Source organism: Glossina fuscipes, unplaced genomic scaffold (genome assembly GCF_014805625.2).
Source record: "Glossina fuscipes isolate IAEA_lab_2018 unplaced genomic scaffold, Yale_Gfus_2 2, whole genome shotgun sequence".
Taxonomy (NCBI): domain Eukaryota; kingdom Metazoa; phylum Arthropoda; class Insecta; order Diptera; family Glossinidae; genus Glossina; species Glossina fuscipes.
This window is the reverse complement of record NW_023998416.1, coordinates 2,529,026-2,662,174: the sequence shown is the minus strand read 5'-3', so window position 1 is coordinate 2,662,174 and position 133,149 is coordinate 2,529,026. Positions and strand designations below refer to the sequence as shown.

Here is a 133,149-nt window from a genome sequence, read left to right as displayed (position 1 = left end):
TAATAATAATAATAATAATGATGATGACGATGATCAGTGTAGTTAGTATACAAATGTGTATAAAGGACGACACAATTTAATGATCTCCAATCGTGTTCTTAAGTGAAAAGAATTAATTTCATTTTTATCTTAAAACTGCGATGGCACACTTGCATTGTACTGCTTGCTGCCTGCATACGGATCAGCAAACCAATGAACGAACGGAGTGAATGAACGGAGCAGAATAGCATACATACATATATCTATATATATATATATATATATATATATATATATATATATATATACAATCAACTAACATAAGAACGTTCACTTTTACTGTTGCTTTTTTGTTGCTTTATTGTTTTTATTGTTAATGTTGCTGGCTGAGTGCTTATTTCATGTGCTGATTGTCAACCAGGTGACAAATCTTCTTTTAAGTTACTGCTGCTGTTGCTGTTGTGGCTTGTTCTGGCTTGTGTGTGTTCGTAAGCTGTGTGATTGTTTCTATTTCGGTACAGTAACTGTCGACTCTGTGTGTGTGTGTGTGTGTGTGTGTGTATCTGTGTGCGCCTGTATGTTTTGTGTGTGTGTGTGTGTGTCTATAGACCTACATGATTGTTGCGCTTATTTCATGGTTATGCTGTTGCAGTGTTGTTGTTTCGACACTTTTGTAGACCTTTTGTGTGCCTTTTGTGTCATGTTATATGTATGGGACTGGACTATCATTTCCATACACACATGCGATGGCATCCAGTTAAACATGCATTGCCAACATATTTTCAGCATTCATGTTCATTTATACTGTATGTTGTTATTATAATTGTTGTCATTGTTATTTTGTTATTGCTGTTGTTGATGCTGTTTTTGTTGTCATATGTTGTTGTCATATGTTGTTGTCATCTGTTATTTAGTCAGAGTGCGTGCGTCAGTGATTTAGTTTAAATAGTTACAAATGTTTCAAAGAGATTATCAAAAGACACGAATAAACAGAATACTGGTGTGAAGGATATTCTTTCCGCGATCGGAAGAAGAAATTTATTGCCAGGAGAGAAAGTATTCGTATATAGAATATGCAAACATTATATTACACATTATATTATATAATTTTATATATACATTATGTAACAAAATAAAGGAAAAGAAAAAAAAGTGCTGTCGAAGTATTTTAGATAAATTGATGCGACTTTTTTTTTATGCATTGGATGCCTCTGATAGACGCTCAGAAGAAGCTGCAGACTCCTGCAGTGTTTAATGTGCGTATCTACCCTGAATGGCCTAACCTCACAACGCCCGATAGCGCACGAGCTATCTTAAAAGATGATAACCGAGTTAGCCCAAGGAGTAGGATAACCCCATTGAAGAAGGCGTTACTACTTCTGAGGGACCGAAATACAAATAGGATTTGAGTCATTTTCTCGTTATTTGGTAAACGTCGAGGTCTATCTATCACCTCATTAATTTTCGGGGTAATCACAGGAAAAATTGATTCCGTGGACGCCATCCGATTGTGCCCCAGCCCTTCAACACTTCGTAGTACGTTCGTTTATAGGGAGTACCGCGAAAAGGTGGGGGTTTGATATGTCGGCGATTCTCCGGAAGGAGGTCCGCAAAGCTCCTACAAAGCAAACCTCCGTGCTACCGGAAATGTAATAATAGGAATCAAAAAATATATAAAATGTATGTGCTTCCGATTAGCAGAAAATTTTACATTAGTTGAAACGCTTGAGGTCGCCGAAAGCAAAGAAAGTGTCGCCGTTTCGGACTCCTCTCTCTCTCCACATGGTCTGCATTGTTATTAAGAAAGGGAACCCGAAACCTACTTATTATGTGTTGTTGAAAGGACATTCCTTCAACAGAATTCAAATCATTTGTACACATTTTCGACGATCCTGAGCGAACCTTAGCGACACTGATGTGACGTCAATCTAGAATTTGTGTACGATTTGTATTCGATTCGCTTAAGGGTTAATTATTTCGGATTTCAAAAAGCTCTCTTTCCCTCTCTGATTTCCGCTCTCTCTCTCTCTCTCTCTCTCTCTCTCTCTCTCTATTTCTGCCATCTCGCTTCTCACTCTTACTCTCTCTTTTTCTCTACCAATTTTTTTTCAGGAAGACAATAACAAGAATTTTGATGTCCTGCCCAACGAATTTGTTTAGTCTTCAACGTTCCACTTTCATAGTGTAAATTTATTGCTGCAGATTTTCGAAGTGAAAAATTTACGCCAAACTCGAGACCCCCAAATAAGTCTTCGGTTTCATCTTTAGCGTATCTGTTAGTGGAAAATGTGGTCCAACTGAGATATTTAGGCAAACGTATAAGAAAAGCTTAGTTTGAAAAGCACCTACGGTATTGTGACAATGCTGTACTTTGGGAAGAACTGTAAAAAAATCTGCAAGCGTTGAACAGCTTTCTTTCGCTTTATATTATGTTTGGAAAGGCTTAACGTATTTCTAGATATTACACATTTCGTGACGAAGCCAATATATCGTCTATTGGCACGTAAAAGAACGAGAATGAACAAACCACAGAGACCAGCATCTTCTCTAAAAGAACGAGAATGAACAAACCGCAGAGACCTGCATCTTCTGTTACACACATATATCTTGCAGGTATTTTTACGCATGTTGTACGAAATTCTTGAAATACTAACTTTTTACGGCTCTATAAAATACTAATAAACTTCTGCAACGAGATTTGTATATATATTTGCGTATAAATGCTAAAGCGATGTCCATAATTATCCTTAAGATCCTGCATGCCATACATTATTTCGCCTTATACACTTTCGTATTTAGTTGCGTGGTGGATGGATTGTTCATGGATTGTTTGCCAGAAACTCTTGCCTATATAAACTTATTTTTTATGAAAATCCTTATACCCGCTGGGATCCAAATATCTATGAGGTTGAAATTTCATACAGTTATTATTTCTGTTACGAAACAATTTTCATAGCAAAGTATTTTCTGAAAAATCGTTATCTTTGTTATGTAAAGTCTTACTTTTTGGTAGCAGCATTTTTTTTTAAAGAAATTTTGAAAATTGCAAATTTTTTTCATATAATCACTTCTTAAATGTCAGGCGAAATTTCGAAAGAATCGCCACCAATAGGGACAGGCCTCTGCATCAATTTTGTTAATGTAAATGAAAGGCTGAACATAAAAACCTCTGGACTTCAGCCAAATCGAAGGGCAAACAGACAGATGCACATATATTCGTTTCAGAGAATTCAGATTTCTGAATTGATTAGTGTAATAAAGTTTGACTTAACTTAATATGTCTCGCACTAAAAGCTACTTAACGTAGAACTATTAAATATTTGGGTGAGTCTTACATACACACCACATGCAAAAAATATATGAGAACTACAAATATTGAAACCCAATCAGGGTTACTTTAGTATAGGGGACAAGAGACATGGCCAAGGCATGCATTTCACGGTATCTTTCATCCCTATTTTAAAAGGCACCAAAGTATACGGCAAAAGTATGGCATCTTTACTCTTTAGCGATGCGTGTGAAGATGTCGTAAATGAATTATACAATTTAGATTTCAACTAACATCGTTTTCATCTACATAGCGATTACTGCAATGTACATGTAATGTCGCTCCTATAGGCTAAGGTTGCTGTTCTTCATAGCGACATGAAAAAAAAAAAAAAAAATTTGAAATAATTTTTTTGTTTTAGTTAACCAAAAATCGATCAACATAATGACAACAATTGCGCTCATTTGAAGTAATGCTATACTTCAATTCGATTCGTGTGGCAAGTGTGGTTATTTGAATTTGTCTGATAAACTGAATTAACTCATATTGCTTAGGTGCTCAACACTAATACACTGTTAACAAGAAATGAAGCGAATGAATTTTTGTTTTTTTTTTTTACTGCAAATATGACTAAGTCTCAGTGGATTTTTTAGTAAAATTCATCGTTCACTACAAAAAACTAGCATCAAATTCTTTGTCTAACGTACTGTCTATCACTGGTCACATTACATTTCCCATCTAAGAGACCTGGTCTTTTTGAGACTTTCCATGAGTGGACTCGTTTTTTGGAAATTGTCATAATAATGGAAGCAATTCTTGAACGAAAAATAGGTCGTCGATTGAAACTAGAGATAATCGGAAGAAGCAATAGCCGATGTATAGAGAATAAAGTTTTTTAGTAACTAATTGTTTTTGTATGAAATTTGACATATAAAAAACTCTCGAAACATCAGCATGTTAAAATAGGGCAATAGGACGATTTGGGCGTTTTCCACCCATTCTTCGATTGAGTTCCTGGAAATTTTGCGATGTCGTTTGAAATACGCCTTAGATGGCCCATAGACATATTTTTGATTAACGCAAGATTTACACTTAAATATTTACACATTAATCTAATCGTTGGTCATTTTTTCTTGAAACGCTCACGGGTTAGTTGACTGATGCACATGAAATGCAGCATGCATGTGCACGTCTGGCTCATAATTAGGCCCGAAAAAGCAAAGAAATTGATGACCTTCGACGGATAATGATCGGTGCTCTGCTACTTGTTACCAACATTTATGAGGATTATCGGTAAGTTCAGCGGAGACCTATAAACACAATTATAACAACACAAACAAATCTGTAACTTCCAGTTTGTAAAAAACGTTGATTTAAAACCCGGCCCGAATAACATCAGAAGCGAATTTATCTTTAAAATTCGATTCGACTTTCGCTCCAAGCTTATGAACTAACCTAAAATACTTACTTCCGGTAAAGAAATTTACACAAAAGTAAAGTTTTAAGTAAAGTCGCCCAGTCTGCTCACAATATAATTGATTGAAGACTGAGAATAAATAAAATTGTGAAAAAAATCGGAAAATTTTGATTGAAAAATTTCTATAATTTTGAAAATTTCGAATTATTTCGATATCAAATTTTAAACCGTAATCGTCAAACTTAAAATTTCGTGACAGTGAATTACTTACAACTTAGTCCTCACAGCAAATTTTCTCTTGTTGATTTTGAGAAGAAGAAGAAGAAAAAGAAGATTTCTGAAAAAGACAATATTACATTTCTGAATTCAAATGAAGCTAATTACGCTTTATACGTTAAGCTAATGTCGCTTTCAAAGTTCAAAGCAACAGTGCACAAACGATTTGGTGCTAAAGAAACCTTGTGGTGCCTTGTGGTCGGTCAATTGTTGATCAACTCGATAAAATTCTCTAGGAAACTTAACAAGATAAATCCATTGCATCTTATGATATTGCTCTGCATAAACGGATTCTCGATATTTGTCTGGTAAATACGGCGATAATTAAAAGGTTAATGGCTCGAATATCTTTCGGCGAATCGTTGGAGAAACAAAGAAAGAAAGTCCAATCATTGCGAAAGGATTGTCCCAAAATAGATGAAACTGAAGGGGTACTTTATCAGCCACTCAAAGCTGGCCATATTTCGCTGTTAACAACCAGTGAAATTAATACCCGCAATTCAAGTAAGATGTCCAGAATTGATCGATAGGAAATGTGTCGTCTCTCGTCATGACAATGCCAGTCGGCAAAAATTTGTAATAAATCGTCAAAAATTGGGAGTACTTGGCTAGGAACTCTCGAACATTGCCTCGTTCGATTGCTATTCGCTTCGTATAAAGTTGGTTTCAAAGGAAACTTGCGAAGATAACTTTCTTCACTTTCTCATCCAGGATTTCATAGTGACCACGCAACTTTACTAAAAAAATGATGAAAGCTTACAATAGCTCATGACTGTTTTCATAAACTTTATTCGATTTTATGAGGAAAGTTTGAGGAAGAAACCCCATGGTCTGTCCTTATTTTAGAATTTCTCGAAAAGTATAAAAATTCAAAAGCTTTGTTCGTTTAGAACTCTGTACAGAGAGCAATCAATGTTTTTCATATTAAAAGAAAATCAAAATATATGTAAATGAATAAAACAGTTATCTACCCTTTAAAGCCAGTTCTTTGCTATCCATTACAACGAACTGGCTCGTACAAATATTTTTACTGCATCTTAGATCCAGTTTGTTGCAAATTACTTGTCTCTTATGAACGTCCATCTAAGCGGCTTTTTTTCATTTTGGAGTTTAAGGGAAAGTTTAAGGAAATGTAACAAATAAAACAAGTAAAAACACTATAGTGTACACCACCCTATGTCTTTACAAAGCAAGGCGTTATTTGGGAAGCGGGCGAAAAAGTATACCGATTCGAGCCGCTTTTAGTAGCATTTATATTATCAGACGGACAGATAACTTAAACCGATTCAAAAAATGATTTCGAATCGATCGGAATAAGAGAAAGTGGGTCTACGTTAAGTTTTTCTGGGCGTTGCGTATGTGCGCATAAACTTAGTATACTCTTCTACCACAAGGCGTGCAGGAACATAGTACAGGGGTTCCATTTATCCGTGCCCTATGTGAGCATATAATTTTCATTCCACCTAACGGCCATGTTAGGAATAATGTCTTTTTAGTATGATTTGAGTATGGAATATTTATATATTATATATATGCATACATGTACAATATATTTGCGTTATCTGATTGTCCCTAACATTGATAATCGACAGCTGTGGTTGTATTGTCATTGTCAGTCACTCTTAAATATTGTTTCTGAAGTGAAGAGGACGGACTCTAAGAACTCGTTAATTGCTATTTATTTGGTGAATAAATAATTATCTATAGCCGGTTTATATATGTATACCTATTGGATTTATGAGTAGACATTTATGATAAAATTCGTCCCAATTAGCAACAGCAGAACTGTTTGCCCGAAAGGCATTCAAAAATTGATTGAATGTGATTTTCTTTTCAATTTAAAATAAATTAATTTTTATACAGAACCATAAGCAAGCACCCTCTTCGGACGTAATTGTCTCCAATATATATATATGTATTAGAGGTTTATTAACTATGTGCTTTACATTACAATTTTCCATTAGGTTGAGGTTTTCCCATCAAATACAATAAATATTTAAACAGCCATTTTGGAAATGCCGCAGAAACAACAGTAATCGCCCCATTACTCTTTTAACTAACTACGTCAGCGAAGCGAGGATATGAACAGTGATAGCTTATGTGATTCACATTTGGTATGTACTTTAAAATCCACCCTCTACCGGGTTGATTGGATATAAGAAATTATTGGGTGTAAACAGAATACCAGCAGAGTCTATAAACAAAAGTGAAGAGTCTGCGCATTCTATCTCTTAAATATTTATAATTAGAGAAAAGAAAAAATTGTTAAAAATCTCTAGAGAGCATATTAGTGAGAAAATTTTCCATTGTTTACAGGGGAAAACATAAATTATGCTTGTTTTCTTGTAAAGAAGAAATATCCGGAGAATCCGAAGCAATAATAATCAATTGACTTTAATCTATTATTACAATTAAATTGCAATTTGCTTGAGATGAGAATTCTGAAATTGTGGCAGGAATTATTTAAAATTCAATTAAGGTTTTTCTACAAATTGTTTTTGTTGTTGGCGTTTCATTTCGTGGCTGCCATTTGTTATTTATGCTGAATTTGTTATTATTTCTGACGGATTTCCACATCATTACACTTATTTATTATAAACGACCACCGGCGTTGTTATATATATATCCATATATATACATATATATATAATAATGCACGTTGTCCAGTTCACATCATGACTACTCATAATAATACTTTAAATGTAAACTTAAGGAAAAAGAAAGAAAGAAAAAACAAAAGAAAAAACTGCAACTTGAAGCATAAATGTCACGTTTATGTTAATAGCAACCAGTTTGGCACGAGTTTCAAACAACATATCGAATATAGTTTAAATAATAATTGTTAAGGATTTTCTTTACCGAGAACCGAGAGAAATTCATAATTGATTTTTTTGCTTTTAAAAATTTTAGTTTTTTCTTAATTGTATTAAAAAAAAAAAAATTATTGGAAATTCTTATTAATTCGAAAAATCATTGACATGCCTGACTAAGTTATAATTCAATCATACATTGTTGTTGCTACGTGTTGTTCTTGTTTTTTTTTTTTTTTTGTTTGTCTTTTAATGACGCCAGCTTTTAGTTTTTTTCCTTTTTTAAACAGTCGCGCCTGTCTGCAAAAAGGTTTTTTCTAGTACATCTTTTTTTTTTTTTTTTGTTTCCTTTTTTAAGATATTCATTCTGCTTAAAAAGGGTTTCTCTTTGTGTCGTGCATACTTGATTTAATCCTCAAATTAAAGCAGCTGATATAATTCTCTTATATAGATAGATATGGATGCAATCGTGTACAGTAAGGCAAATCACGTTAAAGATGGTTTGTGTGTGTTCGAGTGTGTGTCATATTAAAGAAAAATTAATACAATCGATTGCACCCACCTCAAGGGTTAAAGTCATGTTTAAAGCTTTTGTTTTAAAGATAATTTTCAAAATTTGGTGAATTGTACCGTTCATCGGTTCTGTTTTTGTCATTATTTTTTTTTGTATTTTCTTTGCCTTTCTGGATGGTAAATTTAAAGACCAGCAGTTTTGAAACTGTCTGCAATTTATGATTAACTGAGTGAAATTAATTAATATCGACATTTGGTTGTACTGGCGCCTAATCAAGTGATTAAAATTAATGAGCCATATTATGAGGCATCATAGAAAGTAAAAGACAAAAGTTTGGAGAAAAAAGGAAAACAAAAAATAAATACCGTTTCATTGTTTATAAACGCTAGTTTTCTTAGAAAATAAAATTTCAAGAAATTTCTATAAAAAGTAACAGTTATTTAAATATTTTCCAAAAAAAATATGTATATATGTATACGCTAAGTATGCAAATATTAAGCAGAGCAAAACTTACTCTTTCAAAGATGAATATTCATATTTTTCTATAGATACAGTTCATGTTGTCATGTCATGTTGTTTCTTGAGTCCAAACAACATTGTCTCTGTGTATATGCTAAAGGGGTCCAATTTTTATTATATTAATCGCTGGCTTGATAGTGTTCGTGTAATTCGTTGTGTCCATATCACTCATTAGGTGTTTAATGAAAATAGAATGCAAAATTTCATTATCCAAATTTTAATTTTGAAGATTATTCTCGCTTTTTCACGCCATTCAAATCAAGCCGTCTGTTTATAGGTTCATGTCTTCAATTACCTACTTTGCGACAAGTCGGAGCGTAACTACGCGTAGTCTACTGAAGAAATACATTTTCCCAATTATCGATCCGGCTGAAAATCGGACCTACCTCATTCTAAAGTTATTCATATTATATTTCATAGTAAAGCCTTATATGGGAACTTATCCAAGGAGTGGTCCTGTAAGACAGATGGGAAGACGGACAGATACGCTTAGCGATTCAGAAAGCGATTCTGAATCGATAGACATAATAAAAGATGGACCTATATAAAGTCCCTCCGGGCGCTGCATACATTCGCACAAACCTAATATGGCCTTGTAGAACAAATAGTGTCGAGTGTATAAATAGTCGCAAGCCTGCACATATAAAATTAAATCTTTAATTATGATCACAAAATCAAAAAAAACTATATTATTGCTGCTAACTGTCAGGCGCAATCCCAATGCCAACACTATGCCACTACAGTTTCTTGATATATCTTAAAGGACGCTGAAAACTATCTGACAAATCCAACACTTAAACATAGTAACTACATTACGTTTTCCTGATAGTTTCCAGCGCCTTTTAGGATATATCGCAAAAATGGAAATCTTTGTATCTTGTAAATTTTCACCGATTGCTTACATATACTCTGTGGTAATTAGCAGAAGTAAAATTATTTTTGAATTTGTTATAATCTCAAGTGTAACTCCTTTTTTTATTTACTTTTCTATTTTCTGTTTTGGTTTGATTTTTCTTATCATTTTGTTATTTTTTCTCAACATCGTCCAATAATCAATTACCTTAGCAAGGGCCCGAACGAAGTGTGCATATAGGCCAACTTTTAGCAAAGATTAAATTAAGGGACACGCACAACGAGGGACCCCCCCCCCCCCTCCCTCCCACTCCCCCTCCATCCAAAAAAAATGTCGAATTTTATAAGGCCCTGCAGCGTAGGATGTTGAATAGCCAGTTTTGCCAATTGAAAGGGTTTAACTTGTTGTTGTATATCATGTTTTGGGTAGCGCTCAAAAGTAATAACAAGAAATAAGAGCATATTTATATGCAATTTCCAGATAAATAATAGATAAGTTTTTTATCAAATTTAAATGATTTTGGAACTAGATACAAAAGCACAAGAAGACCTAATTTTTGATATTTCAAACCTAAAGGTTACATTTGTCTGCCAAAACATATGCATTCACGCGCTGCTTGTGATCCACAAAAGGTTTCCTTTTCCATTAGACATATACAAATGTATATATTTCACAGGAACCGTACTTATCTTTCACCTAAGAATCATATTTGCGTTCCACCCCGTACTCGTATATATATTTTAGCTTATAATCCACGTAATAATATTTCTTAAGTTCATTTACATGGAATATGTATTAAACTTCTATTGACCTTAAAGTAATTTTTTAGTTAAGATATTCATACATATAAACCTGTTGTAAATATAAAATACGTCAGAATCCATACGAATTAATTTCTCCTTTTCTTTTCATTTTTTTTATTTTTTTTATTTCACATTTTGTTAATTGTATTCTAATATTTTCTTCCTGTTCTTCAGTTTTTAACTACGAAACAATAACAGGGCCCGCCATTAAATACACCACCCTATAGTTATTCATATAGCGACTTTTCAAAATAAATCATATAACAACGCAGGGGTCGAGAAAGTGGTCCGATCCGAAATGTTGTCAATAGCGTTTGTCCTTTGGTCAGAACTTGCCAGTGTAGCAAATTCCATCAGAATATGTTAAAAACTACAAACTGTAGACTGAATACAAGAAAACAAGATGGACCGAAGGACTGACCAAATACTTCTGGGTGTTTTATCCACAAACTTGTATCACAAGTAGTGTACGGTGCAAAATGCATATAATTTGACATATATGTATATATATATATATATATATATAACATTTAATTATTTATATATTTATATTAATATATATGTATACATTCAAATTTAATACAATAAGCAAAGAACAAGATAGCCTGTGTTGCTAGTGCTCAATGTCTATTTTTTTGTCTAAGAATTGATTTCATTAGTCGAAAATTATAATAATAATATAATTTTGTAAAATATTTAATTTAAGGGTAAAGATGTTGTGGTTGAATCTGGCCTGAAAAAAATTCGCTATATTAATTAGTAATTTTTTTTTTTTTTTGTTTAAATTAATTACATGCATGAGGAAGAAAAGTTTTTCGTACATATTTTCCCGGTTAATGTAAACATTCAAAAAAAAAAAAAAAAAAAAAAAAAACAAAAAGAAAAAAATGATTATAGTAATCCCGCCCTAAAAATATATTTACATTAACAACAACCTACAAACAGTTGTTTACCTTACGATAGGTAGTCGGTGAAATGCTTGGGTAATACGTTGTACACGATCAGTGTAGAAAGTCGCGTAAAAAACAAACTACCAAAAAAATAAACGAAAGAAACTCTCATGTAGTTCATTTAATCTTTCTCTCTTTCTCTTCCTTTCTCTTTCTTTCTCTCTCTCTCCCTCTCTCACTCGCTCTCTCTGTCACTCTTTATCTCTTTTTCTGTACTTCTTGCTCTCGAACAAATATACGTAAGACACTGAAGTACTCACTCAATAGAGTGGAAGCCAAATGTTAAGAAGGGTATGATGCATTTGTATGTATATATGGATGGATGAGATTGTTTATTAAATGCAACAACAAATCGCATGGCACGCAGTTAGTAGGGAGGATTGGATTGAGGTGAACAACAACAGCAACAACAACAGCAACAACTAGTGCCGTATTAGCAATTGTGGCAGATGTCGGCCCACCATGTAGAGAATACACCAAAAGAAATACATAAATATGTATATAGAGCGTTGCGTGTGTGCACAAAAAAAAAAAAAAACAAAAAAAACATCTTATATGTTAAAGCTTTTCAACTATAACGTATACGCGAAAATTATGCGAATCAGTTGAAAGCATACTTTAATACGTTAGCATACCCTTAATGCGCCGTAGCTTAACGGATATTATCATTTATTGTTGTTATTATAATAAAAGGATAAATTATGAAACATAATTGTTTTTTCTTTTTTATTATTAATTAATTTGTTGAATTGAGAAAACAAAAACAAAAAGTTATGCTAATCAATTAATTTAAAGTCTACGTGACGATAAAGACAACAATTTATTTATTAATCGGTGACAAATAAATAGCAATATAAACAAAGCGCCGACGGCTTAATGTTAACTCTGTTCTACAAACATATGCGATCATATTTTGTTTTTTGAAAAAAATTTTTAATTTTTTTTTTTATTTTTCTTTTATAATCAGCAATATGTCATCTGACATTTGTTGTGGTCTGACCCATAAAACGGAACTAAACTCGTTCACTTAGTAATTGAAATGCATGTGGATATCATTTAATTAAAATGATGGCAATTAAATGATTTTAATTGAATAGACCCCAAATCGTTTATCCTATTTATCTATGAAGATATGGATGAAAATTATGCAAAGAAAATTATATGCAAAATTATTTTTATATTTATTGCTATAAATTAATGTATAAATTAATAATATGAGGAGCAGCAATATCAATAGCAACAGTAATAGTAACAGCGACTGCAACAGCAATAGCGGCAGCACTACGTTACATGTCGCGCATAATATGTTCTTTATTGCAGTTACAAACTATCAAAGCAGCTGTCAGCACAAGTGTCAAATTTAAATTTCTCACATGTTGCAAATACTATACAAAGTGTTAATTTATTCATCTATATATATATATAGATATATATGTATGTGCATATATATAAATATTATTTTCTAAAACCTATCGATACATATGCGCAAATAACGCAAAAATATTCTCAAATTAAAATGTATTAAAAAATTTTTTGGCAAGTGTCGTTAAAGTGTCAGATAAAAATTATTTATCTATAATAAAAATTAAATAAAAATGATGTTAACAAAATGTGGTCAATTGTATAATTTATTCATTTATTTATTTATATTCTTTCATTCTTAAATATGCATCGTTTTAATGTGTTTTCAAAATCGTGTGATTTTAATTTTTAATATAAACTTTTATTATTATAACATCGTCATCGTTGCACGTCGAACACGGTTACATATTATACAACAAATTATACTATGTTGTATAATGTACCGTGCTTTCAAAATTATTCAACACTGGATTACTACAAGGTAAGTTAATTTAATTAAATTAAACAAAAAACAACAACTATCTTCCCTTTTAAGGTAATCGCAAAAGAAGTCGCTTTCACTTGACCGCGTTCAAGTCTTTTATTAATTGCATGAGCATGGGCAGTAAATGATTGCATCATTATTTTTGCAATTATTTTTTTAAAATTTAACTTAGTTCTCTTAGAAGTGTTAAAATTGAATATTTGACTCACTCAACCACAAGCTTGTGGTTACTTTCTAAGTTTTCATCTTTTATCTGACTTTGCCGCATAATCTTATGGGAAAATATTCGACAAATAAACCATCGAAGTAAGTCAAGACCTTGTGTTGCTACTGCTACAAATTAAATAATAAACAAAGCACTGCCTAATCCTACCCGGTAAGCTTGCTAAGTAAACGGGCGAATCAACTGTAAAGATCGCTTTAAATGTTATCATACAATGGAAGTTCCAGTTTGATAAACAACGATGGTAGTTGCATACAAAAAATTGCAATGATCATGGAAAGTATCATCCACATCAAGCTTCAATTGCAGATTTAATGACACTGTCTTGTCTACAGTTTGTTTATTAGTCGTTGGTGAAGAGCTCTCCGTGAATTTGTAAGCAAGTAAACAAGTGGTTTGGTCCTGTGCGGAATGACGAACTGAATATGTGAAATGATCGGAATTCTTTTTTTTAACTTTGCTTATTTTTTTTAAGATTATCTCTAGGGGCTAGGGCAAAAAGACGAATAATTTTTTTTCCAAGCCTTATTTTCTGAATTTCTCTTAACTTTCGCCGTTCGTTTGACTTCTTGTTTGTTTTTGATTCAAAAGAACTTTACAAGGTAAGGTAAAGTGGTGCAGATCACCGTAAGGATATGCGGCTTAAAGAAAGGACTATAGACTCTAAAAAGGACTTTTTAAGTGAACCTAAACTTACTATGGAACTGATGTACTCATTTATGAGCCAGTGAAGTTTGGCAGATCTTTTTTTGGGAATTTTTTTTTTTTTTTTGGCTAACCGAGATATTGGACATCAGAAATAATGCGAAGCCTTTTCACGTTGCGGTTGCTTATTATATGCTTAGGGATTATAATTTACGGGGGAGACGTCCAACAATACTATTTCATCAAATTTTTTTGGTTCAATAAAAATCTTCACTAAGCCATGTCTCTAACCGGCGATTGATCAGGAAGCCAACTGTCGTAAAATGAATTTTGGGCCTTGTGGGTATTCTTACCATACTTAAGCCTTTAGAAGACAGTTCAATAAATCGTTACGTTAGGCGCAATATTCGTTGAAAATCTTGGATGGAGCATTTCAAGCTGCAGCATAATCAGATAATTGCTTAGGAATCAAACTTTTGTTACATTTAAAGCTGTAGAAAAATCCGAATTTTGTATATGGAATAAATATTGCTTTTCGATAGTAAGAAATACCGTTTAAAGTCAGTATTGGGTTCGTCGAAAGCAGCTATTTGTCTATGGTTTGCGGACTTTTAAAAGAGATTCTGCAGAAACGTATGCCGCCTAGGAAACATCACAAAAAAGAGAAAAGTGTACTTTCACCAACGCAACGCACTGTACGACACGTGGATGGTTTCAATGACAAAATCAGATGAACGGGATTTCTAAGTGCTGTCGCTTTCAACTGATTCTTTAGATCTGACTACAAGCAATTATTGTCAGCTTGCACATCTAAAAAAGGATGTCTCGGGGAAAAAGTTTTGATTTGATTTGATCTCATTGCGGAAACTGAAATATATCTTACTGGTATAGGCCCCGTAAGAGCAGGATTGTCTTACAACTTTTATGACGCAAGTTGTCGACTGAATACAACTCATAAACCAATGGGTTTCGTTTGACTAGATCATCAAGGCAGTATGCAAACGTTAAATTTTAACGGTTTTAACGGTGTTTTGCTAGTTTTTACAAAATCGTTCTATAAGGACAACATCGAAATTTTAGGGACGCATTAGAATGATTATATATTGTTCTTGAAGAAGACGATGTTGATGAATATAATCGAATTTTGCGAAAAATATCCTTTTGTTTTATTTGCCACTGACAGATTTGCTTTTAGAGAGGAAAGAGAGAGTTTTTTTTTTTTTTTTACATGATTTATTAATTATATGTCATATCTCAAATAACAAGATATAAAGATATGTCATATCTCGAAGGACAAAAGTTTCATTTGAAAGTCATGGCAATTGTGTTGTGCTACACTTGTAGTGCAAATTTCCTTTGAAAACTCTTTGTTTTATAATATTTTTTTGTTTTTTTCTTCATTTATGTTATTAAGCTTTATATTAAGAAATTTGAAAATATTCTTGTCTCGCAATTTAACTTAATATACGTTAGGAGAAGTGCCTTTAAGAAAATATTTTATATTCTTTGGAATTTTATTGCTTAACTATTAAAAATAATACAATGATAATAAGAAATAACGCCGCTTGTTCATCTTTATCAGCATCAGCTTTTTATTAGAATTCTTTCGCGTTTTTATTTTTGTTTTCATCTTTCGTTTCTCCTTTACTCGAAGCGAAAGGAAAATTGTTTTCTACACATTGATGTAAAATGGCAAAAGAACAAAATAATTTTTGCGTTCTTGAAAGGAGCTCAGATTACCAATACAATAACGGCAACAACAATGATAGCAAGAATAGCGCGACAATAAGCAGAAATAATAATAAACAGAGCATAACACGTCGGCATTTGAAGGAAAATACAGAGAACCTTAGAAAATGTCAAGAAAGAATGATTGGTTGACTTGATGGATAGGTAGATATACGGATGCGATGCGTATACCTATCATCATCATCAACGCTATCTGAGAGTTTGCCCAGAGAGATGGCATTCGATGTAGTGCGGAATAGTTATATGGAATAAGAAAAACTAAATAAAATTTCATTTTGCTTTTGAATGAAAAGTGTTAAAAGGAAAACAATTAAATAAATGATGAGTTAAGACAAGAAAGAGGAGGCGGGTATTCTTACTTTACTAGCTTTAGAGAAGAAAATGAAAAGCAATTATATGGAATTTTTTGCTTTGTATATTAAAATAAGACAACACCTGTATCAAAATGCATTGAATTCGTTTGTAAAGAATTCATTTCCTTATGCGTAGCTTTAAATATTTGCTTTATTCAGATCTTTGATTAGAGAAAATACCCTTAATTTATGTCGAAGATCTTCAAGAAATATTTTTTTTTTCTTTATTTTTATATTTTCCTTTTCCTTTTTTTTTTTTTTTTTTTTGACATAAAACTGTCAACGCATAGCATTTTATTATTATATTTTTGTTTTCTTTTAATGAAGAGTGTGTGTACCCCTCCCGCTCGCCTCTTTTTTATCATAAACATATTTGATAAATGTATTGTTATTGTTTAGGAAATCATTATAAATACATCTCTCGTTTGTGTGTGTTTTTGCATTTTTTCTTTTTCTTTTTCATTTTTTTTTCCACAGAAAACCAGAATTTTTTGACCCACTAACAGACAGATTTAAAAAATAAAAACGCAAAAAAAAAAAAAGAAAAGAAAAACAAAAGGATTCAATAGAAATAATATCAGATCTTTTTTTTTATTTTCCTTTCCATTCCATCACATTTCATTTCAAACAGATAAATAAGCAAAAATTCGGGATTTAAATGCCGATTGTTTTTTTTTTTAAATGTGATTGCTTTCAATCTCTTTCCTTTTTCAATATCTTGCCTTGTGCTGGCTTCTGATTTTTGAGGATTAAATGACCATCAGCATCGTTATTATCAGCTTTGCTGAATAAAACAAAAAAAAAAAAAGTAAAACAGAGAGAGAAGAAGAAAAGAATGTAATGCCAGGAACGACTTTTCGAGTATTGCTCTTTTTCTTTATCCTTTAGAATGTTGAAGGCAAAGAAAAATAATAAAAAAAAAAACCGATCAAAGGTCAATTTTTAGAATTCATACCTCAACAGTAGCCGCATCGTTAATTTTCTATAGCAAAGCTATTAGTTTTTTTTTTCTTTGCCATTGCCATGCTTTTCTGAATGATTTCGCTTCAATTCCATAATTTTTAATTACAAGAAATATTGTTTTTTTTTTTTTTTGTATTTTAAAAGTAAAAGATAAAATTTTAATCCTAATCAGCTCAAACATTTTAAATCCGATATCGACTTAAAGATAATCTAAGACAGTGTTATGCTCACGCAAAGGGACGTTCAAGTTATGACAGCTCATGTTAGATAACAAATGATTAAATATTGTTTTTTTTTCTTTTTTGTAAAACTTTATGAAATAATTTTTTTCTTTTTTATCCATTACTTACAAAGTATCTCTAAAATATTTTGTAGTTTAAGTAAATTTCTTATCCAATATTTATGATTATTCATTTCGTATCATTTAAGGCGATCAAGAATATTTTTGAAAGACATAACAAGTGCAAGGATTCATAAGTGATTTTAAATTCCTCATGAACATTCTTATTGAAATTATTTATTGAATTTATTTAAAAAGTATGTGGAAAATAATGAAAAATTTCTGGAATAAATAAGTTTAGTTAGCTTTTACAAGTATGTGTAAGGTATAGAAGCACTCATGGGAGACTCTATAAAATATGATTCTTGATCAATGCAAATAGCAAGACATAATAAAAGATATTGCATAGATATATATATACATATATATATATATATGCGTCTACCACAATCACGATTTCAATCTCGCAACTTTGTTTAACAAGGGAAGTTGCAGACATGTTTTTCTATCCATTAGAAAATCAAGCAGTTCTTGGCTCGGCTCACAGTTACTGATAATTATTTTCTTTTTTCATATGCTATCGCCCTGTACCCTTTAAGGTATATTAAATTTTGTGCAGATGCATGTCACTGTCAGAATGGCTTAATAAGAATCCATTAATTTTGGCAAAACTCTTAAGCTTGTCTGCTCGTCTATCCACATGATCTCCGTCCTTGCACTCAACCCATAGTTTACAACTTTGGGAGATATTTTGACGATATTTAATACAGCGGCACAGTTTAAACTCAAAGACGCATCCTGTTGAAAATGAATTCGATGGAACAGGTTCCACGATCACAGCACATGTAATGCCTTGTTTTGAAAAACTTGTCATATGACGAAAATTTGCAATTGCGCTGAATAATACTTTTTCATCAAACTAAAATCGGATTCGCCGATTTTTCGAACCCTTTTACACAACGAGTAAACCATTGCTTGGCAAAAAGGTTAAAATATTATGATTTTACAATGAAAACTAGTCCTTAGTAGTAATTCAACATAATTAACTGTATGAAAGTTCTTTGCAGTTCCTGTTCCCGTGCAAAGGTTTTCATGGAAGGCAAATTTTCATACGACAAAAAGTCTTAATTTTCATTGCTTTGGGATGAGAATTGTTTCATAGTAGTATCTTGGCCCATATGGGGTACTTGTGGTATTTCGTCCGCCGCAAGAGTACTCGTGAGAAGTTCACATGCAAACAAAATTGAATTTTTTGTATTTTATTAGGAAAATAAAAGAACAATAATATTAGCCTTAGTTATATAGGGCGTTGAATGATTGGTTTTGTGCGACTATAACATTTTCACTTGTTTTTAAGTTTCTTTAAGTAGCAAGAAAATAACCAAATTTAGTACAGTTTTTCGATATGTAGTTGTCCCAGCGGAAGACAGGATTAGGGAACTGCGAAGCAATTCGCAAGTATTCCCGCAAATAAGTACCAAAGTACTGAAAAGCGCTTACATATCAATCGTTTGTTTCAAAAGTCCCATAGCTTCTATGAAAATTCATATTAAGCTTAATAATTGGACGCTTTCCAGACCTGTTTAATTCCAATGTAAAATTAGAATTATAACAATGAAATACAAATATATGCACAGAGTTGCAAATTGCGGATGATTTAAATGCTATGACATATTAAGATAGAATTACTTATTTGACACAAATATTTTATTTATCATACTATATGAACGATTTACTTTGGTGTTGGTGAATTACGCGTGACTCATTATGTTTATAGCGATTTTGGCCATGATAAATAAGTTATTCGGTAAAGAAATTCGGTTTTTCTGATGGGTTAAAGGACTTTCGAAGATCTATCATTGCATGCTTTCAGTGTTTGTACTGTATTATGCATGAGACTTAGTAGTAGCAATAACTTTTAATACGTAATTAAAGGCTTAGTTTGGTTTACATGTGCTTGCTTGATATTATTTTTCAATTTTAATACTTGTTACATTCGCTTTTGTTACCTCGCGATAAACCGTAAAGTAGCCAATACTTTTTTAGTAAAGATGCAACCCTTACAATTTGTGGACTATTTTGTTGGGCTATCTTCACTTCGTGTACCGAATAGTAAAATATCATTCCTAATCGACAAACGGCAAATTTGTGGTGAAACACAAACAAATTTGTGTTTGTAACTTTTTGAGTGCGGTACACTTTCTTGAACTTGTTCTATGTTGTTTCAGTTACATCAAGCTTTTTATTAAATTTTGCCTCGATACATGCTAGTAGGACAGTTAAATCATTGCTTAGTACAAACTTCCTGAAAATTGTTGTCCTCTCTGAAAACATGAAAGAGTATTTTCACAATTTTTGCCTAAAATTCTGCCTTGACAAGACGGACAGTTCCCTGCTAAGCCCTGAACCACCTGAAAGCATTTATTGCCTGTCAGACCTTGAAAGCGTGTTTTAGGCACGTGGATGTTGTCAATTGAATGATGTTAAGGGTACATTAATATTTTTTCTCTGTCGTCTACTATTGCACGATCTAATCATATTTGAAGGCCGAGCGACGATGTAAAAATAAAAAATATAATAAATTTATTTATTTTGCTTTTTCTTTGCAGTTTGTTTAAAACTTTTCGGTTTGTTTTTTTATTTAATATTAACCAATAAATCATGAAAGCTGTTCTTTCTTTTCCTTCGAATCTTTTCTATGCATTTATGAGGTTTCTTTTTAACTTTAAGTTGAAATTATTTTAATTTTTTTCCTTATTTTTTTTTTTTTTTTCACATACAATGTTTTTTCTCACTTCTCTACCGCATGATTTCCTGTCACATTATGTACGCTTTAATGAATTTCAAAGTAAAAACCATATTATAAAGTTCTGATGCACAATATATGTACATAGGCTATGAGTACGTATTTAAGTATGGGTGTAGTTCTGTTTTGTTTTATTTATTTATTTTTTTTTTTTTTATATCTTATAGAAGAGACTCTTTAATCAATTGCCCTTTGAGAGATTTTAGCAAGTAAAACATGTTTGAAAAAAAAATAAAAATAAAATAATATAAAAAAAACCATCACAATATAAAAAACAAGGTAACTAAGCAAGTTTATACTAATACCAAACGTTCAGTCGGTATCATGGCTTATAGTAAAGGAGTACGTGGGATGTTTAAAGCATAGCATATATGATACGAAAAAAAGAAAAAAAAAAAAAAAAAACAAAGAAAAACAAATAAAATAATGTTGTGAAGTTCTGACTACCCTTGTTGTTGGTTGGTCTCACGTAAATAGACATTTCTAGGACTTCATGTAGTTAATGTATTTTTTTTTTTTTTTTTTTTTATTCCTATAAATTTTTTTTTCATTTTTATTGTTGTTTGTTTACCTTTTACTTCTGTTTTCTCGTGCATTTTTCTATAGTCAAATTTAATATGTGAATAACATGCTTAACTGCTGGGTACAATTTTAATTTACTAATTATTTGACAAAGTTTTAATTAGAGGTTTTTCATTTTTTAAATGTCCAAGAGTTTTACAAAAAAAAAAAAAATAAAAAATAAAAATAAAAATATTAAGTGCTTTTTCCTCCTGTTAAATCGAAATTGAAATGAAACGAAAAATTAACAAACAAAGACCACATAGGGTGTTAAGACAACAATGACAATAAAAAAAAAAAAAGAAAAAAGATAAAAAGAAACCAAACTAAACAAAAGCCCACATAATAATGCCATAATTATGTAAACAAAAACCCACACATTTACAGCATCCATACAGTGATTATATGCAAGCACAGCAAGAGAACGAAGTTTACAGGACAGCGCAACACAAATCAAACCAAAAAAAGGAAAGAAAAGAAATTCATAAAAATACCAAACGACACAATTAACTGACTTAAAATGAGCAACCATGATACCCGCAGTTTATTAAGGACATGTGTATAATGAATTCATATATATATATATATATATATACACACACAAACACACAAACACACACATACTCCATAACCATACGCTTATTCATACAATGTGACAGACAAGCGTATAAAGAATCAGGCAGACGCCATTTTTCAATCACAAGAGAGGTGTTTTTATTGTATGTGTTTTTGGGCTGAATTCAAAACTCTTTCGCTTGCACTCAATTGCTTTTGCCTTCGCAAAAAAAAAAAAAATAAGGAAAATTTATTACTTGTTGTTGTTTGTTGAAATAGGCGTAAAACCAACGAAATAATTGCGCTTTTTGTTAACATTGTGTTCGTATATAGCTGTATGCTGTGCGTGCGTGTGTATGTATTCTTTAATAAAACCGAGAGATCCTTTTCAATAAAACAATAACAAATTCCTGCAACGAGCTCAGCTACTGTTTGCCATTTTTTTCGTTTATTTTTTTGTTTTTTTTTTTCTTTTTTTGGGTTCTTTTTCTGCTTGTTACTGCTGCTGTTGTTTCTCTGTATGTAAGCATTTTGTGTTCATTGTGAGTTTGATCCTTTTTTCCCAGTATGTATCCCAGGACTACCGTTGCCATTGCTTTCACATTATTCGTTAACGATGCAGATGACGACGATGCTGCTGACGCTGTACGGAGGCTTAAGACTGACATTCGTTAAGTTATAAATGTTAACGGGGCTTTTGTTCTCTATAATGTTTAGTTTCGTTGCTCGTCTCAACACCAGCTCACGTCCATACGTACACTTAATGGTTTCATATTTCAATGAAATTACACTGATGTTATGATGAATAGTGCACGCAAACAACGTTGTAAGAAGTAAGTTCATTATGTACATTAGTACATATGTACATATACAAACATAAAATGTGTTACGTGTACATATATATACATATATGTACGTGTACATATATATACATGTATGTACAATACATTGGTTGCATTGATTATCCCACCCGCGATATATTCTTTTTTTATAGATGTACAGATTATCCATAAGCTTTTAAAGGGTTTCATAAGATATTACAAGAAGTCAACTATTACGAATGAGTCTATAGCAATCTAATGTTTAAACAATTGTAAAAACTTCACTTCAATTTAATATATAGAACGCTATTTCTTAATTTTGAAGGGATAAAGGGACACTAGGCATATTACTGGTCTTTATATAGCACATTGCGTATATTTTAGTTTATGTGGATGTATGCAAAACGCGAAAGTGCTTGATAAAGACTCCATCTTTTATTATAACGATCGTTTCAGAAGCACTTTCTGAAATGAGTGAAGCTTGTCTGACTGTATATATTTTTTTCTTGTATGCAAATTTTCGCCGAACACTATTGAAAATATTTCATATCAGATCACTTTTTCGATTAAGTCCCCATTATTTTGAAAAGTCATTATACGAATAACTTTTCGGCAATAACGTAGGCCGCTTAATGGTAGGCCTACTAAAGTGCTTTTCAATTATTACCTTGAAAATTTTAATTGAAACTATTTTAGGAAAATTGATGATTGGAAAATTCACTTTAATTGCGGAAAGCCTTTATAAAATTTTCTGAGAAAGCACAAGCATGAGCAAGTACATTTTAATTGAGGCAAAAATCCGCCTGAGTGGCCGAGTATGCAAGAGCAACTAGCAACTAGCAACTCATTGGTCGTGAGTTCAAGTCTCAAGTGCGGTAGAGTTTTTAATAAAAGCCGAAAGCCTTAGATGCTAGTGCTTTAAGACTTTAGTCTTAGAATTTATTCTCTGGCTAAGTTTATAATAATAATAATAATAATAATAATAATTGAGGCAAATTTGTTAACGAAAGAATTGAACCGATTTTTTCCGAATTTTATCAATGAACCCACCACCAAAAGGTACGACGATTGCAGATTTAGCTGCGTTCGTAATAGTGGATAGTAAATACAAACAAAATGCTTTGCAGTTTTTATTAATTGATTTAAGGGTTTAGATGGGCTTCGAAAAGTAAAAAGAGGCATGTTTTCTGCGGTTTTTATATCTTACACTACAAGGGTATATTAAGTTTGTATGAATGTATGCAGCATCCAGAAGTATTTGAGATACACGCAGTTTTATTATATCAAAGCTTGTCTGTCTATTTGTCCGTCTGCCCGTGTGATGTCGTTCTATGTATACAATCGCACGTTCTATGTGTTCAATCGCAGGTCCCAATTTTTGAGACCGCTTTAGCCTTCCAATTCCCACAAGTTGAATAGTCGTTACATTAGCGCAGTGATATTCAATGATGGGCCCTAGTCCCATCCATAAAATCCTTATACTTGCTTATAATATAAAAATAGTACTATTTTATTGAAGCTTTCAAGCACCGGAAGGGGCAACCTTTAATAAAACTTTTATAAAATTTTCATTTAAAAATTTGAAAATACCGACTTCAACATCCGGTTTAAAAAAAAATTATCGTCGCTGTGATCAGCATAATTCGTGATGGCTTTACCTCAAATGGAAAAATATTTTCTCTTAATAGACGAAAAGAAATCGAAATTTGAATTTTTGTATGTTTGTACAGTACATCACAAAGAAGAATTGTTCAAAATTGAATGAGATTAGCGAACTCCTTTCCGAGAAGAAACGGCCATTGCCCTTATCCCTAAAATTTTATTAAACAAGTGATATACTTGCGAGGATTCCAGCTGATAATCTTTCTCACAGTTTTACTCTCATTGGCTGAAAATCATTTTTACAGAACCAAAAAATAAAACCAAATTTTTTTTTTGCAATTTTCAAAATATTGTATAACTTTCGATATGAGATAAGCAGCATATTAACTTTCCGAGCATAAATAAATTATGGACGCTGTAGAACATCAGTTCGTTAACGATGTAAAGAGAAAATGAAAATTTCGTAGATTTTTCGAAAATATCTTAACTATATATGAGACATAGATATATGAGCTATAGGTATATCAGACATAGATACGTCCAATACGTTTTTTGTAAAGCTATCGTAGATCAATGACAACAAAGACAATGTAAGGCTAGCGTTATTATAAAAATCGCGGATCTGAGTTCGGAAACAAATCTGTTTAAAACTTTTACTATCCCAAGCTTTAACACATTTGAGCGTCAACAGATTCTTACTGACGTAAGTCCCTTTTATCGAGCGGCTATGCTGGGGTATTTCACATCATTTAATAAAATTCCACTTTGATTTTCAACATTATATATGCTTAATGTAAGCAGCAGCGCTCGCAATCCAGAGTTTTTTCATGGTTGACTTTTTAAAAACTGGATAGAATAGAATAAACTTAATAGACTGTTTTAGTTTTTGTTCGGCACAACTGGCGTTTGATCAATTCGGTGTTTTAATCACTTTCGTCACACAGAAATCGTCGTCTGTTCCTGGCCGTTAATTTCTTTACTATCTCTTCGATATGGAAAGCATAATCCAAATGCTGGTTTAGATTTACGATCAAGTCTAATATGACTACTAACTGCCAAGGGTTTGCTTTACTTATTTAGATTCATTATTAATTTTCCGCTTTGCCATAAATCATTTTATTTTCCAATTTTTTAATGTTCTTATTTTTCATAGAAGTAAATTGTTGGCTCTTGATTACAATGGTTGCTTGCTTTGACTCACGTTTTTTTCCTTTCTTTCTAACGAACACAATCGACAATTGTCTCCATTTGCATTCAGAGTGTACAAAGCACGTTTGGTTATTTGCAGAAACGGTATGTGTGTGGCGCCAAAAATCTTTTTTTTTATTTATTTATTCATTTTTTTTATTTATTTTTTTTTTGCGCAAGCATATAATGCGAATAATGTCAGTGGAGTCAAGTAGGTGCGCTCTGCTAAAGTTATTACTCACAGTTATTAGTGCTTAATGGGGAAATTATTATTATTATTATTTTTTTTTTTTTATTTCTTATCTGTAATCATTTGAATAAATGAAAGAAAACCAGTTGAAAATAAATAATGTAGCTACGCTTTTAAAAAGTTTATAACTTAAATAGGGAAACAAGAAAGAAATTCGTATACGCTTTGAGGAGAATTTTAGATGCTCCCTATAGAAAACATACAGAGGATATCTAAGATAAGGAGTTTTGTTAATTCTAAGCCTATCGGTTGCTAGACCAAGATTATTATAACTTTGAATGATTTTTTGCAAAATTTCCTGGAGATCTTCGCTCACGGACTATAGCAATATTATCACGTTTTTCTTATTCAGATTGTAATCGCATTTCTATCTATTGAAGAGGTCCCTTTATTTCTTATGCTTTTGAACTAGTTTTCTTAGATAAGATGTTATGTTTAAGTTGATTTGGAAACTTATGCTGATCTCTTAAGCATTTCATTTATCTGCCTGTTTTATAAGCATGGATGTTATAACTTCTCTGCTAAGGAATTATTGATCTTAAGCAGTATGTGCTGCAGTTTGAGCAGTTTCCGCCTTTATGCATTTGCTTGAAAATGGACACTTTTCTAGTTTTAAATTTTTATTCTCAATAAAATAAGTTTTGTTATTTACAAGCAATGTGCAGCGGCGCTGTCATCAATTGAAAACTGATCTTACTTCTTTTGTTGTTGGGGTTAGGACTTTTGCTAACCTGCAATAACATTGTGCATTTTAAGCAGAAAAAGACAGCATCATTTAATACTTATTGCTTGCTGATTCATTTTCTTGAAATTATCTGCTATATCCAGATACCCTATAAAATATTTTGATCGGCATTAAATTCTGAATCGATTGAAACAAGGCCGTCTGGGCAATACCCGTGATAACCATTCTTTCGATCATAATACGGAAGATGTTTCAATGTTTCTCTCAAATATCCAGCCGATAGTTAAATTTTTGCAACCAAGTGAGCGTTTGCCACTGATGTTGCATGGACAGATAGACGACCATGCTTAATTGGATTCAAAAGTTTTTATGCTGATAAAGGCTTCAGGATATTGCAAACGCTTTGACAAAATGACTATATATCCTTCCTTCGGTCATGGGTATAAAAATTTTGTGCTATAGGCCCACTATTAATATATATTTATATGCGTAATTTGCTTGATGTACTTATTATTTAAAAATTGTAATTAGACGATTATTACTTACTTGTTTAATTAAAGGTAGTTAATAACGACGATTATTATTATCTCAGGTATACAAAATATTTGTGGGGATTGAAATTCATAGGCATATAAACAAATAAATAAATGTACATTAAATATGTAAAGGTAAACATCCGATTTCGTAATTATCACATAACAGTTACGTTAGCCCTTGAGATATGGAACAAGTATAGAATGTAACGTGCAGTCAAACTTATGATTGTGCAATTTTTATTTATGCGACTTGTTTTGTGCGATTTTTGTTTGTTATGCGGTATATGAAAATGTATGGACATTTTGTTTGCTAGACGCAACTTTGCCGCGAGGTCAAGTTAATCTTAATACCGCTGCTATCATTTTTTTTTTCGCTGTCAGCGTGTATGTGCATATTGAATCAGCCATTTTCATACCTGCTGCATCAGCCAATTTCAATAAATATTAAACAATCTAATAACGTTAGTTAATTACCGATCTTCGAAGCGTTTACATATATACCGCTTGATCTTTCAATGATCCTATCGAAATGATTAAGGACGTAATCTTACATGATAGTGACACCATGAATTAATAAACAAATTATAATGACGGACAAGAAGAAACGGATTGTACCACAGCAGAAAAAATGTATAATTTTGCAACGAATTTGAAATACGTTTTTCTAAAACTAGTAGCACTTCCGACAGAACGTTGAAAACCCAAAATGACCTACGATTGTGTCTATCTAGCTAACGTGACGTTCAGAAGCATTCTGTCAAACCGCCGTCTTCGCAAAAGCTTATCTCCGGCAACTTGGTAACAAAAAATAAATCAACTCTAATATCTTCAAGTGATGAAAACGATTTCGGACCAGCTCATCACAAAACCATGCACGTTGAGAAAGTACAATTTCTTAAAATATTTTCATCCGCTTATTTTGATTGGAAGGCATTCTTCGTAAAACTTTGGCATGAGACTTTCTCATACTAATTTTTTTCATCGCTTTTTGAAAGATTTCCGACCCTTTTTTTTTTGAAGATTTTTTTCTACGTTTGCTGTCCTTCGCACAAAGGCTAGTTTTGTTACATTTGTTTGAATCGATTTAGTTTTTAGTTTTTAAATTTGAAATCAAAAAAAGCCATCAAAAATGAGAATTTACAAAATAAGCTTTTTGCAGATTTATGTAACTGCAATTATGAAACAATTTTGTAGTATAGCGGTTTTTGCAAACGTACTACCAGACGTAATGAGCATAATTCAATTTTATCTATATATTAGGTATAAAAAAATTTTCGAACATTGACCTATTTGAGCCGTGTAGATATGTTGTCTACGCTAACATATGCACTATAAAAAATTTCAAATGTTTTACAGACCTTCCTGCCTTCGGGGCAATCGTTTATATGAAATTTCCAAAGAACTTCAATGAGTTTTGTGAACTTTGATATCAGCTATGGTTTGCAAGGAATTGAAGAAATGTTTGGAAATTTCGATTTCCCTAATATTTTTTTGCTTAAGCGATTCACAAAATTGTGGCAGCGAAGCCAGTTGAATATATTACGTATTGTTTCAAACCTTGTGGCGGCCGGTTGCCATTTGAATTGATCATGATGTCATCTGCCGGTCTTTCTGTCCGGAAGAGAAGGCCTTGGCCTAAGTATTCCACTCATGCTGTCTCTTAATAAAGGAAACTCTTCATGACGCAATCGGTAACCGAAGACCGTAGTTCTATAGAAAATCACGTCTGCCTTATAATCGATACTAAAAATATCTATCTGAGAGCAACTGTGACCTTTATTTATTTCTTGGATGTTTATTGTTTTATAATCAAGATATAAACGTTTTGGAGAATGTATGGTGTTAGCGCATTAGCAGACTTATCGGAGAGTTCATGTGGGATTTGTTTACTCCGATAATTTATTTGTAAATAAACGCAAGAACATGAGACCTTAAATTTGGCAATCGTCCTTGGATTTAGCGATCTGCTACCATAAACTAATACAAACTGAATTATTTCAGGCATGATTTAACTTTATAGCTAACTTATTGTCAATATATTGATATGAATAAATCGGATTATCATCTCATGCTTATGGTACTTTTAATGCTAAAAGCGGAAAAACTGAATTAATTTATATTCACCTTTCAATGAATAGAATCTAGTTAAAAAAAAAAAAAATTCTATACACATTTTTTAAAAAGTTGTGTAAATTTCAAACTAATTTTTATATAAAAATATCGATATTTTACGCTTCCGCTTTCAATGCTTTTGTTTGCATTGATGTTGATCTAATTTTACATGAGATTTCATTTGAATAAGTATTTTAAGAAGAAGAAACAAAAAAGGAAAGAAAGAAAAAAAAAAAAAAAGAAGAAAAAAAATCTTTAAGAAATCCTCTTAAGTTGTTCATCTTTAGCACACTAGACGAGTCGTAAAAAGGAGCAAGCGATACGATCAATTGCAAGATTAAACAAAACTAGGGATTAGACAGTAAAAATGTCATCTAACATTAGCAAAAATGTCACCATAAAAATGAAAATAACTTGAAGGTAGAGAGAAGCAATGTTGAACATTAAAAAACACATTGCAAGATAGATACGATCGTTAGCGAACTAATTATAGTCAATGGTGGATAATTTGTTATACCAATGGAACTTTTTTGTTGCTTTCTCTATAACCGAAAAGTCTACGATTTTTTTTTTTTTTGTATAGACGAGAGCTACTAAAGAGTGAGCGAAATTTACTCAATTTTGAGTAGAAATTCTCTTTAACTCATTTACATTTTTTTGTGTTTTTTTTTAAGTTTTTTATGTTCTTTCATAATATGAACCATTGCTCCTCTTCCTCCTTTCTTATATAAAACTGGTATTTATCCGATGATGGCGTATTAGCTGTTTTTTGTATTGTTTTGTCTCTTGACAGGTAACTTGTTGGCATTTATATGTGTGTGTGTATATACATCCGTGGGTTTGTGTGTGCGTTTTATTTTTTTTATTTTTTTTTTTTTTTTTTGTGTAGGATTTAAACAATGAAATCTGTCTTTACAATATAATGCATTGTGAATTGAAAGCATCTTCTATCTTGGTTGTATGTGTTTAAATTTGAGGGTTGATGTTTAAGTATAGTGAAATTTTCGATGATATCGTAAACGCCCCTTAAAAAAATATTATTCCAAACACGTAATGTTTACGAAGAAAACCAACTCTGTGTTCTTCTTAAGAAATATTGTGCTGGCAAGAAAATATTTTCGTTGTTCACCCATGTCTACAGTTGCGTTGCACGACTTCTTCCAATGCTGCGATCTATTGATCGTTGCAAATCTGCCGGTAACCGGTATCGCCTTTTCCCCATGTGTTGTTTGAGGGAAAGGAAAGAGCGCTGCTATGATTGACAAGATTTTGATAGGATCACAGTTGGTTGGAAAAATTTTTTCTGAAATATTTTTCACTTAACATTGAACAACATTTTCCTCTAACTGCTAATAAAAGCTGATGATAATTAAACCAAATTTATAAGGGCTAGGCAGATCTTCGAGAGATAGCAGCTAATCAAAAATTAACGCCTATCCTTGCAATTCAGCATCAGTTCCAATAATTGCAATATAATTGCATCTATGTGTTACAAGTTGGAAGTATATTCATGATCATCGTGACATTCTAAAATTGTTCGTTTACTATTTCGTTGGTGTTATGAAATCCTCGAAATCGAAAAATTGAGAGATAATGCTACCTTCTTAGATTATGCCACCGTTTTATGATCACTCATAAAGTGTCAAGAATGATACCCAAAGGGGTTTCCGCTGTAGTAAGGAGAAGGAGATAACTCCGAAATTTAATTTTTAATTTATTGACTAAGATTTCCAAAATTAATTTATTCGGTAGAAAATTGCTATCTGGGGTAGCATTACCAATCGTGTCTTGTGGAAGAAGAGCATTTCTTGCTACTGAAATTCTCCGGCGAAAGCTTGAGGGATATTATTGCAGACTGGTTGTGTAATGACTCGCGGCTTTGTTTCATGGTTAAACTATACCGTTTTTGCATTTATTGCAAAGCTAAGCAGATTGCATTGTGTTTTTTTTAATCCCTACTTATTTTGTCCATGAGTTTTTAATTTTTCGATCGTGTCACAGACCGTATTATTGTAAAAATGGGTGAAATTTTTAAGGAACTTCCCATCGATCTGCAAAACTTATTACCAAAATGGACAGTGAGTTGACTTCCTTTCTTAGAAATTAAGATGTAAAAGATCTACCACGCACTAGTCGCCCAATCACTAAAAAAAAAATCGGCGAAATTGTGAAAATATCGAAGATGAGCGACGTGTAAGCAAGCACGGTATTACTAATGAACTACATATCGAAAATAGAAACAGGGGCATATTTTTGAGTAAGACTGCATAGACAGCCTTGCAGCCACACATAGTGTCGATAAGAAACTTGATTAAATGAATTTCTATCAGCGAATTGCTATTGTAAAACAACAATATCAACCCATTTTTGCAGCCAAACATTACTGCTGATGGCAAATGGCTATCATACAAGGAAGATCAAACATTGTGATTACAAGAACGCGAGAAACCGCGAACAACTTCAAAATGAGAAAAATTGACACTCTATGAAGCTACGCTACGCTTATGGTGAGATAAAGATAATCGCATATTAGGAAGTTCTAGAATCAGATCAAACGGTTGGTTCTAATCTCTACTGGTAGAGAATAAACGAGCAAGCGGTTGAAAAAAAAAACCGGTCAAAATTGGTCTTTCATTACGAACACAGCAAACTAGGTAAACTTTTGATGACTTACAAAAAAATGAAGAGATCGTGGATATTTTGATGCATATATGGTAGACCTAGCTCCGTTGACTTACCAGTTGTTTCGCTCTCTGAATGAATCGACTTTGATTTCAAAAAAGGACTGTGACATTACTTGAGCAAAAAATTTGCTATTAGACCAAAAAATTTCTACACCGATGGAATTATCAAATTGACCTAGAAATACCAGAAAATCATAGATAATAATAATGATGGTTTCATACTTAAATAATATTCACTTTGAATAAACGAAAAATTCAATTAAAAAATAAATAAAACCACTATAGTAGATGATGGTCCACCTTTAAAGACACCCCACCATCTTAAACATATTCATATAATGACTTTTCAAAATAACGCATTACGTGGGAAATGGTGTAAAAAGTGGTCAGATCCAAAACATTTTCAATAGCATTCGCCCTTTGGGCAAAACACGTCAGTTTGCCAAATTTCAGTAAAATATCTCAAATATGCGGCCTTTAATTTACACATAAGAAAGCAGGACGGCGAGACTGACAAAATTGCAGATGGACAGACAAGCTTAGATTCTGAATCGATCGCTTTAATACAAGCTGTGTCTACCTCAAGCTCTACTGCATATTGTATATGTTCGCCCAAATCTAATGCTGCCTTATACCACAAATAGTGCATAATAGGGCATAAGAAATAACAGAAGATCTTTCAATAGTTTTTCTCCAAACTCTTATTTAATTTCAAGTTAAATCGAAGATACCTACCATCCATTTTATACCTCCCTATGTACCTATGTTTTATCTACCGATTACTGTGCAAACTAAACACCATTTATACATACTCCTAATTATTTTGAGAAAGCCTCTTTCACGCAGAAAAAGTTATGACCAAGTTAAATGCTTCAAACATTCAAACATATTCCTCAGACCGTAATTTTAGATAGCTTTTTAGTTCTCCGATATTAATTTGACATGACGAGAGAGAGGCATGTATCTTAAGCATAATTTATTTTTATGGCTTGAAATGAACAATTCTTATATATTAGGCGAATCAATAAAATATAAACGTTATAATGTTTCAACTCAGCATTTATGGGCGTGGCAAATATATGACAAATTTAAGATATAATCTGTAGTAACAGCAAAAGCTTGCTAGCGTACAATACATTGTAAGCAATAATTTTTATGTTATCTAAGACTGATAGCAGTTATAATCAAAAATATTATTGGGTTCGGGCATATATAGCGGCCGTCAAAAAGTTGAAAATGAAAATTGCTCGAAACGAGTTGCTGACGCACTCACAAATAACAAAAAAGTGCTTCATATATTGTTTTAGTTTAGCGAACAGTTTTTCCAAAGTCGTGTTTACTGTAAATATCATATTTAAATCCGACTAACAAAAAATCTGGCAGCGAACAGTAATCTTGTAGATCTGTCAGCCTACCGAATTAGAGCATTAATCTTAGATAAGCACTTCTTTGTTTTTAAAGCCACGTCTTCTTTCCTTAAATGCTTGCACTCAGACATACCTAATGGTTGGCATAATCGTTTACTAATTACCATAAACAGTAGCATTGTTTCCTAAGCAAAACGGTTTTAGAAATTTTTAGAATTTTGACAAAATTTTTGTGCATATTTTCTTCTTTTTTTTTCCTAGGTATGGAAGGAAACCACTTTAAACGCTTAGTATTTATTAAAAGCCAGAGAAAATTCTCATTAAACACATTATAGAATTTATATATTAGACATATGAATTTTATTCAGGGTCATGTATATGTATGGGTACAAAAGATATCAATTACACTTTATTCCACGTAGTAAATTTATTGTCTGCTCTATTGGCTTTTTTCTGCAATTGATATCGATGCGGATTTTCAATTTAACCCGTATTTTTATTAATTTATTGTTGCTGTTGTTTTTTGTTGGTTTCGTGTTTTTGTTTTACAGAACACAGCGCTAGAACATCGAACTAAAATGAAATTTACCAAAAATTGTGTTTTCTAATGAAAACAAATGTTTCGAGAAAAAACAGGAATAAAACAAATTATTAGCCGTTTTTCCAAAGGAATCATATTCCAAAAATGTTTTCATTTTGTTGTTTTTCTATTGTTTAGTTGTTTTTCTCTACTATATTATGTTGGTTATCGTTTTTGTGTTGGTGTGTTTTGTGTGGCAAGGCCACCTGGCGGACAACTTTGATATCATATTTCACTTCTACTACTACTACTACTACTACTACCACTATGTAATGTGAAAATTAATCCTACTTTCTGTTCAAATAAAGTTCATTGTTCCATCAAAATATACTTTATTTCCATTGAAAATTTCTTCGTAAAAGAATATGTTTTAAATCGAAAAAAATTGATTAAGTATTTGGTAGTTTCATCGGAAGTTTGTGTCATCCTATTTTTGACCATTGTCAGATTCTGAATATGACATGATCAAACCGATGGCCTGCTCATGAAAATCATAATTAGAAATTTTTGTCTTAACGCTTAAGGGTAGCTTATGGCGTATGGCTTGAAATTTTCCAAAAATATTTTATAGCATGAGATAAAAAGAAAACGAAGCGAGTAAGAAACAGACAATTTTTTTATTAAGTATCTATATGAGTTAAACAACAATTTTGTAATAAAATTGAGATCGATATCCGCAATCGAAAGTATTTCGATGATAGGTGAAATAATTATTTCGGCACAATTAGCATAGCATTGGCAAAAATTTGGAAAAAGGCATTTACCGCGCCCATGCAATGGGCAAAACACTACACTACTTTAAATATTGTACGAAAAGTTGCAGAGAAAATTTTTACCACAGCCATCTGAGAAAGGTTAGTATAATATTCAACTCTACACCTGGAATAAGCTATAGTTTAAAAGCTATGGAAATGTTTATGTAATGGTCGTAATAAATATTTGCAAACCACAAATGAAAGTTCAACGGAAAAATATTTCTTATTCAATCAGTTAAGGACTTTGTAGCTTTTATTTGTTTTTTTTTTTTTTTGAGAAGTTATATAGAAAGTTATATAGAAAGTAAACATTGAAAATTCGAAAGAGAGAAAAGATCTCGAAAACGAAACGCAAAAAAAATGTTTCGTTTTTCAATATTTTATATTTTCGTAAAGGATACATCGTCACGTTTCGAATGGCGAAGCCTTTTTCGAAAAAAATCTTTCACCTATGATTAATATTCCGTAACATCACCTCTAGCTATTACTTCTATATAATAGCAGGACGTATACAGTTGTGCTGCTGGTATAATATCTGCTATATTTTTATATATTATATAATTTTACTTATTCCATAAAGCTCTTATGCGTGGCATGGCATGCCGCCTTGTAGAAAGCAAAAGTTCTTTGCATACAATTCATATCATATTCCAATAATGTTTTCCATTCCATTCCCTGTCGGAACTTCTCATGATTAGTGAAAGAAAAATGACGTATTGATGTTGCCTATCGTTCGTCCACATTAAACGGTAACTTTTCGAGGATGAACTGATTATTTGCGAATAAGACGAAAATTTTCTGTATGAACGAAAACATTGAGCTAGAAATGAGTTTGGTCATAAAAAAGATGATTTTCGAAGAAAAATTTTGGATTTATTTCGAATTGGATTGGTTTGGATAAAATGATGGGTTGTTGTGAAGAGCTTATACCTTTGACACATCATATATTAAAACATAACTAACTATGTTGTGTGTTTGAAGTTGCAACAAAAAAAAAATTAAAAACATAACAGATGAAAAATTTATGTATAACATAAGGTAAATGAAGACTAAGAAAGATTAAGACTGTCCGTAAATCCAGAAAACATCATCAATTACATTGGGCGGTAGAGACTTTTGGGCTGAAGTCGCCGTTTTTAACAGATAGAATTTGGATTGCTGTTCTAGATACGGAAGAGAGATTATAGATGCGAATCTGATTGATTGCCATGTGAAGTGATATCGCGGAAGGAAAAGTGATAGAATATTTACATTCTAGGAGGTTAGGAGGTTATTAAGCATAAATTCGAGTATAGAAAAAAAATTATTTTTGAAAAACATCGGAAGACAGGTAAGAACTTTGTAGTGAGACACGATCGACTATTGAACACTCTACAATACTTTGCTTAATGCAGTTATTCGTATGACGACTTTTTAAAATAAGCCTTTGTATATAGGCTGATGGGAAAAGTGATCCGACCCAGCGTTTAAGTTAAGTGGACAGACATATTGAAAAAGTAACTCAGAATCGATCGGTCAATAAATCAAGTCCTTCTGTATGTTGGTACCTTATACCCCAAGTGCTATAGGCTATTATGACAACACCAGAACCATTCTTGCAAGGTATCTTTAATTTAAAAGACCGCCTGTGTCGTAGTTAGCTGAGATTAGGAGGCGCAAAAATCAGTTAACCCACAAGAAGTACATAGGGGATATTAAAAATATTGTGTGATTGACGAGTGTCGTCGTGACGAAGTAACGTTTAAGTTAAATCATCGAAAATCCCCACCAGTTTAGTAGAGAACTTTATTTGAAGATACCATCAGGTAGAAAAGAAGGAGAATAGTTAGTGCTACGTTGCTTAGCTTTTCGAAAAATCGCGTTTAGGGAAAAATGTTGTAAGGTTGTATAAGTATGCTGGAAAAATCAAGTCATATAAAAGTCTGCCACAATTTGTGATGGTTTTCCACCTAAACTCAGTTACCATCCGCTTTTGTTTTTTCTAAGGAATTTCTATTTCTAGACATAGGAAGAGTTTGAATTGGACTTTAAACATTTAAAAATTTTGTTATATAATTGAGAGAAAAATTCCTTTTATAAACTTATAAACAAGTGCTTTTTTAAATAAATCCACCTGATAAAATATTTTCATTTTTGGTCTGTATGGCGAGAAAGACATAAACATTTGATTACATATACACACGCGCGTACGCATACACGCATTCGCATATATGTACACATTTTATAAACATTTGAAATATAAAACCGCAACGTTGACCAATATAATAATAGCGCAGTTTAAAAAAAAGGCTTTGTTATTGTGAAAAAAAAAAAGAAAAGAAAAATCAATAATTTTTTTATTACTCAAAAAATGGGTTATACTGCGTTTGTCATTCGTTTCGTAAGATTAAAGTGCTATTCAAACCATCAAGATTGCCAGAAAATGGGGCTAAAGGATTAAAATATGAAGTGTTGGTATTCGAATCAGTCAGTAAAATGCAAGCTTCTGCCGTCAAATTCTTAGTGTTGTGTTTAAAATTCCTCTACGCCATTAGCTTGAAAGCTTTTAAAAAATTATATAAATTTAAACAAGTTTTTAAATGCACCATTAAGTGTTGCATGAAGCAGAATCTTTGATGGCCTACCTCTCCGAGCGCTGACAGATTAAGATTTTAGATGTTTTTGTGCAATGCATTTGAGATCAATACCTTCGGAAGATTACAAGTGGCCATCTCTTGTTTATTGCGGGCCTGCTTATAAGTGATTTAAGTGCATTTTTAAACTTGACCTATAGTCTTTAGCTGAGAATACATATGCAATTATTTTTGGGTTTTGTCATACTTAGCAAAGAGGAAGCAAACGCTCGGAAGATTGGTATGCAAACTTAAATAAATCGACTAAACGTCATGTACTAATCGGGAATATATACCCTTTACGTGAATTCTGGAGTACATTTTTGAGCGATACAAACCGGAAAACAAATTTAGTATACCCGTATGTTTTGATGGCAATGAGAATATACTCATCTATCAGTTTTGCGCGGAGGTGGCGCTTATAATAACAACAATTTATTTTTGTCATGTGGGTACGTGTTTTGAATAAACGTAAGTCAGGCGCCAGTTACATCAAGTTTATAGTTACTATACGGCATTCATTCAAAGGTTGCAAAGCTTCGTAAGGACTTTATTTTTTTACATTCAACTTTTACGCATTTTAGCGTAACCATGCTTTTATAACACAAGACAGAAATAAAACGGGTTCTAAAAATGGAACTAAGGAGAAAATCAACAAAAATGTGCTTCTGCGGTTAAATGCCGTACGTCGCCTGCTATTTAAACAGTCTAACTATGGCAGCGACGTGAGAAATATATAACAATAAGAAGGAAATCACCCCACCCTAAGGTTATGTACGTATGGATTGACGAAATGCATGGAGTGCTGGTTTCTCAACAGTATGGGAGAAAAACATTTTTTTTCGTCCGATTTCTTAGGGGCCATGGGTGTTTCGATTTTTATGTGTACAAATAACATTTGACAATATCTTTCGCTGCGATGACTGCGGCTACGTTGAAGATAGGAAGCGCCTACCTTTTTTTTGTGTCAAAATATGACTTTGACGGATATTTGCGTAATTGTTTCTGTTTGATTATGTTTCGATCCATATGCGATTCAAGCGATCCATATACGATTGTAGGTCTTCACATTAAGATATTAACGAATCAAAGATGGAAAAGACGTATCGTATTACTTTATGCATATCCTAAGCGATTCGTTTCTTTGTAAAAAGCTTAGCGATCGTGTTAAAAGATTTAGGGATAGGTGCAGAGGTTGTTTTTTGCGCCTTGGTGCTTTCCCAGTGATGCTTTCCTTATATAAAAAAGTTGCGTCCAAATTTCATAGAAGCATTTAGTAAATGGTGACAAATTTGGAGACAAATGAAAATTATTCGTTACATAAGATATAAAAAAGAACCTGATTGGTTTATATACCATACATCAGACCCATGTGTTAATATCGATTCAGAAACACATTTTGAAACGTTTTAAGCTTGTCTGCCCGTTTGTCTGCCTTCGTTTTTTGAATTATTTTGATGAAATTTGACGGACTAACGAGGAACGCTATTGAAAATAGTTGCTCATTGCTCATAATGTTTTACCCTACGCATGCTTTTTTCGTGAATTTAATAAAGTTGAAAATGTTTTCTAGAATATAATTGGTTATCCATTGTTATGGGCAATTTTCGATGAGGACAATGACAATAGCAGTGCGAAAATCAACTTATTTTAACGTTTGGTCGTGAAAGCTGGCATAGAGTCTTTCTTAATTTTATGATTTAATTCCAGTTAAAAGTCTCTAATTCACAAATTTAAGTTATAGAAGCAATCAACTGGGATGCTCTTGCAAGTTTATTTTGCTAGCGCGTTACTGGACGAAGATACAATTGGAAAATAAATTTCGATCTTAGGTAAATGAGCCAAAGGTAAACATATTTGAAATAAGCTTTTATTTAAGCGAACTAAAAGGCGAAAAAGAAATATTGTCTCAGCCACTTTTCTCTGACTATGTATAAAAGAAATTTTGTCTCAGCCACTTTTTTGTGACTACACATTATATCAAAGAAATTTTGTCTCAGCTACATTAACGCATCTGCACATAATATTTTAATTTGGAAGAAATTCGATTTCATTTATGTATCTTCATATAAAAGCGACAGAGGACAAATAAGTTGGAAAGTTTTAGTTGACCCCAAATGGAAGCGTACTTAACAAACTTTCCTTGTATAATCGCTTTTTAGTTTATTATAATTCCAATTACCTAATTTCTCAAAGTTTCATCAACGTTACGCTATTATTTTTTGAGTGCTTTATCGTTAAAGTTACGTTCATACGTTTCTACCTAGGTTTGTCCATTCTAGTCTTCCAATATTTTGATTTGGTGTCCGTATTAAGAGAATTATTAAGCAAAAGATAATCTAACAATTTGCAGCGGTCGTCATTTTAAATATGAAGAAAAATTCATTATGCAGCCATCGTAACTAAACCGGAAATTTTGATTCCAATTCTCTCCATACTGACAAGTCAAATAAAAATGTGTAAAATAAGGAGTGCACCACTAAATGTGTCTTCCAAGCTAGATCAGTGCGGCAAACTCATTCAAACTTGAAACAAGATAAAACAATGGAGATATGTTGCTTTGGAGTTTAACCCGATGGGCACACTATTCTCTGCTGAAAAAGCCATCTCTTGTACGCAACAACATTTTTCGCTTTATAAACTGACAGGAAGGCTATACGCCTTATAGTTCTTCATTAAAATTTTTGCCTTTTTTTAATTTATTTTCATGTCGTATTCCGCCTCCTCAATGGTCTGGCGAGTAGTTAATTTACAATCTCGCTGACAGATTTCGGTCAAATTAGCTCATGAGAGCACAACTTTGTGTAACTTTGGCTATATTCCTCACACATACAGCTTTGGCTAAGGGCAATTTACGTAAATTAGCCTTCAAGGATTTAGCATCGGAGAGACATATGTCGATGAATTGATCTAAACGCCGCGGCTATAAATCGGACCGTACTAAGTATGATTTTTAAAGGTTTGTGTTTTCGTTGATCGCATTTCAATTGATTAGTTGGAAGAGATTCTGCGAAAATTTGATTCAGCATATATATATATATATATGTATTTCGGGAAGGAATGTGAAAGCTTCCAGCAGTAGACCTAGGTACTTTTAATTAAACTATACGTACGTTGCAGCTAGCAAACTACTCGCATCGAGCGATTTAACCCCTACGCTAAGGCTATGTTTAGATAATGACTTTAATATTGGATTTATTTTCTTCCTTATGTGATTTCCCACACGACTATAAAAATTAAACTCTGTCGACTTACAAGAACTTTTTTTTGAAGTCTTTAGTATATAGATTTTATTATAATGTTAAGATGCGCTGAACATAATAAACATGAAATTATAATAAAAATTTTTTCATTGTTGGTTCTAAATAGAATTTAGGTTAAAAAATTACCTTTTCGTAGTAGTTTGTTTTATATCTTAAAAATAATATAAGGGAGTTGGACGATTGACTTGAATAATGTTTTGACCAAAAAAAAAAAAAGTTTCAAAACAGAGGCAATTCTCTTGTTGTTTAATTGCTTGGAAATATAACACGTTTAACGGTTTATCCATATAGACAAGCGCAAATATATACATACAAGTAAATGTATAAACATATTTGAAATTAAAATGTTTATCATTTTGTTGTTTTATGGGGTAAATAAACATGATAATAAATTCACACGAAAATTTTGCGGATTTCCTTGGAAGTTACAATACCTTCAACTACCGGAATTCGGAAAGGCTTTAGCTGCACTTATTTCTCTTTATATATATACATACCTATATATACTCTGTTGGTTATCATACCATTCTGAATTAATTCAGCTAAATTAGTTGGTCTAGTCGTCCTTTGTTTATCGTCCATTGCATGGATGAATATATATCCTTTACTGAATGTAAAACAGGTTCCGAAATAAGCGTGATTCCTAACCTTTGAAAAATTGTCCTGATAGCTGATCCGCTATAACGGAAAATTTGAAATTTGTCATTGTTATCATACGCCCGCAATTAACAGAACACTTTCCTATTTCCTATTATGTATATTTGCTTAAACCAGTTGGGCTTTCCCCAACTCGGAAATATCCTCATTAATCTTTGCATAAATATTGTATGACATCACTTTTCCTAATTGCCGCCGTACTGGAGGATGCCAATTTTCATGATGGGCTTGCTAATGACTATAAGGAGCAGAAGGAAACGAGTTCAACCTACCCAGTGATGCTATTTAAATTTATAGTCCTTATATCGATTGTTACTAAATTATTAGCAATATTGTTGCAGAATCCTTTCTCATTTAATAGCTCGTGTACAACATAACTAGGATTAATTGTCAGAAACCTTAGGACTCTATTCGATATGTTTCTGGCCGTAAATAAAATGATCAACATTTTGGCAAGTTTTTATTACAAAATTGTTAATAGCAGGTTTAGGCTAGTCGTCTTTAAATACGTCTGGGATAAGAAGTGCATTTTTATATAAAATTTGCGTCCTTATTAACAAATATCGCTGATAGTCTGAAATTCCTGGTTTCTACTACTAATATGTAAATTGTAGGGGGCTTAGGTTAGATGTAACCTGTGTACAACAATTTTCAATTCTTTTATCTTGCTTTACAGCAGCAAATCAATCACTATTGTCTTGTTGACTCACACATTCATATAAATTTGTTTAGTGCTAATCATAAAAAGTTTATTTATTTCATTGGTCAATTTATTTATTAGTCGTAATTATGTTTGGATTTTATGGCGCTAATAAAAAATGATCTAAAAAAAAAAGAATAAATAAACAAAATTGATAAGTAAATAAAAATTAGTTGATTAAATAAACTATAAATTTAAAAAAAAGGAAAAAACAGCTGTTTTTCTTTCGTCATGGCAATGATAAAAATCTGTTCGTAAAGTTAATTTATTCCCCAAGGGGTCTTAGCCTATATAAAATGCCCAAAGCATATAAATAAATATTAAATATAACTCAAAATGAGAAATGTTTATAAGCCTCTCTAGCATACATTTATGATTTTTGGGGAGAATATTTACAATAACCACCCTTCTGTTATCATGTTATCGTGATACGACAAAAACAAAAAAAAAAAAAACGAAAAAATGCTAGTACGTAGAGGGTGTTAATAAGTGAGAATAATTTGCTTAAATATTTCCTTTGTGCGGGTGTGTTTTTTATTTATCTTGATACCGTTAGATGTAACGACCTCCCTGAAGTCAAGTTATGATTTGTGTATACTTTCTTTTACTCTCATTCTCACTTTAGTGATGACAATGTTGCTATTGGGCATACTGAAAACGACATAAGCAATTATGAAGTGTTGCAGTATTATCTGGAGACTTGTGGGTTATTATTTGATTGTCAAGTTATTTGCTCCCTTTTCCGTAGTGTCGAAGTGATAATTATGTTGATTTCAATTAGTTTTAATGTCAGAAAAGTTGTAATGCAATTTCTAATGGATTCCGTGAACAGTGGAATACAATTTTTGTTTCTATCTATTTAGCCTGTCTAGCCTTCTCTTTCTAGCTTTCCTTCCAATATATTTAGTAAGAATCAAGCGGCGTTAGAGTCATTTAAATTTTAAAAATATACGTTTACTCTCTTAAAAGGCTTAGGTTTCTCTGTTCAAGAGACAGTTAAATTGTTATTCCAAATAATAATAGTTGGGTTTATTAAGGCATAGGGCAGTGAAATTGGACATCGAACTGTTAAGTAGCTAAAGCTCTCAAATGGGCGGAAAGATTATTATATCTTACTGCTTTTGTGATAAGAGTTGCAATACTTTTGTGCGGACATAGGCAACATCCAAAAGGATTTCAAATATTTTCTCCGCTTGATCAATTAATTCAAAATCATTTCTAACATAAATTACGGATGTATATAAGCAAGGGTGTCCTCCCGATCTCTGTCGATGTAAGTTTATCTCGAACCATTAGGAAAGAGAAACTTCTGGTTTGCTGCTATCTTTTGGCTCAAAATAGTGTATTGGATCGGGCCACTTGCTGCGGAAAACTCAATTTAAAAAATATCGTTATATATCGATAAAAATCGTAGTTGGCCCTGCCTAGGTACAAAATGTTAATTTGTTTTAATAAAATTACTATTTTAGTGTTTTGAACCGATTTCTTTACTCCTTCACCGCATATCTATCACTTGTTATGAGCTCAGAACCTCGAAACATGAATGTTCGAGTCAAAGATGGAATTTTGTCCCATCTTCGGGAAAATGCGGGCGAGTTAATTATTCATAATATTTCGTATCCGCTTCGCCGTTGAGAAAAAAGGACTTCGACTTAGCCATCATTTTGTTGCTCTTTCTGTTACTAGTATTTTGATAAAACTGAAATTCGGAGAAAGGTAAACCTTTGTGAAGAAATTTTACCAATCAATATTAAATCTTATAACGATGACCCTAGTGTTAACATCCGATAAAAAATATCGGAATTTGTGGCATCAAAATGTATTCTCAACTTACAGAAGTGTAAACGATTAAAATAAAAGTAATACGCGCTGTAATAGAATCAAAGTCGTCAAAACCGTACGAGAAATTACTATGCCAGGTTTGCCAGGGCAGCATATGATAGATTTCATCAGACGTTTTTGCAAGAGTTGGTCTTTGGAAATTAATTTACAATAAATATCGTTCAGAAAATAATTTATAGATTATATCTTTATACTGATCGTAAGAAGTATGCCTAGTAAAATGATTAAAAACTTAATTTGTATATTGATTTGCAAGATAAGTTAAGATCAATCTATTTTTCAAAAAATTGATTTACGCCACTTCAATAGTAAGAGATTCACTTTTTAGTTTATTTTCAGTTTTAAAATTAAATCGGAAAGGATTGCGAAGCAAAAACAAAATGATGGAAAGTTTTAGCAGAAGGAAAGGAGAGAAAAAATACATAATCGATTATACTGCTGATGATAAATACGATATTTTTATGTTCGTTTCTTGAGTAAACAGCATAAAGGGCATGATGGGAAAGACTAGTGCGCGTGCAGCGCTCTTACTGGGAAAAATGGGATCTGAATAATCGGTATACCGAAAAGCTTCGAAAAGAAACGTCAGAAGAGCTTTAGAACGACACACCTTTTTTTATGTCGATCGATTCAGAGCCACTTTTTGAATCTATCAAAGGCTGTCTGTCTGTCCACCAAGCCGTCTGTTATTCTAATATTAGTCCACGTATTCTTGTAATCTCGTGGGCCTTGTTAAATTAAAATTGGCTACACCCACCTGTTTTGGCACAAAGACAAATGTTATTGAAAATGTTCGGAACGGAATGGTTTTTCAGCAGTTGCCATAACACGCCTTACGTTGAAAAGTTCTTATATGAACTACTGTATTAAGTGGCGTGGTGGACCAATCTTCTACCGTAACGCTTTTACTTGTTATTAATTGTGGCCATGTCATTAAAGCAATCAGATCTGTCCCTCCCTTACATTCGTTCAGAACGCTCCAGAAATATTCTTGCAAACTGTAGTCGAAGTAAAGGTTTTATTTAAGCGTAACTCATTTATTTTGCGTTCCGTTTTACTAATTAAGGATTGTGAATGGCTTTGTGGATAGATTTTGCGCCTTTTTAACATTTAGCAAATTTATAGCTTTCTTTGTACTGCCAAAAGAATATGAATGAAACGATTCAGTATCTCATGCCAATTATATGCCTTACTGCGTTCCTAATGAACATTTTTAGTTACTGCAAATGGAGTATACAATGCGCTTGTGGATATAATAACAGTGGAAAAATTTTTATTACACATGTCAGTGAGAAAATTCAATTATGTGAAACTTCTTAAAACGCCAAAATTATGTGTAAGCTGTATGCTTAGTTACACCTTGACAACGATCCCGTAGAAACGGTAATACAAGGCACGTGTGTTGTTAGCATTACATCGTGGAGAATGTTTTCTCAACAGTCAACACCGTAGTCGGTATGCCTGGCGTATGTTTCCAGAAACTGTCAGTTTGAGTAAATGTCAAAAATATTGTATTTATTTATACCAAAAATTCAAAATGATCACCCAGTTATATGGATGGGGAGGAAAGCCGATTTTTAGAAAACACGTGCGTTTCTTAGCTGAAAGGGTGTGCGATGGTGGTAGAAATGCCTTTTGTTTTCTTTTTAAAGTACCCTTTAATTAAATTGGTGTTTATTATAAAACCAAACACATACATTGTTATTTTTGGCTTAATGTTCAACTTGAAATTAAATAATTGCACTTGAGTGCTTTTACTTATACTCTTCCTTCCATCATAGTCTTCACGCCTTATAATTAATGCGTTGTTATGTTATGTTGTAAACGGAAATAACATGGAAAATATGGAAACTTCATTAAAACATAATTTACCAATTTTTGTGCAGTTCTCCAATATAGTAAAAACTTTTTGATATCCTAGCAAAGGACTCGAAAATTTTGAGTGCAAGAAGAAGTAAATATCCATTCATTCGGTGAATCGATCGTATAAGCTTTACATTTGAAAACATTTTTTTTTTCATTTTTGGATGAGCCAGCACTCAGGAGATGTCTGCTGCATTTTATAGGCGCGATGATAGTCAGCAAGTTTATGGGTAGAGAGGGACGGAAAGAGGGAGTAGTACTTGTGCATATTCGACTATTAGATACGATGAAAGCGACCAATAATGGTGGGTTGTCCTAAAAGGCGGGCAGTGGGATTGGGTCAAGGGTCAAGGTAGTGGGTCGGCAGTATGTGAGCGGTATACAGGATGAATAGGTAAGAATGCTAACAAATCTCTTTGATCACCGTGGAACATAAGCACAAGAACTCCGATGTTCAATACTAGCGAGAGTTGTGGATCCACTTTCCTCGCCCACACGCATCTGACCCTTTCGTTCGTATATCTTCGAGGATACCCAAGCCAGATTTATAGGCGCCTGCTTATAAATGCAACTTATATCCTTCACTTTCATATTTTTTTAAAATTAAACAAAAAAAAATGTTATAGTCTGGGCTTTAAATACCCTACATAACTTAGCCTAATTAAAACATCTCAAATTACATGCGCAGTATGATAGCCAGGCAGGCCAATAGCCAGAAGACGGAAGGACAGACAAAACAAGATTGAGCAATTCAGGAGATGATAATGAGAACATCGGTAAAATAAAAGGTGAGCTTGTCTTAAATAGTTTTGGGACACATTCGCAAAGATTTAATGCACTTGTATCTCAAGTGATGTAGGATTTAACGAAGAAAAATCGCACTATTTTCGGTGAACAAAAACTGATATTACCCTCTAATTGACTTTTGCATAACGGGCAGACAGGTTTTTAAAGAAAAATTTAAGATCCAATCAACTTATCATAAAAAAGGAGCAGATTATTAGCCTGCTCTGATGCTTACGGCTCTATCGATTAACTGATTTGTTGCATTTTCCAAATTAACCTGACAGAAATGACAGAGATTTTCTCGTAAATTCGTTCTTCTAGACAAAATTTTAAGGGCGTAGTCGCAATTTCATGATAATAAAAAACGCCACAGAGTCAGAAAGAGATACCTTTAAGGAGGTTTGAATCGCATATCTAGGAGCTACTGCCATTTGGAGCTCTTAATATAGATATACATAGTACAAAAAAAATATCTCAATTACCTCATTCTTCTTCTTTAAAAATAAACAACAATTTTCCTGATGAAAATACGTAAAATAATTATAACTGAAATCCGTGCAAATAATTTCTAAAAAAAAAAAATGAGCATTTCGGAGTATTGTGCAGTTGCAGTATGTAATCTGATATTTTAAGAAACCTTTCAGAAAAGAAAGTACATCATAATGAAGGTTTGCAGGCAAATACTTTTTTTCGGGTATAGATTTTTTTTTCCTGAAATCAAATCATAAAAGAAACAAGTAAGATTATTATATTCGGTCGTGAACGAATCTTTTATACCCTTCATCGTAAAAAAAGTAAAAGAACTAAATCTTCATGTTCTGTAATATAAACTGGGCGTGGCTGATTATTTTTATTTTTAAAAGAATAGCTTTTGTCGCATAGGTTCGTGGACGTTGTGGGCGTGTACTTGAAAAAGTTTAAGTCACTTTCAACCTCTTTTGCATGTCGCTAGATGATATCTCCATTCTCACTAACGGGAGAACGTTTACCACAGAGACTACACAATTGGGCAGACGGTGCATTACAAATTTGAAACTGCGCAAAAATTTATATGCTTTATATGGTTTTTTGGGGCTGGTTTCTGCCCGTTATACATTTTTGTACAATTGCTACGGTACCTCCCATATTTTCTATAGTTTATGAGTAATGAGCAAAAAGCTATTTTTTATTCCAACGAACAGGCGGACATGCTTAAATCCATTAAGAAGAAGAATATTTTGTGGGGCCTCCAAAGCTTCGTTCTAAGCGTTGCAAACGTTTTGACAAAATGATAATAACCAATCCTTCGGTGGTGGATATAAAAAGATATGGATTTGTTTAAGATTCTCATAATCAAAAAAAAAAAAATTGTTTTTTCTATTAACAAAATAGAAAAATTGTTCCTTAATTTTAATTTATTTTCTTCTTTTTTTTTTTTCTTTTTAACAAGGGTCGATACGAATTTGTCATTTATTTTACTTTAATTAGAGTAAAAAACCAAAAAATGTCAAATGTTAGATATGAGTTGTTTCAGACAAAATCTCTTAATCAACCTCAAGGGTTAAATATGCAACAGCCAGCTGTTGCTTATTTAAATATATCTACAAATATATTTGATTTTGCTTCGTTTCCTTTTTTTTTAGTTTAGAATAACGTTTAAATTACTAAGAAAGCATTGATCAAAATGTTATTATTTATTAAAATTGAGTCTTAAGTACAAGTAACTATCTCTTTAGATTTGATTGACAGCTCCCTCACATACACATGTCGTTTATGCCTTTAGTGATGTATACCGGAAGTGAACCGTTGCTACACATTGCAGATCGGTGTAGATAGATAGCTAGAGAGAGAGAGAGAGAGAGAGAGAGAGCAGTAATGCACATATAGGCCATATGTGCCAGTGCTTTGCTTTGGAAAATGACATGAAACTTAAGTTAAGCGCGCAATGTCAAATGGTTGTCATGACCTTAGAACATGACCAGATTGTTATAATAATAATGAAAATGTTTACGTTTATGTGATGACAAAGAATAAGAAAAATAAAAAAGACAAACTTCTTCTACTTCTTACCTAGAAAATTTATAAAACTGGCGTTTCAATTATAGAGAAAAAAAATGAAGAATTCAATGAATTTTGTTTTGGAAAACACTTTTGCATATTTTCCATTCTTATGTCAAACAAATTATGACAACTTCTTAATAAACATCGATAAAAATAGGAAAAAATGTTTGTCTTTCTCTTCTTATACTCTCTTCTTCTATTTTCTTTTTTTGGTTTTATGAAAAGGAAGAATATTTTTTAACGCTTTGAAGTGACAGTTTGTCATAGCAGCGCAGAGTGGTTTAGTGGAATAATTTATTTTCAGAAATAGAATTTTAAAGAACACACAACTAGGAAGACAATGTGAATTAAATGTTTGGAACTGCAAAGTATAGAATTTGAAATACACTGTACGTATGAGGAAAACGCATCGAAAAAGTGATTTCCAAATATGAGATTATTCGCTTTATATTTACACTCTAATGATGGAGTTTCTTCTTATATTATTCGCTTTGCAATACATCATACAGCATGCATCGGCGCTTTTAAAAGATGCACATTTATTTGCTAAGGCACGAAATCTGATTTCTCAATAAAGTTTTTCTATAAATACAACAACATACGGATAGAGAAGTTTAGCTTAGTTTAGCATCTAAAAGGGTAAGGGAAAGCATAACGATTTTTATGCCTTTTTTAGCGTAATTTTTTATATCGAAATTTCTTCGTTAAATATATTCTTTTCGTAGGTTTGAAGGCGTAACCATTTTGTCTAAACACTTGCTACACATGAAGCTGAAGGCAGCTTCAGTGAACCTAGTCAACCTATAAAGTAGATGTGTTCTTGTTCATTATCAAATTTTGAACCAATCAAAGCATGTTTTTCTAAGTGTCCGTCCGTCCATAAAATATTAAGATATCAATTTCAATCTTGGTGGAGCCTTTGAAGCCTACTGTTGGAGATAAGCCAACGTGATCGAAGGATATGCCTGCACTACTATTTATGATGGAGAACAATTATGTTTCCAAACATTCTCCTCCTGCAACCATTCGATCATGTGCATGCTGTCGTTTTAATACGATCTCCAATACGATTAAGTTTGAAAATGTAACTCGCGCATCCACACAAACGTTCACAATAATGTAGAAGGTATTAATTATTAACCCGAAGACGAAAACTAATTTCAATTCTTTTGAAGTACGTTCAATTTGTCAAGTACATACACATAATCATATACATAGTAATCGTATAATACATGTATACATATATCCGAAGACTCCATTTACTCAAATCCCGCTAAAATTTATATGAGCTTAGGCTCTATGTCATATCTGCCCTTTCGGAATACGTTCCATTGTAATGTAAGTGTTCTTCCTTTCTATTATGATGATGTGATAAATTTTGGTTTAGGTTAATAAGTTTGATGAGAAAAAAGTTCAGCCTTCATAATAATTTTCTAAAAAAAAAAGAAAAAAAAAAAAAACGCTTGCAATACAAGTAAAGTTAATTGTTTTATTGTGAACTTTTTTGTAGGTTTTTTCCCTTGTAATGATCTAGTTCAACAGTGACTTGGTTTGTAAAGGAAATTTGTAGGAATTTTTTAAAATTTCGAAATAATTGTTGTAAAAAATGAATTATTATTAGAAATCCATGTCAATAATTTATGAAGAATTTCAGCATCTTGACATTTGTGACCCTAAGAAGTGAAAAAAAGGTAGATATTCTCTACAGGGTTAAAAGTCACGGCATTAAAGAAATTTTATTTAACCTTTTCACGTTTAACCCTTTGCACTATTTTAACAAAGGCATTGTGTTAATTAATTATATTTCTCTTAAATTGATTTCATTTTTTAAGTTCAATTTTTAAGAAATAGAAATTTTTTGAAAGATTTCTTAAAAGATTGAGTAAATTGTCAGAGTTTTTACGACCTTTTAATAAAAATTTTTTGCTTAAAGGTTAAAGAGCGAAAGGTTTCCCTTAATACTTTCACCTTTAGATTAACGAGATCGTCATGGTTCGATAAGTTTTTTATCTTTCTTTTTTGTGAGAAAATTTTTTGTTCTCAAAACAAATTTAAAAAACTCGCCAGGATGTAAATTAATATAGAAGATGATATAATAAAGTTATAGCAGAAAAGAGAGTAATGAAAGTATATAGAGCGCATAGCATACGCTTTGTATGAAATATTCCGCGTTTGTTTTTAACTAGAAAGGGTAACTAAAATGCATCGAGCACTTTTTTGTACCATTTCGCTTAGAAACGTTTTGCAAATTCTTCTTAAATGGCTTTTCATCTGTTATTTAATTTGTCTACTTTGCCGGATTACAATTGACTTAAATGTTGCATGCAATTAAAATGGCTTCATCGTTATTTTGTACGTATGTAAGTTCATATGAATAAATGTTAAGTGAACCCTAGTATCCTAGAAACGCTATTAAGCCAACAAATCCTAGAATTTACGCACTAAAAGGCCAGATAAAAAGCCGATAAGCTTTATTTCATAAGCTCTCTGTGGTAGTTAAGTACATGTTCCAATGGACGCAAGTAATCGTTTCACTTCTTGCAATAGCCGTAAGGCAAGTCACTTCCTCGAATGAATTTTTTTTTCGAAGTCGCTTTATTGGGAATGTCCTTGGAAATCTGTATTCCCTCTGCGCTTTATGTATAATTTCTTACTTCTTTCAAAAACTTTTGTTGTAACAAATTCAAATATACTTTATTAGAACTTGAAAGTAACAGGGTAGGGTAAAGTATTCAATGAACGATAGCAGGTTCATATGTTTTTTTTTTTTTTTTTTTTTGCTATTCATAAGTTTTCTTTCCTTTCCGAACTGCTTCAGATTTTCATTTCTATTTTACTCCCGCATACTTTTGTATGAAAAGTTTCGAACATTTGTGTATACGTGTGCCGACATAAGAAAAGAATAAAAAAAAAAAAAAATAAAAAACTATTTTCCACAACATTTAAAATGAATTAATTTACCACCCAGCTACACAAGTATATAAGTGTATTCATAATTGTTGTATTCACTCAATGACGCATTCAGCGATCACTTTAGTGATTTTGTATTTACATGAACAATAAAAAAAAATAAAAAATAAAAAGAAAGAAAAAACTGCATGTACTATAGCAACCAGAGAAGTGTATCGATTGAAAAAAACAAAAAAAAAGTAAAAGAAAAATACAGAAAAAGTACACCGAAAGCATACACGTAGATACAAACATATGTATGGTTGATTAGACAAGCATTGTAGACGAACTGGGCAGTCTGTTGGGCTGGTGTACATACGCATGAAATTGTTGTAGTTATGAGTGGAGGATGCAAAAAGCGTAAAATTAAATTAACACTCGGGAGGTCCATGACGATCAAACTGATCGTAAATCTTATAACAGCCAAAAAGACGATTGCTGCCGCTGATATGTAGTAGACGGGGCCTTCATCATTGTTTTGTGCAGTAAAGCAAAGTATTATTGTTGCTCACGATCAGCACGTATATGTATATATTTACAGACACTTGAATTTATGCACACTTTTATAAGCTTACGTATTTAAATTTATATATATATATGCATATATATAAACAACATGGCGCAAGTTTGCCACGATCATCAGAGAATAAGTATTTGTTGCATAAACAGATACGCAAAAAAAAAAAGAAAAAGAAAAACAACCAGCAACCATAAATACCAAATGGTCATTGACAATACAGTTGCGATTTTTACTTAAAAAAATATTAAGGGATTCCTTACAGAATCTCGGGTAGGGCGAGATTCAATAAGTAAACAAGAAAAAAAAAAAAAAAAAAAACAAAGTAAAAAACAAAAAATATGATGAAAATTATGCAAACGCAACAAAATTATGGCAAAAAGATTTCTGTGGTGCTTATAGCCGGTTCAGAGAGCTGGTTGTCATGTGTATGGTATGCTCTAAGCTTTTAAGATCGCTGCGGTAGATATAATTGACGACATGTTGTCTCACGATCGTGCTAAAATGATTAAGAAAAAGAGAGAAAAAAAAAAATAATAATTCTCCGCGACATAAAGCAAACGTTTATTAATCTGCAACGGCAGACAAACATATACATAAGCGATCAGTTTCCAAGCAGAAAATTTAATATAGTGATAGTTTGACTCCTTAACTCTATTTATGTGATTTTTAATTGTAGACAAATATATTTGACAGTGATTGTAATTAAATACGTAACCGATTTTTGGTTTTAAATAAATTTTCATTGCTTCTCTTGTTGCTGCCCTTTTTTTTAAATTTTTTTATTTTTTTATTTTATGGTTGACATTAATTTTATGATAGTCATTCGATTTTTATATCTTATACCCTTAAAGTCACGCAATGAGTTAATTAACTCAACTGCTTAATGGAATTGTAACATATACGGTCATCGCTTCCGTCACCAGCGTTCAATTCTTTTCTATTAGAGTTACAAACTTTTATTATTATTTTTATTATAGCATGAGGCATAACAGGTCCCTCCGTCTAGACCCAACTATATTTTATTTACAGTAATTATTCATTAGACAGAAAAGCACACGTGTATATGTATATATATGTATATACATCAAAATATTTATTTAAAGGTCGGCAAATAAATTTATAATGATGATCGGTAATAAAAAAAACATAGAAGGCAATGAAACAACGTGATCGCGTACAATCGATGAAATTTTGATTAGCGGCGACCGAATTGGCGGATAATTGACAACACACACAACAAGCGAATCGTTCTATGTTCGAACTTAACAAATGGATTCACTTATAACGGGAAACACCTTTAGGTTATTTCACCAATTGGAGAGTTTCGATGAAAATTTCACAAAGTTTAAAACGTTGACTCCTATTGTACCCCACACAAAATCGGCAGAAGGGAATGTTAAGTTCGCAAGGAAGAACTTTACACATACCAACACCGATCGATTCAGAATTGCTCCTTGAATCGATCTAAGTTTGTCTGTCCGTCTGTCCATCTTTCTTTATTATGCTCAACTCACAGCCTGTGATTTTGGGTGAACTTCTTACAACGACATATTTTGGGCCAAGGACGAATGCTGTTGCAAAGAGCTCGAATCGAATCAGTTTTTCATCCACTTCCCAAATAAAGCATTAATTTGAAAAGTACTTACATGAATAATTATAGAATGTTGCAGAGGGGGTTAATGCTAAGCCATGGCTCACAACGTTGTTTTCACTTGTTTTCCATAGTCATTTTTGCAACGATATAACAAACACACTATCATTTATAGTCCTATAAATAGGCTTCTGTAACTTGCGGTTGCAATGCTTCTTTGATAAAACATCAGTAAATCATGCAGTTTTGCATGTCGGACAGCCTTGAATAGGTTAGGTTATCCATGTTATTACTGGAAAGGGCTATTAATGTTGACGTTGGTTTTAGAATACATTTTGTAGTACGGAGCTTTAAAATTCGCTCATCTGCATGAATGCAATAATTTGAATGCCATAACCGCTAGCGACGGAGGTCGCTTTCTGCCTCACGATTACCTGTTGCGGCCCACAATCTGAAATTGAGGAAACGCTTCTCCTTGAATTTATTACTTTTCGAGTTCCGCTTTAAATTTTATTTATTATTGCTACTCATTATAAACGAAATAACAATCAAGTCAATACAATCTTTTCTCTCTATAGTGGAAACAATACGTTCATGCATACGCGGCCGTACTTTATACAATTTTACCATCTCCGTCTCTGTTCTCGTTTTGTGTTTGTTTATTAATCTAACCAGTAGCCAGACGGCGGAGTTAAAAAATCATAACATTCTGGTTGGTTAGAAAAACAAATAACTCGAACTTGGAATATTAATGTTGTTCTTATTTTTTTTTTTTTTCTTCTTTAAATAATATTTTTGTTAATTAAGCAACTTTTTCTCTTCAGATGTTTGCCTCTGTGTTAAAAACGTAATTACAATTTTTTATTGTTATTGTTATTATGACCATACTATAGCTTGCTATGCTTTTAATGCTGCAATATGTTGATTGTCTTGCAAAAGAAGAAATGATTTTTTTTTTGTTTTAATTTTCAAATAAAAAATAACAAATGGCGCAAGGAAGCTAACGATTAATAAATATATACACGTTTTAGATTGTGCGGCGGGTATCTCGCGTTTTAGGTTAATACATCATAATCGTGAACCTTACCGACACCGAAGTATAAGTGTCAAATTGCTACCTCTTTATAGCCTGTAACCCTTGTGGGTATAATGAGTGTGTGCAGACGGTTGTAACACCCAGACGAACTTGAGGTAGATCCGTCTTTTAATTATACCGACCGACTCAGAAAACGATTCTAAGTTTGTCTTTCCATCTGATGTCTGAAATATTTTGATGAAATTTGGTACGCTGGCCTGGACGGGCATTTTGAAAATGCTTCGGATCGATCAATCCCCATACAACACCTTGTTTTGATAAGCCCTTATAAGAAAGAATATTGTAATTTTTAGAATTCCACGACACAATCTCGCACTTTGGCATTGCAAATTGGTGTGAAAACTTTGGGATAACCTTTTGAACCGCTTGCCATATAATCGCTCCTACGGAAATTGAATCTTTAAGTGGTCAAAAGCCTTAATTTTCAATACTTTTTGACTAAAACTCATTCATAATAATAAGTTGACATAAAAATTAGCCTTAGCGAATTGGGACTACGTAGGTCTATTTCTTGTATACCAACTCATACAAGGATTCTAATTAAAAATAAGGCTTGATAAATATTCAAAAGTTGTAATAGTTAGTATTTTATGACGAAATTTTGTCCCTAGCAAAACAACCAGACGAAACTTGGGTCACATACATCAATAGAACGATTTAAAAAAAAAAAAAAATGGAATTGTAAGGGAGCACAAAAGACGCTATTTTGCGTACAACGTTCTAATGTTGTATCTCAATGATGGTTTGGAACTTTGAAACTTTAGCTTTTCTCTCCTGCAAATAAGGGATCAGACTATTTACTTAAAGTCACGCGAATTTAACGAAAAGGTATGAAAATATTTATAGTTTATATATATATATCTTCGGACTTAGGGGTGTTAAAAAGTTCGCTTTATGCGTTATTCCTGACCAACCAAAAACATCGAGTTACTCATTACCACTAATTTGTTAGCAAATTCTGCCCTTCCGGATGTAAATATGAGGAGAATAGCGATAATGGAATCTTTGCCAACTTTGGCATGGTAAATGAATGTGGAAGATGTGATGGGCGCCAGTATTTTCTTGATCTTCTTCCCATATAAACGTCCTTGAAAAAATAAACCCTTATTTTGCAACAAGGTTTGATTATTAGCATTATTTTGCGATGAAAACTGGTCTTGGAAAGCGGTTCGACATATAAATGTTCGTGAATATAATTGGATTATGTATGGCGACATTTTTAAAAATTCCTCTTATATAGGAAGATTTGTTAAAAAATCGTAAATATAATTATGGCTAAAATTGCTAAATTTGACTTTGAGGAAAGGAAAAATAGCCTTAAGACGAGATGCAATGAAGCTTGTTTACTCTATGATTGTGAAAAAGTGGCAAATATCCACACACTATTCTTGAGAGAGACACATCTTTAAAAGCTTACTGTAAGACTTTATTTGCGTTTGTTATGGAAATTGTATTCGGCTGTGGCCATCTTCGTTCCCCTACAGTTTACGATTCAACACAATTTTTTTTCTTTGTTTTAAAAACAGATATTTTTTCAGTTTACGTTGTACTGTGGGCGTGTCTTTTGATCCATTTGGCCCATTTGCCGTACCAAGTAGTGTGCAAAAATTTCTAATGTTTTTGCCAAACTTGAAAACAATATCTTTATTTATGCAAGAATATTTACCGTAGGCAGACAGACGTACAGATGCACATGCCTAGATCGATTCAGAATTTGACGAATACATTATATTTCATAGAGTCTCTATAGTTTCCTTCTGAGTGTTGTAAACGTGTTGATAAAATGAATATACCCCGATCCTCCGGTGGGCGGTATAAAAATCTCCCCTTTAAATTAATTATTAAAAACATCGTATACATCTGCTTAATTGTTCATTTTTCTTTCAAAAATTTGTTCTTTACTTTTAATAATCTCCTAAAACATCTTTTAAACAACATAACTAACTTGTTATGGGTTTTTTTTTTTGTAAATGCGAAGGGTTCGAAATGACTGCATAATATTTTTGGAAACACTCCTTCCATTCAATTTATTAATACATTTGAAAATTTTTTATTTTCAATTAATGATTGCTTTGCAGATAATTATTAAAGAGGAAAAATCTTAAAAATTAATAAAAATTCATAAGGTTTAAATTTAATACTAACTGTTCCAATAATTCAGTTTTGAAAATGTTTTTCTTTCTTTTTTTTTTTTTTTTAATTAGAAATGAACAAAATACTGCCATGACAACTGCATAACATGTTAACATATGAAGGTAGGCGGGGCTAAAAAGAAATTTCCATCAACACATAACTACAACAATAACTTTTTTATGAAGACTAAGAGCATCATATATTATCTCTCTCTTTCTCTCTATCTCACTCTCTCCTTAGATGGAACATTGTTTGGTTTTAGAGTGTAAATAAATAGAGAGCGAGATAGAATGGCTGATTGCCCAAAACTATATATATATATATATATATATAGGAATTACATTTGAGAGAGTTACTCGCTCATAGATAAAGTATGAGTAAGCGAGCAATGTGGATTTTTTTTCTCGCAATTGTATTGCTTCCCTATGGTATGAGTTGCTTCAATTTTATAAGTATATAAGTAGATAAGTTATGCAGTTGTGTTCTGAGCATTTTGAAAATGGTGTACTCGCGGGTCTAGAGAAATGTAAATTTTATTCTCAGCAAATTTAAAAGCCACTCGAGCGTCTTCTTAAGAAATATGTATAGCAAAGTAAATTCTACTCTGAGAAATAGAATTTTATTCTCAGTAAATAAAATGTTGAATAAATGATGCCAAGCAAAGAAATATCCTCTCAGCTGTTTTTAGTACAGTAACAAACAAGGTAACGCGCACACTCATAAAGAAAAAATGAAAATAAGTTTTTCATTTTTAATTTAAAATTAATGAAAGTATCAAGTGTATAAAGGAGCTCGGGAAATTGATTTTATGTTATTTAAAAAGAACAGTATTTATTTAATTAAAAAAATATTATAATTTATAGTTTACAAATTATCAAAAAAAAAAAAATTTAAAAAAAATTTATCTCTTTAATTAACTTGATATTTTAATTAGATGAAAATTATATGAAAAAAAATTGCTGTAAATATTAAAATAACAATTTACCGTCGGCATATTGTTAACTAAATATTTAAGTTTAAATTAAATCGTGTAAGTTGCGTAATTTATTTGCTTTGCTTTAAGTGCTTAAGTACGGACGGAAAAAAAAAAGAGTTATACCTGAACTTTTTTGTAGATATTTATTTGTTTGTTGTTTTTGTTTTTTTTTTTGTTTTTTTTTTTTTGTAAATTCAATTTATAGTGTTGTTGTGTTCAGTTAGACTTGCAGTTCTATTTGATTTACATTGCGAAAATAAAATATGGTGACTGTTATGCCCTACAGTTATTCTACTCCCCGCTGTGGATTAATTGATAAAATGATTGAACCAAAGGTATTACAATAATCAAATACTAATTAAATGTATATGTAAATATATTAAATGTGCTTAACTTCATAAACATACAAAAAAAAAGATCATATAAAAAAGAAAACTGAATCGATTTTATCAAGACATATTAATATAGTTGTAATAAAAATAAGTTAGACGACCTATAATAAAGTGTTTTCTGACTTGAATTTTTTTTTGTCTTGGATGCATGTTCTATGTCGGGGTTTTACCAAAATTTTGTACAGCAGGCACGTCATCTACAATGTCAACTTCAAGCAGTTTAGGATCCAAGAATGGGATTTACTCTATTTTTTGTATCATCTCCAGAGCAAAAATAACACCCGCGGTTGTCACTTGCTTTAAATTAATGCATAATTGAGGGAGACGCAGTTCTGCATTAATTTAACTACAACTATAACCTTTGATTTGTTTGTTGCTGATATATCATCTCAGAGGCTAGCTACCACTGTTAATGGGTTTAATGCAATCACAAGCGCAAGCACAAAAACTACAACTTTTAAAAATAGTTAACTGCAACAAATAATTGCAAAATTAAAGTTAAACTCTTTCGAACAGGAATAATAAGAAGTGAGTTCCATTGAAATTTCTTCTTCTAGACCAAATCATCTATCAAATCAGGTAACTCAGGTAATCTGGTAACTCTCATTAGGAGTACATTTTTATTTTGGAATCCCCGAAGCATATTTTTTCAAACGTTTTCGAACGTTCTGACTGCGTTTATATTTTATTTGCCGAAAGGCGGAAGTAAGCAGCACTTAGAAACACACCTTTTATCATACCAATAAGAATAATTTTCTGAATCGTTTTATGGCTATCTGTCTATCCGACATTATCTTGTGGTAAACCTGCAGGTTGAAATTTTCAAAACATTTTGCCGTAGTCGGAGTTTAGTGCACAACATGACGTCGAAGTTTGAGAAAAAGCCGAAGTGAAGTAAAATACTTAATGATCACTCTTGCCGTTTTGCTAATCGCAAATAAACCTTACATTACATATTCATTCTTAGTCCATCGAAGTGGTAGAATATTCTCCTTGGCAGTACAAAGAAAGTAAAGGATGACAAAAGGCTGATTATGCCTTGAGCTCAGTTTTCTGATATATTTTGTCTTACTGTTGTTTAACTATTTCACTAGTAGTAATTACCACAACTGATTCGGATTTCTTATAAGAATTTTTAATACATAGTTACTAGATTCGCTCTTGCAATCAATATTGAATTTATTTATTTAAATTTTTGACTGATTCAACAAGTTTTACAATTAAACAAGACATCATTGTTCGCAGAAAAACATTGAAATTGTTTCAATTAAAGATTTACTGTTCCTTATCTTTTTAAAGAGTGCAATAATCTTAGTAAGGGGATCTGCTATCAATTACGACAATATCGTTTATATCTACCCCATTACATACATATTCAAAATCTTTCCACGACCAAGATCAACTTAACCTTGACGACCGTCTTAGCTTAAGAACTCATAATATACACGTTGTTAGCGCGCCTACAGTTTTACTTTTTACAAAAATTGTCGACTTTCGATAACTTTTTGCAAACCCATTCCAATGCAACGAACTTCGTAATGAATTAACTTTTCCAAAAATCGTCTTTTATTGATGTAAGACAGCACATTAAACCAACCAAAATTTTTTGGCAGAGAAGAAGTTAACCTTTTTCCAGATGAAAACCTGAGGAAATCTTTTTTTTTTTGTGATACCGTAACGAGATGTGGAGAGTGCAAGTTTCAAGAAGGAGTGATATACTTTCTAAAGCTTTAAGCTTTATACCCTTAATGTTAAAAATTTAATAAGTTTCGACATATAGAGACCGAAAAGATGCATATATTGGTTCCATGCATGTGTGCAGTGAAAATTAAGTAAAATTCAAAAGAATATTTTGTGTTTACTGTTAAGATTATGATTTGGCTCTGATTCGAGGATTTGAATCCATTGACCTCGTTTCAACCAAATTTAATGTAAATAAACATCTGCGAGTCATGTAGGAAATCGTAGCAGAAAATATGAACAGCAATTCTCGAAACTCTGGACTTATCAACACAGACAGTTATTCGGAGGTCATCTGTTGCTTCAAAAGTTATTTGACCGATTTAAACATTGACTAGCCGATCAGATCCGGGGGAATGTAAAAAATCGAAATCTTTTCAACAGAATTTCGGATAACACATTCCATGGACCCATTTATTAATAATAGCGGCCACGTACCGTTTTGTGAGTGTGCGTAATATTTTTGGCTTTTAGGAAATAACAATGTAATACGTTAGAGAAGTGAGTACTTTTTTCTTTCATATTCAGAAAGTACTTAATTCTCATGAAACGATGAAATTTTTCTATAGAAATTGGGAAAAAATTTCAGCGCTTATTGCGGATGCGACACCCCATATGTTTAACCTGTTCGTATGGAATGAACAACTGTCAACGACATCTGTCGAAATTTTGCCCCTGAATAATGCATAGCCGTCATATATCGCCATATGACTAATAGAGGTATTGAAAAACATCTGCTCTGTTATCCGGAGAACCTATTAAAAGTTTCCAGTTAAGAGTAATCTAAACAAGTGAAAACGTTTTGGTCCGGCAAGGCCGACTTTTAAATACCTTAAGCTACTACGTCTAATATCATTCTTCATTTGTATATGTGGTGAAATACTAGAAATTATATCTGATTTTCGACCAAGAGGATGCTTTTTATGATAGCTTTTACACAGAAGAGGACCTTAAACGTGGCTTGACGTGGTCCAAATATAATAAAATTATTTTGCGTGCCAAAGATCTGATTATTATTCACCTATTTTTTTCCTAAAGTACTGGAAATTCGTCTTTTTGCCGTACTTTTACAAGTGTCTTTGTATGGGATAAGGTGGTAGACTTAATAATATATTAAAAAAAGAGACCATTTTTTCATGGCAATGCTTAATATGCGTTAGAGCTCTTACAGGGCTTGGGGTAAAAAGTATGGACGTGTATGAGCCAAATTTTACGCCGTAGATTTTTAAGTCAAATTACAATCATGAACCATTGCTAATTGTGAAATATTAACAATTAGACCGTTTTCCTCACTATAAGCTTCTTGTTCATAGGAACTTATAACAAAGAGTCGGCTCAAGAGCCGTTAGCCCATCTAAACCAAAACTTTTCGCATCAATTTATTATGCCTAAATGCTATTACTAACTGATTTTTGGCGAGAAAGTTTGAAAATTACAAATTTTTTTCATATGGCAATCTGTAGCAGTTTATTCATATGGCAATCTAAAGCAGCGAATTGTCGTAAGAATGGTCGGATCTTCGTCTGTCGGTCAAAACAAGTAGGCGTACCCCTTCGCAAATCTCCTTATTAGTTAAGTCCACAAATACTTGGCGGACAGACGGACAGACATGGTAAACTCGAACCAGAAAATGATTTTGAAACGGTCGCTCTTATAAAATGCGGCAGACTACCTGAAGCCGTTGTGGATATTTCATATATCCACCCAAACTTAATATACCCTGCATCGTAGATGGTGTTTGGTACTAACACAAAACAAATTTGCGAACACTCTTCATTACAGTTTTATTGATATTGTTAAATATTTAATTATATTTTACGTAGAAAAAAGTTAATCAAATTTATAAAACAAATATTAAAAGAAGAATGATTTTGAGTAAGATTCGTTCTCAATAAATTGTTAGAAGATTCCATTCGAATGTCGAATGTTAAGCATACGATATACTGATGAGCATGAGCAATGACATTTTTTTGTGACGACCTGCGGTCAGTTTTCAACAATATTTTTAATGTTTTTTGTTTTTAAAGGAATATTCATCATTTTTCTTCATTTTTTTTTTTTTTTTTTTTTTCGAAATGACAGAGATTCCATTGAGTTGATAACAAACTTTATAGAAGGGTAGATTCTTTTTAACTTTATTATCAATAAAAATCTTTAGCATATTTTTGGCACTTCATAACTCAAATAAATGCAATGCAAGACAATGCATATAAAGGCGATTATAAATCAACGACTTCTCTTTTAGCCAAATGATAATTTATGACAAAAACTTAAAGCACAGTGTGTGAGAATCAAAATAAAAAAAAATAAAAAAAATGAAAAAAACGCATTAATGAAATTAATTGAATTTTATTGAATCGTCGTTCAATTGATGATCTCAAGCAGAGTTCATTAAAAATTAATAAAAATAATTAATATATATATAAATTATATTAAGTATAGATGAACTTAATTTTGTTTGCATTATAAACAAATAATTTAACACAAGATTTTTATCCATAAACAGAAACAGATAAAAAGTGAAAGAACGAAGAAGACAAGAAAAAAAAAAAAAAAACAATAACAAAAACTAATTCTTAAATCAGAGAATAAAAAATAAAAAGATTACCATCTTTTCTTCTCTGCTTATGAAATTCTTGTTTACAATCCTTTGAGAAGTTTTAACAGGTATTCATAAAAGACAACGATACGCATACTTATGCATATATCTACAAGCATACTTACATTTTGTTGTTTTCTATAGATATACTTATGTGAAGATTGTTGTCGATCGTTTGTTTCAAGTCTTGTGCCATAAATTAGTTGACAGTTTTCAGCTAAAACAACGTCACACAATCAGAATCGAAGAAAGAAAAAAAAAAAAACAGAAACAGAAACAGAAACAGAAGAACACAACACATAACAAGAGACAATCACACATGTGCATATTGTATCCGAACATGTATGTATGACTGGCAGAGTTTTTAAATATGAAAATGAAATGTGAAATGTGTGCACGCACTTAACCGATCACGCACACATAAGTATACATTATATATGAAAAAATATTTAAGATTTCACTGATATTTTATCAAATTTAATTACTGTTAAGCTGTTAAGAAAGTGTCAAAAAGCAAAGAGAGAGAACAACTATAACAGGAGGGATACAATTTGTGAGGTCTTGGCATACTTTAAATTATTTCATGAAATATAATTAATTATTAGTTTTAGGTACTATTATAACTAATATTGAGGGAGTGCATTATGTTAAATTTGCTAGCAGTTAATTATCCAGTGTAAACGTGCTACGGGTAATTAGGCTATATAATAATAATTATCAAGATCATTTTAACATTCAGTGCAACAATAGTTGCGGTTGGCGTGAACTAACTTCCCCATGAAGGGATATTTCTTCTTTATTCATTCTCGACAAATAAATGAATATTAATTTTTTTGTCTGTTTATAATAATTGGAATTATCTACATATAACACGTTGCTCAATAAGTTCGTGGGATGACATTTAAATGTCATCCTTGTTAACGAATCCATTTGATCTTCAGCCAGTCCGAACCGTTAAAAGATACGTGTCATTAAGATCGTTATTTTAGTGACGTTACATATGAAGTTCAGATATTTTTATTGTTTTACAAAAACACGAGTAGCCTACCTGCGTAGCGTAATCCTGCGAACTTATTGAGTTATGTATTACATATGTAAATTTGGCCAAAATATTATTAAAAGTGAAAATAGCTAATACTTTTTTTGCTGTCTAAAAATCAACGCATTGTGTTTTTGCTTAGCTATGAATTCGCAACAGTAAGAGAAACCGGCAAAATAATTATTACAATTTAAAAAAAAAAAAAATTCTGAAAACACGCGCGCACAAAACAAACAAAATCTTATATTATCATCGCAAAACAAAACAATTATGTTCTCGCTCTTAACTTACACACACAATGCCTATGTGTGTATAGTTACTTAAAGCGTGCAATGTAAAAAACATTTTAAAAGAAAATTTCGAAGAGAAATAACGTCAGTGTGGAATTTTGTAAGACGGCTATGGACCTATAAGAAAAATCTCATTGCGCCTTATTGGAATCAGAAGTTACGAGAAAAACTCATTGGAGAGGACCTCTGCATATTATATAGATTGATTAAACATTTTCGTTTTCACAAATGAACATTTTTCAAATCGTCTCAACAAACGTGCAATCACCTACCAAAACGTTGCTTTCTCTACGCGTAAAACCATTTACTGCACAATCTAGACATATTCCATAGACACTCCATCAAGATGCCGTACGGTTGAAGGCTATACCACGTTTTCGGAAGAAGGGAAAAACTTAAATATAAACGCGTCTGAAAATATTCCGCTACTCGTATAAAAGTCGATGAAAGGTAATTTTTGCATTATGCAAGGATGTTTAGAAAACCCCACATTAAAGCTAGTTTCAATAGATCGCAGCCCATCTGACCGACCTTTTGCCCATTGTGCCTGATAAGCACTGATTCGCATTTTTTCGCAAATCTTCTTTTTGACATTTTTGCATTAATTGTTTTGGAAAATTCTGCTGCGAAACTTTCAGCAGGCTCAGAAGTGGTTTTTCTAACGCTCGATTGCCCGACATTACCACCTAACCGTTTTCTGCAGTTCGTTCTCATCTTGTTTGCATTAAAATCGATTTCCGCAATAGCCGAGAGCACTTCAATTCTACTTGAAATTTATCTTATTCCATGTTTCATTTGCCTTTCGGTAGAAAATTTCCCCTTTTTTTGTCTGTTTGTGATTGTCGAAATTATAAAATTGTTTTATTTTTTTTTTATTAAATTTGATATTTGTTAGTGAAATATTTTATGGTTCTTAAAAACACTATTAACTATTGTTTAAATAATTGTTAAATATCACAGAGTAAGTTCTTATAAAAAGTCTCTTCTTCTGCTTCTTTTGTAATTCTGCAAATGAACATTCGAAGAAGATTCGCGGTCTTGTATAAAAGAAGGTTCAATGCGAACACGAAGTTCTTTATTTGGACCTTAATCAAATTGTTGTTGTATTTTCTCCAACGAAACAAAGCCTTTCCTATATTTTTCCAATATTTTGAAAGCACAATCGTCTTGTAGAGAGTCTTTAATGCCTTTGACTAAAGCTGTACGCACTTTTAAGTCGCTTGAGAAGCTGAGTGACGAGTAGGAACGCATGTGTTTGAAGTTTTTTCGATGAAAACCTTGCCTTTGAGAAAATTGAAATAGAAGGCGTAGAAGGCGTACATACATTACATAAACGTAGAAAAATCACATTTTTTTTTTTTGCTATTAAGCATATGCATGAACAGCATTTAAACAATATTTTATAAAACATCAATTTAAAAGCCTTGAAAATTCACTTATTAAGGAGTTATTTTCGTTAGATCTTTTAGAAAAAAGTATACCGGCGTATGCGGAAAATTGATTCAAATTGAAAAGAAAAAAATTCTTTCTGCCAGCAGGTGAATGTGGCTAGCGACTAATAGAATGGACATAAAACAAAATTTTGATTTGATTATTGACAACTTCTAATTATTACATTGGTGCGCCTTCTCACAAAATACCGCGTTTCCGCGCTTGCTTATAATTTACTAATTTAACGGATTTCTTTCAAACAAGACTCACTTTGCTAAGATTTTGAAATAGATGTGTCGCTTAAGTCAAACCATAAAGAACTCTTAAAAACTCACAAGAATACAACGCCTGAGGAGTAGCAAATTTTTGTATTGCATACTCTACCATGTTATACGCTTTGGTCGAATTATCTCTGCGACTCCAACACTTTCTTTAAACAGAAGTTTTAAGGGAATTTTCGTAAAATCGTGTTTCCTGAATTAATTATAAAATTTTCCCATCAACAAATTTTTGTTGATGTCGTGTAATTTTTCTTTTACGTTGTCGTTTATTATACAACAAAAAAAAAAAAAAAAAAATATTAAAAGAAAAAAAAGAAATCTATTTACATACTTTTTTAAGCCAATCTTTGTCTCACATTTTCCTGTAGAATACGATAACGAAGGCGACACCGCCTTAGTATGTGTTCCCGGAAAGCTGACTCAAATAAAAAAAAAAATGAAAAAAACGTTTTATTTTAAACAAACCATAGCGCCGTAGACTTGATTTATGTATATCACGTTTACATATATTTATAAATTTGTATGCAATTTTATGTTGTTAATTTTAACAGCAACAGTAACAATGTATAATAAAAAAAAAAAAACAAAAAAAAAAAAAAAAAAATTTATATATATGTATTGTAAAACTTGGCACTTTTTCGCCTGAGAATTCGTGTAAATGCTAATTAAGCTTATTTTCAATTATCTTAAAGCTCAACTTGAACAATAACCGTTTAGGCTCATTAATCTCGTTTTAATTTAAAAAAAAAAAAAAAAAAAACGCAGAAACGAAAGAAATAAAAGTAAACACCTTTACCTAAAATGAATGAATGAATGAATGATTGGTGTTGCTTGCTTCGTTCCTCTTGTTGCTATAGTTAACTGAACGTGCAAAAATTATATAATGACTATTTAAAAACCCATAAACCATACAGAAGGTAAAGCATGCATATTATTATAACAATATCTATATATATAAAAAGCAAAAGTATTTCTTCTATACGTACGCACGTACGTACGTACGTAAAACTCGTAAGCAAACTGAAGACGTCTTGTGTCAAAATTCTATATAAAATATAAAAGAAAAACCAAAACACGCAAACATTTTATGTTTTCTAATTTATGGGGTATTGAAAAGTGTCACAAAAATATGTTTAAAATTTATTTAATGCCTGCTTTACCCACAACAGCCAGCAGCCGGCAGCCGGCAGCCGGCAGCAGCAGCAACCATAACAGCAGCAGTGCGCAGTCACACTTTAACCTGGCCCCACCGACCATCCAACCATGACGTCTATATGCACGATTTAAACACGCAAACCGTTTTCACTGCAACGCACATCGCTTTCTTTGGACATTGACATAAACGTTTAATAATATACAACTTCTGGTATTGGTTGTGGCTAAATGGTTTGGTAGGCTGATTAAAGAATAACATGCGAACTTTTCAAAAATCATATTTAACAATTATATATATATATATATATATATATATTTTTTTTTTTCTGTTAAACAATTTAAATAAAGATTATTTTTATTAATTTTTTTTTTTTTTTTTATTGTCAATTTTGCAGGTTAAACGCCCTAAAACAGAGCATACGGACACAAATGAAAGAAATCGGTAAGTAATTGTTATATCTTTCATCTCAGATATTTAAACTCCCACTTGCACTTAAGATCCGATGCTGCTTTGTACATTTTTTTCAATTCGGAGAGATATGCGAGATCAAGCTCGTTATGTAACTCAAAAATGGATTAATTCGAATAAAGTTACTACGTAATATTTCTACGATTGCTGCCATTACTTCAAATTGTAATGTTTTTCGAGCTATCTGTACTTGCAACGCCATCAATCTTAATCACTTTTCCGATCCTTTTTATGGATTGTTCCCAAAAATTTATTGTTAAAACTAAAATCATTTATCTGCTTTGAATGGCAATTTTCAAAAAATTCCCCACTAGATATTGAAAACATATTTTATAAACTTGTTTAGCTCTTTGCTTTGGGTAGCAGTAAGACAATCAAGGGGATCCTGTAATCTTAATATATTTTTTTCTTTGCGAGAGCTTCATTGATTAGTTTTTGAAAATGAATTTAAGAAAATGAATCCGAAATTTGTGCTCAATATGTATTAATACTTTCTAGTGACCATATTACAGCCACAATTACCACGATATGTAAGCTTTTCTAGAGACTGAGCAAATGTTGGCAAAAGATTCGGGCTATAATACCATCAACGATGTGGCGTACTATAATTCTCACACTGACTGATTAGCATATATATCAGTGATCAATAGAATTATTGAAATCATTAGTCGCGATTACCGATGTTACCACACTTTCCAAACGGACAACGGTTTGTAATCTGTGCTTTGCAACAGCCTATGAAACTTTTCGCTACACATTATTCATTTTCCTCTCCTTGCCGCTTGCTATATTCTGCTTCCAAAATATACGTTGTAGGAAATACTTGGGTGGCTAAAGATCATTGCTGCGACCGCTAATGGCTCGGGTTATGTACCTCACAGCGCTCATTTTCATCGTTGTGGAAATGGATTGAATTCACGCAAAGGAAGTCATAATTTTCATATGGTTGTTACCATACCCGCTCGTTTTTGTCACGACCCTTTAGAAAGACTATTAACTAAACTCTGCATTTCATTCCCGACATGAATGACTTGCGGCTCTGAAAGTAAGCGTGCGATTGAGATTTGGATCAGATTTTTTTCAATGCATTGTGTGCATCCTGCATCTTTGCTTGTGGAGTGCGAATTAATTTAATCGTCCTTCATCGAACATCTCACAGAATTGGATCCTTTTGGACTAATTTTCGACGAGTTGCTTGCATACAGCAAGTAATACCTCGGCCATAACTTGACAGTTGTTCGCTTTCAAGACCTCAAAGAGTGTGATGCTTGTTCGCATACATTTGATCTTTTGCTAACCGCATAGCAGTGCAATACAACTTCCCTGCTATAAGGTGAACGCCTTTCAATCTTGTGTTCAAACTCAAGTTAAGCAACTAAAGAATGAGTGGTCAACGTCGTCATCAGCATTTGACAAAATACATTGCATTTTGATATTTAAGTTCGACACCAGCGAACTCTTTCGAATCTTTTCCTTTCTAAGCATAAAAGAAAAGAAATTTAATTCGTTTTTCTTTCTTTTTGTCGGACAATTTTTTTAAATTTTCAAATCGCTTTTTACAAAAAAAAAAAAAAAAAAATGGTAATTCCGATGAATTTTAAAGCGAATGAAATTTTTCATTGTATATTCATTCCTTTTTTGCTTTGCATATGCACGCAATCCTTTTTAACACATGCCACCATTTCATAAGAATTTTCAAGTCATATGGATATGTCGGTGACATACAGAAATAAATCTTAATAAAAGGAATAAGAAAAACATCACAATCAGGCAATGTCGACCAATAAATTCCCTACATGACTTTGCCTCAATTAACTCATCATTCGCTTTTGCGAGAAAATACCAAAAAATTGTAAGTTTTTTTTTTTCCATATAAAGGCGTACTGTCAACGCGAAGACTTATATGGAGTCAAATCAAAGAAGTAGATTTATATACTTTCAATTTGGTAAGGTTAACTTTTAATTTAAATTATACGATCAATTTTTAGAAAAAGATATTCAAAATTAGAAGTTTTCACCATAGAAAGGCTTAATTACTTTCTTTATAAGGAAGGACGTTCCAAAAATAGACTCATCAGAAAAAGTTTTGAGAATTGAATTCATGATCTAATCTTATTACGAAAATATACCAATAAAATGAAATTCGTCAAAATGTTCCAAAAATGACGCCTTGTAAGGCGAACATAAAAACACCTCAACAGAAATCAGGCAGACAGGTGGACAGACTTGCGTACAGACCCACAAGTTTAAGAAAAAAATTATTCCGAGTCGATCGGTACAATCAAAGATATCTTTATATCTCTTAAGTCGTTCTGAATGTTACATACATCTGCCCAATCTTAATACGCTCTAGATCACAAGTAGTAGGTTATATAAGAGCAAGGAGTAAATGATGTTGTGAAGCATCGTCATAGGAGGACATATTGGCGTCGTCTACCTGTAAAGAATGACAATTTCAAAACTGCGGTGCTGGTCTGTGCACGATCTTTAGTTCATGGAGTTATATTCTTTTGTCCAACCATAAAAATGTAAACAAAACGTAAAAGCTGAAAGTGCAGCAAATTGTTATTGCACCTGCATCACTCAGAATACGTATTAGAACTGAAAACTTAAAACTATTGAAGAAGACTTGCCTACGGATAAGCTGTTTACTAGATTTAAACACTTTCAACTGTTTGTATACATCGTCGATGAAATTCTTTTTGGAGTTTAAAAAATTTTAGTCAGCTCACCCTAAGGTTTGGGCTCAATTTTTCAAAATTTCTAGATTCAAGACTGAAGTCTAACGTGAAATATTGCCGACTGGAAAAGAGCGTTAGACGTCCACCCATGCAAAATTCATCATCTGGGAGTAAAGATTTTTTACGGATATTTGTTTGAGTTGATTTTAGAAGCGATTTGAGAAGAAATAAAAAAAGGTTGTGCTCAATTAGTAAGCACAGAAGATTTAGCGATTAGGCCCACAATGCTCACACTACGGTCCTTCCGTATCGTTTTACCTCACTTTGTTCTGGCCATCCTTGAATTAGAAGAGTGCGTCGGCTTGATGGCTGAATGTAAGTGGTAATGACATTAAATTTTGGCCAAAATCTCCTTTCAGGAGACGGCAAGGCTTATCTAAAATGGCAATATTTAATGATTGAATGAGTATCGCATAAGCACAGCCACTATGTAGGGGCCATCCTCAGCTGCCACGCAGACATTCTGCATATCAAAGTGAGAACTGGTGGCGGCTAAAACTTGTCATGTTTGCTAAGAGCGTGCACTCTAGACGATTGTCTTATAAACATCTCGGGCTTATCAAATTTCAAAATGAAGTCTTCTCAATTTGCTAATTTCGATCACAGAAACAACAACTCGCTATCTATACACCGGGTCGAATACTTTCGGGACATTCCTCGTAGTATGAATATATATTATATATATATAAAAAAAAGGAAATAAATTCCCTAAAAAAGTATTTTAATTAATCATTAATTTATGAGGGAAACAGAAAGACTTTCATTAAAGATAAGTACAAGATAAATTATCAATACAAACATTAAGTTCTTTGTGTGTTAATAAAACAAACTCACTCATCTAACTTCATTGAAGAACTTAATCGCAGCAATTTGATGCCACTTTTTGAGTTCACGGTTGGATAATAGTGAAGAGGAAGAAAAGACAACTTATGTGCACGAGAGTCAAGGAGAATCTGATTTCTGTCAATGAAATCGGAGGCGTTCTTTACGACAAAAATGATTGTCACGTGTTTCTTGCGCAGACCAGCTAGAACACATAAACGATTTGTTTGTAGTTGAGATTAATTTGTTTTTCATACATCAAAGTGTTTACTAAGGTATTCGAAATATTAACGACAAATCTCTTCAAAGCATGACAAAGACTTTTCGAACTTGCGACTAACACCAGTTAAAAGGGAAAAGAATGTATGTAGGTCAATGAAAGTAAAGAAAACGGTCGTGGAATAATATTAATGGAGAAAGAAGTTCAAATAATTTTTCCGAAACGAAAAAATTTTTTTTTATAAGCATGCGATCAAAAGATTTTTTTTTTCAAAATTCGAATTTATTATAATTTTTCATGCTAAATGGTCGACAATAGTTGAAATGATTTTTTATGGAGGCGTTTAAAAATCTATAAAAAATTCCTTGGTTTGTTTGTTACTAGTTTACTAGTGTAGTGTTTTTGAAACCTTTCAAAGAGGTTTGGGGACTTTTAGAAACAAATGTCCTTTTTTCCTTTCACTTTTAAACATTTGCTAAACATATGTTTGTCAATAATACAAAATATTCATAAAAAGACCAAATATTCTAAATAAATTCTTACTTAAGTGGTTTTGTTGTTGTTTTTTAGTTATTTTCTAATAACGTATTAAAACAAATTTGTTCAGAGTGCGATATTTGAGTTGAGTTGTGTGTGAGAAAATATTACATTTTCATATATATTCGAATATAACATATATTTACATATATATATATATATATATATATATACCTATGATATATGCATAGTGCGTGTGTGCGTTTGTGTGTATTTATATGCAACAGCCACTTGACTTGATTTTATGTGCATTTGTCCATTTTCCTGGGATCGTTATTTTTATTCGTAAGAAAATTTATTATTATTTTCTCTTAAGTTACGATGAGGAAAGTGCGCATATTGTTCTTAAATTTTTAACGACCCTGGGGAATTTTTATACAAAAAAAAAAAAAAAAAGTTTCAGTAACATTTTAAAGCCAAATAATAATTTATTATAATCGTATGATTTCGATTAATACATTTTTCCATATTTCAGTCTTTGCTCTCAAACGTCTGGTACAAATCAAAACACACATCAGAGTGCAGCTCACTTGTCCCAGTTGCAGGGTCCTTTAGCGGGCGCCCAAACATCAACGGCATTAACAGCCGGCAGTCAATGCAGTCCGTTGAGTTTGCCACCCCAAACGCAGCCGTTACAACCCACAATAACATCGCTAGCATCGCTTACCTCACACTATACCAATAGCTCAAGTCATTCGCCGCTTAACCATCAGAGTCATCATCATCAACAGCAGCAGCAGCAGCAGCAGCAGCAGCAGCAGCAGTCGCAACAACATCTTAACACAAGCAGTAGTTGTAGTCTAAACTCAAGTGCAAATCTCTCGCATACATTTGCTCAGTCGACCGGCAGTAGTTTTTCAACATATCACACACACCAACAACACGGCACATCTGCGACGACTACTAAAAATGAGAACGCAACAGGGCTCTCTGCATCAACGTCTGCTTCGTTGAGTAGTGCAGGTGCTGGCATGTCTCACTGGTTAACGTCAGCTGAACAGTCTTCAACTCAACTGCCTCCAATTAAGTCAGAGAATCGTTCGCCCGCTCTAAACGTAACACCACAGCAATCGCAAGCGCATCAGCAAACATCCTCTGCTAATGCAAACGTAGATGTGGACACACTGCAAACCGCTTTAAGTCATCATTTAGATTCATCGCCTAACAACGGTTCCTCTAGTGGTAACAATACTTTATACGGTTGCTCTTCAGTGAGCGGCTTAGCTGGCTCCGTGTCTAGTGTTAGTGGTCTAGAGTCGCCAACAAATTCGTTAGCATCATCTAGCATGGCCGCTGTTAATTCATCAGCAGCGGCGGCTGCTGCTGCGGCTGCCTACGATTCCAAGCATGATTATTACAATTACTATAACAGTATGCAGCAATACACACCCTCGTTTTATTCTACCTATAGTAGTCCTTATACGACGGCGGCGGCTAGAGCAGCTACGAAAATTGAGCCTAGCTCGCCATACCTAACCACGTCATATACAAACAGTAATAACAATTCCTCGCAATTATATTCAGCCGCTTACGGGTACAACAATTTCGCTCAATTCGGTGCAGCCGCAGCTCAACAGGATTATAGCGGTTATTATAATGATCAATATGGCAATTATTACAATCCCGCCAATTATTCACCGTACGTCAGCTCTCCTAGTTCTAGTACCAGCCATGGTTTTCATGTAGCTCCTTCTAATCTCTCAGAAAGTCCTACCGATACACATTCAACTACACCAATTTTACACAACACCCATTCACCTCATTCTCCTCTGCAGATCTCACCTAATCATAATAATATTAGTGCTGCCGGTGCGGCAATATCAGCGGTGGCGGGTTCATCAGCTTCTTTAACGAAGAGCACACCGACTGGGAAAAGCGGTCGAGCTCGAGGTAGAAGACATCAACAGCCTAGCCCTACGCGCAGCACTGCTTCCGATACACCAAATAGTGAGGCGAACAAGCCTCCAGAAAGGGTATTCATTTGGGACTTGGATGAAACGATAATCATCTTTCATACGTTATTGTCCGGTTCCTTCGCCAGCCGTTACACCAAAGATCATAGTGCTTTAATGACTATAGCATTTCGTATGGAGGAGATGGTCTTCACTATGGCAGATACACATTTTTTCTTCAATGAGATCGAAGAATGTGATCAAGTGCATATTGATGACGTTTCATCGGACGATAATGGTCAAGATCTCAGCACCTACAATTTCGCGACAGATGGCTTTCATTCGGGTGCACCGCCGGGTGCACCAGCCAACCTATGTTTGCCTACCGGAGTAAGAGGCGGAGTGGATTGGATGCGCAAGTTGGCGTTTCGCTATCGTAAAATTAAAGAAATCTATAACACATACAGGGGGAAGTAAGTCATATCTCGTAATGATTCGTATATTGATTCAAATTAATCGATTTATTTATTGCGTTTATTGTGTATAGTGTTGGAGGCCTATTAGGTCCGGGTAAAAGAGAAGCTTGGCTACAAATCCGTCAAGATATCGAAATGGCTACCGACAATTGGGCCTCTTTAGCAACTAAATGCTTAAATATGATTGCTCAACGTGAAAATTGTGTTAATGTATTGGTCACCTCTACCCAGTTGGCCCCAGCTTTAGCGAAGGTCTTATTGTTTGGTTTGGGATCTATATTTAATATCGAAAATATTTATAGTGCCCATAAGATTGGTTAGTACATAAACCTGCATTGACTTGAAGCCCATATCTAATAAACTTGTATTCATTTTGCAGGGCAAGAAACTTGCTATGAACGTATTGTTACTCGGTTCGGTCGTAAAAGTACTTATGTGGTGATAGGTGATGGCGCTGAAGAGGAGGCTGCTGCTAAGGCCATGAATTTCCCCTTCTGGCGCATTTCTTCACACAGTGATATTAGAGCCTTGTATACCGCTTTGGATATGGGTTTCTTATGAAAATCTTTAAGGTTTCTAGGGTAACCGTTTTTTTTCCATAATATTATTTTAATTTTTTCTTTTGAAAAACAACGCACTATAGTATGAAAAGGAAATTTACAAAAAAGAAAGAAAAGAAAAACAAAGTCTTAAGTTTACAAAAAGTATAAAATTTGTACAAAAAAAAAAAAAGAAAAAGAGAAATTTAAAAAAAACAAAAAAGCAAACTTGAAGTAAACTATTAAGAGAAATCTACAAAATTAAGCACAAAATAATGTAATTATTTTGTTTAAATGAGAAAATTAATAAAAAAGAAGAAAAGTAGACGCAAGTCGGCACATTTTTTGAGGATTTTTCCTTTTGACTTTTTTTAGCGTTCTTTAGTAAATCTCTTTCATTTTGTATAAAACTAAAACTTGTGTATATTGCGTTTATGTTTGATTATTGTCGCAGTATTTTTTAAGCACAGCCAGATAAGAAATACTTTTTTTAAAATCTATTAAATGCGATTCGTAGTAACGATAAAATATCTAAAATAGAAATGGATATGTATATGTATGTAGTAGTAAAGGTATTATTAGCAAGTAATATATTATTAAATTTAAAAAAATTATGTATTATTTAAAAAAATTAAAAAAAAAAAAAAAACAAATAAATAAACTATAAAAACTATTAAACAAATATTAAAAAAATTTCAAAAAAAAAATAAAATATGCAAATAAAAAAAAGTGCACTATAATTATAAAATGAAAGACGCATTTTCACTAATTTTTGGAACTGACAATTAAGCAGAGAAGTAAGGCGCTTTAATTTTAAGACAGATCTCTTACTAAATATTTTCAATTTCATTTTTCTTCTGAAAGGCTAGAACACTTTAATGTGCGCTTTTAAAACTTTCTTGATTCTTTTTTTATTACGACCGGATGTCCCCTGATTCGTTTATTCGACGAAAGAGAAAGATATAGGGAGGTAGTGGCCACCTAGTCGCTAAGTGTTATGCCTTTAGTGGCTAAGCATAGCTACGATCAAAGAAAACTTTACCGCACTTGAGAATCGAACCCACGATCATTGTTAGTTGTTAGTCGAGATCCTACTTAGCCGCTTAGGCATTTAGTTAGTTAAGCAAGTTTGTGTTTACTTTATTTGGGAGAGTGTTCGATCGAACTTTATTACAAAATGCGTCAGAAACCGATTCGTCTACTCGATGACTATCGAATAATTCCATAAAATTACGCAGCACTTTATATTGCCATAAACTAAACACGAAAGCAAATTAAAACGTTATAGTGAGTCACGACGCATCATTAAATACAACTACACCATTTTGCTTAATATAATTATTAATATAACAATTTTTCAAAGTAAGACGTTATATGTGGGCGAATGATATTCAATATTGCTCGTCCTTGGGTCAAAACGCGTTGGTGCATTAAATTTCGTCAAAACATCTAAAAAATTGACGGTGGATTGATTACAAAAGTGCGTGACAGACAGTCAGACAGACAAGCTTAGATCGATTCGGAAAGTGATTTTGAATCAATTGGTAAAATAAAAGTTGGATCCCTTCAAAGCCTTTCTGGGTGTTCTATATAGCATATATCACATGTCAATCTTCTCGATAGAATAAATAGTAATCATAATGTCAAGAAGGATAATAGAGAAGAGGCGTATCGCTAAGAGACAGAGCTAAACCTTTTCCGCTATTTGTCTTCATTAAGCATATATATCGTGTTGGGCGCCTATGCTCTATAATCTAATGTAAATTGAAAACATTGAAGAAATCTATTATTATTGCAGTTAGGGAAACAGATTCTAAGATTAAAGTCCTGAAGCACCTTAGGCATTAGCATCTTAGGCTGAAGACTTTATTGAAAACTGTACCACACTTCAAAATGAGTTAATAGTCGAGATTCTTTGCCTGCTCAGCCACTCAGGCGGACAAATCTGTATGGATAGGATAGAAGAATTAAGATTTTGTTTAAAGTGAATTTTTTTTAGTACAAATCACTAACTCTGAATGCAACATTTAACGGAGGAATGGACCGAACGATTCCAGCACTTATATCGAGGCAGACTTTTTCGTTATATTTCAAAGTGAAAAAAACAAATGAGTTTGATGACAATTCCTTCGATTAATACTTCAAGCTGTTTGATGAGGGGATCAAAAGACTTGAAAGGAGAATTGTTCCAAACTCAAATTCGCTCGAATGATAGAACTTGGTAATTAATTTCATCGGGAAAAATGAATCACACTTTGGATTGAGAAAATAGTTTTCTTGAAAACAAATTTAGTTTTAAAGATTGTTATCTTTGCCTTGGAAAACAAAAGTATCATCTTCTCCTTTAGTGTTAAATGCTTTTAGAAAATGGCAACGTTTACAGAAAAATTGCTTTATATGCTTAGGCTTCGTATTGTTATGTATAAGTTATGCACTATATATTGAAAAATCGTTTTATAATTTTAGGCTGCACATTATTCTTTATTTATTGTTTGAACACAATATTCGAAGTTTTGCAAGAGCTTACTACTACTGCCTTTAGATGGAAATAAGTAAAAGTGCGGAAGTGTATGTAGTTTACAAGGACTACTCTTACCCTTTGTGTAATATGGCATTGATGTCACATGCAAGCAAACATGGACTTGGGGAAAGAAATGTAAGCAAGAGAAACGACTGCATTGATTAATGCTACTATGAATTTCTATCTTTATACAGATTTTGAAATGAAACGATTTACAATAAATATATATGCTATTCGACTTTTTAGGGATTTTCTTCATTATTTTGTTTCATTCGTTTAAATTTCATTTAATCCACAAGAGATGTCGGTATTTGTTCTTTAAAAACCTAAGCAGTGTCACCTGTTGCCCGTTAAAGGCGTTGCTACGTACATAATTGAGAGACTCTTTTACATTTAGTTAGTTTTTAAACCAACAGCTGATAACTTATTTTTGCTCCAAATAGGACAGGGTGTGCGCATTTTAATCTGTGTGTGTAAATTTAACCAGAAAATTTCTGCCATTTAACAGATTTAATGGGAAAACGGAGTATTTTGGCAGCAACGTATCTCAAAAAAAAAAAAAAAAAAAACCTTAAGGAAAAGATGATATGAATTTTATAACTTCGTAAACAAATGGAAAATAAAACTTTATTCGTATAGCCCAAGCAATCAATTTTTAAATAAAAATATTTACATATAAATTATATAAATTAATATACAGCCAGCCAACAGCAAAGGCCAGTTTGATTTTCCCAATGACAAATCAAAGCGGTTTTGTTGCTATAAGCTCCAACTAAACGACGGTTATATTTTTATTTAAAATTTAACTTTGGTTTACACAATTAGTTGAATTGTTGCATGTGCCCTTACACTTTCTGTATACGTATAAGCAACGTTTGGAAGAAAGTAGAAAGTATCACCAACAGCAGCAACAAACCGAATTAATTTTGATTAATAAATCCTTAGAAAATGGTCATGCTATTAATAAAACCATGACAAAGACTAACTAAATTTGCTGAAAGTCTGTCATCACATTAAAGAAAGGAAAAACAATAAGAACCACAATAACAACGACAACATAATGCAGATATTATGCGTTACATCTTGTCGCGTTCAATCTTTTATTTACATATTACATCTCTGGTTTGATATTTTATTTCACAAAACAAATGAAAACGCATTCTCTTCTTTGTGTTTGCTTTTTTCCATAAAACCTGAACTACTTAGTACGATATTTTGATTGACGATCATTGGCGACCTTTAAAAGACTTGTTATACTGCAATTCCAAAATTTTTTGATAACTTTTACCTATATATGAAACGACCTTCAACGACCTATACCCGAACTAAGTTTGACGATCTAAGATGACAATATACAGGCATTCTCCGTTCAACGCGGTTGATTCGTAACGTAAATATACGAAACCTTTTCACATATTAATTTAAACTAAAATGATGTATAGAAGAGGGGTTGAGCAAGTTTTTCCGTTAACAGCCCAATGTTGATCGGTTCAGTTACGAGAGAATGTTTACTACAGATACTGTAAATTTGGTCAAAAGGACAGATAGACAGGTAAACAGACTGACGTCCCTAGGTGCATTCTGAAGCTGACTGACGCTGGTCAAAAATATACACATTTTATGGCGTTTTTTCAAGCTCGCTTCTGAACGTTATCAAAGTATCGAAAATATAGTTAAAGTTTGATACTATGTAAAATTAGGAAGCTTGAAATGAGATCAGCTTTCCCCATGTTTGTACAGGCAAATCGCCCAGAGAATATTCGTTCAAATGTTTGTAGATTTATTTGCAGTAGTTGCTGAGTAATGAGCAAGAAAACAATTTTTATTCCGATTGAAAAATAAAAGTGTGCTCAGCTTACGTGGCACTATAGACGCTTCCTTTAACCAATTTGCGTGCATGATCTTGCAATGATCTTTGATAAACTTTAAGCCGATAGCTTAAGTTTTGCGGCCACAACAGACATTACACTTGTGGACAGACAGAGATGCTTAAATCGATTTGGAATTTGATGCTGATCAAGAATGTATATACTTTAGGGGGACTCAGGAGCGTTCTCCTGGTTGTTTTGACAATGAATGTACTCCTCATCCTTCGTGCTCTATCGAAAGTGTATTGTAATTGTCGCGTATTTCGTGCCTTGTTGTATCGAAATCGTGCCTTGTAGATGCCGTGTTAAGTGAGAAAGACCTGTGCTCGTTTCTATTCAAGATTTTAAATCCATTTTATTCCCAGTTTATTTCCAATTCGTTTGTAATTGAATGAAGAACTTGCCAGTGTGTGGATTAAGGTAAATTGGAAGTAAATTGAAAATTAATTCGAATTGAAATTTTATCGTTAAGTTTGTACAGTTGAAGCTATTTTTGGACTGAACATATCGGTAGTGTTAACAAATGTCTGGGCTATAGGTTTTCGGGAATATTTTAACTGAACCACAAAAATTTTGATGAAAAATGTAAAAGAACTGTCGATGTTTTTTTCAAAGTGTGGTGCGGAGAGTAGAATTCAAGATGAGTAAACGCAGTTTTTTCTAGGACAGATGGAAACGATCTGTTAGCTCTCCTCATGCTTTTATTGAATAGAATGAGTAAGGCATTAGTTTCGCTCGCTGGAGAAAAATGTTGAGGGAAATCAACTTACAATACATTGTTATCAAGTTTTATATCGTCTTCCTTTTCTTTATTTTAATGATGAGGTACCAGGCAGTCTGATAGTGGGATGTTTGGTTCACACATTTCACTAGTAATTATCTAATGCAAGCTATTTAACTTCAATAGCTTCTAAAGAACTAGACAGTAAATATTAATTTTTCCTCTGGACTAAAAATCTATTGAAGAAACCAAAGTGAAGTGGAAAAATTGAAGCGGTGATGAAGGCGCTTGTTTTAAAGATTCACGTATAGCCTTGTAAATTGTTTTTTTTTTTATTGCCTTCGGTGATTGTTAAATTAATTTTTATTAACTTGACTCGGTTTCCGAATCTACCTAACTACTATATGCTTAGAAAAAGAAACGGAAACTACGCGATATTCTAAAGAATAATAAGAGTTTCTTTGGTATACTTACGTGTGTACTACGCTCATACTAAAATAAGCCTTTTTGACTATGAAAACTTTTTTTTTTCTTTGAAAGGATTCCATTTAAGAGGAATAATTGCATGATGGTATGGTAGAGCTTCAAATTAAACGACGATAAGGGAGATGCTATAAATCAAAGAAATAAAGGGAACCGTCAACGTAATCTGACAAGGTGTGAAAAATTGTAAAGAAGCAAATAAGAATAAGAAAAACGACAACAACATAAAACCGCGACGATAAATGATTACCTTGTAAATTCCAACTCCTTCTCGCCGGAGAACATTCAATATCATTAAATAAATGATGCGAATGATGATGAGACATTCATCTCTTGTTTGCTGAGATTTAAATCAATGGATTTATAGATAAGATTGATTTATTTTATTTTGCTTTATTTTTAGAACACTCAACCTCATGCGAGAGCAGTGTGGATTATTGTGGTTTAGTTTGATGAGAAAAATAATAAAGGAAAGACCACATAAAGAAGTAAAAGGGAATTGAGAAGAAGGCTTCGACGATCGCTAAGTATTTAAATAAGCGGGGGCAAGTAAGCCATATCTTGCCGAAAAGTTAAGTTTAAGTTTATAATCCATCAGTTTTGCCATTGCATTTGGTACCATCGAGTCTTAGAGAATATAATGCATATTTGATCTGGGAAATAACATTACATAGTTAATTGATTGATAAATGCTTTAGGTCTGGTATTCCGAATGTTCTCTAATGCCTTATATGATGGATTATTAAGCTTTGATCGATATCGATAGCGACTTTTTTCCGCGTATGACTAACATCTTTGGTGTCTGGCAATAAAAAGCAAAATGTATTGAAAATCAAGTCCCTTTTTTTTCTTCTTTCAAAGCATAATTAACATGCATTCATCCCATGGAAAATTAGTATTAGCTTTAGCTCTCATTCAATATGTTTGACATGTTTGACAAATGACGTGACAATTATTAGCATTTTGCTGCTGAATATACTTTCCAGAGAGGTGATGGGTATCGAAATTTTGATGCTTTGCTTGTTGTTTTTTTTTTTTTTTTTTTTTTTTGTAAAACATTGTTTGAAGACAAGTTTTCTGCAAGAATTTTACTTTCCCATTAACCACTTAGCAAAGCTTAAAGATTCAGAATACATTTTCCTGGCCGATTCGATATTCTTTACGATCTGTTAAGAGTATGTATAAGGTATATAGCAATCAATATGTTGTTTGCCAAACTTCATAACAGCCTTAGCATGCTTCTTAATGTTGATCATTGTTAAATTCGCATATCTAGGGCACACTTTAGGAACAATTTATCAGACGGTGGTTTTTATTCCTTTTTACTCTATTGATTATATTCATTTGCTATATTCCTAACTGATAAGCATCTTAATTAGTTTCAGGTCTTGAATTTGAATTTGTGAAGCACTTATGTGTGTGTGTGTGTGTGTGTGTGTGCTTGCGTTCTTTAAATAACTTTTCTGATTCGGATGCCAAAGCAGCCCTGTGAGACACGAGTTTGTTACACCCAAAAATGAGATAAAAGCCATACAAGCGATAGCAGCAATAAACCATCGGCAGTATTAAATCACCAGCCTCCTTTATCCCAGACTACACCAGAAACCAATTCCATTGTAAACTCACATATGCGCCTAAGCAGAGGCAGTTGTCGAACTTAAACCAATATTAAACTAATTAGTAGGCGTTGGTTGCTATGTTGCTTAACGTTGTCTATAACTCTGCCGTCAATTATTTTGGGGTGAGGCGGCGACTTGTGCGTGCTTTGGATTTATCTTTACAATGCCTTGCACTTGTTTATGCGTTTTGTTTTATTCTATTCTATGTTTTTGTATAATTTCATTTTCATATCACTACATACATCTACCAAGCTGTTGTGACCAGCAATAGCGGCAACAGGCTTAATAACTTAGGTCATGACTTTTCACGTAGGCCTTACTATGTATGCAATACACACAATTGGTTACGTTTTTGTGCGAGTTTACCATAAGCATATTTATGAATGTAGACACGTGATTTTATCATATATTTTATTGTATGTACGTATGTAGGTATGGATGAAAGAAAAAAATTAATGCATACATGCTTGCGTTATAATGAACTTTAATTTAATTTATATTTATATATGAGAAGAAATTCTCTAGAAAATTGGGGCGGTTCGATTTATAATTTTTCTATGCTTTACTGCTTTTAGAATCGGAAGCAACCGTTAAGTCATTGTTGTGGAAAATTCATACAACAACAATAGTTATACGGAATTATATACAAGAATACATTTAGAAACAGTCAAATATGAAACACAAGCACAAAAGCCGATAAAAAGGCAAAGGTAAATTTGTGAAAACTCAACACCAAAGACACAAAGACATTGTATTCGAAGCCTACCTTATAAAAAAAGAAATATATGCAACGATATTGTAACGCACTACAATCTTACAATTAATGTTATCATCATTTTTTTTTTTAAAGAAGAAGATCGCACTGCATATGTTAAATATTATTGGAATCGAAAAATCAAGTCTGAGTATTTTCGAATTGACATGAGGCAAAAACATAAGCTTTGGCAAAACTATGTAAGTCAGGTTTTAATCAATCGAAGACTTTTGGATGAGCAGCAGGTGATTACGTTTTTTTATTCCTTTAGTGGACAACAAATTCAATATACAGACTCTCATAGGCACAGTTCGCATATAAAAAGATATCTGTTCATTCCAGTAAAGTCTTGCTGTTGTCAATGAAATCACGTTAGTCTACTAATTTATGTTTGCCCCAAAGTACTTATGTTACAAAAGAATCAGAGAGAATTCAAAAAAAATAAAAAATAAAAAATAATGAAAGGCGCATATAACTGAGGAAACCGCATGCTCACCTTGTGACGAATTCTGGGCACACGTTACGTCAAAAGAATTAACGAAAATGAAACACACACTTTTTTGTTGAGGTGTAATGAGTCGAAGAGCGGATTGGAACTATTCCCATTTGGGTCTTGTAAACATGTATATACGAAATTTCGGATCGATATTTCCCGTAATTCAAATCAAATCAACTAAAAACATTATAGTTGGAAAAGGCCTACCATTCGACACTCTGCGCCATATCGCTTAGTGTAGTTCATTCACCTTGATGACAAAATACCAACAACCATATTTCGTATTCAACTTCTTCTAGCAGCGCTTGCAGAAGACGCGCTCAAAACGCGTCCTACATTTAGTAAAATGAGTGTTCTTTCTAAAGGCCTCATCATTGTTCGTCGTAAAGTACGCAAAACTTGGACTATTGCCACAGAGTGCTTTAATTTTCAAGCATCTTTATAGAAGGTGGAATGCTAAAAATAGACTTGCTGAGTCCAAATATCGGGTATTTCATCTCAATGTGAAGTTACTATATATGGAACGTGAGAGGGTAAAAATAGACTTGCTGAGTCCAAATATGGCGTATTTTATCTCGATGTGAAGTTATTATATAAAAATGTATTTCACCCCGAATTCTCTTTTCAAAAGATTAGGCTTCGATCGGATACAATATGTCTTTGCTTTTAAAGACAACAAACTAAAGAAATCTAGAGTGAACGTTTCTTCGCATACACCGTCACACGGTCACTTAAAGAAATGCTTTTATTTTAAATGTCTCATTCTCATCGGGTAAACGCCTTCATCCCGCCATCTTTTTAAATTTCATTGTGTTCTCTTAATTTAAGGCTTTACTGTAAACTTTATTTTCCTTATGATGCAAAAGGAGTAAATCTTGTCATAATTTATTGCTTAATCATATAAAGAAATTTCTCATCACTTGCTGGAAATGGAAATGGGTGGTTGGAAATTTTCAATTTTCAAGAAGACAACAACAATAGAGAAGCGTAAAATGAAACCAGTAAAGATAAATTGTCAACTAAACCTAACTTAAGGTGTGTTAATAGTAAAAGCATATATATATTTGTGTTGGTGTATATGACAAGCCTTGTGTGTATTTCTGATAACCGCATAGAAGACAGCAGTATGCTGTAAGCTGTATTGACTATTTTGATATTGTTTTAACCAGCTTACCATTGCCCACATATGTCTCAAAACCCGGCTGCAGTCGCCACTTATAGGTACCGTTTTATAATGCAAAATAAACGAAATCACTCACACACATTAGCACAGATGGTTGTATTGCCATGTTTACTTAGCCAGTTGAATTTCGTTTATTATCTTTTGTGAAGTGTTGAGAAACGAAAAGAAAAAAAAAAAACAAACAAAATGAAAGACTTTCGACTTGGAACGACATTTTTGATACTTATCACTTACGCTTGAATACTGCCGGAACTACCAGATACGATATATTTACCTCTTTTGATTTCTCAAGTATTTTGATTTTTCTTTGTATGAAAATACCTTTAAATCCCTTTAACAGGGTTTGAACAACAATATCGAAAAAATCCCTCTCACTTTTAGTTATTTTAAAATTCGGTAAGCATAACTTGCTGTGGAAACGTAAACACCAACGAGGACACCTAACATAATATGCTTAATAAAAGTCAATAAAGAGACATAATAAGAAAAGTGGAGATATTCCTGGCGATCCCAGAGGATAGATATATAGCTGATTGTTACGCTTAACCGATTATGGCTCTGAGGAAAAGTTTAAATCACAATTCCATAGAGATTTATAGAATGCAAACAAGCAAAATGCCTAAATGATTTAAAAGTCAAGTGTTCGCGATAACCGAGAACATATAGAGAACAAATCAATTTTTAATGACTATTCCCTTAGTCCAAAAAGAGTGACAAATCTTATATACTCCACGATAATAGATACGAAAAGAAGTAAGAAAACTTACCGCTTATGTAGGTATAGTATACATAATCGAAACCCCCGCATACGATGTATTCGTTACCTTTGTAAATAAAGCAATTTCACTAAAAAAAAAAAACTAAGAAACAAAGAGAAAAGAGAACTATTTGACCAGTAAAAACAAATAAAGCTTCAAGGTATTGTTATATTGCCTTTTGAAATGTATGCAATAAATATTGTCAAAAGCAAAATAGAAAAAGAGTAAGAAACAACTGAGGGGCAAGAACCAAGCAGCACTTTAAAAGGGAAAATGTATAGGTTTCGATGAGCATAACGTGAAGAAATTGCAGATTAGAGGTAAAATAAATTTTCTACAACAAATTTATTAGAAAATAAAAAGAAGAAAATTGTTATATTCGGCTGTGGACGAATCGTGTCATGCGTACTATCGTGTCATAACTAGGTGAATAACGTTATTTGATCGCAAGATCGAAAGGAGTTTCATTTATTTGATATACCGATCGTGTCATCTTTATCTGTGTCTTACTTCTATAGTTTGTTTTGGTAACGATAAGCAGGCCCTTGATTCGATTAAGTTGCTTTTGTAATGAGACGAAGAGAAAAATTTTGGAACCGACTTGGAACTCGGAAGCTCCACAGCTTTAAAAATACTACTAAGATAAACAAGAAAAATTTCTTCGTCCACTTACCGATTTCGCTGATTTTCGAATTTTACTTCAATTTTCGTTTTTTATTACAATTTTGAGATCAGATTTGGGATTTCCAAAAACCGAAGGACACATAATGGCAGATGGCCATGTGAAAGACGATTGCCCCATTATTTATTAGATTTATATATATGTCGATGCACATTCTTACTTTTTGCAAACATTTGAGAAATTTAATACACAGTGTATATAACACTTAAAGCATTTGTTTTAAGACGTGAAGAAGAATCTGCTTATCATGTAAGCAGTAAGTTCCTTTCGTTATAGCTTTAAGTTAGACATAAAGCAAATAAGATTAAATAACTTCGGGATTAAATTAAATTCAATGTTATGCCTTCGGTTAGTAGACGGTTTGATAATCTAGTACAGTATTGGAAGCCTGTTCTGCCTATATTCTACCTTTTGTAGCTTTGTAAGCTATTTTAATATAGACTGACAGATTTGTTCGTTAAATGCAGTGAGTACAATGTTTTTTATTCTGCACCTTACACTGTTCACTGCATTCCACTGAAAAACTATTAATAACCCTTTATGAAGTGTGCAGATGAGAAAGATCTGTGATCCAAACGAGTTCTTTCAAAATATATCGTTTTACAAAAAAAGATTTCGCAGTCTCAGGTATAATGAAAAGGACTTAAGCTTACGTTCTCTTAGGGTATTTTAAATAAGTACATCCAACACTTTTTTTACACGATTTTGAAATAACACGGTTCACCAATATATTTTTTTACACGATTTTGAAATAGCGCGGATCCCAAAAAAAGTTTAATTTTTTGGTTTTGACAGTACCTTATAGAAACTCATGTATACAGTAACAGTCGAAGGCGAAGTTCAGCTCGTAATTGCCTATCGTTTTACACAAACTTTTTGTTTTAACACGAATATTAAAACAGTTTTTTTTTTTTCTAATTTTAATTTTGATAGTGTCTTACCGACACTTGGATATCAGAAATTATGTAAGCAACTTGAGAAACCAAAAAAAAACATTCTTTATAGCAATAAAAAAACTAAGAGAGCATGTTGATAACGGAGGAAATTCCTCATTTGAATCAAATCAGACGTGCTAGACATATTTGACATATTTATTGATGATAGTATTGTTACGGAAATCCGTTCATTCCAGCTAAGTAATTTGCGATTTCCGTAACAGTATTTTTGACCCATTTCCAGTAATAAACGAGCCCGTGCACGCTTATTATAAAGTAGCGATGAATAGATGTGAAATTGATTTTTCAATTTGTATATGTTATAGGCGCTTATGGACTGAATTTTCACTGTACGTTAATTTTAAAATGTTTTTTTTTGCAATAAAAATGAAAGGTTTTTGCTTTATAAACATTTAATACGGATTTCATTATTGCTTTTTTTGCAGGATTTTTTAGAAAAATATTTAGGATTTTTTTTGCACGGATATTTAAGGGACGCATCTACTCTGTAAAACAATTTGACGGTGTATTCCCACAAAGATTATGGTTCCTGTCTTAGTCGTAGTTATACCATTGTCAAACCTGACATTTAAAAAGAAAAACGCTATTACCCAAGAATTAACCTAAACCTTGTCCTATCTAAATATAAAGGGGTACCTAATTCCCCACAGCTTTAACGAGAAATTTTTTTCCTTTTACAAGCTTACATTCGCTGCAGTATTGAACACAACAGGACATACGAGACTGTGTTTTAAGTTCGTCAACTGCAAATTTATGGAAATCAATCCAGTTAATGGTCATTAGCAATGTGGTTGTCATTCAATATAAAACATCAAAGTATTTTCCTAGAGTGTTGGTGAGTATCCAGGGACATCAATTCCATATTCCAGGATATTCGCATAAAAAACCTGCATCTTCATGCTTACAAGAATTGAATTCTATTGATCAGGCATAGCGAGTAGAGTTCGTTGAAAGCCTTGAAGGAGGTAATTGATTGATAAATCAAAACGATTATGGACAATTTCAAAGCAAAATTGAATGTATGTGCTAGAAAAACCTTGTAATCTAATGGAGTACGCCTTACGAATTAATAAAAAGTTAAACGAATAGAGTATAGGGTATAAACCTTTATTTGATCATTTATCTATCTATTTATAGGTCGACTCAGCGCGTGCAAAATCTCAACTCAAAATCTGAAAACGATTAGAAAAAAACCAAAATATTAATGCAATTTTATGGATCAGGAATATATATGAAAAATACATGATGTCTGCTGAAAATATAAATTTCATAAGAGAAGTGTATTTTGTCTGAGCAGTGGCGCGCGATTGAGAAAAGACTGAAAACGAAGGTAAATAATCGAGATTTTACTCAATTTCCGCAACTAAGTACGGAAAAAAAATAAATTATGTTTTGCACTTTATTCGACTTTATTCATCAATGCAATCACGTTGAAGAAAAAATTCAGCGGCTCAAGGTTTTTTTTCCAATATTTCAATTGCGTGAATACGAAGTTTTGACACACGACACTTGAGAGTTGATTTTGTTTATTGAACATATATCATCTATGCGTCGGTTCTGCGAATTATTGATTGACGTATTAATTGTCAAAAAATTCTGATAAAATTCATATAATTACGTTTTTTCAATAAGAATCAAGAAAGAATTTTTCCTCAATTTTTATGACTTACTTTCAATCAAACAAAGGGAAACGTAATCGCGAAGATGATTTACTATGTGAATCGGCGCCATTATCTAAACGGATCAATAATCTGCGTTTGTCGAATTTCGAAGTCACAAATCTTAAATTTCAACAACAATTACCGCATAATAATCATCTATATCAAGCTACACAAGGCAATAACAACAACTATCATTCGCAGCAACAATATCTGCCGACGGATATTATGGTAACTCAGTTGCAGCATATGGAAACCCCATTACCCGATCACCCTAACGATGCGGTTGAAAAAGCCACTTACAATCCCGATTTGAATGAAGCGGAAAATCCCTATTATTATGCTAACAATAGATTGCTGCACGAATTACATTTGGAACGTTTGAAAAGATTTTCGCCCTGAACCTTGTTGAATATTTTGAAACAATTATTTCGGATAAGAAGTATTCTAAAAGTTGTGAAAGGATAATTATGCGGCATTGGACAATTTCTCAAAATACATAATCAAAATGTGTGTGTGAATATTTGTAATCGAATAAAATTTCCATTAATATTGTAAATGTTGTTAATTGTTGTTAATTGTTATTTAAGAGAGTGTGACATCACTGCAACTAGAAACTCTAACCACGCAATAAAAAGTGCAACTTAGCTGCTCTAATACTCCAATGCTCTAAGCAAGCGTTGAACGTTTCGCAATGCATCAAACCCTTGTTGACCTTTAAAACTTTAAAAGATTTTAGACATACACCTTGCGAAAATCCATAAATCTATGGCTAAATGAAAGGCTAAGGGAAAGACATAAGTTATTGCAAAACTACAAATTGGCAGAATAAACTTTAAATTTTTTAAAAAGAAGTCTAACCTTAGAAGTAGTATGGAAAGCGTGTTAAACACTTTTTCAAAACGTTTACATTTTCTTTCTACTTTTTTTAAGTGAGTATAGCTGTTCTCTGCTTAGGGCATAACTCATAAGATAAGAAAAATAAATCTTTCTCTGAACTCAAACGTTAAAAAGCCCTAAGAAACACTTTTCAAGAGAGTACATAAAATCTGATTTAACCTAACTACACATGCATGGTAACTCATATCGCCTCTCTGGCATCTAAATCAAGTTAATAATGAAAAGTTTACAATTATTTGAAATTATTCTTAACTTTTAGTTGAGAGTTACTGTAAGAACTGTTTGTTTGCACTTAACTTAAACACCTTTTCCGACTGTTCTTTTATCTCTTTGCTTTTCTTAGATTTCAGATGGGCTGTCAACATTTAAATTAACTCTTCTTCAACTTAAATTACACACATCAACGTCAAAAGCAATTACAAATCAGTTGATGTATGTGACTGCTGGAGTATTTTCAATGAATATATATATGTATGTATAAAACAAAGAAGCAAAGAAGCTTTCTATAGCATAGAGATGCGTATGTGCAATTGTTCTACTATTGCCTATTAGGCTTAGCAATGGTTCACGTTAAACGATTTCTTGCCACAGTTGTTAAGACTTCCTCACAAAAAGATAGTCATGGTCTTACACATTTAATTTCTGTTGGCATAAAGTGTGACAGTCGTTTGTTGCGCTATTACATGAATACATACCTATACACCTATACAAAAGGAGATTTAGATACCTCATATATGTGAGTATTGCATAAAACCATTACATTACAATTACATTAGATACATGACTTATTGCAAAAAAAAAAAAAAAAAAAAAAAATTACACCACGTTATATAATCTCAATTGCTAACGGTTAAGATTTCCTCATCATCATCATCATCATCATCATCATCATCATCATTGTTATCATTTTTAGCACGATTATTATTTTATTCCCACTGTTAGTGGTTTTGTTTTTCTCATCAACATCATACAAACTTTTAGCCCATCATAATTACTGCCAATCATTGAATTCATTATGATTTATCTAAAGATACCATCTTTTTAACTCCCAGCTGGAGTTTGACACAATTTCCACCATTTGCGTATAGTCTGGATTTAAGCTGTAATTACATCATGTCTTTGTTTCGTAATAAAAACTTCGTTTTCTCTTGGCTTCCTGGTCATCTCCCATGTTTATTGTTTCCTTGTGCATCCAAGAATATGTGCTAATGTGAATCTCTGTTATTATGTTCTGCTCAAACCATGTTTTTCATTGCAACATGTTTGGGATCTTTGAAATTTTCTACTTACGTTTTGCTAACGCTTTTCCTCTCAAGCCACTGGAAAAATGGTTTGACATAAAAGCCTGTTGCGTTTGGTGCATCTTGTTTTATACATTACCTGAGATGTTGCTGGCACAGTTAAACACAGTGTAATCAATGCTCAATAATTAATATTGAATTTCCGGGGATTGGAATCGAGACAGAACCGCAACAAGCTAAAGGATAATTAATTGCGATAATTGTGAAAACACACAGGAAATCATTAATTTCTTCTTCATCAATAAGATAAAGAGCTTTTCTGGTTCTCTTTGTATTTATTGTTCTAAGCATTCTTATAGCATCAACAAAAGCCAGGCTGGATGAAAAAAAGCAGTTGGCACGGAGAAATATGTCTCCACGATTATGTCAATTATATATATTCTCAGTTATTATGCGTTAGAATTCAAATTGATTTGGTGGCACCTTTATCTGGAAGGGAGAAACTGTGATTCTGTTCAAGAAGATTGCAGTTGCTCCTAACAATCCTTTCAGTTAGTAATAGTTCACCCTGGAAAGCTTAACTCAGAAATGCCTCCGCAGCTAAGAAGGATTCTCCTGTTTAGGCATTGGGATTTCTTTGTGGTTTGCCAAAGAGATGTATCGAAGAGGAGTTTCTATTTTTTTTTTTGAAAGATAATTCCTTTTCTCAATAGATTTGATATCAGGTTATGTTATGTAGTGACCTTATCAGCCAATAGACCTTATCAGCCAATAATTCTATAGTCATACTATTGCTGTGTTACGGAGACCTTACCCTTGGAACTGATTGCTTTTGCTTTGAACATTTAAAAGTCCGCGTTTTTAGTAATTTGTAACATAAAAAAGGGTTCAGATTTCTTTAAAATTCATAGCTGGTTTTCGAATTATTTCATTGGCATATGAATATTTTGATTCGTAAAGTATATTTACGTGAACCTATCTATATCTTTTTGAAAACAAAGCAGTGTTTAATATTCATAGTATGACTCCACTTGCTTGAATGCATTTCTTTTTTTTTTTTTTTTTTGCTTTTTTAAAGAAGTTTACAAAAAACATTTGTGGACCATATGTAAGGCAATCTGTTTGTAATATCAAAGTGCTAATAAAGTGAAATTTCTTTTCCTGTTGCTGGGCTCTTTAAAGTCAAAATTTATTTCTTATACTCTTAATTTAGATATAATTCTAAACCATAGATATAATTCTAAACCAGATCTTTCAAAAAACAAAGCCATAGGAAACTGAAGCAACCCAAAAGGTCGAGGAAAATCATTCTAAACTTTTGTCGCAAGGTTGATTGAAGCACATCCTTGCCGTTACTACTATTTTAAATAATAGTTTTGGGAAAAAGAAATCCATTATTTTTTCGGTAGATGGCTGCACTGATAGATTTCTCGTAAAGTATCGATCAAACAATTTCAGATTTATGCTCGTTGGAAAGATGACATTTCGCAGTAAAAAAAATTCTTTTGCTGTTTTTTGTTTGGTGCATTCAGTTGTGAGTTACAGCGTTTTAAAAATGGAAGTGAACAAAGAGAAAATTCGGTACATTTTACAGTTTTTCTTTGACAAAGGCGAAAATGCATGCCAGGCGGCTAAAATTGTGAATGGTGTTTATGGTTCCGATATTGTAACAACCAATTATGTGCAATTTTGGTTTCGTAGATTCCGTTCAGGAATTTTTGATGTTAAAGATGCACCTCGCACAGGTAGGCCGGTTGTCGAAAATGTCGATAAAATCGGAGAAATGATCGAAGTTGACCGGCATGTTAGTAGTCGCAACATCGCCCAGGAGCTAAAAATCGACCTTAAAACAGTTTTAAACCATTTACACAAAGCTGGATTCAAAAAGAAGCTCGATGTTTGGGTGCCACACCAATTAACAGAAAAAAACATGATGGATCGAATTTCCATCTGCTAAGCCTTGGCCAAACGGAATGAGATAGACCCATTTCTTAAACGGATGGTGACTGGAGATGAGAAATGGATCACATACGATAACCCTGTGCGAGAACGATCGTGGTCAAATAGCGGTGAAGCACCTCAAACGGTGGTCAAACCAGGACTAACGGCCAGGAAGGTTTTAATATGCATTTGGTGGGACTGGAAGGGGATTATTTATTATGAGTTGCTTCCATATGGCCAAACGCTAAATTCTGATCTCTACTGTCAACAACTGGACCGTTTGAAGATAGCGATTGACCAGAAACGGCCAGAATTGGGCAACAGGCGAGGTGTTATGTTTCACCAGGACAACGCTAGGCCACACACATCTACAGTGACTCGCCAGAAACTTCGGGAGCTTGGTTGGGAAGTTTTAATGCATCGGCCATACAGTCCGGACTTGGCACCAAGCGATTATCATCTTTTTCTTGCATTGCAAAATTTCTTTAATGATAAAAAATTGAAATCTAGGGAGGATTGTGAAAATTGACTACTAGAGTTTTTTGCAAATAGAGACCAGGACTTCTATGAGAGAGGCATTTTGAAATTACCTTTAAAATGGCAACAAATCATACAACAAAACGGTGCATATTTGACCCAAATCGGACAATCCGAAGTATGTTAAATAAAGTCCTGAAGTTCATATAAAAATAATGGATTCCTTTTTCCCCAAATTAATATATTTGTCATTGACATGCCCTCAATCAACGTGAAACTGGTAAGAAGAAGTGTTTGAAGCAAGTTGTAGCTTTCTTGTTTGTTTCATATTTTAAAATTGCTTAAGGTTTTTGCTTAAATTTGCTTGCAGTGTACATTTCCAGTCACTCTGTTGCTCTATCGGATTTTCCAATTAATCCGCATTAAAACAAAACACAACAATTCGGTTGCGTATTAACTAAATACCACCAAAGGTTTGAGTTGAGTTGAAGCAATGCCGAAACTATTGACTAAGAATTATAGCAGTCGTGTAAGACTATTGTGCTGGTCACAAGCACATTTGCTTGGATTTAGGCTGAGTCTGATGCGAACTGACGAACTCAACCTTACGAATAATTTTACTCTTCCAAGAAATCAAAACGGGTCTCGTAAGATAACACCACAAAATGCCTGTGTTTTTAATGTGTTTAAAGCTAATCATAATAATTTCAATCTTAACCTTACACTTTTGATGTCAGTATGAAAATGTAAGGATTCGTTATAAAAATATCCTTCAAATCTGAGCAGTGTCCATATATTGCACACATTTAATGAAAGTAAAGATTATGGTTTATGTTGATTGCGTACATATATACATATGTCATAGGAATAGATTGTCATATTTTGAATATTATGAAAAAAGATCTAAGAACATACTCCCCATTATTCCTCCCACTAAACCCATTGAAGCTATAAAAGTATATAAAATACATAGCTATAGATTGCTCTATGAGTCTATGAGCCTCTGACACTTTTCTTTTCAAATCCAAAATTCTGTTCCAAGGCTATTAGGTTAAGGCCCTTAATTTTGAAAAAGCGCCTCTTCTACCAAATACACTGAATAGACAAAATAATAATAAAAATAATAAAAAAAAATTGTATTATAAAAATGAAAATAATGTAATGAAAAATGCTTTAATGCTCATTGCGTTTATCGATTTTATAAAAAGACGTAACAAAGATGCCTTTAACCCAAATAAAATCCTTCGTACTTTAGGATAGCAAAGTTTGAGAAAAGTTTTTTTCTTTTGAAGGATATCAAAATTTCTTTAAAGATGTAACACATGTTTAACTTGTTTGTGCCCTTTTTTCAGCTTATTATTGAAAACTGTTTAAAACAATTTTATGATAAACGTGTACGCTATCGAGTTTTATTTGATATAAAATCATAAAAGAAAAATAACATAAAATCTGCCTAACTAATATTTTTTGGCAAAATTCTGGTAAAATACTTAAAGATTTTTTAACCCTTTACGGTATAGTTATTGTAGCGTAGAATTGTGCAACAACAATTTGCTTAAAGAATATTAAGAAAAATAAGAAATATGTGAGAGCTTTAGGTCAAATCCGATTTATATTTCGCGTTAGATTTATTTATGGATTCCAATAAACCTTTTAATAGAGGTTTAATAAAATTCCAATACATATTTATTTAGAGCTTAAAACTTTTTAAACATATGTTACATTGTGCACGCATATATATAGCCAGATCCGAAATTCCATTACATGCCATTTGCTATGGTTTTACCGCTTGTATCCAACATAGATATAGACTAAGTTGATGTTTTAAGACAATGTTCAACGAGATGCGCAACTTATATGAATTTTTATTACAATTTCATCATTGATGGAAAAAAAAAATGTTTTTTTCATTCTTCGTCTTCATAGCCAAAGAGACTGAGATGTCGTAAACTCACAAGAGGTAAAGTTCACAGAAAATGGTCAGCAGAATTGTCGCTGAAATTGCGATTTCCTAAATACTTCTCTGCCTGCGCGGCTACGTTCTACTCTTATTGAACGAAACGAGACAGCATTGAAACATGTAAAGCAATTTTAACTGAATAATTTTGCGAGCTTGAATGTCGCCACAATAGACTGGCGAATAGGTCGACCAGCTGATATCGCTGGAGTAATGATGGGTCGCACCCGGACAAAGGTTTTGCGTGATTTAAGATAATACCTATAGTTAGATACATTCTTAGCTATAGAATGGTAAAATAAATATAACTACATTTAGCGGTGACGTGAATCTTTTATTACATGCTGTCTAACTTCCGGCTCCCACAAATTTATCATCATTATGAGATTAAAGCTGTGCATATATATCATATCAGCGGCATCGGTATGGGATTATGATTGTACGGCAAATTTAAAATAAGATTCGCTTTATTATTACCGCTCTTAAAAGCTAATGATGACACCACATTGCCTTGATACAACAAACTACAATGATAAACAAAAATTAAAAAAAAAAAAAAAAAAAAAAAAAAACGTAATTTATGTTTCTATTGTTTTATATACATGTTCATGAAAATCTTGCGATGCTACCGGTGCTTACTTTATTCCCCCAAGTAGCAAATAATCGCGACAAATAACTGCTCGGTGAAAGAGCATCTTTTTCTTCATAAAAAAAAAAAAAAAAACAAATCGAAAACAGTAGCTAAATTACCGTTAAGTTTGCTTATTTGCAGTTATATTACGTTATTGTCATGAATTTTTGCTTTTCAAGGAAATATTTTGGATTTTTTTTTTTTTTCTGCTTTGTAGAAATGACTGAGAAACTAATTTAGCAATTTTTTTACTTTTGGAACCGCAAAAAAAAAAAGCAACATCTTAAAATGTGCTTGATTTCCAAACAATTCGTTTCAATTATCAAATGATTTGTAATGCTTGAAAGCCTTTAACGTTTAAATGAAACTTTTTGTGTTTTCTCTTCAAGGAAAACTATTACAAAAGAAAAAAAATAAATAAATAACACAAAATAATTTTTTTAGTTTAATTTTTTGTTTAATGAATCACAGAGACACTTTTATGGAATAACATTACCTCTTGTTTGTGCTGGTAAGTGGGCCGTGCCAGCACGTTTCTTATGGGACAACTTCCATCGAATTTCCGGATTTGCAAACATTTTGCAAACACAAACGAGCTGGCGTTATCTTTATTTAGTTGTCGAAAGCAGCTAAGAAAAGGGATCATGGCTTGCTAATTTAGAAAATACGTCGTCTCGGCATTCCAGAGTAAATAGTTACATGGATCAGTAGCTATCTCACTCAACATATATTAATTAATTCTTGTTAATTTCGGGATATTTTGAAGCACATCCAGGCAATCCTCTAGGGCCGCAGTCATTTACTTTTGGTTGTTAATGAGGTTCCCAATTGGGTTTTCGGAAGACGTTAAGCTTTTCCCTTTCTACACTTCGATGGTGTTAACTTAACTGTACGATGGTTAGGTAACGGAATCTAAATCAATTTAGATAAGTGTATGAATGAATATCATACCCTCGAAAATGTGTTGAATTATGAGGTTTTAGAAGTTGCTTGCAACTCAAAAAACTCGGATCTGGTATTCATATTGATGTTTCAGTAAATAAAACTCTTCTTGGGTTTTATTAAAAAATGGTCTAAAGAATTTAAAGACCGCTACGTTCCCATGAGCTTATGTACATCTTTGCTTAGACCAACGTTGGAATACTCGATTCTTGTCTGCTATCCTAGTTATAGATGGAGTACCTTTTCTTACTGCGTCGGCTGAACTTACTATTATTTGGAATGGAATTTTGCTTCACTTTTCGGCCCTGATGAAAAACGACTGAACCTAACCTTGAAAACAGAAATGAAATATTGGATTTAGTGGTAATATATGGTGATTCTTGTTTTCCTGCTTTATTGGAACTTGTACTTTTTAACATTCGTAATAGGATCTCAAATAGTTTGGTTTTCTTGAACACTAATTACGACCTTTTACGGTTATTTTGTAATATGTTAAGTAATTGTTAAAATTGTCAAAACAGATTTGAAAGCCGAACAGATTACGTGTTAGCTGCAATCCATGACGAAACTCTGTCTGAAAGCTTTAGCAATCCTGACAAGGTAGCGATATTTCTATTGAACGTTCTTGAACTCTCGATTTAGTGGCAGACATCTGAAGAAAGTATTACACGATTTCCTTGACTTTAACCTGAAAACGTTTAAACTCTCAATATTTTTCCCTTCCAAAACTGATCGCTTCGGATATATCAGAGAAAGGCTTCTTTTCTCTTCTCCCAAAAAGTTTATATTAAGTCAAATGTAAATTTTATATAATAATAGTAATCGTTAAAGCAAAGAGAACTTTTTGATCGGTTATGCTAGGTTGAATTGGGTTCGACTAGTTCGACTATTGCTTTGTCATTGTGACCAGTGATTCATTGCTTTGACTGTGTACGTGGGAAACGTGAATGCATGAAATTTGTGTACAGGAATTTTAATACAAAAAAGCAAATAAAGTTAGCTAACGTAACTTTAATCGCGAAAAGATCAAATAACAAAAAATGTTTCTAGAATCATACTTAATTAAACGCTCCGACGGCTACACATGCGTACCCTTTCTCATCTTTATTTAACTTTGAAAAAAATGGATGAAATAATTCAGCATCAAAATAGAACTGAGCCTTAAAATTGTTTAACTTGTAATCTTCGTTATTACTTTGTTAAGACACGTTTAGTTATATTGACTATGTTAGGTACACGCAGATGTATAATATTTTGCATATAATCTCTTACGCTAATGATGGGTTACATAAGACTCTGTCTATTAGCAATTATGCTTACACAGCATGTCACGTTATTTTCTTTACTTTCTCTATGTATTTGGTAATGCGAAAGAGAAAAAAGAAAATATTTTTCATTATTCCAAATTTCCTCTTTTCAACTTTAATCGCTTTATTAGTCTTAATGAAATGCATGCATGTGCATCGTTTATTCAATTGCAAGATGGCTTTAGAGTTCAGGTTCAAACTCTAATGAAGACATACCAAATAATACATAGGCATGTTATGTTTACAGATTCAGTCATATCAACGCATAGGTATGTATGAATGTTAGCTTAAATGCCTACGAAAAATCTAACTGTATATAGACGACGTGTCCAACTTATAGCATAGGCTTTAGGCCACGCAAAAAATAGAAAAAAAAAAAACAAACGAACGCTAAACAAAGAACTTAAAAGTTTTAGTTCGTGTGACGCGCAATTGTTGCTGCAATAAACCAAGCGCATCGCTACAACATATAATAACGAAAAAGGTGAAAAGCTTTATATATGTGCACTCTTGTTGCTGTTATTTTTGCTATTATTATTATTATTGTTGTTGTTGTTGTTGTTGTTGTTGTGATACACGTTAAAACAACAAAAGCTGTACATAGCTATACTTGTTGACATGTGTGTTGATGTTTACATGCCAATGGCTTTAAATAGTCGATTAATTCAATATGTAAACCCGGCACCGAATTTGAAATGCATGTACCAACAACAACAAAGATATTACGGCAAGGAGGCAGATAGATAGAGAGGGAAATATGCATATAAAATAGAAAGAAATTATAATCGGCTTAAATCGAATTCAAGAGCCCCGTGACGTGTTGTTTTTAGTTAGCACTATCATAGTAAAATGCTATGGAGAAGTAATCATGACCCTGAGCACTCCTGCACCGTATGTATAACTAAAACATGGCATACATGTTGGTGCTACGAATTTTTAATAAAACATAAGCGAAGAGTACCATCGTAAACCTAACATACATGTATTGGATAATACAGTTAACATAGGCCGCCGAAATATCGTACGTAATAACTTAATAGATGTAGACGATCAAATGGTAATAACTGCCTTTGGTGAGCATTTCAAAAGTCTCTAAGATATGAGTGATAGAACAAACCTATTCTATTTACGGGCCAGTGTACTGGGGAGACGTCGATGTCGTGTCCTATTACAGAGTGCAGCAATTTAACTAAGCCAAATAAATACCCAAAGAGAGACAATTCGTTCCAAGTATGAAGTTATGACTAATATTTACCGCTTAGAACCATACTTCATCTCATGGCGTCCAAAAGTACAATTAACTCACCTTTATGGTCTATGCCTGTCGTGAGAAAACGTTTTGCGTTTATGAGTAGTGCTTGGCAGCCAGCATTTACAGATAGACAGGGAAAACGACTATGAATACAGCTAACGTTGAGTGAAAGTGTGCTTTATTTGATTTTCAATCTATATATGTTTCGATATGTTTCGAAACCTTGGACAAACTTAATATATTCTAGGTAGTGAATATAAAAAAAAAAAACTGTTCAACGGAAGTTTGTGTTCTATTCATATTTCAGCTTAAACGTAAGTATATGATTTGTACGTGAATTCTCTTGATGCATATGCGTGTTTTTGTGTATTTTTCTTGGTTTATCTTTTTCTTTTTTTTTTGATTATGATGGTTATTGGTCGAGGGCAATATTGTCATCATTAGCATTAGTATGCTAAAAACATAAGAAAAAATCGTGCATAACCAAATATGCGAAAAACATACATACATACATACATATACATACACAATGATGTAACGCTTATTAAGCATAAAATGCATTATGCATACATACATATATATACAGATGAAAATATCTGCATGATTTAACTTTAATATGAGTTATGTTACATATTCGCTATAATATCTTCAAGAACTTGAGTGTTTTAACTAATTTGTAAAAATAAACGATTCCGCAAAAATTCTTAACTAATTTAAAAGTTATTGTAATGGATTTTCCTCTAAATAATTTGTCCATGTACAAACACACGCAAGTAAGTCTGTTAAGGTTAGTAATTCTGTCAAACATTCAATCTTTCATAAATTTTACCATAAATTTTCCAAAAATAAAAAAGCCAAGCTCGGCAGAGCCTATCCCTATATATATACTTTCTAATTTAACGTAAGGTTATGTAAAAGTTATTACCAGAGCATTTTGAAAAGGTTCATTTTAACTTGGTCTCGGTATTGAATAAAGTTCATCTTAGCCCCTAATGATAATAATAAGCATTCCGTTGCCTTTAGATTAATTCTGAAGAGGGTTTTCCTTGGAATTGCAATAATTCTAGTCATGTTAGGTATACGCGCACGTGAATCAAAGGAAAGTAAGATATTCTAGGTATATGTAGAATTGTATTTGATTCCGAAATATTATCTTATGTGGATTCTAAGTGCTTTTTAATATAAATTTTTTTTTTCCTTTTTTCTTTTTAAAGGAATATATAGGTCATGACTATGTTTGGTAGATTGTGTGAATCCTGAGAATCTTGCAATCGATTAATTTGCGTACACCTCCGATTCCGGTAAGAATGCAGTGTAGTGCAGCGAATTTTACAATTGACGGTCGCCAATAATCCCCATGATAAAAGGACTTGGAGAGTAGAATACGACAAGCAAACCGTACTGTGCAATAAACACAAGGGAGCAACGAAATAGCGCGTGGTCTGGAAAAATCCAAATTTGAGAGCACCAAGATTTTATTGCTTTTATTTTAGCAAAGTATGCTTAGCTTATTAAACTAAAAGTTTATTTAAAAAAAATTTTTCAATTTATTTTTAAAAATTGAATGAATTTTTTGATTGAACTTGATGTGGATGCTATAGCATGCATCTTGATTTTCTTATAAAAAAAAAAAAACAGTTTTATTAAGCATTCTTAAGCTATTATTATTCTAATACCCTTATATTATTGTATTAATATTTTTTGGGACAAGATTTACTTCCTGTAAAGCTATGCAAATTTAATCAAACTGTTTTGTATATGTTTGTAGCCATTAGCGCTGTAGATATAAAAATTCTTTTTTCAAAACACACTCTGTCTGTTTCTCTTGCATTACCTGACTTCGTTTAACCTTAAGATTTATCTAAGTGGAGCTGTTTATCATATCGAAATTATATATAATTTTAATCTTCTTTTTGACTCTCTTCCCATTGTTCGTTCTTGTTTGCATATTTTTCCAATAGCAATAATTTGCAATTGTTTGAATATCATTTTCATCTACATTCTTTAACAGTGAAATGTAGGTCAAAGCTCTTTGTGAAGCGTGATGTTCCTTCTATTTTACATTATGAGAAAATATAATCATCAAAGAGAACTACTTAATGAAAAGGTAGTGAAAAAATGTGAGTTACAATAGCAACGCACAAGTGTATAGCTGTATCTGTGTAACCAAAATTGAAATACCTTGCAAATGAGACGAACATGAAGACGGCAAGACCAGAAAAAGTTTGCGAATAATTGCTTGATGAGAAAGCGAAAAAACTCGGTGCTCTTGACAATGAATCTGTTATTAAAAGTTTCAAATAAAAGAAAACTTTTAAAAATTCATTGCTGAAAATCATTTATTTTTAATGTTTGATAAAATGTACACAAAAGCAGTTGTATCGACTCTTTTTTTTTTTTTTCTCTTCACATATTTGTTTGGCAGTCAGTTATTCGATCACGATACGAAGTATTTTTTTGATGTTTTTATCTCATATTTACATAAATTGTGAAATGAGAACAGAAAAAACGGCTAACGGCTTTGTATTTTTATATTTTATTAATTAAGAATAACTTAAAAAAGACTTGACAAGCGAATTTATCAAATCTTTGTACATAATTTCTGATTAACACTAGAACTACAATTTGCGTTTTGCTTGTATACCTATTCTTATTAAAAGAGGTCGTTGACTTTTAACGCTACGATTAAAAGAGAAACTCAAGGTTAGAAAAAGGTTTATGATCTGCCCACTTAGGCACTCGTAATGGGCTAATAACTGAAACAATTTCGGCAACCTTCGGCAATTTTGTATATAACATTTGTTATATACATAAGGGCAAATAATGATTCCGTTTGGTAGAAGGTATATGTCATCGGCATCCAGAGAAACTAGGCAGATATAAAAAACTAATTGCGGATATTCGAAGGTCTTTTCGTAGTAAAAAAGCATTGTTTCGAAGGATGAAAATTAAAAATAAGCAAAATGTCCTAGTCGGCAGGTCTAGTGTTAAAGTTTACCCTTTAAATTCCTGGGTGGGGGTGAAAATTAACGAATTGAATAATACTTGCGTGTTACCTGCGTATATATATATATATATATATTTATCTCTATGAGCATGACATTTTTAATCCGTTTAACCATATTGCCATAAAACGCCTGCCATCAAAGGGCTTTCGATAGCCAGTCAGAGTTCCCGTAAATTTATTGATAGATTAAATTGATCCGGTCTCTGTTATCGACTCCAGTATACCATCGTAAAAAGCTAGAAAATCCATTTCTATGACATGGAACGAGAAATAATGGAAAATAATATTCTAGGAATTTATTCAGCGTAAATTTGAGTAGAAAATGAAGGAATGGCAATAGTAAACATATTCTCCCGAGGTATTTTTAAATAAAGAGCTGTAACCCCTATAAAGCTTTGGTATGAAGTGTGAGAACGTTTTTCGATAAAACAGTTTAATAAAACAATTTTTTTTTTTCTCACTAATCTTTCTGTTTTTCGACGGAAAGTAACTCTTCCTTTTTAAACGAATTTTGAAATATATATACATAATTTCTCTCTAAAGAGAATTTCTCTCTATTAGTGTAACAGAGGTTTTCAGAAATCATTATGTAAGACCTTGGACTGCGATTCGCAAGAATGAATTTTTCTATTTGCTTATTCAGCTGCATACAAAAATTGATCGGCTGATATAAACGATAACTTAAAGCTACACTACACATCAGAGTATGATAAGAGGCAAGTAATAAGTATATCGCTGTAGATCTGAACAACTAAGCGAAGACAACGTAATAGAAAGAATTATACCGATTCACAGCATAATGCAGCAAAATTATATAGAAATAGTTAGGTAAACAGAAAAAGGAATAAATGTATTACCTGCAAGAGAGAATTAAGGATGTCAACGACGTATCCGTGAAACAGTACCCATGATGACCTGTACAGAATTCAGAGACGGATTAAATGAATAAAGATTAGTATTATACATCATACAAATCACCTTTTGAATCACGGATAGTGCCCAAGTTATTTCTATTCAGCAACGGATCAAACAAATAAAGATTACTACTATACATCACACAAAGCACCGTTTGGATCAAGGTCCATTCCCAAGTGATTATTTCTGGCTACATTATCGAATATGCAGCTATCAAAGAATTAATTAGGCGGTGTAGTAGTGAGCCAAGAAAAGGATAGCTTATAGCATTTTTTCAAGTTCAGTGCCATGCCACTATCCTTATTCCATTTAATCAACCTATATAAGTCTCATTCAAGGCCAAGCCTATCACTAATAAAGTTAAATGAGGGAAAGGTCTTTCGTCGTCCGCAAACATCAAACCTCTCGACTCTTTGGTACAGGTAGGAAGATCATTTAAACAAATCCTAAACCGGGCTAAGGTGACTATCCTGGGGCAACTCTGATGAGAGCTTAATCACCCTTGACGAATATAAATTAAAAAACACTCTTTGTGTATGCTCCATTAGATAATCACGAAACCACTATACCATGGTTACAGAAAAACCCAGTCTTCTCAATTTTAAATGTAATTTATTTTACACAGGTAGTCTTTTGGGGGACCTTAGGAAGAACCTCGAAATTACGAGCTCATGCATTTTTTCCGCATATTCTCTCTCAGTTGAGCCAATGACAAATATAAACAGTGATGCTACCCATTAAGGAAATAAACAAGGCGTTAAAGCTGATGTAACCTTTTACTTTGCTCGATTAAATTAGGTTAAAAATTGTAGATTTTTTACAGAAAGTTGTGAATTTCCTTTAATATTATTTTACTGTAAATCATGCAATATATTTTCCTGATATTTTCATTCGTTTCCTAAAAGCATATATGTTCGTGTGCTTGTAAAAGAGAGCAGAAGTAAAAAAAAAGAAAAACATTTTATTTCCGTTAAGTTGCTATCAAATTGACGGTTAACGGATGTACACTTACACCTATCTCTATAGCTCTTAAAAAACAAAAAAAAAAAAAAAAACACAAATTAAAGGATGTTTCTATAAAAGTTCGCAAACAATTTACTTGAAACCATCCTCAGTCTTTAGATGATCAATAAAAATGTTGTACAGAAATAAATAAATACTTAAAAGAATTAAATGAATACAGATAGTCTACATTTAGGAGCGTAATATTATTTAAGATTAATGCCTATTGTATGGTAGTTTTTTTAAGCGGAAAGATTAGAGAAATGAAATTTATGCAAATTTTATATTAAGGTCAGTTAATGTATATTTAATTACACATTATGATAATTATTTTCATATACAATTAAATGAGCGTTATTTGCACAGCTCGTGAATGTCCCTAGGCAAAGTTTACTCATAACGCATATGTCTACTTTCACACTAGCAAATTATTAAATGAAAATTATTCCACATTTTATTAAAACCATAATGTGATTTGCTATAAATTTTATAATTTATAAAATTACGTTTATACCTTTTTTGTTAGAGAGATTATTTTATACATCATACATATCTACATCGTTTGCGGTGAAAGGGTATGTTAAATTTGTATGGATGTATGCAAAGCCTAAAAGAACTTAAGAGATATACACATGAATCGATCTAAGTTTGTCTGTCCGTTCGTCCGTCTTTCTCTAGGCCATGATTTTCAAGAACTTTTGATGAAATAAGGTAACCAGATTCGACCACTTCCCACCTGCCTTATTTTCAAAAGTCGCTCCATTAATAACTGTGCTGTGGTGCAGTGTATTCAATAATAAGCTGTGACGCACAATAATGTATTTACTTGTTTTTAATTCTATATCTACAACAATTGTACAATTCTTTAAAGAAACGCATAATAAGCTTTGGTAATATTCATATAATTAAATTAATTTTATTATTTTTTTAATCACAACGGGTTTATTTCCTGAAAATTTACAACTTATAGCTTGGTTTTGTAATTCGATTATTTCAATGTAGTTCCACTAACATTTGATTAAACGATACTTGTCCCTACTTTGCCCAGTCTCGCCATGTTTTCAAATGAATAGTTGTAACAATAATAAAAGTAATGGTTGTAGAGACACAACATTGTGAATAGCTCCATCCTGAGCACCCCTGAGTGCACTATTAAGAAAGTTTAAAATTCTAATACATGCGAAAGTGGTGGTTTTCACAGCTCAGTGTGCAGGGAAATTAAGCAACAGAGAAACCGTGCAAGGTGACAAGTAGCTAACAAACTCGTTTGCTACAGCTTGTCTGAGTAAAATAAAAGAAGTAACAACAATAAAATGGACGTAGTAAGCGGCGTTTCGCATACCATGCACTATTCGACTTTTGGAAATCCCAAGCGCACTGTGTGAATTTGAAAATGTCCAGTGAGTCGAAAGCTAACGAAAACGAAGCATTGTTTAACGACACAAACTAATTCATAGACAACGTGGAAGAGCAAGACATGTAAAGTCAATTTCACATGTTTGACTAAGGTGTTATATAAGCGCTTCAGTTTATTTAAGGATATATTTACTAAGTCCAACTACTTTTGCTACCGAGTATTGCTTAAAAATTATTGATTGCGGTAGAATGTTTGTATCATGACAAAATAACTCTTATTCATATTGTAAACCATTTATCCTTGATCAACTGTTGCTTGTCTATAAAATATATAAAGATCCTACTAAGTGAAATATATAAGCCGTTAATTAGTTATGACTCAGAGAAGAAACGTTCTATGCAGTGTTATGTACACATATAACAATTCAATACAAATATTGCATAATTTGTCAATGGAACTCTTGATTTATTTCGTCTATCGGTCTTTTTATTTACAAATAAGTTGAAAATTCAAATGAAAAGAATTTTATGAATAAAATATATATATATATAAGCTTTTATGTGAAGCCATTAGTCAAACATGTGTGAATGCTTATCTTGACTACGTTATAAATTTTGCCAACAGCTTTTCTTCTCTTTTTGATATTTGTTCTTAAAACATATAAATTATTTATTTTAAGGCCGACTATAACAACTTCACAGCACTTCACAGAATATAACTTCTTCTTGTTGTGAAAGGATGCTCTTTTAAGGTAATTCGTGTATCGAGTCGGGGGCAAAAAGTAAAGCCACTTGATCCCACACTGCCATGTTTAATTTCCATATAAATTATGAACCAATTTTCATCATAAGGTGCTGCATTTTGGACAAGGTAGACAGACGGACAGGTGAACGTACTCAGTTCGGTTCAGAATTTGGTAGTAATAAAGAATGTGTCAACTTTCTGAGTTGTCTGAAGCTTTCTTCTGGGCTTTGCATACATTTTAGCAAACTGAATGTATGCCCGTCTTTCACGAGTGGGTATAAAAGACGTTGTTAAATATTCTTTGGTGCTTAAAAGTCAAATTGATCCTCGGTATCGTAATAGGGATTTCGAGAATACATTCAAACCATTCAAAGTAGCTTAAGTGAACTAGGAAATTAGTAGCTTCAGCCCTGCCTGAAGATAGTTGAGTAACACCATCTAATTAATTTAATAAGAGAAAGATGCTGCTTGATTAACTCAAGGTGAATTAAGAAATAACTCTTTTAAGAGCAAAGGTGTCAAAGGGCTTTGCTAAGCCTTGTTGCCGCTTTCAAAAACTAACACAATTTTTTGCGTGGCAAGCGTTTCCATACGCTACACCACTTGGGATAAGGTTAGGTTATGTAAAAGAGCTTGAGAAAGGCGCACATTTTATTATGCCAGCGGACTCAGAGAGATTTTCTAAATCGATTTACATAAGTCCGTCTAGCATGTGTCTGTTTCTTGTTAAACCTACTTTTGAGATTTTGTGATGAAATTCTTTGCACTAATGTGGCTGACACCAAGGACCAACGCTACTAAAAGTGAACTGAATTGAAACAGATTTGGTTTCCCATAATACGCTTTATTTTGGAAAGTACGTCATTCATCGCTTAAAAATCGCCAAACAAAAAAATTTTGGCATAGTGAACGAATGTGAGAAATTTAATATATATTGAATGAGACGATTTTCTGAAATTCCCTTTTATGAACAACAATTTACGAGCAATAACGCTTGTACAGCAATCAGTTTTAATTTTTTTCGTCCTGTGATGAAAATTAATACAAGGTACCAAGCCATGTAAATTGACAGTGCTACAGTGAAACACAGTTTTGTTATGCGGAGCTTCTCCTTTATTGTGGATCCCAAGGAAACTAATACTACAACAAACAAACAATTTTGTTGTGAATTCAATAGTGGACGTTGTACTTTGCTTAGCTATATATATAATTTCCATCTTTTCTTTGCAAAATTTTCCCATCAGCATGTTCCTTATCTACCATACTTCACATACGTTACGTTGTATATGTTTATGGTGAAAAATTTTTTTCGTCTTTTCATGTCTTCCGCAAATGCTTTATATACAATTAAAAAAGTGTACAAAAAAAGTGTTAAAAATTAATAAAATCCATTTTTTATGCTTTCATCAGAACCGCAGACAATGGCAGAGATGTTAAATTGTATTTCACTTTGCAAGTTTCAATTCGTGGTTCATTGATGAATTTATATATATATATATATGAGTCTGCATCCTTTGTACTCACATACTCATACATTGATTCATGCTCCTGTCATTTATGTTCATCCACATAGACTTGTTGTTGCATGTTCGTAGAAGCTGGAAAGAAACCAACCGCACTTAATGACGATGATGAAAGTTTTAACAACTATTAAGTCATCATTATATATGTATACTTTTTTTTTATACTTTATGGCAATAGCCTTCTTATTAAATGATAAACTTGAACAATAATTTATCAACATATTATGCATAATTTTTAACCAATCCTAAGAAAAGAACGGCGAAAATTGTTTTAAATATTTAATTATATTACATCAGCATGGAGCCGTTTAAAGCCGGTGTCTGCGTACGTAATGCACGTAATATTTTAATTTACAACAGCTCTATGTATTCCATAGACTATTGGTCGCCATATGTAGTTAATTTATTATTCTCTTTGTGTGTGCGTGTTTGCGTGCTGAGAAACTTAATTAGTAGGAAAGTTAAATTCAACGTAAATTCAATCTTATATACTTGTCACCTCAAGAGACCAAATGTAACGCGTAGATAATAATTGATTATAGACGTGTCGAGATCAATCTTATCCACCTTCAAAAACGAATGAATATTTATCCAAACTTCAAATTGACCTCATGCATGGGCGCTTTTCATTTTAAGTTTTTAAGTGTTGTGTTTGTATTAACGCACGCAAGACACCTATCTTCAAATTTTGCATACAGATTGAAATGAGACAAGTGAGAAATATATTTTCGGCTACGAACGAGTTTTTTATACCCATCACTTTGGATTAACATAGAACAGGCAAATGTTCATTTTTTATTACGTTAAACTGTGGGCGTATTCCATCCTCGGTTTGCTCATTTTTAGCCCCAATGTGCGCGCTGGAACTAAATTTGAAGACAAAATCTTCATTTGTGTGGCCATGAGGAGGCAAACAGACGGATAATGGCTACGTGCACCATACCAGTTTAAAAAGTAAATAAAATTGCTTGTAAAATGAAAAAAAAAAAACGCAATTAAATGAAAATTCAAGCCTCGAAAATTCATACTCGATATGGCTTACGTCAAAGAATATTATATATAGGTTAATAATAGTTGAGCCGAGTGCATATTTTTATATTTTTATACCTCCCACTGAAGGAGGAGAGTGTATTAATTTCATCAAAGTGGATGCAACCGACGGACGGAAACTTTAGACTCCCCTCCCAGAGTAGGTAGATTCTTAATCAGCGTCGAATTCTGAATCGATTTAAGCAAGATCGCCTATCCGCCTTTCTACCCGTCTGTCTACAGAATGTCTGCGGTAAATATTCTTCTGAAACATTGAAAATACGTGTACGCGGTTAGGTTTCGAGAATGGACTAACCGGGGCGAAAGTTCAAGTAAGTCCATCAGTCCGCCTATCTTCCTGTTCCACTGCTTAATAGATGTGGTACACATTCTTGTCGCCGTAAGAAAAAAGCTATCGGTTTCTAGTCTGGGAGAGACAGTCTCAGTTGCAGCAGTCGCTTGGTTTTTCGAATGGGGTATAAGACCCGCCTCCAAAGCAATATGAACTGCTTGCCGTTTTTTTTTTTGGTCATCACTCGTAACCTGGAACAGGTACATAACATGAATTTTAACTTTCCCTTTCAGATTAAGTGTTTTCCTTTCTGTTTTAGTTTTTTTTTGGATTACTATGAGGGATGAAAAAGATTCGGTCATAATGGAATATAATATTGTTATTTACTTGCTTCGCATGCTTTAATATTTTGTGTACTTAGTTATCGCTCTAATCATTTAATAGAAATGATTTATTATCCAACATGCGTAACAATCTCGATTTTATTGCCTACTGCATGTATAATCATTTTCAGTTGAATTAGTGATTGCACAGGTATATCATCCTAAATTCGATAATTTTATGGATGAGTTAAAATATTTGAATTATGGGATTTTCTATAAGAGCCGCATAAAAAAAGCATGATAAGCAGAGCAATAGAGATGAATATAATTGTAGCTATATATTAAGTTTAAGTATGTATAAATTTTCATACATAAATGCCTTTCCCCTAATTTAATCTTAGTTACTTATTATATTTTTTATTTATTAATTAATATTAATTTGTATTATTTGCACAACAACGTAGCTTTGTCTTTCTTTAATATTTGTGAAATATGGGATTTGTTTGGAAATTGAAGATCTCGCAAGATATATTTTCTTGATCCCTCTGTGAAGCGAAACCATTTAAGTCTCGTTTCTACCTATGTCTGTCTGTTCGTCAGGATGTTGGTGATCAATTATGGCTCCAATAGGTTTTCTAAAAGAGTCTGTTCACGTACAACTTATCTTAAGTTAGAAATCCACTTTATCCAAAAACTAGGATCATTGGTGTAACAAATTTTTTCAATTTACATTTTTTTAATAAGCGCGCTACCAACTGGAAGACCTCTTTTTGACTTGATATAAGCACTTGGGAATCATTGATCGTAATCGATTATTTTTACGTCCGCCACCTTCGATTGGAACGAGGAATACGGTAACTCGCCATGCGTTGCTTTCATATCGCTTTGTGTTCCCTAATGTAATGGCGAATTCGTTCAATTTTCGTTATCCTATGAACGGAAAACGGGTGGAAAAATCCATTGAATTTTGTGAATGCATTCCATTTTTAGAATTGAAACACATCAAGATCTTTAATAGCCACTTGATCACTTCTGCAAAAGCAGCGACCAAATAGCTCTCAACTGGATGTCCACTCAACAGTTGTCTAGATGAAGAATGAACAAAACGCTTTTGAAAGCATATGATATTTTTTTTCATTGTGGCTGTGTTCCAATGCTTGTTTAATATTATGAAATTTTTTTCTGCTCTCCTTTAACGATATATTTCTTTTCAGTTCTTAATTAGTTTTTGCGCTTGTCACTTCTGCAATATTTTTTAATAATTAGCATTGTGTTTACATGCCCGCCTGTCAACCTACATGTAAATGACAGCACGCGCGTATTGTAAACATGTCGTTAATGGAAATTTTGTATATTATGTTTGTTTCATATACAAATTTCCATTCTTTATGGATATATGCGAAAATGTGGATATATACGTATGCGTATACGAAATTAAGTTCATTTTATTAGGAATAGTCCATGAAACGATATTGAAGTGTGCACCGAGCCGTGTATATTGATCCTGTTGACTTGATTAAACATTCATATAGTTGCGAGAATCACAGTAAGATGCAAAGTTAACGTGTTCCAAATCGATAGATATGATAAATTTGCATATGAAAACATATACGTATGAGGGGGGAGATAAGAGTTACATAAATAAACAAATCGTCCTGTAAAATGACATAAATAGCTTGTGCACATATCCCTGCCCGTACGCATGTATGCATGTAGTAGCACTGAATAATTCATTACTAGAAAATATGGCCATAAGCTATAGATGCAATTTTGTAAATATTTTTATCATGAAATTATAAGTCGACAATAATGATGAAAATGTACAGACAATTCTAGAAGACTTGTACACTTCATAATAAACAAGTAAAAGAACAGTTCTAACAAACGAGACAATTCAAAACTCAGATGCGAACAAATCGTTTATACCCGCTGGCCTTCTATTAAAACAGAATATGCAAATATTTACTATACATGTTGCCTTATGTTGTATAAACAAGATAACCTATTTTTTGTTTTTGAACGCAGAGGTGATTTTACTTTATTTTGTATTATGGGCACCTCCTCTAACCGCTTAAGTCCACTTGCAATGCCAACCTGGGTGCATAAACTTCCAAGGTTTTTGCCAAATATGACATCGATCTCTTCATTTTTGTGAGCAGGAGAATATTTACTGCAGACACTAGGCAAAGACGCAGATACGCAGATGAACATCATTAAACTGATTTAGAATTTGATGCTGATCAAAAGTATATAGGCTTTAGGAGGTGTCGGAAATCATCTTTTGCGTGTTGGCTTTCAACCTCCTATGGTCTAAAAATATTCCCCTTAAAGAAATTAAAACATTGAAAAGGAAACTCTTTCTGTAAAATTTTGACGTTGAACAATTTTTGAATAAAAATCTTTTCAAATTGCTAACAGAAAATGTTTGGTTTAAAAGGCTTTTTTCATCTCTACCCAACAATCCAAAAAAAAAAAAAGACTTTTTCAAATTATTATAATTTCTACATTAAAATTAATAATAAAAGAAAAACTGGTTAAAAAATTTGTTAAAAAGGTTACCGATATGTTTTAACCCGTTAAAATAGGGCATGCGAATGTCACAAATTCTCTCGCTAGGATCTATCCAGCAGGACTCAAGAAATGCAAAGGTTTCGTGATTTCTTTAGAAATGAGCCAACAAACAACGAGCCTCAAAGACCAACGCAAAACACTGAAATCTTCTCTATCTTCTCCTATCACGTTTGAAAAGGACTCTCAATTGGCTGCAACGCATGCTCAAATCATTCTATATGATTGGACACATCAAACACAATGATTGGTAGCGATAATAGTTTTGCTGACGTCAATTTGAAGCACAGGTAGGTCCGTTATAAAGAATATTTCTTTTGTCTCTTGCATTTTCCTTTTCCTTTCCCTTGGGTTGAGTCACATTCTTTCCTCGTTGTCAGCATAGCAGTAATGAGCAAAACAGTGATATTTATGACTTTAGATTAGTTTAGGATTCATTAAAGAAAAGATTAGTTATGCCTATTGGAATGAAGACGTCAGGCGATCTATGTCGTAATTCTTCCTTTGAGATTTACAACTCTTATGAAATTTGTTTCGCCCGAATGAACTTTTATTTCCATTACAAGTGCAGGGAACGCATTTTTTCTTTTTTTTTTGCAAAGAGAAATTTTAAATAAATGTTTGAAAATTTTGCGGAAGGGAGAGGAATAAAGAGCGAGAGAGAGAGAGAGAGAGAGTTGCGCATAAGCAACTCAGCAATATAAGTCCGTTAGGATTTGCAACGATTTTTATAATATCGGGAGCTGTGACAGGTGCTAAAGTGCATGCGGAACCAGTGTTCCAATGAAAAAGCGCGTTTTATTGTTGGGTTAGAAGGCAGACGAACCAAATGTCTTACCATTTAGTTTTTGAAGTTTTATTGGTGAGCGTGTGCTTATATGCATATGTGAATATAGAAACTAGAACATATAGTGGTTGGACGTAAGCAACATTCCAGATCTTCAAGTTCGAGAGAGTTCTTTTACGATTTTCTTGTTTACCTTGGATTGTTCCATAGTTATCGCAAATAAATGCAGTGAATGAATATACCCGGTTCTTTGTAAATACCAAATTCATTAAATATTTACCATGTGCATACGTGTGACTGCATATATATTCTATAGGCACTACGGTAGACTGGTTATGCTGGCAGATAATAGAAACGCATATATGCTTTTCTATGCCGTGAGTTGTGAGTAAGTCTGTGACACTTTTTAGTGCAGCAAAAGGGTAACTTTGGTAACTACATGTGCGCAGCCATAGATAGATACGTTGTTTTATGTAATGGGTAATAATATATAAACTACATATGTAGGCTTTTATATAAATTCATTAGAGAGACATTCGTATATATGTTTAAATGTTTACGTAATTTATTACGAATTTTGCCACAATTGATAGGAGAATTCATTCAGAAAAGTAGCAATAGTATCATTACTTTTACGTTACACGATTGCCTGCGTGCATAGTATGCTATACGCAAATTCTTAAAGAAAATGTATAAAAAACGCAATTAAAATTTAAACACTTCTTCATACTTAGCCTACGCAGATATTTCCAACTAATTTGCGAGTTCTTCCTGAACACTGTAAGACTGTAACGATTTTACATATATTAAGTTTAACATAATTGTCAAATGTTTTTGCTGCTACTTTGCAGGAACTTTCACAACTATTTCTGAAAACTATTAACTTTAGAAATATTAAAAAATACTATCAGTTTAATCTCTACGCGATGCTATTAACATTGGCACTGAATGCATTCCTACGCTAAGTATTTTATCGCACATCAAAGCATTTTTGCTTCCACTTTAAACTTGGCCGTCAAATATCTAAAGAAATTCTTTCATACACATACGCGTGCATAAATTTACATGTGAATGCTTAGGATATGACAGCAGAATATGTTTTCTTATCCACCAAATAGAAGAATGCGCTAGCATGCGAGTTTTGTGCTACTCTCACTACGTATTCATGTGTCAAGTCAATAGTAGCCAGTAGTTCCAATAAAGGAAATTGTTAACGCAAATCAAAACTCTTTCTTGGGTAACTGGATAGTAAAAGCTCATCTTTTATATATGAAGTTTCCTCTTCATCTTCTACGGTAAGTTGAAATAAGAGTTAAGACTATTACGATTCTTGTCTTATTTAGTGGTCGAAGAACATCCTAGTTATACGAAGTTCCGTAATTAAATTTCATAAACGACTTGGATTTATGGTAATTTGTTCACACTGCTATTTATATGATTTTCTGGTAAGAGGGGGGAAAAAGAGAAGAAAAAAAAAAAGAAATGGGTTTTTAGTATCTTATCTCTCGTTTTCATCATCGTTTTTTTTAAGTAATAACAATTTAAAAATGTTGTCAATTATCAGAAACTTTGAATAAGTTTTGGGGGAATGGTTTTGGAAATCACGAAAAGGAAACTAACGGTAATTTGTCGCTTCAGCAAAAAGTCTCCCTTAAAAAAACATACAAGGGGTATAGGCTTAGGCGATTCCTTCCATCGAAGCACAAAGAATAAAAGCATGAGATATTCGTGCTATGGCATACAAGTTTATCTATTGAAGTTTTACGGATTATTTTAATTTTTGAAAATCAACTCCGCAATTTCAATTTAAGGAGCAGATTAAAAAAAATCGCATTCGAGGTTATGTGGCGAATAGACGGATAGACCTGATTTCTAAGTCATTCTCTTATCAAAAATTTTTGCTCTTTTCGGTGTTTATGATATGAATATGTTCAGATATCACAAACTGAATCACCAAATCAGTACACTCGTCTCCTTCGATAATGCACTTGTAAAGCTGGGGGAAAAAGCAGATCCAAAATCTATGCCAACTGCAAACCCAAACCCATGGATATACATTTCATATAACAACGATATTAATATGACTGCCAGGCAAGTAAAACAAGAAATGTATCATATGATGAAGGAATTTTTTCAATATTGAACATTCAATACTGCGTAATATTACTTTTTTTCGTTCATAATTCACAATATATATATTATTTGTATGTTTAACATCACATCGAATTCTTAAAAAATTACTAAGAACTTTGCATAACATTGCTTATGATGGCTTTTAAATCACTTGAAAGAAATAATTCTGTATTATTATTGACTGTATGTTTGTGTGTGTGTTCAGGAATTCGTTATTCCATCATTACATGATAAACTTAACAAAGATTTTTAATTAAATTTACTCAGAATATACACTGCCACTACATACACAGCTACTTTCTACAATAAATAAATGTTCTTTTGAGGCTTATCGAAAAGTAAAGCGCACTCAGAAAACTGAGCTGAGAGCATTCCATTAAATTTGCTCTTAATTTTAAACTATTTAAGGAGTTTTAACATAAAAAGACGTTCATTGCGCGTTAAATAAAAATTGCTAAAAGGAATAAGGAAAATGCGACCCTTTAGTCTCAGTTGTATCCATAGTTTAGTAAATGGCCTCCCAAAGTGTATACTTCACAAACCCATTCTCTTTCGGCAGTCGGAACAATGGAACTGCATCGTGCCGTGATTCTTGTTCTAATTATGCTTTTTTCCTTTATTTGCAGATAACATTAATGCTTTTTTATGTTCATTACTTATTTAAAAAGCGTTACATAAGAATCAAGTCAAAATATTATATTAGATTATGATCGAGTCTTTTATATCCATCATCTGCAGGCGAAAAAGGAAAAAAAGGGGAAAAACTAAATTTGTAAACTCTATAATTTTCGACGGCGGCGAATGCTTTTTTCCACTTTTTCAAAATACGGTTGGAAACTATCGCGGGACTATTGTGGCGTCTGACGCAGAAATCAGAGTTGTTATCAGCTTATGTTACACTGTAGGCGTATCCTTTACCCAATTTAGAAGTAGCGTGCAAGTAGCGTTCATTTATGCGCCCAGTAGAATGCTTGTCACAAACTTCATATAGGTAGGCGTATGGACAAATAAACTGATGGACAAACAGTTATTCCTAAGGCAATTTGGAATAAGATCTTGAGTGCGAATATATGCTTTTATATACTGCTGGAGCCAATGAAAATTCCTTGCGAATGTTGCCAAAGCTTTGACAACATGCACATTAGTGTTGTTTTTATTAATGGTCTTCGCTTAATGCTTATATGGCCTCAGAGAATTTTCCCAAATTAATTCTGACATTATATGTTATGTTTTCCGCTCTGTTGTGATATTGTCTTCTTTTACTTTTAATCAGTCTGTTGTTATGGCATGTTTTGAGTTTATCTAACAATATATTATTATTCTTAGCTTAACTTCTCTTGGGTAACAAGAGTTTGTTACATTTTCCTTTCCTTTCTTTTTGCTTTATAAGCCTTTAAGCCTTCTTTTGTTACAAGAGTTTGTTTTTTTTTTTTTTTCTTTAGCCCCATTATCGATTTGTTGATAAAAATAATTACTTCGCATGTACTTTGTGCTTACATATACATCTACGGTATTTGATTGCAAAAAGCCTTATATAAGTTTGATACAATAACATATGTCGTACAATATTGTAAATCATGCTTCTAAATAATTATAACATGAAACTGTGCAAAGTTTATCATCGTGCATCGTATTTATGGTATGTGCATATGGATGCAATATCCAGAATTACCTTATCTTTAGCCTTATCTTTCATTATGTGGGCCCGATTAATGTGTCCATGTATGTGTTCGCGCTTGTATTCGCCACTTTCGAGATATTTTAAAGAAATAAAATATCAGTGTATTATTCGACCTAAAGGCAAGTGCTATTAAAAATAGATTGGACCGTATCGCCTTAGCAGCAGCTTACCATATTTGAAAGAAGTCGTTATTTCAAAACAACGATTATTAATATCTATCAATGAAAATCATTAAAAGATAGTACTTCGGCCTACAAGACGAGTAGGGAAAATTTTAAAGGAATAGAGTCATGTCTTGAGCTCCTGCCCCTATGCAGATCTTAATATGGCAAAAATTTCCAATTATTGGTATTTAATAATGAAAATTGATAGAAAATGTGAGTTTCTTTTGCTAAGTTTAAATTACACATATATCCAAAGCTATGCAGACCGGTGTACAAAAGTAAATCTTTACAAGATATAAAGAAAACTATAATTAAAATATAATTTTTGGTATTTTTTGATGTCAATAAGTTCTAGGCGGACATGGTGCAAGTCATTTAATAGCCAGATTTGTATCATTTTGCTTCAACTTTGCTGGTCCCAATTACACTTGAAGCTGAAAAAAAAAATAATCAGAACTGTATAGCAATTTATGTAATGAACGTAATTGAAGGTTAAATTTTCTCTTTTAGCAAAAATTTTATCAATTACAGTCGTGATGTCAATGAACACGTGTATAGAGATGAACATCTACTCTCATTTAACATACTATATGAAGCATCTGATGTGTGTTATAGCGTATGATAGTTAAATATAGAAATTTTATCGAAGACATTATCGAAATTCTTTGAGGGAAAAATTGGCATGTTCCGGTGAGCATACGCACGACAGACAAATTTTCAAAAACAACAAATATTAAATTTTCTCATATTTTATATAAAATAGTTTCTCTCACTTTTTAAAGTTATTCGGCTAATTAGCTTAATGCAGTGTCAAATATTTTAAACTGTCTTACGCGCGTTCATATCCTTCATTTTCTTCAGTTATTAACATAATTTTGATCGTTATCTCAATAAGGAAAAAATCAAAATTGTGCTTTGGTGCGTAGGTGATAGATACAAATTACAAAATAATGCTCTTTTATTTCTTCTAAATGAGTACTCAACCGGACTTTTTACATCATCTCGACATTAGTGCCTTTAAGCAAGAAAAACGATGTTTTCCAAGTGACGACAACAAGCACTCAAAGTTCATTGTTATTCAAGGATTACGCGATAACGTGAATAAAAATACAATATCGTGCATGCACAAAGCGACAAATGATTCTGTTATAAAAATGAAAAAAGGATAAAAAATTTTCTTGAACAACACATAATATGAAGAAGATTGTGTAAGAAAACAAGATACATGTTCCCTTTGGGGCTGTCTTTGGACACACGAGGGACGTTCATCTCAGACTGACTTTTGTGCATTTCAATTGAGATCAGTTGCATCGTGAATTAGTGGACATCCTTGATATATGTTTTGCTTCGCGCCGCTAGTTATTACTCTTTAAGGTTAAGACTCTTTAAGGTTATTTTAAAGTTATTTTATGTACATATTAATAATATATGTAGCGTTCTTGGACGTTTCTTCAAATTTACTATTCCAGCAGTGTTTTTGTCCTAATTTTGCGAATTTAGAGAGATAACAGTTTAGGAGGACAGACACTTTTTAATAAATTGAAAATTTGAAATTAATAATTAATGATGAGAAACTACCCTAATCTTGAAGAAAATAATTTATTTTAATTCCCCATTAAAAATTTCTGATCTCATTGTTCCAGAAGTTCTCGTCTTGTTTTTCCATTATTACTTTATTTTCTACTGTACTAATATCTAAAGAGTAGCTCCATATAAGATTAAACTTTTCCACTGTAACACGTAAGAATAAGTGTTAAAAAGTCCCACATAAATGTACTCTATCCGGATCTATGCCAGTGACGTATGAAAATTTCCACGACGTTCTTTACACATAATATGCTGCATCCTTATGTATATTTACATAGATACTTATATGTATATTATATTGTTATATGTAGATATTTATATTTATGCAATTATATATATATGCATAGCATATTCGGCACAAGAGATCTAATTATTTTAGTTTTTTCTTTACGCTTTCTGCTAGGGGTGCCCCAAACCTCACGCAAGGAATAATATTGATGGAAAATATGGGATTTATAAACAAAGTTTGCAATTTTTTTTGCTGGTCCGATACAAGCTTATGTAAGCAGTAACTTTCTCCTGACCGTTTGAAACAGCACACAATTTTATCTTTTAAGGCGCTAAGAGCGCTAGTCGCTGTGGTCCGTGGACAGTTTCCAGTTTTTACGCTTGTAAACTGCGACAAGCTTCTCGAAATGCTCTGTTCCTTACTATCGTGCCGAGTTGCTGCTCTTGGATACTTAGCAGCGCTTTCCCAAACTATTTCGATGCTTCTTTGTGAGAGATGATCGGATTGTTTAAGATCACTAATCGAACGAGTCTGTTTGAACTTTCTAAGAGTTTTTTGGAGCCCGGTATTCATATGAATTATTATTAAAACTAGAAATTTTAAAAAGAAATCAATATTAGTGCAACAATTATAAATTAAAACCCCGTTCTGGGTTGAAGTAGAAATCAGCCAATATTGGCTCTGCCAGGCCAAAAGCAAAATTGGTTTAAGAGAGAATGTTCGAGGGTTTAACGAACCCTTATTAGGCGGTTCTAATTGCACGAAGGCAGACCAATAGCCTAATATCGAGTTTTACTCGTACACACAAATACAGGGGATGGCTTCACAGCTCTTACCTGACATGGTGGAGCGTGCCCAAATAATCTAATTGATGAGAGTCATTTTTTGTTTCCATCAAACTTAAAAAAAAAAATTTTTTTTGATAGTCTCAAGCTGCGAATTTTCAAGTATTGAAAAATAGTACTTAGCCGTTTCGCAGCGTGAGATAGAACCGATTTAAAAAATGCAAATATAGTGAAATTCCGCACATATTATCTTTTGAAGTGCTGGAATAAAGTAAAGAAGGAAAATTTCTTTCCTTTTAAAGAGAGTTCTTTAGCTAGGAATTAAGAATTAATTAATTTACAATTAAACGCACATTGATCGTATTTTTTATTCAATTTCTACGAAATTAATGAAATTTTTGTTTATATGTTTCTTTCTTATTATTTTTTTTACTTTTTTATAACACTGTGCAGAAAAACAATTGCTAACGTAAATAAGTTACATAAAATTCAGTGTACTCGTAATTTTCTTATTTTAGTTCTTGTTTGTCTATACATAAAACACACTTGTTGTTTATTGTAATTGAAGAAACATTCGAGTACGAGTTGCTTATGTTGTTACCACATTTATATAAGATTTAGTTTTATTGACGAAGAATAAATAGAAAAACAAGGATTACCTAGAATGTTGTTCACATGTAGTGCTTTGCAAATTTGTAAATTATAAGCACAAGTATAACCGAAATTGCGTTTTGCAAAGTCATATAAATTCAATTAAAATCATTAAGGGATAATGCACGAACTATTTATTTAAAAGATATGCATGGAATTATATTTTATATAGAAAGATGCCTTGAATCCGAATTGCATTTGCAATTGTGTAATTTTGGGGGAACATTTTTTAAGAACTCTAATAACCCAAAAACCCAAACCTAAAATGCTATCTTAACCTATTTGTATTATATGTAAACATCATATATTATATCGATTCGTTGAAATCATATGTCTTTCACAATAGCATGATTAACCTTAAGTTGACTAAGCGATAAATTTTAAGTCCGCGTTTGCTCGTTCGATTTCATTTGTCAGAATACTTCTATAACAATATTTTGGTCTTTGAAGAACGAGCAACTTTTTTATCCAGGTCCAATACATATTTTCTGATTTCATTGAAAACGTTACGATGTGGTTTGCACTTTTAGAGAAAATCGAAGATTAAATTAATGGAAGTGAGTGTTCGCTATTTTGGCTTGATGTATGATTTTATTATAAAAATTCTATTCCCTGCAGAATCGTGTATCGAATTTTGTTGATTTCTCCGATACTGCACAGTTTCAATTCCTTTGACAAGTTTTGCTTATTTCGTCGTAAGTAGTTATAAATTTTCGTTGCGTAGTTTTTTCTATACTTGAATAACACTGAACTTTTAACTAAACCTGCAATGAAGACTTAATAATTTATAAAATATTCGCTGCTTCGTTCCGCTACATATTTCTTAAGGTAAGATTTCACTTTACCTCACTAGCAATAAGAAATTGTTTGGAAAAAAAAAAGAAAAGATTATTGTAATCCTCAACAATTGTCTGCAAAATGGGTCACTAAGTTGAAGACCGAAATTGAAATATTAAATTTATATCTTAAAACTCTTAGAAATTGGTCCCCTTCACTTCCACTGCATTGGCCCAGATACCCATTTACTTTCAATGAAATTCAGAAATTGGTTTATACATCTCGTTCGTGGTATCTTTAACATAATTACTGGTATTATGTAGATACGACTGCAGGGAATGCATTCAATGCTGTGGTTTTAGTTTCATAGTTTAAATGAGAAAAGAAGCTGCAGAGATGATCGACATAATTCTTTATTTTTTTTTTTTCAGTCTTAATTTATTTGGGACGTTGTTTTGTTTGAGAAGAATGAGCGACCAAGACTTATGATGTTGTTATACATATATATAGACAACATACTTTTGTTTATTCGTTAATGCGTTGTGTCTAAAGTTTAAATATATGTACGTTCTATGAACTTAAAATAGTTGTTGTATGCATGTAGATATGCATTTCTATATGAGGAGAGGAAAAGGTTTCTATATATTGTTATTTGATAGTAAACCGCAATATTTTATGCGACATACGCACGTCAACCACAAATAAAAATATTTATTTATATCGGTTCATAAACCAGTCGTCCCAGATATTGAGCAACGTACGATTACGATCCATCACATTTTCCTAGGGTATAACCAAGCAGTTCAAGTTTTCCGCAAGCCTGAACCTATCTATTGCGTAACTTTGCCATAATCCTTTTTCTAGGCGTTTCTTTTCTAGAAAAGATTTTGTACAACATCGTCATTTTGACAAATTGTTTTTCGAATTTAAAATGAAATGAATAGGAAATCAAGATCATGTTCATGTTTGTCCAAAAAACATTTTTCTATATGTCGTCTAATTTCTAAGCTGAAGTATTTTATATCATATACGCACGCCGTCATTTTTTTTTGTCAGAGACAGCGTTTGGCTGGTCAAAACTACAAATGAAAATATTTACTCTTTAATTTTTATAAAACAATTATTCTAGTTCTGGAACAATATAGAAATGTGGCTCATATCAAATCTTTATTCTAGAAAGATAAACAATCAGTTACATTTTAGGTGCACTCTGAGTTTGTCTATTCCCCAGCTTTTTCTTTACTCTTTTGTTTGGTTTCTGCTGTTTGATTTACAGCCAAAAATTTTGCAGAAACTCGTCATTTTCAGAAATTGTTTTTACAATTGAAAAAATCTCAACTTTTGTCCAAAAGGCGCTTATACAAATTCAAACCAGGTGGTACAGCTACAATTGCATATTTACAGAGAAAAAAGCTAATGGTATTTAGTCTTTTCTCTTCTCAGGTCAACCAAAAACTATGCTCACACTAATATGTAAGGGCACGACTGCCTTTTGCAAGATCCTGCGGCTATCATAAAAAAGACAAGTTTTGGGTTTAATCCAATTTTCGTCTTTTCCACAATCAATTTGTTGCATCATTTTTGCATTGTTTAGGGAGCGTTTAAACTAATAAAAAAACATGCAGAAGTCACTCGGTGAAGCTTTCTGGTCATTAATTGCATTACATTGATATTATTACCTAAGGGCATTTAATTCATGGTGAAGTAAATATTCAATGTAGAGAAGTAAGGATCTGGAGAGATATATTTATCGAAAACGTAAAACTTGTAAAAAATGATGAAACGAAACCAAAAACCTACACATATCTACTACACATAGATGAACAATCGTGAATTTGTAACAAACGTAATGGAATGCCGGAAGCAGACCAATAATTAAAAAGAGAAGAATTCAAACTGAGTTGTTGTGAATTTATTTCTTATGGCGTTGTGTATCGTGATTGGTTATTGATTCGTTTTAAATGCCTTGCAGCAAATCTCTTATCAAATAGTAGACTTTGTGTTTATGGTTTGACATATGAATTCACAGTCAAGTAAACTAAAACTAATTGAACTTTCAGTTTGAATTTATTCTTCCGTAAAACATTTCGAGAATTCTGAAAAATTGCACAGAAATGCGAATATAAATCTAAAAAGACCAAAGGCACACAGGAAATGTAGTCTGCTTTTCAAATTATTGTTAGCAAACTAAGGGAAGTCGCAGAAGTGTGTTCTGTTAGAAACATAAGAAATACATTTTTGATTGTTATTTCTTATTATTAGAGTACATAAAACTGATTTATAATTCTTTTAACGATCACTTCCTTAAGGCCGCCTCTTCGCTATTGACTGCAATGATGGTTACTAATGGAACAATTAAACTATGATAAAAGGAAATAATCACATTTCAATCTAAAGAAGAAAACACAACATTTATCAACGAATTCTTCATAAAGACTAACCTGTTGGCTGATAAACGACTTGATCTTCTCATATTAAAATCGTAAGATGATGACTGATGAGAAGAAAAAAGCGTTTCATTAAATCGTCGCGACATAACATGCTTCCACATAACTAACTAAACTAATATGATGTACTACATTAACACTCATTTACGGCAGGTAATGAAAGGGAATTGCTTCCGTTATTATATCTAAAGTGTTTACTAATGTAATTTTTCTTGCCTATACAAATGTACAAGATATTGCGTGCTTCTCTGCGTAATCAAACTAAGTCGACAACAAACCTATCGGAAACGATAAAAAGAAGAAAAAGCAAAAATGCCAAACAATCCACAAGAAATCGTGAAATTTTAGAATTAAAAGCCAAGTAACCAGTAATTCATTCATTGCGTACAATTTATGACTTTACGGCTACGTTATATTAAATTTGAAATTCTCTTACATCGAAGGAAAGAAGGTTTCTTCTTCTATTGCGCTTTATAAACTAATATTATTTTTTATCTTATTTTCCTTAGGTTTTGCACAAATATTCTTCTTTGTTATGGGAAAAATGAAAATAAATACAATTTGCATACTTTATGTGTTTACTTTAAATGAAGCATATCTGTCCGAGACAGTAGTCGCTATCAGAAACATTCAGTCTTTTCTTCAACTTTCTTAGTGTTTCGTTCATTGTTCTTCGAAAGGATTGCAAACAAAAAGTTTTATGAATTGTAACCTATTAAAAGAAAGTAGGATGTTAAAGCTTAGCAATCAGAAATTTATAGCATACATTTGGGATAGAGTTTTCTTATAGCATAGTGTAAGGAAAAACAATCAATTGCTTTAGGTTTCTATTCGTTTATTAAAAGGAAATCGAACGAAATAAATGTTATTTTTCGGCTTTAATTAATGAATTAAAACTTGAAATAAAAAAGGAAAAAAAAAAAGATTTTTAACCAATAATTCTATAAAACAGAGAAGATAAAGAGATACAAAGGCGGCAGATGAATTCAATTATTGTATGTAAGAATTTTACTCGGCCGTTATCTAAGAGAGATTGTAAGTAGGGTCGGAGCGTATATTCGTTCTCATTTGTTATGCATGTATTGTGCAACTTCATAAAATGAGCGTATATTCGTTAAGCGCAACTTTTCAGTGTGTCAGGTAAGGGATTTTCTTTCGCATACACAATTAGCACCTGTTTTCAATTTCAGAATAAGTATGTTTTTAATATGTTTTGGAAACGACGAATATGTAAAGAAAGCAATAAATTGCTTTATGTATCATTTATAGGTTCATGAAAAGAAAATCGAACGAAATGAAATGCAATTTTTTTGGCTTAAATTAATAATTAAAAGCTAAAATATTAGCAATGTGCAAAACAAAGACGAGGAGAAGAAGAAATACAGGTGTCAGATGTGTTCATTTATTTCGTATATGAATTTGAAAGGCAGTTATCTAAGTAAGAAGGCTCAGGCTCAATTCGCCTGAGAAGCCGAGTAGGCAAGACTCGCTAATGTGCACTTGCATTTGCGGCTAATAGCTTAAGCGTAATGGTATATCCACATTTGTAAGCCAATACATATATATTTGTACATAAATCAAACTATATATTAAATAAAAAAATTTTTGAAAAATAATCCATTTGTGAAAATGAAAAACAAATTAATTCTTAACAACTAACACTTGACAGTTAATAATAAATTCCAGCCAAATTTTTTAAATATACACCGTGAGTTCTTTGCTGGTACATCCACCGCGAAAGCATATCAATGTTGTGTAATACTAGTCGCACATGGGAATTGGTACCGGAGTAGTAAATTAAGTTTACTAAATTCTGATCACGTCATGTGATGTTTTCGTATGCTCCAGTATTCGGACTTTTATGAAAAATATGCCGCTTACATGGAAGTAATGCTTTATTGTCGCCAACATAATTGAGGAGCTGTATCAGGTGTAGTGATGTGGTGTTCTAATGCCTTGCCTGGCCCGACTATAATGTTCTTACCTCTTTTCGGCCACATGTTTATAATAACATTTTAAATGAGAAATACGCAGGGGAATGACTGGCGGCCTGTTTTTGGTTGAAAGTTCATTGTTTGCTTTCAAAGTCCCGTTAATCGCAAAGCAGTCGAAATTTTTTCAATGCCTTACTCATTTCACTAGTTATGGCTACGTAAGTTACATGCACTTTTTTTTTTTGGTAGATTCAAATACGCATCGAATACACTGCATGTTACAACACTTATGCTGAAATTATCAATATTTTTTCAAAATATTTATTTTTTTTCACCATTCAAATGTTTCTTCGCCTAATGACTTCCTACCATATTAAAATTCTATAATAAAAAAAATCATAAAAAAAAAAAAAAAAAAAAAAATTCTATTATTCTTTATCCGCCTGAGTAGCCGAAGGCGAGGAGTCTCGACTAGCAACTCAATGGTCGTCGGTTCAAATCTCAAGTGCGGTAGAGTTTTTAATAAAAGCCGAAAGCCTTAGATGCTAGTGCTTTGAGACTTTAGTCTTAGAATTTATTCTCTGGCTATAAATTTATAATAATAATAATAATAATAAGAAGTAGGCTCGTAGGGTGCTGATTGCGATTTCTTCATCTAAAAGCGCTATAAGTGTCTTTAAGTTATCAAACTAAAAGCATGTTTCCTTCGCACCTTGAATAGATGGAAATCTATGCTAGAGATAACTAAATTTTTCTTCAAGAACAAAATAAGAAAAGATAGATGAAAAGAGAGACAAACGCGTCTCATCGTTCAGGACTAAACATTCAGGAGTTGTGGGGTTGATAAGCCCACATATTTCAGATCTCTCATATACAAAAAATTACTATTTAATAATTCATTGCGGCCGCCAAGCTTATAGGACTATCAGAAAAGCACGTTGATATGCAAGTCCGATATTTTCGTTCATAAGTGCGTTGTGTGCGAAAAGGCCTTGCTCTGCGTGAGTTTTTCGTCGCCTAGAATTTGCCATAAGAAACTTGAACTTCTTATTTTCAAGGTTTTAATTCAAAAAATATTTATACTTCTTTCGAATCTATGACCCTCAATACGCTGAGAATATTGCGTGCTATTCGTTGTCACTACTTCACTATTTTACTCTTTCAAGCATTCATTCATTCATTCATTGCCAATAGTTTGCTTTGCAAAGTAAAAGCACAACTGGGCTTGCATTGGTTTAGTGTATTTTGGTTTGATTTTTTCAGAGGTTGCAAAGACTATGCATTAAAATCTTTTCTTGCCGTGTAGCAGCAAGCAATTTTCCAGCGCGCTTCCAATAAGTTTGAAAGCTCAGAGAATATTTGTAATTTGTAAACAGCAACCTGTATGAGTTTGACGATTTTAACGACAGAAAAATATACATAATACAACTGCGTCCGGGCTCTCGACATAATAAAAACTGAGTTTCTAGCGGCAAAGTTTGGGTTAACTCGTAGTAGAAAAATATGTTTGTGGCTTAGGCAAAGCGTGTGGCATTGCTGACAATTAAAAAAAAACAATGGGGTATTCTTAGAAAAAAAAAAAAACAAAATACAAAAGAGAAAAGAAAGTTTTAAAGTTTAAAACAAAATAAAATAAGAAATTTTTAAGGAAAGTTTATTAATGTAAGCAAATTAAAAGAAAATTGATAAAAAAAAAAAGAAAGAAAGTGTAGAATAACAAATGTGATGTGATCTTCTATCTTGGTTTGTTAAAAAAAAAAAAAAAAACATTCAAAAAGCTCTGTAAATAAAAACAGTCTTCCGAAATCTTCGAAAGACAAAAAGATAAAAGTAATTCTCAGGCCTAATAGAAGGGAAAGTGAAACTATTACGTTTTCCATTGTTTGCCAAAACAAACAAGACGCACAGCCAACCGTGATTGGTTGAGGAGAGAGAGAGAACGTGATTTAAAAATATTTAGTGCAATGAATATAATAATTATCTAAAAGAAGAAGAAAAAAAGTAAATAAATGCACACAAGATACTACCACAATGTAAGTATAAGTATATTTGCATAGATGTTTATATATATGCACAAGTGATATACAACGTTTGTGAAACGTGTGAATGAATTCAGAGACTTCTTGACTTGTACATTTTTTTCTTCGCGAGTGCTATATAAAATGCGTGAGAATTTAATATAATTGCTTATTATTATTGCAAAAATAATTGAATTGAAATTGTTTATGTTAAACTTACCATAGTATTTTTTTTTTTATTTATTACACGTATGTTAGAAGAACGCGTGTCTATTATTGTTATTATTACGTTTGCAACTTCTTCGTGAAGCTAGTGGAGTATGCATGAAGTAGCTTTACAAGATATAAAAATTCGCCCATTACATGATTTCTGTTCCCCTGCTTATGTATCATCATTGGCGGCTAAGTAAGGTTTACCGACATTGTTGGAATATCATTATCAATCTTTTAGACCAACGATAAGTGCGTGGATCGATATAATCTCTGAGAGATGGAAATAATCAATCAAATGATTAAAGACGTCACTAGAATATCAATATTTTTAGGCCGGTTATTATACGTAGATGAAAGTGCCAATTGCGCGGGTTTTACTATGTTATAATTCTTTACACTTTATGAGATACCTATAAATTTGAGATAGCAAATCCAGACTTGATTTTCTTCATCGAATTAAAGAAACAAATTGCATATAAGATCTTATGCGTTCACTAAACGGAGAAGAGATTTATAATAAACTCGAAAGTACATCGCGAATGCAGTCCAACATAATATTGTTCATGAAACTGGGTTCTATAATGCGCCTTCAATGAGATTTATTTACGCATGTGAAATAAGTGATAAGTGTGCAAGAGTCGCCTTAGAGCATATTTTCTACTGCGTTTTGTGGTATAATTTGAGACTCTTGAGAGAGTAAAAACATTCACAACAATTTTATTTACATTATTGTAATTTAATAATTAAGGAATTTGGTTCATTGACGGTGTAAGTGACTTTAGAAAAATCGAAATCATAAATATAGTAAAAAGATAATAAAAATAAAAATTTCTTAGACCTCGATTGGATCACTTAAAACGCTTGTATACTTTAGCTTTAGCATAAAAGCTAAAGCTCAAATTATCATAAATTTTAGACTTGAATGCATACAATTTTGACTTCCTAAGACTATTTAAAATACCTAATTAATTGCCAGATACACGGCCGATGACTGTTCAAATTCTTCAAGGATTCTCATCACTCAACCATATTACGACAGAAGACACCTTGATTGTGTTTATGTATGATGGATTATTAGTTAGCTGAGTTCATATGCAACCATGCGTTCATCTGCCTTACGGTTTTTCCATTTTCGTTCGCCAATCTTTCGTTCACATTTGACAATTGTGACATGTGAACATGTCTTGGATCGAGAGTTGGTACTAATTACTTGCCCATAAATATTTGTTCTCTTCTGAAAAGTAATCCACCTAATGTTGTGAATGGTCTTAATAAATCTTACAGTTTTCTTTTATTAAAAAAATAAATCCTATCAGTGAATAGCTTACGTAAACTTTAATTGTTGAAACTACGACAGGTCCTGATAATGCCTATAGAACTTTTACGCGAATATCAAACAGCTTTTACTTCTTTCTTAGCAGAGTTTAACAACAACTAAGGGGAAGATTATTGACTAACCGAAATCTTCAAAAAAGTGTAATAATCAAACACGGGAGTCTAATCTATACCTACATTTATCCTTACTGACTATTTAAAGTGTTTTAAGTTGCTCCTAAGTTTTACTGCCTCATTTGTAATGGAAATCCTTTCCTTGGAAATTTCTCATTCTTATATATCTTTAATGACAGCATATGTAATCGTAACATTAATGACAACTCCAGTTAGTACACTAAAGCTTAAAGCCAATCCAAATTAATTATATATATATATTTCCAAGAATTTTCTGGTTAAGCGGATAATGTACGTACGCGGAACAGCTGATTGAATTTTTTATATTTCTTTGTACATGTATACTGACTGTTGGATTAAAGTATCGGGGAAACTTTAAGCTTTCACTGTATGCCCTATATATGCTTAATAAGAGCAGTAAGGTAACTATGAGAAATTCTCTACTTAATTCTACATAGGAGCAACATGTACTCTTTGTCCTTCTTCCCTTGAAAAACCTTTAACTTATAATAAACAGTGATTTGACAATTTGCTCGAGATATGCTGACACTCTCTTAATAACAGATAACTTAATTTTGTCAATTTTGTTAAAATGTCATTCATTATCATCTTGCGGGAATTTTCATTCGTGCCACACGATTTGCGCTGACATCGTTTTCACTTTCACTTTACGTTTCAAAACAAAACCACAACACCCTCCAAGAGATTTAAGTCATAGGACACGATATTGTTCTACCAAAAAAATATACTAAGCTCTTTAAATATAAAAATGCATACAAGTACCAAAGCAGTCAATTTGTTGAAGAGCATCATAACAAACAAATAAAGCAACTGTCCGAATGTCTGTTGATTTAAAGAAACAACAACAACAACAACTACATTGGCGTCTATTCTTCTATTTATATCTGTTTTTAATACCTTTGAGGAACGTCATTATGTTAATGCATTTTTTGTGAAATCTTGTTTCCTTCTCTATAAACGAAAACGTCGTCTATAGCATACGTTGACAAAGTACTCACACTAATAATCCTTTTATAACGTTTTACGCCATTACTACGTTTTACGCTATTACTGCTGTCGATGCTATTGCCGTTGTCGCCGTTAATTAGCATCTTGTAAAGTTTTTTGATGTCGTGTTGCTTCACTGACAACAGAGTCTCTAGCGAATAATGCGTGTGTGACAAACGTTTGTCGAAGGGAAACGACAAAAAAAAAAAAGCACCTGACAATTTTTGCGTGTGTGTTGGCTAACAACAAGTGATAGCCGAGGCGTTAAAAAGGTGTAGCGAGCATATATGGCGAACAACATTACAAAAAGCAGTAAGAACGTCGAACGACTTATCGCAGCTATCAACATACGTTGGACACGCAAATAGTGATTCCTTCAAATGATTTATGAAAAGATTTTTATAGATCTATGAACTATAATGTAGCTTGCAATGTGTTTAATCTTTATCTGTGTTATTGTTTAGTTACAAAATTGAATGTATAAAGTCTGCCTAAGCTGTTAATGTCAAGCCCAATGCAAAATGAAAGAGAAGGCAATCAGAAACAGATTTTTCTCACATAAACAAAAAAAGAGAGGGAAAGAAAGGAAAAATGTGAAAAATGTGAACGACTTGTGGAGAACATAAAATCTAAAAACCAAATTTGGTCAAATAGTGTCAAAAATTGAACATTGATATAATCTGTAACCGATTTTATAACCGATTGTAAATATAATCACGATAACATATTTATTCAATCCTGTTTTTAATATCGAGAAATAGTCTGGGGTAAGCCTTTAGCATACCGTCCGTGAGGCCCTCATATCCAGCATGAACATTGTAAAGCATTTGCGGATGCTTCTCCTATAATATTTATGTAATGATTTTTTGTACGCCTATAGGAAGTTCTGTTAATTGAGCATTTGTTACGGACGGAAGGGTAAAACTTTACTGAAATTATTTGCTCACTGATTGTTTGTCGATCGTGCGAGAGAGAGATCGCTACTCCATACACATATATTTACTCTACACCATGTGACTAAGCCTTTAGCGGATGTACGCAACACACAAAACTCGATTGAGAATCGCTTGCTGGCAACGAAAGTGATGGCACCTCTTTGTCAAATACCCATTTTATATATACATATATAGCCGGGAAGTCTCCTCAGACATATTTTAATGAAATTTGTTGCACCTTCACATTTGATCCATGGACAACGAATTGAGTCGGGTCATTTTTAGGAAAGATTTGTCAGTTTGAAAACGGATATAGATTTTTATTCGTGTATATCCACATGAGGAACGATGCTAACTGTCGTGTAGTAGAGTGCACTGCATACTGATTGTAGCATTTTTATTGGCTTTGCTGAAACTTTATTATTTGAAAACTGAAAATATTTTTTCTATTTTTGGGTTATGAAAATCATTTCGTATAAATTTGAATAAATTGTTCATGAATTTAACATGTTCATGCGAAATAACCCGATTTTTCCATTTTTGTTTATTTTTGTATAAATGTTTGCTTTTGTTTTTCCTGGAGATTACGTTAGGTTCGCTTCCTCTCTGCTTGTTTAAGCTCTATTTGGTTTAATTTAGAATTTTGTATTCAACGCCAGCATTATGCCCGAAAATCACGGCAATATTGACGTATATGTATGTACACATATATATACATATATGGCTGCTGACTTGTACTTGACTACTATGACCTCTGAGCGTTTGTGTTGGATACTCTTATCATCATTTACATAACAAATTGAATGGAAGAGAATATAAAACCGGATATATTCGAAATGCAAAGAAAATTTTCGACAACAACTTGATTTCTCTTCGAGATTGATTGTCATGCATGTGATTAATCGCAAAACGAACGCGTCTACAAAGAATGAAATACGAGAAGCGCCGCAAGCTCGGAATTTGATTTGTATATAAGAGGAGAATATCAGTCTTATACTCATTTCTTTTACGCTAAGAATTTTTAGTCATGTTGCGGTGCTTTCCAAAAATCGAAAGAAAAATTTTGGCTTAGAATCATAACAAGAATTTATTAAACCAAATCCATTGAACCAAAATAATAAGGTAATATAGAGTGATGTACGTAACAGCTTCAAAATAGTTGTGCTCCCCTTCGGAGAAATCCGCGGAAGCCATTAATTTTTTTGATAATATTGATCGCGATAATCAATCGGATTTCTTTCATTTTGAACACTTAGCAAGTTGGAGTTTTTAGTATAGCTTACGTATCCAAGATAATTGGTCAAAAAACATTTAAGCTTCCGTCTCCAAAATTACGTCGCAGCAGCATTGTTTAAAAATTGAAATGATCATTATGGGTTATGGATGTATGATAAAGGGTAATGAAAACATCAACTTATAAAGATCAACATATTAGTGGGACTCATTTTTAAATATAATTCGAACAAATTCGTTGATTGACATTGAAAGTCAATTTATAGATTTATATGATATTTAAAGAGTTCTCCATTTAATGCTATACGCCATTTACTTCAATTATTTGACGCACATTTAACCCTCTCTTCGATCATTTTCAATGTTTTTATAGTTTACCACCTTACGGTTTACACAGCGTTATAGCAGTAACAGAAATAAAAGCAACAAAAGAATTAACGACGACTTGCATAGACACAAAAAAAATTCCAAATCACTGTCAATCGTACATAAACGTTACGGTTCGTTGCATTCGCTAAAGCAATTACAGTTTGCAGGCCTGATGCCTAATACATCGGTCAATAATTCCCGGGAGTTAGTAAGAAAAAAATTTAACTTTTTTCATTAACGTAGTCTTCTTTAGGAAAAATGGAATCAATTCAATTCAGACCTTGAGAAGACGTTTCAATTCGCTTCTCCCTAGAGAACGCTTTTGACATTTTCATATGCTTGAAGCAATACCTGGGAACACGACGGAACTACAATTCATGGAATTGTAGCTATCGACATGTGGCACCATAAGTGAACACGGTACTTTTTTTGGATGACATGCCTAAATATTCATTAAAAACAGTGATCACACTGCCTTTCGATATCATAGAGCTATCAGCTATCTGTTGTAAGTTCGCCATTCGTTTCTCAAGAATAATTTTCATGATTCTCTTATGGTTGCTGATGTAGCCACTTCCGCTGCTCTTAGTTTCGCCTATACGACTCTCAGTGCATTGCCATTTTGCTTTTGCTGCTGTAAAACTATGCAAGAAAAAAGCTGAAATCCACGAAGTTCCAGGTGGAGTCACTAAAACCATTGGAGATATCGTTTGATAGTTCATACGATGCATTTTATTGTTAAAGATGGTATTTATTTGTTTATTTATCAGTCGCGGGAGTTTCGGGAGTTATTGATCGTTGTGTTACTCGTAATGGAAGAAAAGCAAGAAACAAAAAAAACACTGCAAGTTAGTAAACATTTAACACAGTCCGACCCTTCGACTCCGTTACTAGTAAGAAGGAAGGAAGGAGAGAAAAATATTTTTTCTTTCATTTAATTGTACTTCACAAAATACTCCCTCTTCCACCTATTTATTGCAAGTGTAAGCTAAACATTTTAGAATGATTGCTTAGCTCGTGCAGCACTGTGAAAACATTTCTACAAACAGTTGGTAAGAATTTTATTGCCGCGACGCCGGTCAGTACTGGTATTTTGATTCAGAAACAACAAAAACCCAGGCATTCTTTTTATTTTTTTAATCCTCGCAGAGTGATGATGTGCGTGTAGTACAATAACACAATGCGCTTTCTTTCGTAGTAGCCTCAAAGAACTATTAAAGCTATGGCATGGATCAAAAACAGCTTACGAATCTTTAGTTCAATGAATATTTGAATAAACGTTTGTAGCTAATTAGTGAACTTAGTTAACGAGGTGTGATCGTCCAAACACCGATGTAGCGCAATTTCGGTTCCGCGAACTGAAAAAGAGAACATAGAATACATCCATCGAAATGTTGAAAATCTGTTTTTATTCAAATTAATATGACTGGCATAGCAAAGAAAGTGCATTCGCAAAAAGTGCGAAAGACATGTTATCCCGATACTCAGATAAAGAAAGACTTTACTTGAAATTTGTTAAGAGACTTGTCAGCAATAGATCAAAAAAAGCAACAATGAGTAATTCCCATACGAATCTGATCCTAATTCGGAGCGGAGCGATCGTAAACATAGTCAGTAGGTCATTTGAGGTGAGTAATCGAATGAATTCCTATTGTTCATCAATTCCTTGATTGCAAGTGAGATAAGAATGCAATTAAAAAACATACATATTTTATGAATCGATTTAAGCTTGCTGCCTGTCTGCCTGTCTGTCCGTCTGCTTCTCTGTTTGTATTGCTTTCTTATGTTCAATGTATAGGGCGCTTATACGCACATACATCAGAATTAAAGACGGATAGCCAAACTTAGATCGAGTCAGCATAAAAACAGTATAAGAAAGATGGGATGCACAGCCAAAAAAAAAAATTAAATAAATGAAACATCAATTTCTTTATTATCTCCTTCCCTCCCTCATAATAATCTGAATTCCATATCAATGTAATCCACACATAAGCTTTTTAATGCCTGAAGTCTAGCAATTGATATTGAAACTAATGAAAAA

The 133,149-nt window shown here is 32.6% G+C and overlaps 2 protein-coding genes across 4 annotated transcripts; both read left to right on the top strand.

Moving 5' to 3' along the window:
* The first annotated feature begins 12,973 nt into the window (after nucleotides 1-12,973).
* Nucleotides 12,974-73,723, top strand: LOC119633426 (developmental protein eyes absent). Of its 3 annotated transcripts, XM_038026977.1 has the most exons (6): nucleotides 56,698-57,032; nucleotides 57,184-57,313; nucleotides 66,301-66,347; nucleotides 71,170-73,059; nucleotides 73,134-73,378; nucleotides 73,442-73,723. In XM_038026977.1, exons 2-6 carry the CDS (start codon nucleotides 57,242-57,244, stop codon nucleotides 73,621-73,623), a joined length of 2,436 nt encoding a protein of 811 aa, XP_037882905.1. In that variant the 5' UTR covers nucleotides 56,698-57,032; nucleotides 57,184-57,241; the 3' UTR covers nucleotides 73,624-73,723. The 3 variants fall into 3 exon arrangements, with proteins under 3 accessions (XP_037882906.1, XP_037882905.1, XP_037882904.1); XM_038026978.1 differs by lacking the exons at nucleotides 56,698-57,032; nucleotides 57,184-57,313 and adding an exon at nucleotides 12,974-13,232; XM_038026976.1 differs by lacking the exon at nucleotides 56,698-57,032 and having other exon boundaries at nucleotides 57,135-57,313.
* A 13,580-nt stretch (nucleotides 73,724-87,303) lies between these two features.
* LOC119632815 lies at nucleotides 87,304-87,702 on the top strand. The gene has a single exon (XM_038025928.1). The coding sequence runs from the start codon at nucleotides 87,304-87,306 to the stop codon at nucleotides 87,700-87,702; it is 399 nt and encodes a 132-aa protein (XP_037881856.1).
* Nucleotides 87,703-133,149: the final 45,447 nt, after the last annotated feature.

Coding starts and splice junctions, on each gene's coding strand:
- LOC119632815 (XM_038025928.1), top strand. CDS start 87,304: ATGACTTACTTTCAATCAAACAAAGGGAAACGTAATCGCGAAGATGAT.
- LOC119633426 (XM_038026977.1), top strand. CDS start 57,242: ATGGTGACTGTTATGCCCTACAGTTATTCTACTCCCCGCTGTGGATTA. Junction 66,348..71,169: donor GACACAAATGAAAGAAATCG/GTAAGTAATTGT, acceptor TCCATATTTCAG/TCTTTGCTCTCAAACGTCTG. Junction 73,060..73,133: donor TATAACACATACAGGGGGAA/GTAAGTCATATC, acceptor TATTGTGTATAG/TGTTGGAGGCCTATTAGGTC.